The 115,534-nt window shown below is 50.3% G+C and overlaps 2 protein-coding genes, 1 long non-coding RNA gene and 1 pseudogene across 15 annotated transcripts; 2 read left to right on the forward strand and 2 right to left on the reverse strand.

Annotated features, from left to right (window-relative positions):
* Plk-ps1 (polo like kinase, pseudogene 1) lies at positions 28,126-30,243 on the forward strand (annotated as a pseudogene).
* Positions 30,199-49,071, reverse strand: Trmt44 (tRNA methyltransferase 44). Of its 2 annotated transcripts, none has more exons than XM_006504193.2 (11): positions 48,550-49,071; positions 48,071-48,185; positions 46,694-46,884; positions 45,035-45,103; positions 43,862-43,969; positions 42,752-42,823; positions 40,413-40,519; positions 39,352-39,535; positions 38,014-38,446; positions 36,483-36,599; positions 30,199-32,046 (listed from the first exon to the last, which is right to left on the reverse strand). In XM_006504193.2, exons 2-11 carry the CDS (start codon positions 48,183-48,185, stop codon positions 31,817-31,819), a joined length of 1,626 nt encoding a protein of 541 aa, XP_006504256.1. In that variant the 5' UTR covers positions 48,550-49,071; the 3' UTR covers positions 30,199-31,816. The 2 variants fall into 2 exon arrangements, with proteins under 2 accessions (XP_006504256.1, NP_084484.2); NM_030208.3 differs by having other exon boundaries at positions 30,200-32,046; positions 46,694-46,913; positions 48,550-49,061.
* A 6,146-nt stretch (positions 49,072-55,217) lies between these two features.
* On the reverse strand, positions 55,218-62,754 carry 4931431C16Rik (RIKEN cDNA 4931431C16 gene). The gene is made up of 4 exons (NR_045807.1): positions 62,569-62,754; positions 62,037-62,169; positions 61,662-61,729; positions 55,218-57,565 (listed from the first exon to the last, which is right to left on the reverse strand). It is a non-coding gene; the product is annotated as an RIKEN cDNA 4931431C16 gene (long non-coding RNA).
* Acox3 (acyl-Coenzyme A oxidase 3, pristanoyl) lies at positions 56,972-88,199 on the forward strand. Of its 12 annotated transcripts, none has more exons than NM_001357018.1 (19): positions 57,025-57,310; positions 57,867-57,966; positions 62,150-62,304; positions 62,610-62,843; positions 63,167-63,241; positions 63,685-63,774; positions 66,067-66,210; positions 68,301-68,389; positions 72,306-72,402; positions 73,683-73,865; positions 75,494-75,616; positions 76,912-77,032; positions 78,605-78,727; positions 79,198-79,311; positions 81,073-81,188; positions 82,249-82,423; positions 83,011-83,078; positions 83,727-83,813; positions 86,006-87,792. In NM_001357018.1, the coding sequence occupies exons 3-19, from the start codon at positions 62,161-62,163 to the stop codon at positions 86,123-86,125; spliced, it is 2,103 nt and encodes a 700-aa protein (NP_001343947.1). In that variant the 5' UTR covers positions 57,025-57,310; positions 57,867-57,966; positions 62,150-62,160; the 3' UTR covers positions 86,126-87,792. The 12 variants fall into 12 exon arrangements, with proteins under 12 accessions (XP_006504259.1, NP_001343947.1, NP_109646.2 ...); NM_030721.3 differs by having other exon boundaries at positions 57,025-57,125; NM_001357019.1 differs by having other exon boundaries at positions 57,025-57,125; positions 57,867-57,962.
* Positions 88,200-115,534: the final 27,335 nt, after the last annotated feature.

Below are 115,534 nucleotides of genomic sequence, written 5' to 3' on the forward strand. Positions count from 1 at the left end.
GTGTGGAGCCAAGGTGCTGGTACCATCGCACCCCTGCCTTGATGCTGTCAGTGCTCTGATCCTCTGTGTGGGGCTGTGTTCCAGAAAAGTCCCCCGAACTTTGATTCCACCACTTGCAGGACCCAGCAGGGACCTAGCTCAGAGGACCTTCCTGAAGGATTGTGCATCTACCCCAGAAGGTGGCCTGAAGGCAATGTCATGAGGTGGGGAGGCAACAGCCCACTGGTGACCAAACTCTAGAGACTCCTATACAGCTGGTCCCCAGCCCTCGCCTTCCCCCACTTAGAACTCACTGGGTAGATCGCTAAGGCTGCCAGCACCCAAGGAAAGATGGCCAGGAGCTCTGTGTGCTCTCCTTCTAGGCCTTACCATTTGGTGCAGGACAGACCCTGACACAGATGTCTAGCTCTGTGCAAATCTGCCTGCCAGCCCCTTCTCACTGCCCCACTGCTATGGTCCAGTCAGTGTGCACATGTCACAAGCTTGGGGACAATACCTGTGGGACACCAAGGTAGCACTTAGTAGAAGTATTTGGCCCAGATGACATTTGGGGCCATATGCCTTCATGGGCATCCTTTATCAACTGTCCTGGATAGCTGGAGGCTGTGGACAAGCCACTTAGCCTTGGGTGAAAGGTTATAGTCTGTCACTGAATGAGATCCTCCTACTCACAGGGTGCACAGTCCACTTCCATAGCTCTTCAAGTCAGAGCCCTTCAAGGTAGCAGGGCCATACCCACCTCAGCTCAGCTTTTCCCTTGCAAGGGCACTTATTGTCACACCCTCCAGTCCAGTCCGCTTGACAGGCTGAGAAGCCTAAAGCCACTCATGAGGCAAAGAGTTTCATAGAAACTCACCTCCTGGAGTTTTGGTGTTATCATTTACCCACATACTCATACTCTATTCCCGCGTTAGTCTGGTGTATGGAACTATGAGTTCTCTTTTAACCATAAAAGAGCCAGGGAATCCCACTGAGATAGAAATCTTTAGTACAGGCTACATTGCATATTAGAAGCAAGTTGGTGAATTCTCCTGACAAATGAAGATTCTCCAGTTACTTAAAAGTTACACTCATATAAGAATTTAGCAAGGCCTAGGAATTAGGGGGGTTGTGATATTGCATTATTCTTGAGGTCTGCCAAGAGCAGTACCCCCTGGTGCTAGCCTTCACAAGGTTCAAAGGTATAACACTAGAATGTGAAATCCTTACCTGTCACTAAGCGACCCTAGGCAGGACTGCTTTATCTTTACTGTAAACATTTACCTGGTTCCTGTAAGTCCCTTTGTAGTCATTCCTTTGTTTTGTATCAGGTAACTTCAATGTACCTTGCCTGCTGTGACTTCTGACCCCTTGTATTTTCTGTACTATATAAGACTGATGTTCACTTTGTGAGAATACATTCAGATTCTACACAATCTCTCATGTTGGTCTGTCTGTCACTCTACCGATGCTTTGCCCAGAGACCCATTCCACGCAGACAAAGGGACCCTGAGGGTCTGCGGCAACTTATGTCTGCCCACTAGCCTCCCAAGCTCCTACCTTTGACCTTCCCTTTGGAGGGGCTCCTGGCTAAGGCCCTCATCTCTGAGTCCAGCTGGCAGTGGGCAGGCTGTGGGAACTGCGGGTCTGCTGCTATCCCCTTCTGCCAGCAGGTTTGAGTCTCACGCACAAAAGCATGCAGCTGTGGGACCTGGCTGTGCAGCCCTCGGTGGGGGCTTGGTCTTCATCCTCAGCAGTACATAGGAACCCATGCAGCTTAGAGACCACAGCCCTTCCGACTTGATAAAATAGGCTCCACAGAGCTACCATCATCACCCTCCAGACCCCAGATGTCCTGGCACCAAGATCTCCCTTCTAACCCAACCTCTGGCTCATCAGCCAAGACAATGCAGTCCCCCTATTAAGCTATTCTTCAAGAGGAAGACACAGACAGGGTTACACTTTCCCAATGGAGAAGGGACTGCATCCTCTCCATCTGACTGAAGCTCTAGACCAGAGCAGGCAGCCAGGCACAACAGAGGCCTCAGGACAGAGCAGCTTCTGCACGGCCAGGATTGAGCTAGGTGACCAGCAGGGGAAGCTCGAGGGTGTCTACACAAGCCTCAAAGCCTGGAGCAGGAAGAGAGGCTCCACAGGAGCATAGCCACTGTCCTCCCAGCTATGAATGGACACCCCTTCCCCTCCCCCAAGCTTGGCCAGCCTGGGCACTCTCCACTGCCTTAAAGTGATGGACACAGCAGGGAGTAGGAGCACACAGGTGGGGTGTGTCACTCCCTGGCCCCTGATGATGCTGGATGTGTGGCTTCCAGGGTACTCATATCAGGGTAGGTACCAAGCAAGGCCCTGAGGGCAGCAAGGCCTCAGACAACAGCCACCAGGTAGCAAGGAGAGTGTTGGGGTCTATGACGTTGCTGGCAACCTAGGCTTAAGGGCTCTGAGTGGGGTTAGCTGGAGGTGTTGGGAGGGGCTTGCTACACACAGGAAGTAGGAGGTGGCTTCTTCAAAGAAGGCTAGAGCCAGAGCCCCTGTGGAGGGCTGAGAAACCTGAGCACAGAGCTTTAGAGAAGGGTCAGGTTGGGAGTGGGCAGCCATCCATACACAACACAGCTCTCACCCCCAAAACAAGGAGATGACACTTGAGCCAAACTTGAGTTACTGTAGCCCAGACAGCACCCCTAACTAAAAACAGGTTTCATGATGTTTTTGCAATTACAGAGACGCACCAATCAAGGTACTGGCCACATGCCTTGGTAGTAGGTGGGACAGTCTCTGCTATAAGTCTCAGCTGTGGTCTGATGACATTATTAGCCCGTGGGTTTGTAGAAGCTAGTGGTCTGTCAAGACAGCCTAGAAGGTTTCACTGGTAGTCACAAGATTGCTAGGTCATACACAGTGGGGCACCAAATAGCCGTCAAGGGAGCTAAAGATAGCCCAAGGTAATTTGACTGTATACCTACAGTTGATTTAGACCTTAACCCTTTAACACACAGATGTGTTCTCCCCCTGGGAACATATCTGTTCACCAGGCAAAGTAGAAGGACTTTCAGGCTGGGCAATAGAAGGCACAGAGCTAAGGGTGCGAAGGTTTCCAGATCAGCCTACCTTAGCAGAGTATCCATGGGGCCATCCATGGCCATCCATGAGAACCCCAGATGAGGAAAGCTGGAGTGAGGCACACAAGGAGACAGGGTGAGGTGAGCTTGACATGGCCCCTGACAGCATGGGAGACCTAGAGACAGGGAGTTAAAATCTCAAAAGGCTGAGACAGTCTGCACAGGAAGTGTCTGGCCCCTTGGTCCTTCTGCCCCTGACGCGAAGATTCAGTGACAATGTCTAAACCCTGAATAACTGAACAAGGAGCCCTGTCACACACCTTCCTCTTAAGCCACAGCAACCCAGACTCTGCAGGCTGAGGCCCACCAGCTTTCCCAGGAGTCCCTTCTGCTAGGTAGCCTCTGATGTGGCCAGATGTGAGGAAACCAAGGGGCCTGGCTGCTGTCTGGTCACAGGTGAGAACCCCAGGAATCCTACATGGCGACATGGGACAACAGCACAGTGGACACTTCACACAGGCTGGTCTCCAACACCTTTTGACTCAGACAGACCTGGCCTGAAAGGTGTGTAGGCCGAGGGCTCCAGGGAAAGAGGCCAGGGAGCAAAGATGGCGTCTCCTTACGTTGCTTGTCTCTGCCCCCCACCCACAGTCCCCCAGTGCATGTTGGCAGCTGTGGCCTTGGAAGCATTGCTAGCTCCACGTTGCCCGGTTGACTCTAGAGCACCATGCCTTGGAAAGGACCAAGTGCTTGTCCACATAGACTACACAGACCTGTGCTCAGATCCACCCCCGTGGACAGGGACGTTTGTCATTTATGAGATTGGAAATGAGGCTGATGATAGCTCTATCCTGTGACAGGATACAAGACAATATCCTTGGCACCTCAGACATGGAGAGGGGCCTGTGGATGTCAGGCTCCCTACAGATCCTTGGATGGGAGACCCCCGAGGCCTGTCATCCGAGGCCTCTGCTGCCCTGGGGGTTCCCACAACAGTGACCTTTTGATGAGACTCACTAGGTCACAATGTAGGAGCAAAGGAGATGATGAAGGACCCCCTAGAGGGGCTGGTCTTCCTGTCACTGGTTGTCGGTGTCTCTTCTATTCACTTCCAGTCACATCATGGCTGTAAACTGCATGCACAGGAAGGGGTGGTTAGGGTGATGGGAGGGAACTAGGCAGAGCCTGATGTTGGAGACCAGAGACAGGGAGATGAAGGGTTAGAGAAGGTGCCCAGACTGAGTCTGAGGATGGCAGAGGCCAGGATGAGAGGGGCCACAGTGGAAAGGAAGCACCAACTCTCTTCTTGTTATAGGTACAACATAGGGAGGTTCCCCCACACACAGTGGCCAGCCCTCCCCACTCCTTTACCACGCTGGCCAGCTCCCTCTACCCCTTCTCTCTGATCCACCTCTAACTCCTAACTCCTCCTTTCACTTTGTGCAGAGAGACATGCTGGGCTGCCATCCCCTGGGAGGGAGAAACCAACTAAGATTACTCCCTGGGCTGGGCAACGAGCAGCACACACCCAAAGAGATAACTGGGAGCAACAGCGACACCTGCTGGGTAATCCATCAAACAGGACATGGCAAGCAGTGAGCAGCTCTCCCCCACAGACCCTCCCACAGCTTGCCACCTCAAGTTGGCAATGCCAGTGGACAAACAGTAGGCGGCAATGATGGGTGTTCAGACCCACACCTACATGTATCAGGAAAGGAGTGACTGACTGTCCGAGCCCTCCTACTGACAGAGGTCTCTGCTCCTGCTAAAGCTCCCCACATCATATACTCCAAGAGGGAACACAGATACTGAGCACTTGCCTGTCGGGTGTATGGCCCCAAGCAAAGACCAGGAAAAGGTCAGCATGGAAATTCATAGTGGCTGAATGACTGGAGAATGGAAATACTGTAGAACAATGCCTACCGACTCTTACAAGGGTCTACCAGGAGGGCTCAGTGCACAGGCACAGTCCCCAGAGTGACAGGAGGCAGGCGACCTTGAGGGCTGGTCCCTGAGTAGTATCAGTAGTGACTGCCACTTCACAGTGACAACATTGATGTGTCTGGCAGTGGGCATGGTTCACTCACCACACCCTGAGTGTCCTGAAGCAGGGCATGACTTGTGGTGACACAAATCAGGTGACAATAAGCCCAGCAGCAAGGGTGGCAAAGCACAGGGCTTGGCTCCAACAGTAAGCAGGACAGGAGTGGGAAAGTGGGGGACAGCAAAGGGCAGAGACTGTCCCATGCATAGTACAGCAATAGACAACTATTGGCACAGTGACAAGTCCACAGTGACAAGTCCCAGTATTCAGCATGGTGTTAGATGCTAATCGGGTGTCCAGAAAGCCAAAGCAGAGCAGCCAATGAACACAGCCGGCCCATTACTGTGAATCCAGGCAGCAACAAGGAGCCTAGGGGTAGTAACCAGTGGCCCAGAGGCAGCCTCTCCTGAAGCTCAGCTCTGTGGACCCAGCAGAAAAGCACTAGGGACACTGGACAGCAGCAACACCAGCACCAGCTTGCCAGGAGCCCCGCAGGTGGTAGGGGGACTGTGCTCCTGGCTAAGATCCAGGAGCTGTCCAGGGGGAGCCTTGCTGTGGTGTGGACACTGCAGCTTCCCATAGACCCAGAGCCCGGTAGCATCCAGCACAGCTCAAGAGAAGCAAGCATAGGGTCTAAGCATCCAGACAGGAAGTTACGTACACGATGTGGTGTTGCGTAACTGGCACTGCTGGGAACAGCCACAGGTAGCGGCGCTGTCCTCGGTGCTGAATGTGGCTGCCCATCTCTTTGCCCGAGGCACTGTCCCAAAGCAAAAGCCAGAGGGTAGACAAAGGGGAGCGCTGCAGGAAAGCCTCTTTGCTTTTTGACCTTTTGACCACCTGTCTTTTTGTCCCCCCTGAGAGCCCTTGGAAAAGAACTCTGTGTCTCTCTACTGTCTCTCAGGCTGACCCCCTGAAGTAGTCCCACCTTCCCCATCCTTGAGTTTGCCGGGTTTTGGACCATATGCAGTTGAGATGTAGGCTGGTAGGAATCGCAGTTGGATACATGGCTCCTTCTTCTCATTTCAGACCTTGCCTTTCACCAGCTGGCACCAAACTTCAGTGACCAAGTATTTAATGGCCCAGTGATGAGTTGTCTCATGATTAGTGGCCCAGTGGTTGGAAAGAGAATGAAGGGAAGGACACTTTCAAAGGGATACCACATGAGGACAATCTCAGGTCACAGAGTCTGTCAATTCATGGCTTGTAATGCCCTTGAATGTGGGAGAGTCTCTCTTCACCCCACTGTGCTCTCTCTTTGTGTCTGAACACAGTCATGTGTGGGACTTTTTCAACTCCCGGTGGCTAAGTGACAGGGACAGAATAAGATGAAGACACCTGGACGCCATTGTCTGCTGAGAGCTTCATGATGCTTTGAGCATCTCCTCCCTCATGTGGCCCTTTCCACACACCCAGTCTGCCCTGAAAACTCTCGTCTGCCTTTCTCTTCCTTAGGGGGAGAGGGGCTCAGATTATGGGGGAGGGGGCTCCCTGTGGCAATGCTTGAGGGCTGAACAGAAGAGAGGGGACTCTGGAGAATGACAAGCTGGGCTATCTGATCTCTCATCCCTAGTTGTGTGGCTTTGAACATATTGGTATCTTGAGGGTGGAGGTATGAGGAGTCCAAGATGGCATCTGATTCATCCCGGTTTCCCAAGAGCAAGACATTTTGGAAGGAGATGAGTTAAACCCAGAGGGGGCTAGAAGAGGTAACTAAATGAGAAGGATGGGGAAGGATGGGGGAGGATGGGACAGATCCCCAGGCTGTGCTGTTTCTGGGGCAGGCCCAAGCATACCCCAGCTATGAGACACCAGGAAGTGGATAAGGTCTCAGGAGCTCTGGAGTGTGATAGGCATCTGGCAGGGCTAGCAAGGGTGGTCCGGGTTCTAGTATAGTAGATCCTCCCTCTTCAGATGTAGCCCTAGCGCAGGAAGCTCATCCCCCAGGTGACACACCCCGCTGTCCTCTGTAGTAGGAGATTGAGAGAAATCTAGATGCCTCGGTTGGGTGAGAGATACTGGACAGGAGAGCCCTGGTATTGACTCTTCAGTCAGGGGCTGCTGACAGGACCTACCAGGAGAGGATAATGACTCTTCAGCTCACTGTGCAGGCTTTGCCTTCCTCAGCCTCACTGTCCTCTGTTAAATCAGTGATCTAAACCTGTGCCCACGTGGAGGCAGGCAGATTTCTTAGTTCGAGGCCAGCCTGGTCTACAAAGTGAGTTCCAGGACAGCCAGGGCTACACAGAGAAACCCTGTCTCACAAAACAAAACAAAACAAAACAAAACAAAAACAAAAACAAAAACAAAAAACAAATAAATCTGGGGAGGGGGCGAATACCACACTTTCACAGGGGATGCCCGAGACCATCGGAAAATATAGACATTTACATTACGGCTCATAACTAGCAAAATTACAGTTATGAAGGAGCAATAAAAATGATTTCTTCCTCAGAAAATTGGACATAGTACTACCGGGAGATCCAGCAATACCTCTCCTGGGCATATACCCAGAAGATGTTCCAACTGGTAGTAAGGACACATGCTCCACTATGTTCATAGCAGCCTTATTTATAATAGCCAGAAGCTGGAAAGAACCCAGATGTCCCTCAACAAAGGAATGGATACAGAAAATGTGGTACTTTTACACAATGAAGTACTACTAAGCTATTAAAAACAACGAATTTATGAAATTCTTGGGCAAATGGATGTATCTGGAAGATATCATCCAGAGTGAGGTAACCCAATCACAAAAGAACACACATGGTATGTACTCACTGATAAGCAGATATTAGCCCAGAAACTTAGAATACCAAAGATACAATTTGCAAAACACAAGAAAATCAAGAAGGAAGACCAACATGTGGATATTTCATTCCTCCTTAGAATAGGGAACAAAATACCCATGGAAGGAGTTATAGAGACAAGGTTTGGAGCTAAGATGAAAGGATGGACCATTCAGAGACTACCTCACCCAGGAATCCATCCCATAATCAGCCACCAAACCCAGAAACTATTGCATATGCCAGCAAGATTTTGCTGAAAAGACCCTGTTATAGCTGTCTCGTGTGAGGTTATGCCAGTGCCTGGCAAATACAGAAGTGGATGCTCACAGTCATCTATTGGATGGAACACAGGGCCCCCAATGGAGGAGCTAGAGAAAGTATCCAAGGAGCTGAAGGGATCTGCAACCCTATAGGTGGAACAACAATATGAACTAACCAGTACCCCCAGAGCTCATGTCTCTAGCTGCATATGTAGCAGAAGATGGCCTAGTCGGCCATCATAGGGAAGAGAGGCCCCTTGGTCTTGCAAACTTTATATGTTCCAGTACAGGGGAATGCCAGGGCCAAGAAGGGGGAGTGGGTGGGTAGGGGAGCAGGGCAGGGGGAGGGTATAGGGAACTTTCGGGATAGCATTTGAAATGTAATTAAAGAAAATATCTAATTAAAAAAAATGATTTCCCAGTCAAGGGTCACCACAAGAGGAACTGTATCAAAGGGTTGCAGCACGAGGAAGGTTGAGAGCCACTGCATTAAATGGAACTATGGTGACCTTCCCTATAACATTGGCAAGAGAAAAATAACTCCCCCAAAAAAAGACAAAAAACAAACCAAACAAAAAAGATTGATAAGGGGGCTGAGAGATGGCTCAGAGGTTAAAAGCACTGACTGCTCTTCTGAAGGTCCTGAGTTCAAATCCCAGCAACCACATGGTGGCTCACAACCATCCGTAATGAGATCTGATGCTCTCTTGTGGTGTGTCTGAAGACAGCTACAGTGTACTTACATATAATCAATCAATCAATCAGTCAATCAATCAATCAATCTTTGGAGAGAGTGGGGCCGGAGAGAGCTATAATAAATAAAATTTTTTAAAAAGATTGTAGCCAGGCGTGGTGGCACACGCCTTTAATCCCAGCACTCGGGAGGCAGAGGCAGGCAGATTTCTGAGTTCAAGGCCAGCCTGGTCTACAAAGTGAGTTACAGGACAGCCAGAGCTATAAAGCTGTCTCGAAAAACCAAAAAAAAAAAAAAAGAAAGAAAAAAAAGATTGATAAGAGGATTAAATGAGATGATGAGCTTCAGGACCTGTCTCTACATTGTCATCCTTGGGCAATGAGGTCACACAGACAGACAGACAGACAGACAGACAGACATGCAAGGGCATGTATGCATGTGCACCCACACACAGACACAGAGAGAGAGACACACACACAGACACACACACACAGAGACATTCATTCAAGGGCATGTATACACACACATACACACACACACACACACACACACACACACACACACACACACACACACAGAGGAGAATCTTCCCTTATTCAATAAGCTACTGCTTCCAGGACTGGGGCTGCCTGATGTCCTGAGATCAGCAGGTATTTCAGAGGGTCAGGAGGAAGGTAGAGGGTGTTCACACAAATAAGCCAGAAAGTCCTCATAGACCATGTTAGTCTGAGGACCCACTGAGAAAATGTGGATGTCATGGTCCTGACTGAATAACTGCTTGTTCGGTCCTTGCAGTGGGAATATCTATGGATATCAGCGGGTGAGGTCTGCCGTCACCCCCTGCTGCCTGCCAAAAAGGGAGGAAGCACTGAAGCCGGGGAGTGAGGCCCTATGGAAACACATGCTGTAGATTCCAGAGCCAATTGTGACCTGGTCGACCTGGTCGCATGTCTTAAAGGGCTCTTCAAGGATGGAGCAACCATCTCTCTCCTGCAGAAGCCAGGCTGGCAAGGAAGGTCACCATGTGTCCTTCCTCGGATCCTGCCAAGATGGCTACCTTGATGGTGGCTTAGGATTATGGGGCAGAACGTGAGCAGAGAGGGGAATGGGTGAGTCGGATGGTGGCACAGTCCGACCCCATGTCCCTGTCTGATCCATGGAATGAGTTCATGGAGGGGGCAGAAATGGAGTGGGCACCCCCCTCCTGCCTCCTTCCACCTGGGCACAGCCCTGGAAGTACAACATAAAACACAGCCCCTCTGCTCCCTCATCCGTGTAAGTCTGCATTCAGGGAACATGTGTATCAGGACTGACAGCAGGAAGGAAAGCCAGTGAGCTCAGGGACACCCAGCCAAGCTGCACACAGGAACTATGTATGCCCCATGCCCTGAAGAATCCTGCTTGTCACCTGGGCCAGAAGAGGCAGGCCAACACGGGCCAAGCCCCTTCAGCAGAAAGTCTTCAGGCACACCAAGTAATGGCATCCCCTGCTTCTGACACAGGAATCAGAAGAGAGCGCTGGAAGTGAAATGAGACTATAAAGTCTCAAAGTCCATCCTCAACAACACACTTCCTCCTGCAAGGCTCCATCACCTAAGGATTTCAGAACCTCTCCAAACAGCGCCACCTACTGGTTAAAGTGTATGCATTTATGGAAGGTGTGGAGGACATTTCTCATTCAAGCCACCACAGGGGTCCCTGCTTCTGATTTGTCCACACTTGTTCTAATAGTGGTTACCTCAACCAGCACCCCCTTCTGCTGCTGTCTTGCTACATGTCACATTACCCATCATCCCAGAAGCCAGGCAGGTGGGGACTCCTCCTGCCCAGGCCCCACCCATGCCTAGGAGATAGATGTTATTATCATCTGATCCCTGGGTCATAGGCGGCTCCGCAGATGTACTCAGAGTTAATCTGGAGCAGCAGTTGAATCTGGGAAGCACCCAGGAGCTAGTTTAGACGAAGGCTGTGACCTGAGTGGCTACAAAAGCTAACCTCAGACTATCTCATCCACCCTTGAGGCCTCTCCAAAGGCCTCTCCCCAGATGGGGAGTCCAGAGTGACCTCCTTAACTTGAAGCTAGTTATTCCTAGACCTTAATCACACCCGTGCATAGACATATAGAACCTACAAGCCTGCCAGTGTCCCAGAGTGATGAGCACCTGCCCAAGGGGATATAGCAAGCCACCATCTCAGCAAACACTGTGTGCAGCCAGTGACCCAGTGTTACTGACATTTTATAGGACAAGTGTGATATCCATCTGGCTGTCAGTCACATGTCCTTCCCATCTTCCTGGGCATAATGGTGTGCCTAGGTACATAGCTGCCTCGGAACCCATGGGCTGGTGGCCCCTTTCTGGATCCCTGCATCTGCAGCTAGCAAGGACTAAGGGCTTTGGCTTGACTGACCCTGGCCCATCCGTCTGGGGTGGCCATTAGCATCTCTCCTCCTGACCTTCACCAAGGCAGTCTGACCTCCAGACCAGACCTGGCTCTGCCCATTGCTTGAGAGCTACAGTGAGCCACTCCCCAGTACCCAGGTGCAGGACCTGGACCTGCAGAAGGTAAAGGTGACTAGCTCCAGGCAGAGCTGTATGGCCAGGGTGACTCTCAGTGCCCTTCTCTCTGAACCATCCTACCTAGGTTTTGTCCAGCATTCCAGAAACATGTCAGATGCTGCCCTTGTACAGAGAATTCTCATCCCTGCTCTTCAGCTCAGCAGTAGTCAGAGCCTGGACTGCACTGCAGTGTTCACGACCAGCCTCAGCCAGTGACCACTGGGTCAGTTCCATCCCCTCAGGTCAAAGTCTGGGTGGGACTCAGCCAGCTCCATGCTCAGGGCTCCAGATGAGGGAGGGCCAGCTGTGGTCTGGTTCTCTTCCAGGCTCCCAGGGCTATGCACAGGGTTGGGTTTCTCAGGGTTTTTTTGCCCAGAACTTGCCCTCAGCAACAAAAGCCTTTCCAGATCCTGGCCATGGGCCCCTCCCTCCTCAGTGCTGGGCACAGAGAACACACCTGTGGTACACCTCTTTTGGGGTAGGAACCTGGGTTCTTTGGTGACTTGACTGATTAGGCCGGGCCCACTCAGAATGGGCCCGCATCTTTCTTGAAGTCAGTGTAGTACCAGACATGTCCTTGCTGGCATCACACCATCCACAGTCCAAGGGAGTTGGTAATCCCAGATACATAGTAGGGAACAGAAATTAGAGACCGTCTAGGAATTCTCTCTATTATAATCTATATCTCACAAGCACCACTCTGAATCCCGGTCAGGTGCCACCCAAAGCACTTAACACATTGGCTTTGGTATCTATCTGGGTTTGCTGCCACATGGCCATGACTTCCAGGACTGTGTCCAGGACTCTAGAGTGTCCCTTGGCTGGTTCCAGGCCTCTGGTACCCAGCTGCTGCACAGCTGCCCGTGAGGTTCCATCCTGCCAAGGTGCCAGCTGTTGCCAGTACTGAGTCTGTCCAAGCCTTCCAATGCCCCAGAGTCAGGTCCTAGGAAACCAGGGGAGGCCAAACAACTGCCAAGAGGACTTTACCTGACCTTCACTTCCTACCATCTGCAGTCCATGGCCATAATAGCTGCAGGGCCAGCCTGGAACTCCCTCCCACCCCAGAAGCTGGATGCTGTCCCAGGGGAGGGAAGGCAGCAGTCAGCACAAGAAGCAGCTATTCTGGAGACTCAGTCATGCTTGGCACATGGGCATGCCACATAGGCAGCCTGGCCTCAACTCCAGATAGCGGTTCAATCCGCTACCAAACTCCACACCTCTGCCCTGCAGCCCAGAGTTAAACAGTGCCCAGTCCTGTCATAGAGAAGCCCGTCTCTCAACTTACAGATGGGAAAACTGGGTCTTCCATTTCTGATTTCACATGCATTTTCTCATGTGGCCCTCGGGAGGTCCTACCCCTCCCCCACACCCACTGGCTTGTTTGCTTGGTACATGTGACGTGAATGAGTGCTTTATGCCTGTGTGTATAGATGCGTGTGTGTGTGTGTGTGTGTGTGTGTGTGTGTGTGTGTGTGTGTTGCTAGTGGAGACCAGAGATAATCTCAGGACCCGTTCCTCAGGATTCATCGACTTTTTTCTTTTGAGACAGGGTTCATTGATCTGGAATTTTCCAAGTGGACTGGGATAACTGAGCCTCAGAGGTCTACCTGACTGCTTCCCCAGTGTTGGGGTGACAGGAAGATGCTACAACACCCCACATAGTCCTATCTGTAAGGTAGAAGAACCAACTTCCTCAAGTTGTTCTCTGACCTCCACATGCATGTTATGGGAAACACACACACACACAATGGATGGATGGATGAACAAATATATATTACAAAAAAAAAAGAAGAAGAAGAAGAAGGGGCTGGAGGGATGACTCAGCACTTAAGAGCACCAGCTGCTCTTCCAAAGGACCTGGGTTCAATTCCCAGCACCCACAGGGCAATTCACTAGTATCTGTTCCAGGGTTCTGACGCCCTCACATAGACATACATGCAGGCAAAGCACCAATGTACATAAAATAAAAATAAATATATCACTAAGAATAGACATTTTAAACCTAGGTTTTTGGAACCAGTGTTACTAGAAGGTTTGATAAACGCGAGCTTGAGAGCTGGCCTCTCAGGCCACTCCTGCTTATGTGGCTCAGCGTCAGCTAGGTATACTATTTTGGAGACTCTCAAGTTACATCTCAAAGAGATGCTAAGAAATGTCTTTCTTTTCGTTTTTCCTTCTTCTTGACAAGTGACTCTGGGGGTGTCTTAAAGGGAACTGCAATCTGATAAAATGATACCATGCATCACCAGAGCCCACAAGGGTTTTCAGACTAATCTTTTTCTGTAAATGGGGTCACTGGTGCAATTCCTAGACAAGGCCAGCTGGGACAGAGAAAAGCCCTGCAGCTCAGGCTGTAAGCCCCACCCATCGCTGTTTTGCTTTCTTAGAAAATAGACTGTGTTGGCAGCCCTCACAGCAGTTGCTGCTGCTGCTGCTGCTGCTGCTGCTGCTGCTGCTGCTTGTCTTGACGCTCAGCCATTGACAGACTTAACCCTAACCCTAACCCTTCTTTCTCCTGCCCCACCCCAATTTCCCATGTCTTTCTGTCTGCGCCATTCACCCCATTTCTCGTTACCAGCCAGGAGAGAATGACTCATGGCCACTTATGACACCATTGGTGGGCTAGTAAGATGGGTCAGTGGGTAAACGTGTTTGCTGCCAAGCTTGACAACATGAGTTCGATCCCTGGGACTCTCACAATAGTAGGAGAGAACTAAATCCTGCAAGCTGTCCCTGGCTTGCACACACATACTGTGGCATTTATGTACCCGTCTGTAGTGGGACTCATGCAGATAGATAGATAGATAGATAGATAGATAGATAGATAGATAGATAGATAGATAGATAGATAAACGTATGTTTAAATAAAATAAAATGCTTTTGGCAAGGCTATAAAATGGCCTGTGGCATAGGGGAAACACACTCAAATGGCCACAGTAACATCAGCAGCAGTTTCTCTGCTTTTGTGGTATAGAAACAAGAAAACATCTGAGAGGAACAGAGTCTGGAGTTCAGGAATATTCATGAAGCAGAGAGCGTCCCCAAGACCTTGCTGGTTCTAAGGACAAAAATGAATGGACTTGTACCCGAATGCCTGTCCCCAACCGCCTAAGAGACTAGTGGAATACCTAAGCCCAGCACACGGTTCAGTTCGTGGAAGGTGGAAGAGGTTCAGGGCCAGGAGGCGCCAAGGGCTGCAGCTGCCCTTAGTGATGTTCTCCATGTGGTGCTCCGCATCCCTGACCTGCCTGCCTGATTTGCAGTGTCTGGAAGCTGCAGACCGCCCCATTGCCTTTCATCCTAAACCCTGAAGGAATTGAGCTCAGACTACCCATCTCAGAGGCTTCCAGCTGCTCAGAAGGCCAAATCCACATTCCTCCCTCTGGAATGTTTTGGATTCCATCAGGCACCCTTGAACTTCATAAAAAATAACTTCCTACCCAGCACATTCTTAAACCTCCTTTGAAATGCATCTCTCCCGCTGCCCTGAGTTCTCTCTGCACAAGAGGGCCTCTGAGCTGGACCCCTGAGGTGGTCTCTCTCCCTCAGTTCCAGGGACCCTGGAAATGGTGAAAGCCTCCATGAGGAAGAACCCTAAAGCCTGCCACCTAGGTATATCCCTCCTTGGAATCTCCATTCCAGCAAGCTGGCCTGGGCCAATGCCTTCCTCACCCCTCATGCCCATATCCCATCTCCACACCCAGCCCTGGCACTCTCTATAGGGCTGGCAAGTTTTCTCTTAGTAAAGCAAGTGAGCCTGCAACTGTTTCTTAGCACAGGGCTCTGCTGAAGTAAACAGGGGCTGTCAAGCTAAGGCCAGATGTGATTTTGCAACTAAGTTTCTTTACAACACAGGCATGCCCATTTGTTTGGGGTTCTCCACACAAACAGATGTGTGCGGGAGTTGCAACAAGATTTCCAGTAACTAATGTGCAACAACGAGAGACTTGTGTTCCCATTCATTCTACCTTTGTTGTGATCCTGTAACGGACATTACACAAACAGACCCATCTGTGAACTGTCTGTGAACTGGAGTCACACTGACAGGACCCTGTACTGTGGGGTGCCAGAGTCATCCTCCCTCCACCCTCTGCTCCCCAAGGGCACAGTTCTCCAGCAAGGAGATTGCTGAGGAGCGTGGTGGGGGATGGGAGCTGCACATTCTCTGGTTCTCTATAAGGGTAATGTGGCTCTGTGCTTGAATCCAAGCTGTGTGTGTGTGACAGGCATTATGCAATCCAGATGTGCCCCCATATTTGGCTTGGAGGACTCACCACAATAGGAAAAAGCTGGAAGATGCCATTAAGGTACTGGATGGGAAATTGTGTTCTGAGCCAGTATTAGGAGAACTTTCTCCAATAGATTTTTCTAGATTTATTTTTATTTTATGTGTATGAGTGTTTGTCTGCATGTATATATGTGTACCATGTGTGTGTGGTGCCCAAGAAGGCCAGAAGAGGGTTCAGATACCCTGAAACTGGAGGTAGAATTGGTTGTGAGCACCATGTGGGTGCTGGGTACAGAACCTGGGTCTTCTTCAAGAGCAGCAAGTGCTCCTAATGGCCGGGCTCTCTTCAGTCCCCAGTGCGCCTTTCTAAACATTTGGTTTTTGTTCTTGCAGTTAGGGTTTTGATCCACCCAGAGTTTATTTTTCTGGGCCTGATGTAAAAAGTGACTGTCCCATGTGCATCATCTATAGGACAGAAATTATTCCAGACCATGCACTAGTAGGCAGACTGGATGGGAGAGGAAGCCAAGGTGACTATACAACTAGTGTAATAAGACACACAGGATAGTTATTGGCAACCACACTGATTAAGACAATTAAGAGGGCTGGTGAGATGGCTCAGTGGGTAAGAGCACCCGAATGCTCTTCCAAAGGTCCCGAGTTCAAATCCCAGCAACCACATGGTGGCTCACAACCATCCATAACGAGATCTGACTCCCTCTTCTGGAGTGTCTGAAGACAGCTACAGTGTACTTATATATAATTAATGAATAAATAAATCTTAAAAAAAAAAGACAATTAAGAAAAAAATTTTTTTCAGACAGAGTTTCTCTGTATAGCCCTGGCTGTCCTGGAACTCACTCTGTAGACAGACTGGCCTCAAACTCAGAAATCCGCCTGTGTCTGCCTCCCAAATGCTGGGATTAGAGGCATGCACCACCACTGCCTGGCAGACAATTATGAATTTTAAGTCTTATTTCTTGATAGTCAGTCCAAGAGTGGCTTGAAACTCTGTAAAGTCTCTTGGTGCCTAAGTTCAGAGGTACAGTGTTTTCAAAGGCAAAAATCACAGATATATCAGCACTAGATGAGGGTTAGAGTAACTTTGAAATGTCCATTTCTGGAAGAGCATAGTAGCATAATAACTTGCTGATTATTTTTGGCTAATACACCTGGACATGGTCAAGGCCATGGACATCTCCAGTGTGTTGTCAAGGGATATGTGATGGTTGTGGGCGGGGTAAAGACAACGGTCCAAGTAAACCCAAAATGGAGCCAGTACAAGTGTTACCTTAGTCTTTTCATTAGAAACCTGTAATGTCCTTCTCTCCTCCTCTCCCTAACTTCTATTCATCCCTCAACACCTTGCTGCCTGCTCTCAGCTCCTAGGGAGGCTCATGTCTGCCCTCTTCTGGTCTCCCACTCTGTCCACACCAGACACAAAACCACAGACAGAGCGGGGACAGTCAGCAGAACTTGAATGTTACTTCTCTCATAACTGTATGAGACCCTGGGCAAAAAGCAGAGTTCCTATCTCAAAGGTGATAAGGGGGTGATCTATTCAAATGCGAACGACTGTGGCCCAGACATGAATTCAGGTTGCCCTAAAATAGTGTATGCCAGTGTGGTAATAGTTTCATGAAATTTTTTATAGAAACAACAAAAAAATGAAGATGCTCCACATATGTTGCTGGGAGCACCAGGTTACAGCAGTGTGGGAAAACTTGGTGCAGGCCTCAGATGCCTCGGTCTTTGAGTTGGTGGAAGCAACGGGGCTGCTTGTCATTCCAAAATTGCCTGAGAGTGACAGTGATGTTAGATCACACAGAGGTGGGCAATGGATGTCTCTTAAGTAGATTTGTGATAATCCAAGATATGGCCCTGGACTGGTGTCATTCCAGCTTTTGGCAACCACAGTTCTAATGAGTCACTCAATGTCATAGAAGGTTCAGTGTGAGACTTTCTTCTGAGAACGTCAGCTCACCAGAAACTTCTCTGCTTCCCTTCCTTATCCATAAGAGCACCACAGGGCAACAACACATAGGTCAAAGTTCATTGCACAAAGTTAAGTAGCCATCTGCACATGGTTCTAGGCCTGTGGGAAGGTCTTACAAGCAATCACAATGGCCTTGTCAACGTCCCCCATCATCCTGGGCACTCTCCAGGAGTGGGTGCTGGATCTGGCTTGGACCTGCCATGGACAGTCAAGTGTCTGTTAACCGGAGTAGGCACAAGATGGGGTGAGGATGTTTTCTTCAGGAGTAGCCTAGGGTTGCCAGGGACACCAGACTTCTGCTACCTCTGTCCCTTCCAGAACTTCCTGGCTCACAGTGGTGAGCAAGAAGGGAATGCTCCACCTTCCCAGACTCTTAACTAACCATAACAACCCTGGGCCTAGAAGCAGGGGCACTCATCACAGGCTGCAGTGACCTCCCTGCAAGGCTGTTCTGGTGTCCCTGGCCCCACCCATCGATCACCACTGGGCAGGCTCAGCATGGGACCCCAAGCTATGATGTTAGGAACTTTGATACTGTACCCATCGGCTTTCTGAGGCTCTGTTGGGTCCTTTCTAGCCCAGTCCTGGCACAGAAACAGCTTAGGGACCCCATCCTGCCTTTCACTGTGGGTGCTGGCCTGAGTCCTGGTCACCCTCATTGCTGAGAGACATTGAGGGGACAGGCTAGCAACTTTCTTTCTGAGGGGTCTGGGTTCCCCTGGGCATAGCACACTCAGGAACAGCCCACTGGTCCTGTCGCTCTGTCACACAGCTCCTCGACCACAGGGAGAGCCTCAGTGAGGACTCTAGTGTCGCTGCAACCTGCCCATTATTTATTTGCTTTGTTTGCATCATCTGTGCCTTGCCTTCCTCATCTGTAAGGTGACCAGTGCCCACTCCACGGCAAGGTTGTGTGGACTGCGCTTTGAGAGTCGGAATTAACCGTACTTTTTGTCTTGATAACATTGAGACCTAGAAGACAGGCAGACAAGAACAAGAGGAAACCCCACTCATCCTATCATCCTTGGCAGCTCACAGTCAATCTGCTCCAAAACGATAGTCAGACCTTTCTCCTCTGCTCCTCCTGGACCGTGGCTTTGTCCAGAGTATCCAGGCTGGGCAGATGACCGCTCTGCTAGTCAGTCACTTATCATTGTTTCCATATCCTGTGTCCATGTTCATGTACAGGATTGAGACTGTTTGTGGCTTCAGGCACCCAGTAGTGTCTTGCCCCTACCACACACACACACACACACACACACACATGGATAAGCAGGGACAACTTATTTCTTGTTTTTAAGTCAGGTTTTAGAAGCAACTCAGATGCAGCACTAATGAATTCCTAATGCTGTCTGCTAAGCTAGGTCACAGGCAGTTCTGGTTGCCATAGCTGCCCACAGGGAATAGCCTTGAACTTGGCCCTGGGATTAAGTGGCCACACTGGTCTCCAGGTGCAGCAGGTACCATGAAGGAAGGGAAAGAAGTCAGTCTGAGAGTTGACACGGCATAGAGGTTAAAAGTGTTTGGTCTTAGGCCGGGCGTGGTGGCGCACACCTTTAATCTCAGCACTTGGGAGGCAGAGGCAGGTGGATTTCTGAGTTCGAGGCCAGCCTGGTCTACAAAGTGAGTTCCAGGACAGCCAGGGCTATACAAAGAAACCCTGTCTTGAAAACAAAAACAAAAACAAAAAACAAAAAGTGTTTGGTCTTATGGTTCCCAGTAAACCAGTGCCCATTAACTACTGTCAAGTTCATTCCTAGATGCTGCAGTTTCAATGTGAATCTAAATGGCCATTTAAAATTTCAAGTTTCCCAGGATAGCATATAGAAGTCTCTATCCTACATATCCTACAATCTGGCCAAATATTTTTTTTAAAAAAAGATTCTACCAAATCTTCAGCATGGATGACCACACTGCATGTCCATAAAGGCAGTTTGCCTCCTTTAGAATCATTAGGTGGAAACCCTGCTCATGCCCTGTACAAGCTTGGAAACCCCATCTCCCCTCCTTCCTCCAACCCCCACCACATAGAGAAAACTCCCCTGCCACACGGAGAGAACTCTGGGCTAACATGTCATCACTCCATGTCTCCCCATTTCTGACAACCCCCCTAAAAGTGCCACCCAGGCGCTCAACTTTTGACCATGTATGGGCACCATCCCAGCTCCTAGCTGGCATGTCATCTAAACTCTATAAAACTCCTCGTCTAAACTCTATAAAACCCCCTTGCTTTAGCCCAGATATGTGACTTCACTGATCTCTAACTCTGAGATCGGCCAACCCACCTGAGAGCTGCTTCCAAATAAACCTGCCTTTATCTACCTTTAATCTGATCTAATCTAGCCTATATCTGTGTCACTAAGAGAGAGAAAATGCCTATCAATATTAATCTGAATAATTCTTTTTTTTCTTCTTCATCGTCGTCTTTGTCTTCTTCTCCTTCCCTCCTCCTCCTCCTCCTCCTCCTCCCTTCTTTTTTCTCTCCTCTTCCTCCTTGGTTTTTCTGGTTTTGTCAGTTTTTTCATAATTATTAAGCTTTTGTGGATTCTCCCCTTTAATGTATTAATGTAGTAAATTGCATTAATTTTTAATTAAGATTATTATTATGGTGAATGATGTGTGTGTCAAAGGGGGAAGGGTGCATATGTGCACAGTATCACAGTGCACAGAGGTCACTACTATCTAGTCTTAGCATGACCTTTGTCTTTAGTCTAGCAGTGCTTTGTGGCACTGGTTGCCTTGACAACTGAAGTAATGTTTTAGGGTTACTATTCCTGTGATGAAACACCAAGACCAAAAGAACTGGGGAGGAAGTGTTTATTTGGCTTATACTTCCATATCAGTGTTCATCATGGAAAGAAATTAGGATAGGAAATCAAATAGGGCAGGAACCTGGAAGCAGGAAATGAAGCAGAAGCCATGAAGGGTGCTATTTTCTTACACGCGTTCTCACGAATTGTCTGGTTTTCCATGGCTGGCTCAACTTGCTTTCTTACAGAATATAGGACCACCAGCCAGGGCTGGCACTACTTACAGTGGGCTGGGCCCTTCCCCATCAATTACAAATTAGGTAAATGCCTTAAAGCCAGATCTCATGGAGGCATTTTCTCAATCGATGTTCCTCTTTTCAGAAAACTCTAGTTTGTGACAAGCTGACATAAAGCTAGCCAGCACAACTGACCCCTTGTCTACTTGTCACACAAATACATCATTGTTAAGCCATAACCTTCCCTTTCTTGTTCTTCCCCAAATCACATATTAATATCAATATTACAAAATAAATATTCCAAAATTTAAAAGTCCTACAGACTTTACAAATTCAAATACTTAAAAGTTCAGTCTCTGTAGATAGCATGGCTGTTCTCTGAGAGGCTCCACCCAGCAGCTGATTCAGACAGATGCAGAGACCCTACAGCCAAACAGTGGATGGAGCTTGGGGACTCTTATGGAAGAGTTGGGGAAGGACTATGGGCTCCGAAGGGAATAGGAACTCCACAGGAAGACCAACAGAGTCAACTACCTTGGACCCTTGGGGCTTTCAGAGACTGAACCACTAACCAAAGGGCATACACCGGCTGAACCTAGGTACCCCACACATAGGTAGCAGATGTGCAGCTTGGTCTTCATGTGGGTCCCAAACAACTGCAGTGAGGGCTATTCCAAAAGTTGCTGCCTGTCTGTGGGATATATTCTTCTAGCTGGGCCACTTTGTCTAGCCTCAGTGGGAGAGGATGCACCTAGCCCTACAGAGGCTTGATGTGCCAGGAGGGGGATATACCCAGGGGGGAGCCTTCACCCTATCAGAGGAGAAAGGAAAGGGGTGTGGGGGAGAGATTGTGGGAGGAGGAACCTGGGAAGGGGCAGCAATCAGGATATAAAGTGAATAAATAACAAATTTTAAAAAGTCTCTTTAGAATCCAAAGTCTTTAAAAATTTAAAGCCTCTCATCTATGAGTTCCTTTAAAATTAATTAAATACTTTCTTATTTCAAGAGGGAAGAACCAGGACACGTCACAACCAAATCAAATCAAAGCCAAACTCCAGTAGTATAAATAACTCAATGCCCAATGTCTGGGATTCACTCAAGATCTGGATCCCCCAAAGGACTTGAAAGGTCACTTCTCTGGCTCTGCCCTTTGCAACAGTTTGTCTTCTGGGCTCTGGTGGGTTCCAGTTCTCTGTGGCTGCTGTTCTTGGTGGTCATCCCATGGTACTGGCATCTCCAAAACTGCTGGGGTATTCTGCTATCAACTGGCTCTCCTGGACTCTCTCAGGGACTCCAACCCAGCCACACAGTGCCAAGCCCCAGCTGCTCTCCATGACTCCTGCATGCCTTCGAAACTAATATCATTTGGGTGACTCTTACACTATCAAGTTCGGCAGCTAGTGGGAGGTGTAACAGTGGCTGCCTCTAGATTACAGGTTCTGTGTATTGACTCTAAAGAGACTTTTCAGAAGATTTCATCTCAACGATCCTAGTCTTGTCTTAATCACTGCTAATTTCTCAGCTCCAAATAACCACTGTCAATTGTCCCAGTAACACAAAGGTTTCATTTCAGTGGTGCCAGTCTCTTGTTGAACACCACTGATTCTTCAGCTCCAGCTTAGGAAACACCACAGTCTTCACACAAATAGCCTGGAGGAGTCTTTATTTCCCTATGAAACTTCACTGTTAGGAGCAGGTGTGGCGGCAGTCCTAAAGGCGCCAGGGACTGCAGCTAAGTCATATGACTTGCACCTGACTTCCTCATATAAGCCACAAACATCTTGAGTGCTGCGCAGGTGTACCAGGATACAGGTGAATCCAATTTGGTGGAGATTTGCCCCTGCTGCCCTGATTAGCTGAAGCTGCGTGCCTGGTGAGGTGGTGTGGCCTGCTGTGCGTGGATGGGAACTGAGAGTATAAAAGAGTGAGAGGCCCAGGGTTCGGGGGAGATATAAAAACAAGGGAGATATAAACAAGGGAGATATATGGAGAAAGAAGAAACAGGACTGAATAAACGTGTGCAGAAGGATCCTGTAGCAGCGTCGTTCTTCCTGGCTAGTTGAGCGCGCGCAACAAGTGGTGCCGAAACCCGGGACGAGAAAATACAAGAAAACCCGGGACAAGAAACATCTTCACGCATGAGCGAAGACCCCCTGCTACAGGGAGGATTCAGAACTGCATCACTGGGAAGGAGCGGTTAATAAAGTGTTCCCGTAAAACAGACTGTTGAGAAGGATCTGGCGTGGATTCAGAACTCTTCAGCTGGGGAACGGTACTGATGAAGAGAAAGAAGAAAGATGAAGACTGAATAAACTGTTGTTAGAAGGACTGGTGGTCGCATCGTTCTTGCTGGTCGAGAGCAGGCGCGACAATTGGTGGCCCGTATGGGGAACCGACTCCCCCACCGAGTTCAGAACTTTCAGCAGTCAGTGGTTGCCGGCAGGGTAAGTTCACGGTGAGTGAAACTTGCGACCCCAGGAGTTTGGGAAGGACCTGGGATAAAATAGAGGTGAGCATAAAGTTGCCAGGAAGTAGGCACAAAGTAACCCAGGAGTTTAGGAAGGACCTGGATAAAATAGAGGCAAGCATAAAGTTGCCAGGAAGCAGGCACAAGGTAACGAAAGGTTCCCAGTTTGGGGACAAGTTAAGGGACTATGATAACCTCAGTGTAGTGATCAATAGATCCTCGCTGTGTAGTTATGCTTTTTTCTCCCATTGACCCTTTGTGGGTAGGTCTGATAGTTTTGGTCTTGTTTGTTCTGATATATGGACTCTGTTACTGTTTGAAACTGTGTGTAGAGGCAGTCAAGACAGGTCAGAAAATCCTTACAGAGCAACAAGAAAGTATGTCGGAAGAGGAGAAGGGCTTAAAAAGAAAAAGGAAAAAGAAAGGAGACACAGTGTTATCAGGTGGACAGAAAGGACGAAATAAAAGAGCCGAGGTGGAGGAGGAAGGCGAATTAGCTTTTGCGCCGCCTCCCTATGCCTCCTCAGCATCCACCTGTAGGTGGACCTTCTGTCCGGAGATTTGGAGAGGATCGAGTAGATCAGGTGTTGATGTGGGAGAGAGGGTCTGTTTGTGTGTTTCCACAGGACCAGATGGAACCTCTTTGGGTGCCGGAGAGATTGGTGAGACGCTGCAAGAATGAGGCTCCTGATCCAGTTGCCCCTGTGGATGTGGTGGATGATCCCACAAGCACAAAGGATGGAGCCGAGATGAGAGATCCTTTCGGTATTCCAGAAGCCGATACCAGCTCAACATGACATTCAAATTTTTCCACGCTTTTTGATCCCTGAATTCCCCCTAAAGAGATAGCCCCGCTGGCCATCTATTCCTTGCTTCAGGGAAGATGAGCGGGGATGAGAGCCCTGGGATGTATGCTTGTTATAGTGTGTTTTTTGTGTTTGGCACATGTGTTAGGTGCAGAGTGTGCGGCCCGCACTTTCGCCATGGTAGCATAGGCTTTTGCTGCAGTGGAGGCGGGACAATCTCCTCAGATTCGGTTTGCCGCTCTAAAAGAAATTATGCTGCGTTATGCCGTGGGGTGCGAGGCTAAGCACTGCACAGAGGATAGCTTGCTGTTGGCATCCTGTGGAAGGCACGTCTGATTGCATGAAGGTTCAGTGTCCTAGTTCCCTTCCCCCAGGAAAAACGACACGGGAGCTGGCCAAGACCTCTCTGGGTGATGAGCCTAAGGGATGGTTTTGTGTAGGGCCCCTATGCTTGCACACTGGGGATCAGACCTCTACCTTCACCCATGAGGCTTGCTTGCAGCAATTAAGATCTGGCCATAGATTAATCAACATCCTGGCCTTTTGATGCACCTGCCGTAAGCAAAACACAATCTCCCCAGGAGTGGCTTGGCATGATTGAGAGGTAGTCAGTGATAAGACTCCCTGGGCATGTCACCAACCTAAGACAGGGATCAAACCAATGCTGTTTGTCTCCCAAGGACGGGTAAGGGGCATGGCTGCGGGGGGCTATCTACAGACATTCTCTCTGCCAGAAAAGAAAAAAGGGGGAGATGTTAGGAGCAGGTGTGGCGGCAGTCCTAAAGGCGCCAGGGACTGCAGCTAAGTCATATGACTTGCACCTGACTTCCTCATATAAGCCACAAACATCTTGAGTGCTGCGCAGGTGTACCAGGATACAGGTGAATCCAATTTGGTGGAGATTTGCCCCTGCTGCCCTGATTAGCTGAAGCTGCGTGCCTGGTGAGGTGGTGTGGCCTGCTGTGCGTGGATGGGAACTGAGAGTATAAAAGAGTGAGAGGCCCAGGGTTCGGGGGAGATATAAAAACAAGGGAGATATAAACAAGGGAGATATATGGAGAAAGAAGAAACAGGACTGAATAAACGTGTGCAGAAGGATCCTGTAGCAGCGTCGTTCTTCCTGGCTAGTTGAGCGCGCGCAACACTTCACAAGCCAGGTCTCCACTGTCTGCACTGCTTTCAACATTGTCTCCCAAGCGCCTACAGAACATCCCATGAGCACGCAACACTCAATGGCTTTTCTAGCTCAAAGTTCCAAAGGCTTTCCATTATTTCCCCAAAACAACAGTCAGGGCTGTCACAGCAATACTACACTATTTCCTAGTACCAACTTGTCTTACAGTTTCTATTGTGATGAAACCACAGGCAAACTGGGGAGGAAAAAGGTTTATTTCAGTTTACATTTTCAGGTGACAGTCTATCACTGAGAGAAGTCAAGGCAGGAATTCAAGCAGGGCAGAAATCTGGAAGCAGGAGCTGATGCAGAGGTCATGGAGGGTGCTGCTTATTAGCTTGTTCCCCTGGCTTGCTCAGCCTGCTTATAGCATCCAGGACCACCAGCCCAGAGAGCATCACTCACAATGGGCTGGATGCTCCCCAATCAGGAAAATGCCTTACTGCCAGATCTTGTGGAGGCATTTTCTCAATTGAGGTAGCTCTAGCTTGTTTTGACATAAAACTATGCAGCACAGTTAGGAATACTGAAGGAAAACTGTGAGCTCCCCTCAGACAATCCAGAGAGGCAGCCAGCCTGTCTCCCTTCCCTGCAGCTGGAGATTTGCTTCAGCCTGGGGCACAGCCTCAACCTCCCCAACCCTGGGAAAGGAAAAACTATGCTGGCAACCCCAGCTCAGATTCTTAGAGGTTCCTGCCAGTCAGGTCTGCTCCATGTCCTGTCTTGGCTGCAGTTCCCCCAACTAGGAGCTGCACTTCCTCCTAGTTATGCTGAGTTATGAAGCCATAACTCAGTCACCACTTAAGCCTTTCTGTGGACGCAAACCTGATCCCAGCCCTATTCCTAGAGAACAGCCTTTGGACTGTGATTGGGTCTAGTACCCATCCAACTCTGTATGTAGGAGAAAGGGAGGGAATAGAAAGGAGGGGAGGAAATGGCTTCATTACTCAGTAGAAGGCTCTGGGTGGCTCTCTGGAGACTCCACCCTTCACACCCCTCCTTCTTGGGCTTTGTCTTGTTTGCTCTGGAGTGGCCCAAAGCAGAACAAATCACTGCCACATGACCTGGATTTCTTGAGAACCAAGCAGACGGCCTTTATTTTGTTCCCTGCTCAATGGAGAGGCTGCCTGGTTGGTTAGGGACTTGAAAGGGCTCAGGTAGGAAGGCCATAGTGCACTGTGGAAGCCAGCCTCACTCATGGAAGGTGCAAGCTTGTCTCTGGCTCCTTACAGGCTCACCAAGTATCACCAGGGTGACTGCTGGTCCTGCAGGCTAGGCAAGGAGAAGCTGGCGTGTCGCAGGTCTATAGTTCTGCTGGGTCACAGGCTGATTCCTTGACTGGTTGCCATATGGGCCATACTGTGGAAGCTCCATCCCAGGCCAGCAAATGTTGCAGTTCTTCCCAGCTGCCCTCTACAGGGAGCCTCAGTGGGCTGGGCCAGTAAACAGGCCCTATCCAACCAGGCTAGCAGCTTCTCCATTTGGAGCTCCAACTGCTCCACTCATCCAAAAACTGGCTTGAGGTCTGCAGACGTGGGCCCATTGGAGCCTCTCTGTTGGAGGCCAGGAGCCAGGCCTGCAGCCCCCCACCTCCCTGCTCACGTGGCAGAAGCGCACACTCAGCACTTTGGCAGAACTGCTCTGGCTGAGGGAGTAAAAGGGACTGGCCAGGACCCTGGGATTTGGCAGAGCCCAGAATTCAAGTTGGCTCAGTGTGTGCTCTGAACACATCTTGCTCCTGCCTGGTGGGGCAATGGTCTGGCTTGTACTTTGGTTGTAGCTGTCCTAGCCAGGATACTAGCTAACGGGAAGTCAGAAGGTTCTGAGAAACCCATTTCATCCCTGATGATGAAGCCACCTCTTTACCCAGTGTCTGCAGTGGTATTGGGGATGCTGAGAGAGCTTTACAACCCGCTGTACCTGTAGCCTCAGGCAGGTTGTGATTCACTTGAGTGTCAGAGCATATCGGCCCACCAGCTCTGGTGATGTAGGTTACAGTGTGGCCTTAAGCAAACAACTTGCCATCTGTGTCTCCCAAGTTGTCATCAGGTAGAGGGTAGCTGAGGAGACCATCTTTTGGGCCATCCAGGTGGCTCAGAATTAAGCCTGGAATGGCAAGATCAGGTTTCCCTCTTTCCTCTAAGGTCCAAAGAGTCTGAGCCTAAGACCCAGGTGCACTGTTGGCTATCCAGGGCCTTTTTATTGGATATCTCTGAGGCCATAGTCCTTGATGCTAGAATGACCTCTGGTCTCCTACTCAGTCTCAGCAGATGGTGTCCTGCCCCATGAGACCTATCTGTGCCAGCTTAAAGCCGGCCAGTGTCTGTTTCAGTGACTTCTGGGGCTCTGTCTCAGGCTTTAGGGTGCTCTCCCTGCTCCTCCAGTTCCTAATGAGCTCTCAGGATACCTGCCTGTGGGCATCACTCACCTCTGCCCCAGGTCTGGTGACTTCTTCCTGTGTCAGTCTGTATTCATCCCCAGGGACACTGTCACTTCACTAAGATGTGTACCCTCTCCCCACACAGCCCATACTTGTGAAGGCTCTATTTCTAAACCAGGCTGACTGTAGTTCTGGCATGTGAGCTTTGGGGAGGTCAGGATTCACTCACGTGGGAATAAGGTCAGGAGACTGTGAATGTGCAGTGTCCCCCAAAGCTTGTGTCTGACAGTTGGCCATGCTGCTTGGGAGGCAAGTCTAGACATGGGTGTGGCTGGCAACAAGGGGCCTCGATTCTCACTCATTGGTGCTTATATGATTTGTTTGACCAGCCTGTTCTGAGTGTGGACAGGGGCCATGGCCTGCTTCCCATCAGGAGAAATCAGCAGAAGTGACAGGGTACCTGTGTGATGTGACACAGGTGCCAGCTGGCCTGTGGTTAGTCACAAGAGCGTGGGCACAGCTCCTTCCTCAGTCTACTCTCTGCTGAGACCTCAGCCCTAGGCTATACCTTGAAGCAGCCAGGAGAGGTCTGGGCATAAAGGCCCAGCAAAATTATGTTTGTCCTACTGTTGTGCTCTGAGCCCCCATTTGCTGCCATTTGCTGCATATCAAAGGAAAAGAAACCATCGCACGAGGACCCTCTCCACCGACTCAGCCAGGTTCGTGGAGCAACTTCGGCATCATGAATGCAGTGGCCAAAGCTGGAAAGCTGGCTCGAGCACCAACCGACCTCGGGAAAGGTGGGGTCCTGGGAGATGCAGCTCCCAGTGCCCCAGTGGCTGCCCCACTGGCGAAAGAAATTCTGGAGGTCCTAGTGGACCCACGCAGCCGGAGGCAGTATATACAGGGGCGCTTTCTGGGTAAAGGAGGCTTCAGCAAATGCTTCGAGATCTCAGATACAGACACAAAAGAGGTGTTAGCAGGCAAGATCGTGCCTAAGTCTTTGCTGCTCAAGCCCCACCAGAAGGAGATGTCTATGGATCTCAATTCACCACAGCCTCGCACACCAACACTTTGTAGGCTTCCATGACTTTTTCCAGGACAGCGACTTTGTGCTTGTAGTTTTGGAGCTGTCGAAGGAGGTCCTTCCTGGAGCTGCACACGAGGAGGAAGGCACTGACAGCGCCTGAGGCCCGCTACTACTGTGACAGATAGTCCTGGGCTGCCAGTACCTGCACCGCAATCAGGTCATTCACAGGGACCTCAAGCTGGGCAACCTCTTCCTGAACGAGGATCTGGAGGTGAAAATAGGGGATTTTGGCCTGGCAACCAAAGTGGAATATGAAGGGAAATGAAAGAAGACCTTGTGTGGCACTCCTAACTACATAGCTCCTGAGGTGCTGAGCAAGAAGGGACACAGGTGGATGTGTGGTCCATTGGATTAATCATGTATACCTTGCTAGTGGGCAAGCCACCCTTTGAGACCTCAGGCCTAAAAGAGTCCTACCTCCAGATCAAGAAAAATGAATACAGTATTCCCGAGCACATCAACCCAGTGGCCGCCTCCCTCATCCAGAAGATGCTTCAGACAGACCCCACTGCCCGCCCCACCATTCACGAGTCGCTCAGTGACGAGTTCTTCACTTCGGGCTACATCCCCACCTGTCTCCCTATTACCTGCCTCACCATCCCAACAAGGTTTTCAATCGCTCCCAGCAGCCTGGACCCCAGCAACAGGAAGCCTCTCAAAGTCCTCAATAAAAGCGTGGAGAACCCCCTGCCTGACCGTCCCGGGGAGAAAGAGGAACCAGTGGTCCGGGAGACAGATGAGGCCATTGAGTGCCACCTTAGTGACTTGCTACAGCAGCTGACCAGTGTCAACGCCTCCAAGCCCTCGAAGCGTGGGCTGGTGCGGCAAGAGGAGGCTGAGGATCCTGCCTGCATCCACATCTTCTGGGTCAGCAAGTGGGTAGACTATTCGGACAAGTATGGCCTTGGGTATTAGCTGTGTGACAACAGTGTGGGGGTGCTTTTTAGTGACTCAACATGCCTCATTCTCTACAATGACGGGGACAGCCTGCAGTACATAGAGCGTGATGGCATGGAGTCCTACCTTACTGTGAGCTCCTATCCCAATTCCTTGATGAAGAAGATCACTCTCCTCAACTATTTCCGCAATTATGTGAGTGAACACCTGCTGAAGGCAGGAGCCAACATCACACCCCGGGAAGGTGACAAGCTGGCCCGGCTGCCCTACCTACGAATGTGGTTCCAAACGTGCAGCGCCATCATCCTGCACCTCAGCAACGGCACTGTGCAGATTAACTTCTTCCAGGACCAACCAAACTTATCCTGTGCCCCCTGATGGCAGCGGTGACCTACATCAACGAGGAACTTCCAAACGTATGCCTGAGCCTCCTGGAGGAGTATGGCTGCTACAAGGCCAGCTGCCTCTGCTACACCCGCCTGCACCATGGTAGACAAGCTGCTGAGCTTGCGCTCTGCCAGCAACCGCCTCAAGGCCTCCTAGGTCTCTCTTCTTTGGACTGATGCCCCTTCACTCTGCTAGCTCTGAGCCTGCACTGTGGGGTCCTGGGGGCTGCTGTTCAGTGCCCCTGGCCCTGGGGGCTGGGCAGGAGCAGGGCCCCCTTTGAAGGGGTTGCTATAAGTTATTTTGTACATGTCTGGGTGTGGGTTTACATCCGCTTCCCTGTCCTCACTCGGCCCATTGTATGAATTGTATAAATATTTCTATTAAATTGGGACTGTTCTTTTCTTAGCTTTATATATATTAAAATATGTACATCTCTCACAAAAAAAAAGAAAAGAAAAAAGAAACCACCACCCAAAGCAGGGAAGCTGCCAGGGCCCTTACCTTGTAAGTGCTCTGGAACTCACAGCAGTTCTCACCAGCAACCCTGAGCTCTAACCGTGTGGGCCACAACCATTTGAAGACTCAGAAACCAAATGGCCAAGGTGGCCATGCTCCAGTTCCTGAACAAGCGTGTTTGCAGGTCGAGCAAGCCTGGGATGGTGCTCAGCAGTCAGCCATCACGGCAGTGAGTTAGCACAGTCCTTCAGCTCTGAGCTCTCTTGCTCCTCTGATCTCATTACTCACATGGTAGGACCTGGTTTAACAGAACAGCAATGCAGCAGAGAGATAGGCATGACCACCCCCCACGAGCACTTCCCTAATCCTGCACACTCATGCAGGGGCTCTGGAAGCTATCCTCACTGAATGCAGGCCCTGCGCAGGCGAGGGAGGGAGCCCTCAGCTCATCTTGAAGGCACTTCTGTGGTGTCTTCTCCCAGAGCAACCCCGGCTTCAGCTTTGTGACCTGGAAAAGGTGGGAACCTAAGACTGTCCCACCTCTCGGTTTAGCTGTCTTAACATGGGTCTCCAGAAAAATCTGAAGCCAGACCCAACACCTCTGGGAACCTTGCCTCATGAAATTCCTGGGAACCATTAGATTTCCAGGCACCTACGGGGCCCGAGACCAAACCCTGCCTCTCAGACAGGAGGCCAGGCTGCGAAAGGGCTCTACAGCTTCTAGGCCCCTATGGACATGGGAGAAAAGGCAATTATAGGCATAGTCCATCCGAGACTGGTGACAGCACTGCCTGGGGCAGACTGTCATCACTGCTCTGGGAGCTGGGACTACTAAAGTGTCTAGGGAAGAGGTGGGAGCAAGCTGTAGTTCTCAGCAGCTGGGCCTGAGACCCATGCTGGCCACCCTGCTCTGGGATGCTGTGAAGCCCTTGGCTCTTCAGAATAACTAACTTTATTCTCACTACTCAGATGACACCAGATTGGTCATCAGAAGTACTTCTACCCCGTGGGGTTTCAAAGACTGATCCCAGGACATTTAGCTCAGATGTAGTGAGTGCTCCTTTTTGTGTAAGACTGAAAACAAATTTAAATGGAAATGATTTTTCCTGAAAGGAAAAACTGTCCAATAGCCCTGGGGAGAAGGTTCTAAAGAGAAGGATCAGGTGGAGACAATGTTCACAGTCATGCCTCGAACACCGGGTGGCTGGGAGTGACTCTGGAAGCTGTTCTCTGTAGGACTCTGATAATGACTTCAGAAAGCCCTGTGCCTCTGCTTGCAGCGATCCTGTGACCATGCTGCAGAGAGCTTCTCTGCAGAGGAGACCTGGGGCACACAGCCCCAAGAATGAGAAGGTCAGATCTGCAGAGGCTGACATGATAGCTCTGGCACCAGAGCAGTCATAAAGGGCTGAGCAGGCTCCACTGCCTGCAGACACGTCCCAGTGACTGACAGTGGCTGTGCACACCAACAGCTCATACTGAAGCCAACCCAGCCCCAGCGTGAAGTCATCAGGACAAGGGAAACCAACAGCTAGAGAACACTGAAGAGGTGACTCAGGGAGCCTGCCTCTGCTTCTTCAAGGTCTGTGACAGGCGCAGCTCTTCGGGCCCATGGGCAAAGGGGCATTGGGCAGCAGGCAGTACGCAGCCATCAGGATGGTGGGCGAAGAACCAGCAGATCCGAGTCTTGAACACTGCTGCAGACAGGTTCTGCTTGGCTTCTGGAGGCTTTCCCCTCTGCAGCTCCTGCCGCCAGTCACGGATGTGAACGCGCCCATTCAGAACTGAGGTTTAGAACAAAGAGACAAAGCCTAAGACTTTAGCTTGAGTGTCATTAGTATACAGGGATTGACAAACGCCACCTTGTGGAGAGTCCTGCCTCAGGGGACCTGGATGCACAGTGTATAGTAGTCAGGAATAGCCACAGTGGCCTGCTGAGCTTTGTCACTTCATTTTGAGGAGCCAACAGCTCTGTGTGAAACTCAGCCAAAGCAAGCAAACCTTCCAGTCCTCCCCAGTCCTGTAAAACTACCTGTAGCCAGGGTGGCGGGAGGAATAACGGTGCCTCATTGAGGAAGTCTGGCTCCCCGACTTCCAGAACTGACCGAGTGTGTGTGTGTGAATGCAGCTTCCTGTCAGCTCTGGGATCCCCTGTGCTATGGCCTCAGGGAGCCTGGCTGCTGCCAGAAGTCAATATTTCCCTTGGAAACCTGAGCGGTGCGTCCTGAGAGGACCCTAAGGCACAGGGCATGAGGAGGGGTTTGTTGTCAGGGATGGCTTGAAGCCCCCACAGTCAAGTGACACCACATGCAACTAGCTCCCTTCGGCTGAGGTTTGTCTTTCCTGAACTAAAGCCCAGGTTAGGGTCACTTCAGGACACTTAGAAAGAAATTTCTCAAAGCAGAACCTCCCACCACAGCAAAGGACTGTCACTGTGACAGAACTCTCTAAACTGTGCCCAGAGGAGCCTCAAGGGCATCTTCCTGAAGCATCAGGACACTTGTCTGTGAGTGGCCAGAAGTCTCTGTCCCTGCAGGAAGTTCTGACATGTTTGAGCAATCTGAGGTCAACAGTAGACTTGAAGCCTGCCCTCAATGCTGGCTTGGGCCTTCCCTATGGACATGGTGGCCAGCAGGAGAGCCTCCCTGGATGCTTGTGAACTAATAGCGTGTCTAGCCACATGCTGGGTCACCTGGTCAGACCAGTCAGTAAGTATAAAGTCCAAATGGGAGCACTAAGAGCAGAAGAAGCCTGCAGAGGAAGCAGCGAGGTGTCTAGTATGCACAGCATGCTAATGTGCCCAGCTTATACCAGGATGCCAGGCCACTTCCTGTCAGCCGCACAGCCCTCACTCTGGAAAGATGGTGCCAGGCACCAAGAGGGGTGGCCCTCCAAGGCACATGCCATCCATCCAAGTCAGACCACCAACAGCTCTCCTCTGGGAAATGTGCTACTAATTTACAATGGAATCATAGGAACACATTTGTTGCCTTCTCAACCCCCAACTCTTGCCTTCTGCTGGACTGCAAAGCAGCAAAGAAGGCTCCACTCAGCAGCTGCTCCACAACAGCTCTCATTAGCACATGCTGAGAACAGGGAACAGAAAGAACACCGAGGTACTCTGTCTTCTGGAGTACCAGCACTAGGGTTTCTTCTGGCCTGGACTGTCAAACCCACCGGTGACCATGGTAAGTCACCAATTCCTCTAAGCTATGCCTAAGTCCTCTAGATGAAGAGGCCACTTCAGCAGCAGATAGGAAGAAACAACCATGAAGGCCCCTGGAAGGGGCAGAGCCAAGATAGGGTCAGTTCTGATATGGCGTGGACACTATGCACGTGAGCCGACCTTAAGCCATCTGAAAGCCTAGCTTCCTGCCAGAGCCACATTAGCTTAAACCAAAACAGCACAGCAGCCAGAGATAAGCCCCAGCTTTAGCACATATTTTCTGCATGACTGCAAAGAGTGTTCACGTGACGCTGGATCCCTAGCCTTCTACTCAGAAATGATTTCAAAAATAACTGCCCCCCACCAGCAAACCGCACAGAAAAGTGGTTAACCCCATACACGCATATTCACACAAGACAGGAGAGACCATCCTTCATAAAGTCAAAGAAAACGCGAGGTGCCTCAGGCTGTAGTGTGTTAACTGATTAAAGCTTTCTAAGTAGGCATAGACCTTGGGCACTGAGTGGTTCACCTGGCCGTCTGGTGTGCGGCTCATGGTTTCAGCAGTGCCTCCAGGGGCATGGTAGGCCATTTCTGCACCTACTACAAGCAGCATTCAACCAAGTGAGGGCCAGGTAGTAGGACAGAACCATATTCAACTTCTCAAGGACAATTGGACCACCCAAGGGCAGCTGTGTAGACTCCTACAGCCATGCCCTCACATGAGAGCGCCTGACACCCATGTTCCCATGTGTACACACACAGGCAATGAGTACATACATGTTCAAATACATTGTACATGGGACAGCACACATCTATGCTCAAACATATGAGGCAGCACACACCTCATGGAAGAGGAACATGGGGTCCTCTCATCCTTGGGCCTAAGGTCTGTGGGGTGAGATTGGACCAACTTTTCCAACACCTGTGTCCCTCCATCATCATCAGTGAGTGGCCCTTTGTGGATTAAGACTGATCCCCAACCTGACTCCAAGTCCCAGGCTGTTAGGATGAGGTGCACTAGGCTGGCCTCTCAGCCTCGGATGGTGCCCACAGGGGAACGAGAACCAGTGTTGGGCTGAGAGCAGCTCATACCATCACCTAGATCCATGGAGCTCAACACTGCAGTCTGAGACACTTGACAGGGACCTTGGGCCAGTGTGCCACAGGTCCCAGAAGCAGAGACACCGTAACCAGGCTGCTCCTTCCCAGGCCACCTGGGTACCAACCGTCTGTGCTAGTCATAGAAGGCACAGTTCTCTGGGTACTGCAGCAGTCTGGTACCCAACCCAGACACACCACCCCACTGACGAAAACTCTCCTGGGCCTCCTCACTTCCAGGTTCTTCTCCTCTCCTGGGCCTCCTCACTTCCAGGTTCCTCTCCTCTCCTGGGCCTCCTCACTTCCAGGTTCCTCTCCTCTCCTGGGCCTCCTCACTTCCAGGTTCCTCTCCTCTCCTGGGCCTCCTCACTTCCAGGTTCCTCTCCTCTCCTGGGCCTCCTCACTTCCAGGTTCCTCTCCTCTCCTGGGCCTCCTCACTTCCAGGTTCCTCTCCTCTCCTGGGCCTCCTCACTTCCAGGTTCTATGTCAACCTGACATAAGCTATAGTCATTAGAGGAAGCAACCTCAACTGAGTAAATGCCTCTAGAAGACTGGGCTGCAGGCAAGCCTGTAGGGCATTTTCTTAACTAGTGATGTGGGTAGAACCATTCCTGGGTTGGTGGTCCTGGGTTCTACAAGAAAGCAGGCTGAGCAAGCCATGGAGAGCAAGCCAGTAAGCAGCACCCTTTCCACAGACTTTGCATCAACTACTGCCTCCAGGTTCTCACTGGTTTGAGATCCTATATTGATTGACTTTCCTCAATGGACTGTGATTTGTAAGCCAAATACACTCTTTCATCCCTGTAGTGGTTTGATTGGTCCAAGGAGTGACTGGTACTAGGAGGTCTGGCCTTGTTGGAGTAAGTGTGGTCTTGTTGGAAGAAGTGTATCATTGTGGGCATGTGCCTTAAGACCCTTATCCTAGCTGCCTGGAAGCCAGTCTTCTCCTAGCCATCTTCAGATGAAGATGCAGAACTCTCAGCTCCTCCTGCACCATGCCTGCTTGGATGCTGCCATGCTCTCACTTTGATGATACGGACTGAACCTCTGAACCTGTAATCCAGCCCCAATTAAATGTCATCCTTATAAGAGTTGCCTTAGTCATGGTGTCTGTTCACAGCATTAAAATCCTAACTAAGATACTCCCCAAGTTATTTTTGGTTATGGTGTTTATCAGAGCCATAACTAAGACATGGGGCATACTTTTAGGAGAGACACAACCCCCCCCCCATGAAGTAGGAGTGGCCTGTGGAGAGAGCTGGTAAGAGGACTTGGCTCCTGCAGCTCTTCTCGCCCTGTGCTATTTCTACACACTCATGAATTTACAGTGCTGTCTCTATACTCCAGGCCTGTGGGTAGACATTGTCATACTCCATTCTCCATCCTTAGACTAAACACTCCTGCAGGACAGGGACTGAGCCACAACCCATGAAGAATGGGCCCTTTTATCTCTGGAGGTATGGGATCCCTCCCAGTGCTGAAGGTATCAAGCAGAGACTAGAAGGCTCATGTCCCCAACCTGACTGATGGACTCTACAGCTCCATGTGCTTCTGGTTGCAGGTTGCAGAGGTGAACCAATGTTCTGTGGTGACACAAGATACAGCCAGCAAGCTTTGCAGCTAACCACCTTCCCTGTGTGAGGACCAGGCATCAAAGAAGCAATGGAGTCCAGGGGCATATCCTAGAAAGGAGCTGTCTGGACCAAGGCACAGGAGTCTGAGTAGAGGCTGGAGTGTGTCTAGAGAGAAGGGTAGCTATGGTCTCACCCTACAAGTTGGTGTAGGCACAGGGATTGCCACACTGTCCTCTTGGTCCTTCTGATCATCCAGGATGCCCCTGAGTATCACAACCCCCTCCCGGGGGACAGAAAGCAAGTGCTATAGACGCACAGGGAGGAACCTGCTCTGGGGACAAGCAGGAAGGGCAGTGTATGGCGACCTTAGAGATTTTACCTTCAAACACTTGATGGCTATTCTTGAGAAGGGTCTGTAGGCCTCCACACTCCCGCTTCAGCCGCTGCAGCGTCTCTGAGTTTAGTTCTGCAGCCACTTCTGCCAAGGAAAGGCTCCCTGTGGGAAAGCAGGTTTCCACAAATAGCCCAGATTACACGCCTAAACCAACAGAGACTGCTGGGTCCCAAAGCCAATCCTGAAGCTTCAAGCATGCTTCTGCTGCAGGACCCCATGAATGCAGTTTAATGAATCCCTATTATACAACCACCCCAGCCACAGAGACAGTGTGCCAGCATGCAGGACCACATGCTTCTACTCTGCAGGCTGAGCATCAAGTAAGTCTATCAACACCTGGTGGGTGGCCCAGCCACCAAGAGATATGGCTCAGAGCTGAGGGGGCAGGAACAACAGGCAAGCTTCTAGCTCTGTCTCTTGGCCAAGCTGTCAGAGCTTTGCAGGACATTGCCCACGTGAGCCAGGCACACAGGTGGGTATGGAATGGGAGGTGTGACACAGAATTGCAGATATCACAGTGAGGTCAGTCAGGGAAGGTATGGTACCCAGCACTCCTCCTGGTAGCAGGCAGGATAGGACCCAGCCCCTAGAGCCATTTCTGGCCTAGATTTGAAGGAGGGCCCATTTTGCTCATGGCTTTCTATCCCAGGCGCGGCCCGACATCCCCCCAATTCCCATCACTTCCTCTGCTACACCAGGAATCCTGCTGCACAGCACACTCAGGAGCTTCCAGACCCTGCTGTCACCCCAGTTCTGCTCTGTGTTCTTCCAGCCTTGGTGGGAAACCTTGCCTGCCTGCCTCCCTCTGCACAGACCCCATATTAGCATCTACAGAGTGTTGAGTCTTTAAGTAACTTGGCCACCTGAGCCAAGACCACTCTGGGCAGTCCTGGACACTCTCAGGATTGGTTATCTCTAAAGGGGAACATACAAGGTCCTGCCATGTCATATGTGGGAAATGAGAGGATAAAGGGAAGAAACTTGACCCAGCAGTCACAGATGAGGATGTGGCAAAGACAAGTGCTGACATTCTGCTCTGAGTTATGCTAGGGCCACCTGCACCTGTGTGGGGCAAGAACTAGGCAATGTTCTCAGCTTCAGGGGTAACCCTGGTTCTGGTCAGCAGTAGGCCCCACACCGCCCCCTGGTGGTCACAGGTGGAAGGAAGGGTGCAGCCTTTGCATGTAGCAGTACCCTATTTTGCCTGTTTTCTCTCCAATGAGCAGGTTTCAGCCAATGAACAATCAGATGCTTCTGTCTCTCCCATGACAACAGTCTTGTATTAAGGGATTGCAGAGAATGAAAGTAATGAATTTGCATTCAAAGGAGTGGGATTTGTTATACTCAGTGACCTGTCCATCTGTATCATTTCTAAGAATTGAACATGAGCAGCCCTGGCTTCCACCGTCCTCTCCTGAATGGCAGCTGCGGACAGCGTTCACTCCCACCCTGAGTGTGCTGAGCTACAGAAGACCCAGGTCCACAACGAGTAGTGAGCCTGCCTCCGCGGGCCTACCTCCTCCATTCCAGGGCTTCAGACTCCTGGCTTCAGAGTTTCCTGTGTTGAACTTCTTTCTATCTAACAACAAGTTTGCCACCTGCAAAACCACTTGGTCAACGAAGTCTCGAGGGAGGGCTGCACAATTCCTCACACGCTCGGCCTTTTCTCTAGGGCAGAACCCAGGCACCCAGAGTCCTGGGGCTGGGGCTCCAGCTCCTCGCTCAGCAGCCAGGCCCTCCAGCACGCACTCAGACCCAGCATTGACGGTCCTGCAACTGTCCTGGAGACCAGCGTCATGAGCAGCAGTCTGCGGTGCAGAAGGTGCATGTGCCCCTCCAGGCCGGCTCTGTGGATGGCCCTGTCTGCTGTGCAGGTATCGCGTTCTCTGCTCATCCATCCAGACCTCTGCAGAAGGCGGGTATGTTCTGGATTTCCCAATGAGGCAGACCTGTGTTTGAAGAGACATTGGATTTCAACACTGCTGGAACACTCTTGTGCTGAAGTACAAATTATACCAAAGTTTTAGAAATCTGTCATGAGAAGAAAGAAATCCTTATTTTAAGCCTTTTGGTTTTATTAGGGATGGAATCCAAGGCCTAGTGCATGCTGGGAAGCCTTCCCCTCAAGAATACCCTTAGCCCCAACCTCCTTATTCTTCTGAACAGATATCAACAGAAATTATTTAAGAATATCAACAATAAAAAGCTAATGAGGACTGTGGGTGCAGACATAGGAAGGCGCAAGTTAGCTCAGGGCTCTAAATGCTGCGCTCTGGGTGGTCCTTACTGAAGCAGCCCTGGATCCAGGGATGGCACAGCTTACCTTCGAAGGTTTCTGGGAGTCTGTGAGAGAGTGAGCTGTGTGCTAACCAGTTAGCATGACATTCAGTGCAATGTAAGTGCCCAGTGCATCTAGGGAACTTCCTTCACACTCTTCCTCTGATCGTTAACTCCAAAGTTAAGAGTGCACACCAGCAAGGGAGCCAATGGAGTTCTATTAAGGCCACCCAGCCCTACCATGCACTCTGGATTTGGAGTGGAGCAGCATCTGATGTGTCTGGTCCCCACCTGCTGGGTGTCTGCCCAGCACTTGCCAGGCACCATGCATACCATACAACTGCAACACCGGATCAGAGACCGTATGAGCTTCCTGGTTATTAGTGACAAGCAGTAAAACTTCGGCTGTGAAACACAAGTCTCTGCCACCCCAGACTGCCACCTTAGCCTGCTCAGAGGAGCAAGACTTGCCCACACAGACACCACTTGGGGGGAAAGCTCCAGCCTGAGGATGGGCCCTGAAGGACTCCAGGAAGAGCAACAGAGCTTCCTGGCCCTGAACCTGCTCTGCACATACCCGCTTAGTAGAAGGAATCCTGAGGCAGTCCTCCTGCACGTGGAAGCCACAGGAGAGCCCCACCTCCAGCACAAAGTCCAGATACTCTCGGTACTGTGTCTTCCTGCTCTGCTGCCGCTGGTATCGCCCCACAAAGTCGAAAAAACAGCAGGGCAGGACAAAGAAACGACAGGTGTAGGAAGACCTGAAGAAGAAGGAAGCCGAGGACATCTTCAGGAGCCCAGCAGAGACCCACGAAGACCCAAGTAGCCCAGCCAGACCCAGGTAGACAGGGTCACCACAGCATGCACAAGCAGCACGAGACAGTTCCCAGGCTGTTCCTGGCAATTCTTACATCTACTAATGAGCAATTAGTAGATGCTTTATTCCTGACTTCCTTGCCTCCATCTTCAATGTGCTGGGGTAAAAGCATAGCCATCATAATGGGAATCTTTCCCATGGATCTCTAAAAACTATGCAGCACATCATATTTCTCAATAAAATTGAACAATAAAAGATAATTTTCCCTGCAGTTACTCTGGCCCACTGACTTCAGCTCTCTGGAGCTGGAACTTCAGGTAGGAATCAGAAACCAGGACTGGAGTGGAGCTAGAAGCATGACAAACTCCACGAGTTCTGGTGGTGGGAGAGGCCCAATATAAGAGTAAGGGAAGCGGGGCTGAAGGCACAGGCAGTGCCTCAGACTCCTCAGAGTAGTCTGTGAGGTGCAGACTGCTGCAAAGGGTCTGCCTAAGCAAAGATTGTCCCTGGAAGCCAAACCCTCCAAAATCAGAAGAACAGTTTAAAAAAAAAAAAAAAGCACACATCTTTCAACATGGGCTAAAATGCCATAGAGATGATACAGTTGGGATCAATGTTGACCAACAGAACATGGGAGGAGCCATGTGTGTGGTTTAGGTTTTCTAACAGGCACAGTTGCAAAAGAAAGCAGGTAGATTTAAATGTGTTCAGTACATATGTCGTCATTTCAACACTCCTGAGTTACCATGTCAGGGCCGCAGCGGCTGAGTGCTATCAAGGACACGTGCATAGGAACACAGCCACCCGCCTCTCCTGCTCACCTGGCTGCAATGACAGGGATCCAGGGGGTGAGCTCATCAGAATGGTTACCAATCAGCCAATCAACACCAGGGAACAGGGTCTCGTCACTCGGAGTGATGGAGCCTTCCTTAAGAATGTCACACGAGTTGAACCAGTCAGTCCGTGCTCCAGAAGCCCTGGGCCACAACCCATGCACTCTAGCACTCTGCACAGTCCACCTACCACATGATCCCCCCAGGCCTCCTCTGTGCCCAGCTCACTAAAAGAAGGTGACTACTCTGCCCATAGTTGGTCCCCAAGGACATAAATCACTGGCAACTTTTTGAGTCCCTCAAAGCAGCACTTTTCTGATGACAAAACTTGTTTCCCTGCATAAACATAGAAAGTATCCAACAGAGAGACAGCTGGTGACTGGGAGTGAGCCCACACAGTTCTAGGCTATTCTGTCACTATGGTCAGGGCCCTCTCAGCAGTGACACCTCACCCACGCTGTCCTTCTTAAGTTTCTGTAAACCATCCTTCCTGGTGGTCAGCAGCCAGGCTCAAATGAATGAGCCCTCCCAGCAGGAGGGTCCTAGCTACCGAGGTGCCGGTGGTACAGCTTACGTAATGCTAAGACACTGAACATACACAGTCCAACTGCCAAGTACATAACCACACAGGAAAAGCAAACCTCTAGCACTCTGCACGTATATTTGCCCATTTGTCTTCATGAATCAAGAACTTTCACTCTGGATTGCCATTACCAGGCCACAGGGGCCTGGAAACCAGACCTGCTTTACAAAAGGCCTTCTGAATACAACAAATTGCAACCACCACATTCTATGTGCAAACTTAAGACAATCTGAGATCACCTCCGAATTGTACTCACAAGACATTCCAAAAAATGAACAGGGATTGGAAAGATGCTTAAACCACAATGGATGGGATTTCTAGACAGAGCTATCAGAGAAATCCCACTATTGCAGCTGGAAATAAACTATGAGCACACAATAAACAGCAGCACACAACTTCCATCAAACCCTCAGGGCCACAGGCTCAGGCAGAAAGTGCAACACAACACAGTTGGCTTCCAGCTCACACACTCAATGCTATCACTGAGGTTAGACAGGGTTCCCACGTCAGGTGACTTGTGGAGGGGGCTGAGGCAGGTGGTAGAGATCCCTGACAAACAGCTCAACCTCTATACAATTCCTGAAAGCCCTTCCTTCACACCAATCAGCGCTTCCTATAGTGAGAACTTACTACTGTGTGGTGGTTTGAATATGCCCATGGGAAGTGGCACTATTAGGTGTGGCCTTGTTGGAGGAAGCGCATCACTGTGGGGTTGGCTTTGAGGTCCTATGCTAAAGCTCTGCCCACTGTAGCAGTGAGCCTCCTCCTGGCTGCCATTAGATAGAGATGCGGAACCCTCAACTCCTTCTCCAGCACCACGTCTGCCTGCAGGCTGCCATGCTTCCTCTATGATGACAATGGACTGAACTTCTGAACCTGTAAGCCAGCCCCAGTTAAATGCTGTCCTTTATAAGAGTTGCCTTGGTCGTGGTGTCTCTTCAGAGCAATAAAACCCTAAGACACTGGGACAGTTTAAAGTTCCCACCAAGCAGAAGGCAAGCCCCAGGGAGCCAGTAATGCTGACATCTGTTGACTGTACGTCTCACACCCAGCATGGCCTGCACATCCACCTCCAGGGCTCGCTCTGCACCTGCCAGCTTACAGTCCTGAGACTGGACTACAAGTTCATTCTTTTTGGAGACAAGGTGTCACTATTTAGCACCAGCTGGATTGGAACTTGCTCATGTAGACCAGGCTGGCCTAGAACTCAAGAGATCCTTCTGCCTTTGCCTCCCAAGTGTTGAGATTAAAGACGTGTGCCACCATGCCCAGCCCTAAAAAAATGTCTCGATTTTCTTCCTTTTTTAAAGGAAAGAAACCCAGGTTGGTGAACTAAGCTGATCCCCTGCCTCTTCCTCCCAAGTGTCAGAATTACAGGAGTTCAGCAGGTTGCTTGGCTAATTTTCCTGTAACCTGAAACTACAAGCAATCATGAATCCCTGGGAAAACAACCATGAGTACAAAAGGGAAAGTTGAGGGGCTGGCAATGAACTCCCTACCCCTCAAGCCTTTGTCATATTATCCCAACTTGAAGAGGAGATGAGACGACAGAAAATGCAACCGTCTCTAAAGCTGTACTTTCTGCTGCAGACAGAGCAATAATGGCAGCGTGTGAGGCAGCATGTGGGGCAGACAGGTCTAGTGGCAACTGTGGCCAGCGTGTGGGACACTAGGGGATAAATCTGCCAACAGCTGACTCTATGGGACAATTCTTGCTGGACTGGGGTAGGGGTCGGAGCAGTACCTCCAGCTGAGTTTGGGGTCCATACATGTCCCAGATTTTTCTTCTTCGGATATCAATCCCTCTACCTGGGTGCTGAAATGATAAGTTTTGAAATTATGGGTTAAGTTGGACCACTACAGTAAGTTAGTAAAAATACCAAATCTATAGGCACTGCCACTGCCACATAGAAAGGGCCACTGGCATCTGTGGGAGGCACAGCTCTCAACTCCTGGCATCACTGCACACCTGCATGGCTGGTGAGAACTTGCACCCCACCAGCAATCACCATAGACCTTCAAAAGGGACCTTAGCCTGTGTCCTAAGAACACCTCCAAGGCCAGTGCTCAGGGGACATGACAGGGAAGGCAAGCTTGTCATCAGCCTATCAAGGTCCCTGCACCTTGACTGCAACCTTATTCTTCCCCAACTTGGGCAGAGAGCCATGGAACCTTCCTATCACCTCTATACTCAGTCTCTAGGTCCTCAGGGATGCCACTGCAAATGCCCTTGTAGACACACAGGAAAGCGACAACTTCCCAGGCTCTGACCTAGGCTGACTCTGAGCCAGGCTGCAGCATCAAGAAATGTTGTTGGGGCTGGAGAGATGGCTCAGCGGTTAAGAGCACGGACTGCTCTTCCAGAGGTCCTGAGTTCAATTCCCAGCAACCACATGGTGGCTCACAACCATCTGTAATGGGATCAGATGCCCTCTTCTGATGTGTCCGAAGACAGCTACAGTGTATTCACATACATGAAGTAAAGAATTTAAAAAGAAAGAAAGAAAGAGAGAGAGAGAGAGAGAGAGAGAGAGAGAGAGAGAGAGGGAAGGGAGAGGGAAGGAAAGGGAAAGGGAAAGGGAAAGGGAAAGGGAAAGGGAAAGGGAAAGGGAAAGGGAAAGGAAAGAAAAGTTGTTGTAGCTGGGTATAGCTGAATACAGTGGGTCAGAGACAGATAGGTCTCTCTGAGTTTGGGCTAACCTGGACTATATAGCAAGTTCTAGGCTAGTCAAGTTACACACTAAGACACTGCCTTAAAATAATTAAAAACAAACAAACAAACAAAAAAGAAACATGGGGACCCCTTTGCCCAACCCAGAGAAATCTTGTGAAAAGGCATCAGAGCTATGCTCACCCCCTCGTTGCTCAAGATGTGGACCAGAAGGCCATTTCCACACCCCAAGTCCACGAAAGACTGCTTGGTGGTGACTCCCTTCTCAGCCCTTTCCTCTTCCCATAGGATCTGAGGAAAGATCAAGGTAAAGTCAACTCACTGCTGACTCATTCTGCTCCAGAACAATCCTAACAGGGTAAAGCCACACCTGTGAGCCCAGCTCCGTGGGAAGGTAAGGCAGGACGACTGTAAGCTCAAGGCTTGCCTGGAAGACATGGTGGGATCCTAGCCCAAATTTTAGAAAAGGAGTTGGTGATGAATGGCTCAGTGGCAGAGCACTTGCCTAGCATGTGTAAGGCCCTGGGTTCCAGACCAAGGGTCATAAAGAAAAAGAAAAGGACCCAAATGCTAAAGGCACTGGGGGATGGGAACTGGGGGTGGAGTAACTTCTTCCAAACCCCAGGGCTCCCAGGAAAAGTGACACAAATAAGCAGCACACATGGGGTCTTTGACCCCAGGGACACTACGCATGCCACCTCCCCCCGCCCCCATTTCCCCTGATGTTGTATTCATTCAGGACTGAGGTACAGTTTAGCGGTACCCATGGTGAGCTCAGCACATATAAGGCCCTGGTCTCCACCCACTAGAAAAAGAGTATCTATATTTACACCCAGTGGTCATCTGTAGGCATCAGCATGTCAAGGTGACTCAGTGTTTCTTCATACTTTCTCCTCATCCTTTAACTTCTACATGCCTTGACAACCAAAATAACTCTGTTTTCCAAACTGAGAGAACTACAAGTTAAAGGGAAACGGGGAAGCTCTAGTTTAAACACTGTATAGATAAGAAAATCAAAAGTGCTGAGAAAAGAAGTGCTCACTTCAGCTGGCCGGCTAGCAAGTTAAGGACAGATTAGGGGAGAGAGGCCCAGACCTCAGCTGGATGGCACTAGATTGTTGGTGCCTCCAGTGACAGCTGTTCCTCGATGACTGACTCCTGCCCGTCTGCCCTCCAGCTTCCTGATTCACACGTGCTCTGTGCTCGTGCAGGAGTCAAGCAGGATGTGAAGGCATTTCATAGCGGGGGCCAAACACAAGTCCTGACTTGATGAATGTCCCACCCCCAACCAGTAGCATCTTCCAGAGGCAAGCTTCACACACTCCATGTGAATGTGAACACTGAGAGTTTTCTTACCAGCAGATACGTAGCAATGGCCACATCTTCATAGACAAACTTTTCAGGATCTGTTACTTCAGGCCAAACCTAAAATGTGTTCAGAGAATATGTAAATAGCTCTAAAATCAACAACTTAAATATCTCTAAACAGCCTGGGTCAAACCAAACTAATCACATAATAAAGGCACTTGCATTTCAAAGGCAAGTTCACAGTTGGTTGCTTGCTATAAGTACTTTATACAAACACAGTTATTACACTGCTTGTAAAGGACAGATTGTGTCCTGCACAAAGTGATCCGAAATCAACGATATAGTTTAAGATGTTAGTCACAGAAAAGTCAGCTTATCTGGGTAGAGACAATGACTAGTGAAATGAGGGAGAAGGCAGGGCTAGGCAGGTGCCTCAGTGGGTAAAGTGCTTGCTTTGCAAGCCTGGGGATCAGAGTTCAAATCCTTAGTACCCACATAAAAAGCCATGTATGGTTATGAGGGGCCCTGTAGTCCCAGCCCCGGGTCAGTGGAAATAGGAGGTGGCTGGGGCTTGCTGACTGCCAGGCTAGCTCCCGGTTCAGTGTAAAACCCTCATGATGGAGCAGGCCACAACTCTGCATGTGCGTGCACAGGTCCATGCACTCTCACACACATACTCGTGCAAGCACTCAGATGAAGAAATGCTGAGAGTGGTACAGATGCCCACAGACTGGCTCAGGGCCAGGCTCTGCTGATGATAGGCAGGACAGTTAAGACACCTTGAGAGTCACGGGAGAGATACAGTGAATTACGCAATGCATAAACCACGCCCTGGGAACAGCTGAAAACCAGGAGTACTTCCTTAAAGGTAGAGTTCCAGGGGGACAGAAGACCTTCCCAGGGCCAGGGTCTTCAGGGGAAGGGAGCCCAGCTGTTGTACAGATCTGAACCATATCTTTATAATGAATCACTGAGGCGCCAAGCCTGCGGCTTTGGCTACTTTGCCTTATAATGCAAGGACTAACTCCAAGTTTGTGTTATCATGAAGAACAGAGCTTTTTTAACTATCTGAGAAATAGCTTTAAGTTAATGAGGCCAGGGCTGAAGAGACAGCCCAGTGCTTGAGGACTTACTGCTCTTGCAAAGAACCTGAGTTTGTTCTCAGCACGGAGGTCAGGCAGCTTCCACCACTGCCTGTAAGTCCAGCCTCAGGAGAATCTGACACCCAGTTAAGTCTCTATGGGCAACTGCATACACACGAACACATCCCCACACACAGACACACACATAAATAAAAAAATTAAAATAATTTCTTTTAAACTGGCCAGATCCACAGGGTGGCACATTCCTAGCACTTGGAGGACAAGGCAGAAGGACCGTAAGTTTCAGGCTAACATGGGCTACATAGAGACCTTCTCTCAAAAAAACAAAATGAAATTTAAACACAATGTAAACCTTATAATATGGTAACTAACACATGTTTATTGATTTTTTTTTTTTAGATTAAAATTCCCCTTTTGAGTTCTTGAAAAATGTGAAAAAGTTTACTTCTGGTTTTAAAATTGTACTCAAACATGTGCTTGGTTTACACTATCTGTACCCAAAGTTGGATTTCATTGTGGTACCCACAGGCAACAGGGTCTCCCTGGTAGGCATTGGTTAATCACTTGTTAAATGAGGGGACCACGGACACGCCGCTAGCATTACCTTTACCATGTCTCTGTATTTCTCTTTGAGCTCCTGGTACATCCTGCTATAGCGCAGGATAGACACCAGGGAAAGTGTGCTTTTAAACTCGCTCTTCCTGTTCTCCACCGCCCACCTGGCCAGCTTGGACAGCAGTTCTTCTCCGAGCCAGGCAGGCTTAGGATAGACAACACCATCTGAATGCCATCTCTCTGGACAGAAAATTAAAACAGATATGAACCTTCAAAAATAAGAGAAATACCAATGAGAATGCTAGCTTCAATCCTTAGTCCTAAGTGACATGTTCATTTTCCCAGAAGGGAGGAGCAACTACAGCATTCTTTCAATGTGTGTATGTGTATGTGTGTGTGTGTGTGTGTGCATGTGCATGTGTGTGTGTGTGTGCGTGTTGTTGTTGCAGGTATCAAACCCAAGACCTCGCTAAGGCACAAAATGGGCAGGTGTTCTACCACTGAATGACAAACCTGTACTTTATAAGAGGGACTCTAAACTATGACAGGATATTCCACCCCCTACTCTGGACCAAGATACACAAATAGCAGTATGATAATCGGATAGAGCTCATGTGAATTTGGTCTAGATAAAAAGTCCCCTAAAGGCTCCTATGTTGAAGGCTCAGTCCCCAATTCAGCTGAGTTTAAAAGTGGAACCTTGGGGAGGTGACTGGACCATGACAGGACCAACCTCATCAACAGGCTAACTCGTAGATACACTCAGCTTAAGGGACATTGGCGGTGGTGGGGACTTAGAGGGTGAGTGAGGTTTTGTTGGAGTAAGCAGGGAGTTGTGTTGGCGGTGGGCTTTTAAGGGCAGATTTTGTCCATGGTCCCTTATGCTCCTAGTTCCTCACTACAGGCCCCAAAACCAAAGAGGGAATGATCACAAACTAAAATATGATACCCGTTTAAAATTATACACATACATCTATATCTGTGTGTGTGTGTGTGTGTGTGTGTGTGTGTTTAAAAGACAGAGGACAGCTCACAGAACATGTGGGCTCTAGGGATCAAACTCAGCTTGTAAGATTTGAAACGAGCACCTTTATGCACAGTCATCTCACTGGCCCTCAAGCATCCTTAAGTTGACTCCCTTGGGTATTATGCAACAGAAAGCTGACTAACAGAGTACCCCAGCTAGTTGCTGTACACCCCTACCGGCATATGGAATATAGAGATCAAGGACTCTGGCTACATTGTGATCCCCAATCCAGTACCAGCGCCAGGAACCAGCAGAGTGGTGACTATAGTATACATCTGAGATCAGCCAACCAACACAAGACCTTGGCTCTTCTGTACCCCAGAATCTTCCAGTTGACTGCTGATAGGACATCCGGGATGGGCATCACATAGTGGTGCAACAGCAGCGTCCAGCTCTTACCATTCTCCTTCGTTGTGATGGAGATGGAGTTGATACACGTTGCTCGTTTTAACCTCCAAATTCCCCTCATTATCTTCTTCCAAGGGCAAAAAGGTGACACTCCCACTGGAGACATCTGAGGGGGAAAGACAAGGCTATCAGGTCATAACTGCTCTAAACGGATCCCTTGGAAGTAGAACTGAGCAGCGATGGACAGGAGAGTAATGCTTTCCAGTCCTTAGTGGCTGTCCAGCACTGGGGAGAGGGCTCTACACTTTGGACACACCATTATAGCTAGCACTTAGACAATACAAGGCCAGAGCTGGGTGGTGGGTGGTGTGGCGCTCCTTTAATCCCAGTACTTGGAAGGCTGAGGCGGGTGTATCTCTGTGAGTTCGAGGCCAGCCTGTTCTACATAGCGAATTCCAGGCCATATAAGGCCCTGTCTCAAAAAGCGAACGCTTTTCAGTCTGTTTGCGCTCTTCCCACTACTCTCCTACCTTGCACTACCAGTTCTTTCTTCGGCTCTGTGAGTGGGGAGTGCGGGCTCGCTTTCGGGATGACAGTCCTGAGAATCAGGTCGAGCTCCTGCGCGGCTTCAGGCTGAGGACCCAACGAGGGGCCACAGAGGAAGGCCAGCATTTCCGGATTGGCGTGGACGAGGCTTTGGGAGACTCGGTCCCATAGCGAGTTCAGGTCAGCCGCGGGAGCGGTGCCTTCGCGGCTCGCCCTAGGTCCCGACTCTGGCTCTCCTTTAGGAGAAGCCTGTCCGGGTTCCCTCTCCAGCCCGTGTCCCTGTCCCTGCCGCGGTCCACACTCCGCCTGGGCGTGGGACCGCAAAGTTCTCCCGCGGGCTTCCATGCGGGCGCCGCACAGCCTCTTGTTGGCCACCTGTGGCCTCTCCAGCCACACGGTCACGGCGGCCCAGAAGCCTGCAGGTAGCAGGGCATCAGGATCGCTTAGCCGCACTCTACCCAGCTCCTCCATGGCTGCGCGCTCGGCGCGTTGGGATGACGCGACCCGGAAGCGCATTGACTCACGGGAGTTAGAGCCTGGACCCGGAAGGCCATCCCTTTGTCCTTTTTGCTGGGCGGTAGCTTCGGAGCCGCTGGCGGAGCCTGGGACGCGGGAGGAGCAGAGTGTGGGCCGCAGTGGATACAGCCTCCTGGGGTCCTCAACGACTGAATGTACAACCCCTTCTCTGCTTGCTTTCTTGCTTGGAAATAAGAGCTCCCAAGCGGTACATCCGATTCGTGCCCCCTAAATGAAATTTTGCCCCCAGAGGTTCCACCTCTCACGACAAAGCTAATAATACTGAGAGGAGAGGAAGTTACTTGAGCAAACAAGACGTAACTGATACACTCAGCAGAAAGCCACACTTATATGAAGGATTCTACAAAGCTGGTTGGCTAACTACAACTTCATGATTGTAAAGAATTGGAATGCGGACCCAAAGCTAGCATTACCTTGGGCGATTATTTAGCTCCTTTATAGCCATGCATTGCCCACCTGTGTCTGACTCCAAATTCTTTGACTGGAATACATTAACTTGCCAGAAAGTAACCTCCTACCAACCCAAAAGATAAAGCTGGCATCAGAAAACATAAGAAACCTATAACACAGACGTTCTGAAAGTATAACAAAGTAAAAACAGAATTCTAGGCCTTTAGGCCCAGGCTTGGGAATGTGGCCTTTGTAAAGGTATGCTAATCATAAAACAGATAGCGACATTCCTCTACCCACCCGCTTCCTGGGTTCAAAGAGTGCTCATTCAAAGAAAGTCACCCTGACCATTGCCATATACAAATGTGCTTTTGTTAGGGGCTCTTAGAAACTGTTTTGAAAAATAACCCTCACAATTACCAGGTATTCCTCGTGACTCTTGTAACTTTGCACTTCCTTGTGACTCTTAACTGGTATTTTTGTTATTTTCCAACAATGCCCTTCCCACCTCCTTGAGTTGTGGTTTCTTCCTTTAAATACCCCCTTACTCAGCTACTCGGGGCGCCACGGTCCTCTACCCCTTCGTGGTGTATGACCGTGGGCCCGAGAGCGCTCTTGAATAAAAATCCTCTTGCATTTTGCAACAGGCCCGTTTCTTGTGGGTGATTTTGGGGTGTCGCCTCTCCTGAGTCAGAACGTGGGGGAGTCCTCACGTTGTGGGTCTTTCATTTCTTACTTTGTTACCTGAGGTCCGAAACAAAGTATTTGTTAAATCCTTTGGAATGTACAAACTATTAGCTTCCACCAACATGAAGGCTAAAAATGTCTCCAGCAATTTCCCCTCATTGTTCTAACCCACCTACCTGTTGGTACCCATCCTTGTATTTTAAAAATACTTACTTTATGGATTTTGTTACTATTAAAAAAACTGTCACCACGTATGAACATAGTTTTTAAACCATAGTCACTCATATTTGTCTCCAGACTAAGCTATCCCTCACTCCCTTTAAGGTCAAAGCTGTGTTTTTATATCAGCACAACAACCACATGCCTCTGCTCTAATGGTCCAAAGAGCCAAACACGCATCTTTGACCTCATCTCCCAACCTCTTGGCAACACCCATGTAGGCCAAAGTTTCACTTTGTTGCTGCTCCTGGGTTTCATTATGTCCCTTAGGGAACCAGGGGCACTTTACAGCAGCTAAACAACAACTATGGCTGCTTTGCTCAAGTAACGGGGACTGCACGGGTGGCCGAGGGAAGTTTGGAAGTAATAGAGGGGGTGGTGGGAGCTGGCGGTGAGTGGTAACAGAGAGTGACGGCAGCAGCTGCAACACCAGTGAGGACAGCAAAATGGAGCAGTAGCAAACAATAGCCGCGGCTGTGGTCATAGCAAGAGAGGCAGCCAGAGCAGAAATCATACAGTGGGGCTAAAGAGTGAGAGTAAGGAATTAAGGCTGACGGAGAGAAGGCTGTAAAGAGCTTGAAGAGTTCCACAGAGCTGTCAGGACTTGGGAGTCAAGGGGCTCAGACACACCACATGCAGGAACTGTTAACACTGGTGCAGTGTGAGGCTGTGGGGTTCTGACACTCTAACCCTATAGAAGAGCTGTAACACTTGTCACTGTAGGACTAAGGGTCCCATAACCTTAAGCTTACACAGATAATGACACTAGAGGGTGCAAATGGCTGCTGTTAATGCTGTGTGCTGCCATGAACTCAAGGGTAGCCTAAGCTAAGGGATACAAAAGCCACCACAAAGCAGACAGTTCTTGAAGAGCTTCCTCTTGCCTCTAACCAGTTAGAGCAAAGGACTTCTGCCTGCTGAATGGCAATGCTAATCTATTGGAAGGTGTTAGTGGTGCTACAGCAGGTAGAGATCAATGTTAGCTGTACATGTTTGTGGGGACTCAGGTACAGGGCTAAACAGACCCTGTCTCTGAGAAGCTGCTAGCTGACAGAGGAGGCTAACCAACAAGTCAGTATCCACGGAGTCTGGAAAGCAAAGTTCATGTGTGGTGGGGGTGGGGGTGGTGAAGAGACAGGGAAGCTAGTGATTCACTGTGGCACCTCTGACCTCAAAGGTATGGCAAGAGCTCAGTGACGTGATTTAAAGAGAGTTGATTTGTGCCTTTTCTCAAAAGTTGCACCATCTTTTCTATTATCTGATAAGACAAATTAGAGGGCACAATGTCTCTTTTGAATATCTTCACTCCTGGGAGGAGGTGATGAAATGGCTTAGCTGTTAAGGACACATGCTGCTCTGTTGGATGCTGATGGTGCATGCCTTTAATCTTGGCCTTGGTGGAGCAGAGGCAGGCAGATCTCCAAGTTTGAGGCCAGCCTGGTTTATAGAGTGAGTTCCAGGACAGCTAGGACCACTCAGAACAACTCTGTCTCGAAAAGACAAACAAAAACCCCCCACAAAAGAAAAGAACATTTGAAACTCAATCATGTAGACTGGGGCTCAGAGTCCAACATCAATAGCTAGCAGCTTCAAAACACTAGTCATTGGCTCCAAGGGATTGGATGTCCCCTTCTGTCCATGTCCATGTTCATACACATACACACATTTGCCCACATACACACACATACTCACACATGCACACACAGACACACACACGCACACACACACACACACACACACACACACACAAAAGCACACATATTTGAATGAAAATACCTTCACTCCTCCCAGTGCATTTCTACATATGTGGAGGTAGTGATCCCCCAGTTGCTTCCTCCTAAGTGCTGGGATTACGTGTCTTACCACACCATCTTTTAGTTCCTATTTCACTGAAATGTGTCGTGAGGGTATGAAAGAGACCCAAGAAACTTGTAGGCTTAGGCTTGGAGCAAAGTTGGGGAATCCAGAAGCCACTGCCTGGGGAAGAGGAGAAGCCATCTATTGCTATGGCTGATGTCCTGGCAGATGATGCAGATGTATTATGGGAAACTATCCCACTGAAGTGGGTGTCTGTTACTCTGCCCACGGCTCTCACCCCCAGCACCACACACAGTCCATCTCCCTTTTCAACCCTAACCCCTGGCCTTCTTCCTCCACCCACTGAATCCTGCCACATGGTCTTTGGTTCTCCAAACCAAAGGGCAACTCCAGCCTTAGGGCTTTCCTCCTGGGTTACACATTTCCAGCTCTTCTCGCCCATTTGGAGTTAGTTAAAATGTGCCTCCCCAGGCAGGGCTCCATGCACCAACTAAATAACCACCCCCAGACACTTCTCCCACTGTTGTGTGTGTCTTCTTATACCCAATTTTGTTTGTTTCCAGTCCCCTCCTTCATGAAGGGACACCATTAACTTGCAGCATTAAGGCACTAGGATCCTTTGTGTCACATAGGAGCTCACCAAGGTTAGGAAGTACAGCAGAACTACAGAGCACAGAGATGCCTTGCAATAAGTTCTGGTAGAAGCAGGTCCTAGCCTCCAGGGGTAAAGAAACCAGCAAGATCGAGGATAGACTGAGGTCTGAGTTACTTCCTGACTAGAACCCAGGGTGGTAGTGGTGGTGAGGATTTATTTCTGTCTGCCCTCGGAGGATGCCACTGGGCAAGCTAGTAACACATTCTTCCTTGGATCTCATTATTTCTCGGCCAGAGATAAGAGTTCCACTTAACTGCTGCCCTCCAGCTCCTTCGCCTTTTTAAAATAAATGGACTGTATTTCTGTCCCTAGTGCACCCCTGTGACCACCGAACTGACATCTGTGGTTTGGCACTAAGTATTTCTTTTCTTTTTCCTTTTTAAAGATTTATTTATTTATTATATGTCAGTACACTGTAGTTGTCTTCAGACACACCAGAAGAGGGCATCAGATCTCATTACAGATGGTTGTGAGCCATCATGTGGTTGCTGGGATTTGAACTCACGACCTTCAAAAGGGCAGTCAATGCTCTTAACCACTGAGCCATCTCTCCAGCCCAACTATTTGCTTTCTTTTCCTTCTTTTTATCTCTCGTTTTGGATCCTGGCCAAAAGCCCAGCCATACCTTCCCCAACACTCTGGGCTTTCTCATGGTTCTATGTCTTCCATGTTTAAAGACATGGCTTCCCACTTCCCTCTTCCCACCTTGTGTTTTCCTAGCAATTGGAGCAATCCAGGTAAGGAGCCTGCACAAACATGTCTGTATGTTTTCACCAATGAGCTAATGCCAAGCCCTGCAGCAAGCCCTCTTAACAGATGCTTTATGTGAAGTTCCCTGTGGTCCCCAGCTCATCAGATAAGCTGTCATCAGTCAGGCCATGCACGGCCAGGTTGCAATGCTCTCCTATTCCCAGAGAAGCTCTTCTGACTCCCGACAGCTTCTCTTTTCAGCTTGATAACCTTATGGATTGAATGGTTGGGTTTACAGTGGGGTTCTCCCTCCACGGGTTCACACCAGGAACATTCATCATGACTAAAAGGTTTCAAACTGTGTGTGTGTGTGTTTATCTTACAGCCCAGCACTCTTTTGAGCTGCCCACTGCTGCACAGGAGTTTACAACTAGGAAGCTGGTGTGGGTGGTCCTGGCAGGGCTGTCGCTAGCCATGGTTGGTGCTAAATCCTCACCCCATTTTCTCACTGAGTGATATGGTGACTGTTCCCCATCACTTTCCTGGGAATCTTGAACTAATTTTGGAGGTGTGGTGGTGACAGGGAAGGTATGTTGAGAGACAAGTGACTAGAGTGTGGGAATAAACTGTGACAATGTACAGTCAAGTGTGTTGTCACATACCTGAATACCAGTGGGGTCTGTGGGCAGGGCTCCTGTAGACACTGCCAGGTCACTGTCCCTTGAGTTATGTTCTCACCCCAGCTCCCTTGGAGCTGTGTGCCTCCGCCCTTGGAGCTTCTTTTTGGCAGTCATATCAGGAAGTAGCTAACGAGGCAAACCTGTTCTTTCCTGTAACATGAAACCCTTCCAACTTTAGTGGTCTGCCCCTAAGGACATCAACTTTAGGTTCTCCTCTCACCTGGACCATCCTGCAGTCTCATTGTCTCCTGGGTTCAACACAGAGATGTCCAATGAGTTCTCTGTCATACACAGGCTTAGGAGTGTCCTAAGAACCAGGAAGGGGGCCTCAGAGTTGCAAAGAAGCTGGAGAACATAGGCAAATGTCACCAAGAGATCTGAAGTAAACCAGGCCAGAGCTGAGAAAGACTGATTGATTTGACAAGATCTTGTTATGTCAGCCTGCCTGCTTTGAAACTTGTGCTCCTCCTACCTAGTGCTGGCATTGCCAGAAACATCACCATCAAACTGAATTGGGGCAAGTCTTTAACCCAGTTACCGTAGAACTAAATAGAGAGTGGAGCAATGGGATCCAAACTTGCTGAGCCTGCCCTGAGAAGAAGAGATGGGCAGAGGCAGAGAACTGGAGAACTGTTAGAGAAGAAGCAGGGTAGGGAGAGAGAGAGAGAGAGCATGCACGCTGGAAGGGAGGGGTCTGGACCACGCTCTCTAAGTGTCCTCTACATGCTTAGCTACTGAGACACGACACTTATCCTCCATGGAACTGCCAGTCAATGGTTCTCTTCCCACCCATCCGGCTCCATGGCCACAGCCATTGTCTTGGGGCCCCAGCTCACCAGTACCTCTGACCCTTCCTCCTGCCCTCACAACTGCTTGACAATGTCTCCTCTAGTCCTTACTCCTGGAAGGAGATGGAATGAGAATCAAATGGAGTTAATTTATGTCAACAAACTCCCAACAAAACAGAGTCAGGAGACCTGGGCATGAATCTAGGTAATGTTTGCCTCTTAACAAAATCACAGCACGGCACAAATATCCTTCCCCAAGGACGCTGACCCAACAACTGCTACCAGCCTCAGAGGGACACCACCCATTTTGTCTGTCCTTGGGGGTAAGAACCCACTTTCCCAAAGAGCCCATAGAACAATCCTTATACCCCTGTTCTGCTCCTATGCCTATGAGCCATCACATAGCCCAGATAACAATGCCATTGTTGCTGAGGAAAACCTTAATTTTAGGGAGTCAATCTCCCCACAGTTCATCTAAACTGATAATTCCCAAGGAAGCAATGTTTTCCTCATGTTAACACAGGAATCTGACTTATTAGCTGTGCTTGGACAGAACTTGTGAGATACATATGAATTCTGTAGTGAGTGAATTCTGTAATGAGGAAACCTTGTTTCTCTCTGGCTTTGGAAAAACAATAGCATGCATGCTTGCAGGCCATTCTGAGCAGCCCTGTGAACTCAAGGACTCCTTGCAATGACAGAGTTCAGGTTGTAAATGCCGGTGGAGACTGACTGCCCATTCAGACTCTTCAGAAAGGCAGAAGACAATCTTACCAGCTGTTCAGGCACTATGAAGGTGACTGGGTAGGAGTGCTTCTCTGTTTCCGGAAACTTCTAGGCTAGACTAGAGCAAGGCATCCAGGGTTGGTGGCTGCTGTCTTCTGCCTTTGCTGCCAGGTTCCCCTGCTTGGTGGTGGGAGGCCCTGTGACAACTGCACCCCAGGTGAGAAGGATGCATTTGTTCTTGGTTTATCTGAGTTTATTTGGTGACTGTTTATGGTGGGAGCAATCATATTCCTTAGGCTGCCCTCCCTTCAGTCATTTCCCTTTGCTATTATTATTATTAATAATTATTAGTACTATTATTAGTAATAATAATAATAATTGTATAGTGTGTGCAGGCACTAATGTACCAGGGAATGTTCCTGGAGATTGAAGGACCTCTTTCTGGAGTCAGTCCTCTCCATTATGAGTTCATGACCCATGTGCAGGACTCCCTACTTTCCAATAGGAAAGCCCCACTGACACCTGTGACTGCAAGTGTGTTCTGAGTCAGAGCCATAAATGCAGTAATTGCTGCGGACAAAGTAGTTATGCAGTAAGGCAAGCAGCTCCCAGCCTTAGCTGGCAGCGGCAGAGTCCACTTGTGTCTGATCCCAATGCCTTAAGTCTGTCTCTGAAACGGAATTCAGCATCTTTCTCTGGCCCTAACTCCATTATCCATCATTTTAGTCCTTTTCAAAGGTATCAGCTGTACCCATGCAGGCACACATTTCCTCTCAGCTGTACCACAATGATGAAAGTCCTGGCTGGACAAGCAGATATTTGCTCAGAAACTCCTAGCCAGGGGTGCGCTGAGCAGTTCTGTAGTGACTTTGGGAATCTGCCAACTCGAGCACTATTTAGGAGTGCCTAGCAAGGAAGCCATCTGGAAAATTAGGAGCAATTCTGAGTAAAGTGCATCTTAATGGATCCGCGGTCCAACTCTCCTGGAAGTGCTCCCAGAGCCACGAGAGGCCTGGACCTAAACACGACAGCTCTGACCGAAGGCGGTTTCTGAATAAGCCCGAAGCATCTAACCCGGGAGAAGGCAACCGGAATGAAATCCTTTAAACTCTAAACCCGGAACCGCATTTGAGCTGAGCTCTCGGAAGCGTCCGCGTTTCCCTGGCGACGGGGCGGCTCAGAATGATGACGCAAGGCTTCAGCCGGCAGCAACCCCAGTCAAGGGAGGGATGATGTCCGGGATGGGGCGGGGTGGGGCGGGGCGGCACCACCAGCTTGCTCCGCCCTCAGAAGTCAGGATATTCCTGATAAATAGTGTCCTCCAGACGCCGGGTTGACTAGGACCACGAATCCCAAGCTGGATCCGGGAGGTGAGGACGTGCCGGGCCCGGGAGATTCCAGACAGGAAGGGTTTGCAGGAGCTCAGGCTGGGGTGACTGCTGGCGTTTGCACTCTGCCTGACATCATACTCGCTAGCGGGAGAACGAACTGACCGCAGCTTTTTACAATCTGCTCGGCGGCCGGGAGGTATCCCAAGACAGAACAAAGTTAGCTTGTAAGTTGAATTTGTAGTGTCTGAGGACTGCTCCCTACTGTGCCCGGGCAGGACACTATTTATACTTCTCAAGTGCATTGTGGACTTAGCGAATTCTTAAGGAAGTGCGCTACCGCTGATCTACACCTGAAACCTTAGTTCTCCGTTTGAGTCTCAGTTGATCCGGCTGCCCTCGAACGCTATCCTCCTGACTCAGTCTTGGCATCATGGGTCAGTCCATTATGCCAACATAACACTGACTCTTAAAAGCGGGACCTAGAAGAGGAACAGAAACAAGGTCAGGTCATCTGCTACTTTGTTGTAAGACTGAAGCAGGAAGGAAATCCTTACCGTAAGGTCAGGTGGTACCAATCTCCCAGGTGTCCTGAAAGTTTCAGTCTGATAACACAATGTGTGATGTTAATGACTCTATGTTGGTTGGGTCTGGTCTGTAGGGGACATCCATATAGGACTTCAGACCAAAACTAGGGCCTCATAATTTTTTATTTTGAATAGACTAAAGGACTGGAGGAAAGTTGTGTCAGAACAGTGATAATGAAACTGTCATTTACCTCAGGAACATCACAAGTGCCTGATTTGAGTCCCAGGAACGTGGCAGACACTGCCCCGTGTGCAGAGTTATCGTTGCTTCTGAGAAACGGGGACAAAGCAGGTCGGTAAGTTCACAGAATTGGTAAACTGTATTATTGAGGCAGCTTGGCTCTGTGGGCTTTGTTTGTTTGATCTGCACCAGTGTGGCTGTGTTGGTAGCCTCATGTGGCTTGGGATCTTTGGGATCTAGACCAAAGCACCTTGCTCCTTTGCCATCGATGTTTTTAATTAAGAAGAAATTCACTTTCTCATTACCTATGAATCTGTGCCAGGGCAGGTGATTTTTGAGTATGAGAACTTTGTCCTCTCCACAGTTGTCACAAAAATGGTTCCTTCTCATTGAACTATTGTGGCATGCTAATTAAGAAGTGAGTGACCACTTGGGAGGCAGAGGCAGGTGGATTTCTGAGTTTGAGGCCAGCCTGGTCTACAAAGTGAGTTCTAAGACAGCCAGGGCTATACAGAGAAACCCTGTCTCAGGAAAAAAAAAAAAAAAAAAAAAAGAAGAAGAAGAAGAAGTGAGAGTGAGTGACAACATGCTCAAAGGTTCCTTTTTTACTCAGAGTCTCATGTAGCTCAAACTGCCTGTAATGTCTGATCCTCCTGCCTCTGCCTCAGAAGTATTTTGATTATGGTGTACATAGTGCCTGGTATGGGAGATATACATATACATATGTGTATACATATCCATGCATGACGTATATTTATATCATACATTTATTTTATGTGTTCACCTACGTGCATGTATATGACTCTATGGGTACAATACCCACAGAGGCCAGGAAAGGGTGGCATCCTTTAGTTGTGAGCTGTTATGTGGGGGGCTCGGAACCAAACCTAGGTCTTCTCCTAGAGCAGCCAGTGATCTTAACCACTGAGCCATCTCTCCAGCCCCCATAAATATGTTTGTTTTTTTAAAAAATGTGGGTGCACTAGTTACTATTCTTGTTGCTGTTACAAAACACTTGACAGAAGTTACTTAAGAAAGCTTTGTTTTAGCTCGCTGTGTGCACATGTGTGTGTATTTATGTGTGTATGTATGTGTGTGCATGTGCCTGTGTGTGTACCTCTCTGGGTATGTACAGCCAGAGGACATCTATCTGAATCAGCCCTCTCCTACCATACATGTAGATCAAATTCCATACATTAGCCTTGATGGCTAGCATTTATACCTACTGGTCTGTGTTGCACCCACACCCCCTTATACTTTTTAAAATTCTGTTTTATTCATTTATCCCCTGGGCAGAGGCTCACTCGTGTCATAGCATACGTGGTGGCTGGGGAGGTCATAGAACAAACTGGGAGAGTCGGTTCTCTCCTGCCATCATGTGGGGCCCCTGGAATTGAACTCAGGTCTCCGGGCTTGGCAGCAAGTGCCTTTATGGCTGAGCCATCTAGCCAGCCTCCCACCCTCTTTTTAAAACTTTACTTTGGAACTCCAGCCTATGGGATGATGTTCTCATGGTTAGCTTGGGTCTTCCCTCAGTTAAAGCTTTCTGGAAATTACCTCAGCTACACACAGAGATAAGTTTTCCTTTTCTCAAGACTCCATATGCAGTCAAGTTGTAAGGTTTGACCATCCCAGAAAGTGAAGGCAGAGGAGGCTGCTTGTGTTGCCCACCTTGCCTGAGGCTGTTCATGTTCTGTACACACTGAGGTGCTCACAGCCCCCACTGCTCATAGCTGACAATGGATTTATTACTTGTTGGCCTTATTTACCAGCCATTAGGTACTGGCTGGTTTTGCCAGAAGGCTGATTAAGTCAGGTAACTCATTTTTACCTTGAAGGTATTCCAAGTACTGGTGATTAAATTAACCTCGCTTCTCACAGGTGCCAAAACCTTGGCTCTCTGTCTGAGTAGTGGTTTTCAACCTTCCTAATGCTGCGCCCCTTTAATACAGTTCCTCATGTTGTGGTGACCCCCAACCACAATATTTTTTTCATAACTGTAAGTTTGCTACTGTTATGAATCATAATGTAAATATCCGTGCTTTCTGGTTATCTTAGGAGACCTCTATAAAAGGGTTGTATGATTCCCAGAGGGCTTGAGACCCACAGGTTGAGAACCATTGGTCTAGAGGATGGTCTTGAATATCTTTCTTAAACTGGGGAAGGATCGTGTGATGGTTTGTATGTGCTTGGCCCAGGGAGTGCACTATTGGAGGTATGGCCTTGTTGGAGTAGGTGTGTCACTGTGGGTGCAGGCCTAAGACCCTCGTCCTAGCTGCCTGGAAGACAGTCTTCTACTAGCAGCCTTCAGATGAAGATGTAGAAAACTCTCAGCTCTGCCTGCATCATGCCTGCCTAGATGCTGCCATGCTCCCACCTTGATGATAATAGACTGAACCTCTGAACCTAAGCCAGCCCCAGTTGAATGTTATTCTTTATAAGACTTGCCTTGGTCATGGTGTCTGCTTACAGCAGTAAAAACTCTAACTAAGACAGATTATTAGGAGCCATCCTTACTCACAGTGTAGTAGAATTGTCTGCATGAGAAGCAATGTGTTAGAAGCAAGAATTTGTAGCAAGCAGCAGTGCCTGACTCTGTTTCCCTAAGGGAAACAGACAGCTGTGACACTGGTCCCTGTTGCTGGTCTTGCTTCTTAGAGCCACTCCCAAGTCACGTGGCATCTCAAACCCAGTGTGAGGCATTTGTGTCTCTGCCCTCAGTGGTGGGTGCTAGCTTCATTGTTTGCTTAAATGTTTAATTTTGCATGTGTGGTGGCATGTATGTCCATGTGCTGCGTGTGTGCAGGAGCCCAAGGAGGTCCGAAGTTTTAAACCCCCTGGAACTGGAGACAATTGTAAGCCAATATGTGGGTGCTGAAAACCAAATCTGTATCCTCCGCTAGAGGATAAGCACTTTTAAACACCGGGCTGTGTCTCCAGCTTTGACTTCATTCTTCTAACCCTTACATTCCCCCTTTGCCTGGTGTCATTTTCCACTACAGCATATGTGGGTAACTGGTAGTTTGTCTGTATGGCCCTTTTCTGCTTACCAGCTCTGTGGGCTAACTCTCACTTGTGTGTTCCTTTAGTCCCTCTGGTTTGTGATAGGTGCCGATGTCCCCTCTGCTTCTTTCCTGGGAGCAGGTGGTGGGTGTTTTTCAGTCCCATCAGTCTTTATAAGGACATAATTTTTGTTCCTGGAGTTTCTGTCTGTTGTCCTTCTGTTGCTTTGCGTCCTTGTTCCCTTTCTCAGTTTTGACCGTTTCTTCTCTGGCCTTGGACTTAATGGCTCATGTTTCTGGGGGACAACCTGTTTGCCTTAGAGTTGGGGAGAGTCTTGTAGGACTTGGTCGGCAGAGGTGGGTGCTCAGCCCCGCCATGTACCTGCTGTCCCTGCCACATGGGAAGACATGGCTCAGCAGTTAAGAGCACTTCCGGAGGACTCAGATTCAGTTCTCCCTACCCACTCATGTGGCAGCTCACAACTCTCTCTAAGTCCAGTTTCAGAGGATCTGGTACCCTCATAGATAATACATGCAGGCAAAACACCAATGCACACTAAAAAAGAAAAAAACAAACAAGAACCAATCACCAGCACTGTGACTACAGCTGTCTTGCCCTAGACTAATTCAACAGTTACCTCAATGGATTCCAAAGGTCTTAGAGCCTCCTTGCCTGGATTTGGCTTTCAGACTATTGTTGGTTAGAGCAAAAGCCCGTTGCCTCTATTGCATGATGAATCAGATTTCTGGAAGCGGACTCAGTTTATTCAGAGAATTCCAGGACAGTGCTTTAGTGAGAAGGACTTACCTGCTCTGTGAGTGTTGAGTACAGATCAGCACAGGAACCTGTAAGTCACAGCTTCTGCGTCCAGTGGCCTGTGTCCAGGTAGAGATGGGGACATTGAGTGCTGAGAGTGGCCAGGTCCCAGAGGGACAGTTCCCTTCTCTGGGCACAGTGACCCATTAGAACTTGAACTTCCTGCTCACACAAGCTCACACTATCCTCAGGCAGGCACTTGTAACAAAAGAGCGAGCCCCGGGCTGGCCTGCCTGTACCTACCAGGTTTATTACATCCTGTTTCCCTGGCCCTCTCTCCCACTCCATCCACAGATGGCTCAGCTCCGCCCTGTGTTGTCATTGCGGAAAGGGGGCCTGCCTCACCTCCCCTTTGGACACTGGTACCTCCAGGCTGATGCGCCACTGTCTGCGCTGCTGCTGTTGGCTTTGTAGCCCCCGGGTTTGTTCTTGTTCTGATGTTGTGCGGCTGTTCACGGAGGGTTTGGTTTTCTGTGCAGGTGACAGTACCATGGGATCCCTACCGGAAGAAAAAGACAGTGCTTTGTGGTCAGACACCCCCAAGGGCCCTCTTAGTGCCTACCGAGCAAGAGCCTCCTTCAACTCTGGGGAGCTGCTGCTCTTTTGGGACGGCCAGGATGTAATCCACTTCAAGGTAAGGGCTGCGTGCAGCCTGGTTGTGTCTCTGCTCCCTGACGTATATAGCCCAGTGGCCTTCCTGGCCCTGATGGTTCTGTAGGACAGTGTGGGTCTGTCTCCCCTTACCCCAGGATGGTCCCAGGATGCCAGGGGAATGAATGGACAGGACTCTGAAATCCCCATGTCTTTCCTTTCAGCTGGGATGAATGTCTTCATCTGGGGACTCCTGGGTCAGACTAGGGATTAGGCAGTCAGTGGTCCTGAGAGAAGCCAAACGCACCTTTGACTTTCAAGTCAGCACCCTGTGCTCTGTGTTTACAGAAAACCATCTTCTCAACTTTGGAGAATGACCCTCTCTTTGCCCGCTCGTACGGGGCCGACCTGCCCCTAGAGAAGCTACGAGAACTGAACTTCCTTCGCTGCAAGAGGGTCTTTGAGTATGGCTTCTTCAAAGTAGAGGAACTGCTAAAGAACCCCCTGAAGATTCTAGTGCTGATTAACTGCCTGGGCATGTACGACTGGTCCCTGGCCAACAAATGCGTCCTCCACATGTTGGTGAGTGTGTGGCAGAGGGCAGGGGACCCATGTCCACACAGGCCCACCACACACATCAGACACAAACCACAGCCCCGTGGCTCTTAAAATGTACAGCTTTTAAGATTCAGTGACAAGATCAGATTCTCAGCTTTTGGTGTAAATTTGCACCTGTGCATTCTCGGATTAAATATGTTTATTCAGAATGTACAGTCCAATAGGAAGAGGCGTGTGGGGTATGTGTGGGGTGTGTATAGAGTGTGTGTCGGAGGGTAGGTGTGGGGTATGCCTGCCCAGAGGCAGGAGCAGCAGCACCCACCTCTGACCCGTGTGTTACCTTTCAGGTTTTTGGAACCACAGTTTTCGTTTCTGGTTCTGAGAAGCATTTCAAGTACCTTGAGAAGATCTATAGCCTGGAGGTAAGTTGGCCATGTGAGCTGTGAGCCCAGTGCCTTCACCATACTTAGCCGTGGACAGGGCAGGCCACAGGAGAGACCTGAGGGTGGGGGCAGGCCCTGCTCATAGGAGGGCTCTCGGGCTGGTGTTTTTCCTTGCCCACCCTGCCTGCCTGTGGTCTTAGCTTTCCTGTCTGACTGAATACCCCTGTGGCCTCCTCTGACTATAAAGATTTTTGCAGCCTGTGCTCAACATAGCATAGGTTATGGCATCTATGCCAGTAGGTGGGAGTGGTATCCATGCGATGGGATGTCTCAGTCGTGCCATAGTCTGGCTGTGTAGGGAGGGAGAGGTGTGGCTGGGCTCCTGGCTTTAGTCCTCTAGGGCATAGAGGCAAGGTCCCTGTAGGATCACACACACAAGAACACACTTCTTACCTGGCATCTCTGTGTGCTTTGACATTTAGATTTTTGGCTGTTTTGCTCTCACCGAACTGAGTCATGGGAGTAATACCAAGGCCATGCGAACGACAGCTCACTATGATCCTGATACTCAGGTAAGTTCTGGATTCCCCTGGGCCCTGGGTGGATGGAACACAGGAAATGTAAACGAACAATAGTTAATCAAGAATGCTGTCCCCTTACACATTCTCATTAAAGAGGCCAACTGAAAGCATGCCTTGTACTGAGGCATAAAGTTTTTACCTTCCACACTGAGCAAATGGGTATGGGAACTCATAGAGAGTCAGATACTCTGTGGGTCTTGCTGCTCTTGTGGATCATTGGCTGATTCAGTCCGTGAGAGCAGAGGGAACAGAGATGGGGTTTCAGAAGCCTGTGAGTGTATTCAGTGAAAGACCACACTGGCACCAGCGATCAGGAGACAGAGCAACTTGTATTAGGATGATTCAAGGCTTATAAAGTTTTGGGGAACTGAGGCTAGGTGCCAGTGACCAGCCTCAGTTTGAGGAGTGGTCCCTGAGAGAAGCGATGTTTGAGAGCAGTGGAAAAAAAAATGTGAAGTCAATCCTGAGGTGCAAGCTGACAGCCTGTGATTTGCTCAAGACAACTTTCCAGAAAGCCCTCTACTTGAGGCAGCTGTCTCTTGCTAGAAAAAAAAAATCTAAAATCTCTCTGAATAACTCATCTCTTGCAGACAAAAAGGCCAGTCTTTTATTTACATATCAATTCAGTTGTTTACCCCAGGTTCCCCTTTGATTATTCTATGAATCAGCATTCCCTGACCCCAGACCCCTGATTCTTAGAAAAAGACAGCAATATATTAATTTTCCTTTTTCCCCCTTAACGTTGCAAATGAATTCAGAGATCTGCCTGCCTTTATAAGCACAGACAATAAGCTAGCTGGGTGGAATCTTGCTCTGAGATACCCATTCCTACCATGCCTGGGTCTAACCTTGCTCTCTCCCAGGCTGACCTTGAACTCAGGAATATGCCTGCCTTTGTAAGCACAAGCAATAAATTTAGCTGGGTGGGATCTTGCTCTTTAATCATTTCCTAAATGTCTTTTTAAAAATTATTTATTTATTTTTATGTATATGAGTACACAGTAGCTGTCTTCAGACACATCAGAAGAGGGCATCGGATCCCATTATGGATGTGAGACACCAAGTGGTTGCTGGGAATTGAACTCAGGACCTCTGGAAGAGCAGTCAGTGTTCTTAACCACTGAGCCATCTCACCAGCCCCCTAAATCTCTTTATCTCCTTTCTTAATATCTTTCTGACAAGTTGGCTCAGAGTGCAGCTGCCTTTGTTCTTTTAGGTTCATGAAGCTCCTTATACAATTCATATTGCATCCTTATATTTTGGATACTTGAGAAATTATATATTCTTGAACTTAGGTTTTTCAGAGTTCTTTCCCACAGCCTTAAGGGCAGTCCTGATGGTCACAGCATTCTACCATTTTGCTAAGACATTAGAAACACCCTTGCCTCCTGGACTTGTGCTGTCTCTGATTATCATGGTTAGTGTTGAATGGAGTGTGGAAGCCTCCTTCCCCCACTTGCCTGAGGACTATGTCCCTCTGCCACTTTCTGTCACATGCTGAGGGGGGAGGCTCACCTCTCCTGTTAACTGGTGTGTGATAGAGAGCTCTATGTTCAGAAAATTAAGCTCAGCGTTCAGCGCTTGCACACTGTCCATTTGTCCACGTGGCTGGCTGTGGACCCTGGCCTGGGCTGATGTAGTGGAGCTGGAGAGGACCATACAATGCAATCCTGCTAGGGCAGGACCACCATGCAGGCTGTCATACCTGTCAGCACATAGCCCCCCCCCCCCCCCGCCCCGAAACTTTCTTGCCTGCTTCTTGACAAAGACTTTTATCTTGGACTTTCTGATTCCTTGACCCTGTCTGCTCCCATTGTACTTTGGTGCCTGTGGCTTTTGTGGGACTTGTGGGAAGCCTGCACTGGCCTTTGGCCGCTGGCCGAGGACAGTGCCCCATGGCCTTACCTTAGGTTGGGGGGTGGGGGTGGGGGCAATTAATTGCTGACTCAGCAGAACTTGACCTTGCAGGCAGCATGCATTAGCAGTCAGAAGGGGATATGGCAAAAGGTCAAGCAGACTCTACTGGCAGTGTAGCCAGTATCAGACTCTATTGGTGACAGCCAGCTGTTCACTGTGTGGGACTGAACCTCACTTTCCATTTCCTCTGTAAGGTGATCCTGAAACAAACATAAAGTCAGCTTGGCCCACACAGGAAATACAGTGCTCAGTCCATTTTCACTGTTGGCTCCGAGGCTTGGAGCGCAGGGGTTGGCCTGCTGTGGAGGGAAAGCCATTCTCTGGTCCCCGCTGCTGATGGCAAGGATACTAATCTCCCCTTCACAGGAATTCATCTTACATTCCCCGGATTTCGAGGCTGCCAAATTTTGGGTGGGCAACCTGGGCAAGACGGCAACTCATGCGGTGGTGTTTGCCCAACTGTACATGCCAGACGGCCAGTGCCACGGGCTGCATTCCTTCCTGGTGCAGGTAAGACCTGGGCGGGGCTGGCGCGGATGGACAGTTAGCCTGTAGCCACATGCCCTGTCTGCCTTCGGGAGATGCTTGTACTGAGTCTCAGCTTCCTGCAGGCTTCCTGCAGCACGCTTTAGTTCCAGCCCGCAGGGACACAGTCCTGCTAGAGTCTCTGTGAGCGATGCACAGAGCTCCCAACAGGCCTGTCTTTACACAGGCACACATCTTTACACAGGACACCTCAGGGACACCGCACCATCCCCCTCCAGCTGATGCCTGTGCTGCCCTGCAGGGATATGCTTGAATATACATGCAGTCCCTGTGAGGGCCAGAAGAGGGCGTGAGATGCCCTAGAACCGGAAGCACTGCCAGTTGCCTGATGTCAGTGCTGGGAACCAAACCTGTGTTCTCCGCAGGAACTACTACTCCATCCCTCCGGCCACCACTGCTTGTGGGTTTTTGTCGGATCTTCTGAAAAACGCCGCCAACTGCTTTTACCCTGCTGGTTGTCCCTCCTATTTTAGCTCTCTGTTGCTGTGACAGAATCCCTAACACAACAGCCTCAAAGACAGAAAGGTCTGTTCTAGTTTAGCTTCTGACGGCTCAGTCCATAGTGTCCTGACTAGTGCTACTAGGGGCCTGAGGCAGCCCAGGTACCCTGGTGTGGCAGTCCAGATGTGGCAGCCCAGGTGTGGCTGAGTAAGCTGTGACTGGGGACAAAGTAAGAAGTAACAGAATGGACCAGTGTCTCAGTAGCCCCTTAAAGGACACGCTCTCAATGGCCTGATTTCCTCACACCCGTGCCCCACCTCCCCACGGCACTATTGGCTGAAGCCCAGACCTTTGACCTTGAGGACCAGGATCTAAACCTTGACACTTCCTGGTCGTCATCAGTCTCTCTCCAACTGTCTGGGTTTTATGGCATTTATTTTAAAAGGTTTAAGAGAAGTTTGTGTTTAAATTTTTACCTAGCTTTACTGCAGGATTTTTTAAAAAATTAAAAGATGCTTTATGGCTGAGTTTTAACCTCAATATTACATACATGTTTTTACTAAAAATTATATATTATATATATTTTTTCAATAAAAATCAGATACACAAAACAAAAGCTAGTAGCTCTTACAAAGAGCTAAGTTCCAAATGCTTAGATTCAACCCCCCACCCCCCGTCCCTGTTTTCTTCCCTTGCTTCTGGAGTTTGGACCCAAGGTCGCCCACATGCTAAGCACATACTGTACCCTGGGCTCTTCTCTCAGCCTCCAGATCTCCTCGCCTCAGTGCGTCTGGCCTCCAGACCTGTGTTGTCTGGGTGGGTCAGTGGCAGCTGTGGTCCTCGCTGTTGTCTATCACTTAGAATAACAGTATCTCTAGACACTGTCCTCAGCCCACTGATGGGGAGGGAGGCAGTGGGGCCTCTGCCTTCAGGTTGGCGATCCTGCTTTAATGTGGCATGAAACCTGCTTTTTCACAGTGCCCCTAGGTCAGGAGTCTACAACCAGTCGTGCCTGTGTTCCTGTAGGGAATGCTTAGTGGACACCCATTAGGGGAGATGAGATCGGCATAGCTTGCCCTGACTGTCTTTCCCACAGCACATATGTGCTCAGCTAATAGTGTCATAATACTGGGAGCCCACTGCAGGTCCTCTCTCTTAAGGTGTGAACAGTGTCACACCATAGCCAGAACTAAAACAGGGAAGCCACACGCTGCTAAACCTGCAGTCATGAATCAGGGTGCTCTCTGATAGCCCAGGAAACTCCATCTTACCTGCCCCAGCTCCTGGCTTCCCTCACTGGTAGCCATGCCATGCCAGCTTCTGCCCACCCCCGCCACCCCTCCTTTCTATTAAACTTCTCTTTTGTTAGGACTCTTACCATGGATTTATGGCACATCTAGGAATCAAGATGATCTTGTGTTGAGCTCTCTGCCCCATGACAGCTGCAGAGGTCTGTTTTCCACAGAAGGCCCCATCTCTAGACCTGGGCACATCACTTCAGGGGACCCAGTATGACTCAGAGCTATTCAGAGTCACCCCTGTCAGCTTGTCTGGACATGCTTTCTTGTGTGCTGACAGACTTACCTAGCCATTATTCCTGTGGCTCTGTGCAGATCCGTGACACGAAGACCCTGCTTCCCATGACGGGGGTGATGGTCGGTGACATTGGGAAGAAGCTGGGGCAGAATGGCCTGGATAATGGGTGAGTGTCATCGGCCTCACGAGACCAATGCTACCTCTTTGGGGCTCTGGGATTGTTCCTAAGCCACAGGCTGGAGTGGGCTGCTGGTGTCACACCCTCTCTGGAGTGCAGGCTCCTCAGGGCCTGGCATGGATGTGGCAGGTACCAGTGGGGTGCTTGTTTGAGCAGCAGCCATTGTGTGCTTAAGCCGCTGTTCCCAGAGGTTCGCCTTGCCCTCACACTCCACGGGTCTCTCAGGGTGTGACTCTCCCAGCTCTCAGGTCAGACTAGAGGTGCCCTCTGCTTCCTGGGGAGACCACAGGCTTGGAGGTGCCCGACAGTGTAGGGCTTTCCTTCCTCTGTGAGGACTCTTAGTGATCAGCCTTAGTGGTCTGCCATGGAACCAGCCATGATATCTGCTTAGAGTCCCCAAGTCAGTAATTGGCAAAGTTGCTGGACATGTGATAGTGAGCGAGGTGTTTTTGACTCATCCTAGAGCCGCTTGGGAACAGTGTTGACCTGCAGCACTGCGCACTGTGTACTCAGATGGGAGTGAAGACCTTGGGCTGGACCTTAACTGGGCTGAGGGCCCATGGTCAGCGGGCCACCTGCATGGCCTGAGGTTTATAGTGTACCAGGTGAAGGCCACCCAGCAGGGGAGGTCTCACTCTCATCTCTATTATTTCTTAGTCCAGCTTTCATGCTTACCCCTCAAGGGACCTGCTGAACAGCCTAGGTGGCCTTCCTGCCTTCCTCTGGGTCAGTGTGTGCAGGCTCCACCCAGCTCTAAGCTACCTGGCCTGGTGCACTTAGGCTCCTCTCTTCCAACGAGATAACTCACGACTATGGAAGTGGCCAAAATAGGGTGTTCCCAAGCATTGTGTGCTATGCTGAGTTAAGTATGTTTGCCCATCTCAGTTCTGTGTGTATTTGGGCTCTTAGAGTCACCTCAAGCAACTGCTGTTCCTCCAGAGAGAGAATCCTGACCCGGGCCAGGAGCTTCCCAGGCTCTGATGGACTCTTCTGTCTAGCATCACCAGAAGGCTGGGCAGGGCCAGGGGAAGTCTCAAGCCTCCTTAGTCTTCAGTCAGTAATAGCGTGGAGGGGGCTAGAAGCACCAATACCTAGCAGTCCGACCTTAAGGAGAAGGATCAGGGCTCAGAAATCACAGAGCTGCCATCTTCTCTGTTGAAGGGCTCTGTGTGCAGCCTGGCAGGTACCCTCAGCTTGTGCTGGTTGCTCATTAAAGCCATTAGAGTAAGTTTGGGACATCACAGAGAGCTTGTATTTGGCCCCATCACAGCAGCACCTGTCTTTAAAGAATGGATTGTCTCCTGGGATACATCGCCCAGGCACCAAGTCCCACTTACAGGAGCCCCAACTTGTAGGTGTAGCAAAGGCCTAGCTGAGAGTCACCATGGGCACACTGTGGGGCAGCCTGAATCGCTGTTCCAGAAAGCAGAGGCCAGGCTGATCTTGAGTTCTCAGACCTAAGGCTTTAAGCAGACTAAACGACTAAGCTTCTTGCCTGCACTGACCACAGGCAGCCAGCAGAGGGCGCCAGAGCTCCAGAGCTGAGTGGCTGCTCTGCCTCAGCTCCAGGAGCAGCATTGTAAGTTAGTGAACTTTTAGACTGGGGACAGGTTCTGAGTTAATTTTTGTTGTTTTGAAACCTGTCAGGACTGTTTAGGAATCCAGAGCAGAGTCAGCTGCATGGATCACTTTCAACCAAACGTTCTAATGATAAGGATCTTTCCCCGGGGACACTGAGCCCAACCTCAATGTGCCCACAGTACTTTTCATGATGAGGCCGGGCTTTGGGCCTGGGGAGTCCTCCTTGACAAGGCTGAGAGGGAGCCCCAGAATGAGCATCGGCACCAGGTGGGAATCGGCTGGTGGCTGCTGGAGGGGCCTCCAGGGAAGGAAGTTGCAGCAGGAGACTGGGGTGGGAGTTATTGCAACACACACTCTCCCTCTACATCCTTCCAACACGTCTGTCACATTCAATCCATATGCCTCAAGTTGTATACATAACCCGTGTCATCCACACTGCTTCCATACCACGTGCCTCGTCATACAGCTATCCCATGTCACTGTCCTGTAATTCATTTATAGACACACACATACCCTGAAGCCTCCGAAGGCTCCCCCGTTTATATACCCCCATATACATATACCTACTTGAACCTCTGAATGCCCCATGTCACACACACATCCCAAGCCACACGTGTGTGCAGATGCCTTGTGCTACACACTCCCTGTGTCTGTCACACTTTGCTGTACACACATCCCCTGATCCCCGGAGACCAAAATCATAGTGTGCCAAATAGCTCACCAGCTGGACCCAACTGACTGTTCTGTGGATATAAAAGTGACCCAAAGATGATCTGAGAGACTTACGCTAGAGCAGAGACTTGAGAAGCACAAGTGTGCTCAGACTCATTCTACCTCGGTGGCAAAGAAGGGTGAAGATTTTCCACTCCTTAAAAAGAGTGCTTTCCATTGACAACATTGTACTTGAAAAGCATTCCTTGGCTTTCAAGTAAACAGTTAGAGCACCTCGGTTTTGGCACCCAGGCTGGGTTTCCTTAAAAATGGGGCATTGTGTGCAGCCTGCAGGCTGGGTGTGGGCCACGTGGCCCCCAGACACAGTGTGCCGTTAGCTGGGTGTGCTGTGTTAAGATTCTGCCACCCCAAGGCTCTTGTGAGCCCTGTTATGTCGGTACTGGGAAGGGCTGCGGTGTCTTCTCCAGGAAATGGTCTTTGGGGGATGACTCTGTCACCTTGGAGGACCATTCTTCACCATCACCTCTGTTCCTGGTCACTAAGGGCTTGGTAGGGACCAGGTGCTGTGGACTTGTAAGAAAAATACGACAGCTCTAACAATCCGTGGGCAGGAGAGTGATTCACTGGGAAACAGGGACAATTGAGTGCTTACTCTGAATAGGGCTACCCTGGAGAGGGGTCTGCCTCTGCATCTTTGCAGGATGGACAGAAAATCCCATCACACCCACCTGGTGGTCCCGAGTAGGATGTGTCCCTTTTGAAATACTTCCGCTTTCCCCTGCTGTTTAATGAGCAACTCAAGTGGAGCCAGGCTGCTGTCAGCCGGAGCCTGCAGGAGGTCAGACTCAGGTGAGGAGCGAGGAGCCGCAGGATGTGGCAGCACAAGGTGGCTGCTGTCAACTGACTAGGCTGTCTGAGTTTGCATAGTGTTTTAGCCACTAGCCACACTGCCTATCGGAACCATTGAGACTTTTCAATGGTTTACTTTGCAGTTGACCTCGTTCAAGCTTCTTCCTTAATCCATTACAAAACCTCTTGGATTGTCAGTGCCCAGGGTCCATGCAACACCCGTTAGACCCTTTCCTAGCTGCTCGGGGAGAGACTGGACTACAGGCTCTTTGATTCCACTTAGCATTTTATTTGTTTGTTTGTTGTTTTTGTTTTTTTCAAGACAGGGTTTTACTGTGTAGCCCTGGCTGTTCTGGATGGAACTCACACTAGACCAGGCTGGCCTCAAACTTGTAAAGATCTACTGCCTCTGCCTCCCGAGTGTTGGGACTAAAGGTGTACTCTACCACAGCCAGCTTGACTTAGCGTTTGAAACCGCCGTCAGCTGACTGTAGCGCTCTGCACTGGGGCTCAGAGGTGCCTAGCTTTAGAACCAGCTCCTGTCCTCCTGTCAGCAGTGTGTGACCCTTGCTGTGCACAGGCAGGCGGTGGGCATGTGGAGCTTCTCTTTGCCAGCGACATGAGGGCACATCTGTCCCAGGAGATAAAGGGGGGGCAGTGATGGCCGTCAATGGCCCCATCACACTCACACCCTTGTTTTGGGGGGTGACGTTACCTTAAGCTGCTCTTGGGGAGAGGGAGAAAGCCCAGAGAGGCTCCTGGAGGGCTTGCATGATAGAAGCCCACCTTCTCTCCTGCACAGATTCGCCATGTTCAACAAAGTTCGAATTCCTCGCCAGAACCTGCTGGACAGGACTGGGAATATCACCTCTGAGGGCACTTACAACAGCCCCTTTAAGGTACCAGTGGGCTGTGGGCATTCGCAGGCAGAACTTCCCACGTGTCTGTTCCTGTGGTGTTGAAAACCACCCCAGGAGCAGCTGGCCCTGTGGCTACCACACAGCTCTCTTGGTTGGGTTTGGTGTCCTCAGCAGAGAAGGGACTTAGCCACAGTGCTGGTGGGCAAGCGTGGCCTGGGTCTGGCAGCATTTTCTGGCTATGCCTGGATATCCATGACTGCTTGGGCCAGGGGCTGCTCTCCCACAGCATACAGAGGAAAACTGTCTTCGATAGTATTGCTGTGATAGGACACCACGATCGAGGCGACTTACAAAAGGGAGTGTTTAAGTTGGAACGCGTGGTTTCAAAAGGTTAGAGTCTGAGGTGGCAGAGGGAAGGCGTGGCAGCAGGAGCAGCTTGGGGCTCACATCTTGACTCATAAGACAGAGAGGCACACTGGGCACAGTGAGAGTTTTTTGAAATCCCAAAGCCTGCCCCGCTTTGACACTTCTAGCAAGGCCATCCTTCCCAAACAGTTCCACTGACAGTATTCAAACACAGGAGCCAATGGGGGCCACTTTTTTTTTTTTTTTTTGGTTTTCAAGACAGGGTTTCTCTGTGTAGCCCTGGCTGTCCTGGAACTCACTTTGTAGACCAGGCTGGCCTCGAACTCAGAAATCCGCCTGCCTCTGCCTCTTGAGTGCTGGGATTAAAAGCGTGCGCCACTGCGCCCGGCTGGGGGCCACTTTCATTCATAGTCCCACAGAAGGGTCACGTGGGCTAACCAGTTGTGATTATAACTGAGAGTGTTAAGATTGTAGGTGGAGATGAACGATGGGGTAGCCCACAGTTCTGGAGTGGTGAGCACACAGACAGACAGCAGGGACCAGGAAGCAAGGACACCAGGCTGTCCCAGAGCCCCACAGAGCGGCCTGAGCCCAGCTTCTGTCAAACCTAGTGAAAGGCAGAATAGATGTGGAGTTGACACCGAAGGCTGGAACACAGCTCCCGGGAGCTCGGCAGCTGGGGTCCAAGGAGCCGATGCCCCAGATGAGTGCCTAGGGGACACAGAGTCCCATGCTGGAACACACTTGCCTCTGGTGCCCAACTAGGAAAAGGCAGGGCACAGCACCCTCAGGTGGCCCAAGAAGAAGAGCTTACCTTCTCAAAGCTCCTCCCTCCTTGGGCAGCTGGAAGCCCTCTCTTCCCAGTTCATCTGGGTGTATGCCTTCTTCTTTGGGACATTCTCTGAGTCTGCACAACATCTGACTGATGGGTGACACCCGTCTTTCTTCCCCAGGATGTCCGGCAGCGTTTGGGCGCATCATTGGGCAGCCTGTCCTCAGGACGCATCTCCATCATCAGCATGTCTGTGGTCAACCTGAAGCTGGCCGTGTCCATAGCCATCCGGTTCTCGGCCACACGGTGTCAGTTTGGACCCACGGATAAGGAAGAGATTCCTGTCCTTGAATATCCACTGCAGGTACTGGCCGTCTGCATCATCTTCTGCTTTGTGCTCCTTCTTGGCCCCCGGGAGTTGGTGAGAGATCTCAGGGACTGCCCTAAGAACAGGACAGTGGGCAAGAGAGCACCTTCCAGGCTCCAGGACCTTGGGGTGGCTTTAATTAAAGAGGTGTACTATACTCAAAAGGAGGTACATGGGAGGAGGAGAGCCAGGACGCTGGTGGCAGGAATGAGCCTGCTGAATGTGCAGATGAGGTCACCCTGCTTTGGCAGGGGAGACTGTTCTGGATCAGGCTACAGTCTTTGACTCGTCTGTCCCATCCCTAAGAAATGACCCCGAGGAAACCATTTCTGGAAGCAGCAAGTGAGCGCAGCCCTTTAAACACTATGGCATTTAAAGCAGCAGAAGGGACACCCAGCCTTGCACGCATCCTCAAAGGCAGCAAAGGGACATAGCATAGAGGCCATGGGTGGAAAGGGGCGTGCCAGCCACCTCCTGTGCTCCTCAGCCGGAGGAGCTCACTGCATGTCCTGCTCCGGTGCCCTTTGCAGCGAGAGGCAGTCACGGCCCCCCTTTATGGACACAAGGGAAGGTCACGTTGGTGACCTGGTTGCTATATCTGGCCTAGGCCTTGTGCCGAGTGCTGCATAAGTACTGCTTTCTGAGTGACAGTCAGAGGGAATGAGGCAGAATCACCCTTTCCTTCACTTCTGCCTCACGCTGGCAGTGAGCTCTTCCTGCTTAGGAAGTGAAACGTAGTCTCTCACCGTGCCTGGGTGGCTCATGCGCCCTGTTGTCATCCTTGTTCCTCATGGTGACAACATATGGACTACTCTGAGTGCCCAGGGTAATCCAATGGTTAAGCAGCTCCAACCCAAGTCCTCGCTGGTGCTGCCACTGCCTAAGGGGCTGCGTGCCGTGTGCTGATGAGTTGGCACGTGGCAACAACTGACAGCCATGGTGGGGGCTCACTGGGTCCCTTTCAGGCTCCACCTGTTTTCCTCCAACCCATTCATCTCTCCATCCATTTGTCACCCAGAAGTGGGTGTATGCCATGCGTCTCGGGTGCTAGTGTGTGAGTCCCCCCACCCCAGGGTGATTGGTCACCTTTCACAGGTTCTAGAAATACGGTGCCAGGGCTGAAGAGATGGCTTGGTGGTTTAAAGCACTCTCCTCTTCTCCCCTCCCTTCTCCTCTCCTCCCTTCTCCTCTCCTCTCCTCTCCTTTCCTCTCCTCTCCTCTCCTCTCCTCTCCTCTCCTCTCCTCTCCTCTCCTCTCCTCTCCTCTCCTCTCCTCTCCTCTCCTCTCCTCTCCTCTCCTCTCCTCTCCTCTTCCAGAGGACCTAGGTTTGATTCTCAGCACCCACATGGTACCTTACAACCATCTGTAACTTCAGCTCCTGGAGAATCTGACACTTTCTTGTGACCTCCCTGAACCCCAGGCACACAGGAAATGCATATATGTAATACATGCAGGCAAAACATTCATACACATTAAATAAATTATTATTTAAAAATAGCGCCTGTCTGGGACTACATTGGCACCAGGTATTCTTCATTCCTAAGGAAGCTGACTCCAGGTTCCCGTAGTCAGGCCCAGAGAGCCAGCCACTCTGGGTATCTGTTGTGTGTCTTGTTTCCCCCTAGCAATGGCGCATACTTCCGTACCTGGCGGCTGCCTATGCCTTGGACCACTTCTCTAAGACAATCTTCATGGACTTGATAGAGGTGCAGAGTGCCCGGCTCAGGGGAGACCACAGCGACCAGCAGGTGAGGCATCTGTGTTGCTCTTGCCAAGGTTGAGCAGCCCTGTTTCGGCACTGAGGCCGAACAAAAAGCAGCTGGCTGTGGGAACAGAGCCTGGGTGAATTCCTTTAGCTGTCCCCCAGCTTGGGGCTTGGGGCTTGCCCAATGACTTGCAGTTTGGGCTGTGTCCATCACCCCATATCTGGGGGATGTGCTGGCCGAGCAGAACTCCCAGCTCCTTCTGAGAGCGTTATGGTGTTCACACTCCGCATAGCCACCCTCAGAGGATGCCTCAGCTCTTCTTGTTGTTTCATAAACAACCCCATAGAGGCTTGAATCCTCTCTCTGAGTTGACAGCCCAGGATTTGTGCCAGAAGTGAGCACGCAGCTCCACCAGGTCAGCTGCTCTGCCCAAGGACATCCATTGCTGGCTTCTCTATAGGTAGCCTACAGGTTGGTGTTTGGCCTCTCCTTATGCTACCCACCCCAAGTGGAAATCAGATGTCAATCAAAAGGCATAGGTCTGGAAGCAGGTTAGTGCTGCAGACTGGGGCTGCGTACTCTGTCTTAAAGCAACTGACAGATGAGCTGCACTGAGATGCCTAGCGCAGATCTGGAACAAGGGCTGGAGCATCACACATGTTGGCACGGAGCCCTTGAGAGGAACAGGCTATTGAGGGATGCTGCTGAAATGAAGGGGCAAACATGCTTCCCCTAGCAGGTCTATGACCTGCCTGCTGACAACACAGTTCTCCTGTTTCTCTTCTTTCTGAAACCCTGTGGTGAAACCCAGCCAGTCACCATGCCAGCTGGAACTCTCCTTCCTTGAGACGGATACTGCTGGCTAAACGGATCGTGTTGTGTAGCAGGCACTGTACCCAATGAGGTAGAGGAGAGGATGCACATGAAACAGATGTGAGCTTCAGGAACGAAGGCCCAGTGGTGCCAAGCCATCACTGAACATCTGCACGGCCATGGTCCTCACGGCAGCACTGGCTTCAGTGCTGTACCCGTCGGTGCCCCTGCTGACCTCTCTGCAGATAGATGGTCATGTTCACTGCATACCCATGAACTTGGTAGGAGCCAAGTCTAGTAGGCGTTCTCCAGTAGACCGTGCCTGCGATGGATATGCTGCCGAGATGGCTTGTTTCCATGCCGTGAACCTGTGCGATGGAGCACTTCCACCTCCGCTCTGTTCTGTGCTTCCTTGCTCCTCATCATAGCTGGGCTTCCTTTCTGTTGACACTAGTGCTGAGGCCGGGGCCTGACTCGCAGTGCCAGTTGGTCTTCACCTCTTCTCACTGGGTTCTCCCCCACAGGCAGAACTCGGACGTGAGATCCATGCTCTGGCATCGGCTGGCAAGCCTCTAGCCTCATGGACAGCCCAGCGGGGTATCCAGGAGTGCCGTGAGGCGTGTGGGGGACATGGCTACCTGGCCAGTAAGTTTGGGTTAGTCTGGGGAGTTTCTCCTCCTCAGTCCTCCCATGGGCCACTGGGCCAGGGTCCCACAAAGTGCAGCCTGCTTTTCTGATAAGGCTTTATTGGGACACAGCTGTACACACTCAGGCACACACTTCCTCTCAGTCAGACCCACTAGGCATGCACCTAATATGTGACTGTGAGTACATGGTCAGGTCAGTGTCTGGTGTGATCTCCATGGCAACTGGGCAGGTCACCCTCATTACACCTTCATGGTCAGGTCGGTGTCTGGTGTGGCCTCCATGGTAACAGGGAAGGTTACTCTCACTATACCCTAAGCTTTCTTATTAGAGGAAGATAGAATTATATGCCCAACATATAGGTTTTTCCAAGGAGTCAGTGCATATAAATGGTTAGAGGACCTGGCCTGTAGCAGTATATAGATAGTACCCATCATAAATGATTAATAATAACTGGCTGCCCACTGCTGCTGCAAACAGCGTAGAACCGCCGACCCGTTAGTGGCTAAAGAGATGATTCCGGCTCCTGCAGGCAGTGCATGCTGCCGTGAGAGTCTGGATTTGATGCTCCCAGTAGCCTGGCTGAGCCACTCAGTGTGCTCTGGCCTAGCCTCTACTCCCCGACATGCTGTGTCTTACTGGCACGAGCTCGCCATGGTCATATCTGAGTTATTTGCTTGCGTGTTTTTGTCCTTTCTGCAGTGTTCTTGGTAGAGCTTCTATTTGTTGTTATAACTCATAGAAACACATAGACACTGTTAGCTTTGTTCTGACTTAAAACAGAATAAGGAAGTTGCATCTTGAAGTACTGTAGACACAAACGTGCCTGACCCACAGCTCACAACTTAACCAGTAAGGATGCAGAGACAGTCAACAGCAATGTAAAGAACCACACACATCAAGGTTCGATGTCAGCTCTCTGGAGCAGAAAGGGGCCGGATTGGCTCCTCTCCCTGCTGGCTCCTCCATCCTCCTCAAAGAGAATGTTTTCTGTCAGAAGAGGAAGGCTGAGAGGCTGGTCAGGACAGCTCACCTCAGGCAGGCCCTGGGCCAAGCACATCAGGTGAAGTGAACTCAGGCCCTAGCTGCTCATGTAGCAGGAGAGTCGTGTCAACATGACTGACATCTCAGAGTTGGAAATTGCCTTTTAAAGCCTTCATTTAGCTATAGGAGTGTAGCCCCATGACCTATCTCTGGTTCTCACACTTGGCAGGCTGTGTGGCTCTCTCTCTCTCTCTCTGTGTGTGTGTGTGTGTGTGTGTGTGTGTGTGTGTGTGTGTGTGTGTGTGTGAGAGAGAGAGAGAGAGAGAGAGAGAGAGAGAGAGAGAGAGAGAGCGAGCTGTTAATACCAACAGGCAGGAAGGTGACAATCCTCACTGCCACCAACTCTGCTGAATGTTCATGTGTCATCCCAAAGCCTTCCTTCCGTAAGGATGATGCAGAGGCACAGCCAGCACATGTAGGCCAAGGGAGCAGGGAGGCAAGAGAGCACTTCCTGTCCCCTGCTGGGTGGGGCTATGGGAGGGGCGCCTCTCAGAGCATCCTGAGTGACGCTGTGGTGGATTTTTACAGTGAACCGGTTTGGTGACCTCAGAAACGACAACGACCCAAACTGTACCTATGAAGGTGACAACAATGTCCTGCTGCAGCAGACCAGCAACTACCTGCTCAGCCTCCTGGAGCCTCCTCTCCAAGGTAGGCACCTCTGAGGGAGGCTGAGCTCAGCAGGGCGCAGTATGCTCTCAGGCTTTGGGAGATCCAAGCTTGTGGTCAGGTGTGTTCTCAAGCCAGACATGGTAGCGCAGCCCCATAATCTAAATAGCCTGGGAGCCAAGGTGAGAGCACCAAGTTAGAGGGCTACTAAGCAAGACAGTGTCTTGCCAGGCTGTGGTGTCAAATGCCTTTAATCCCAGCACTTGGTAGAGACAGGAAAACCTGTCCTGAATCCTCCCACTTCTCCAAAAAACAAAAGACACTGTCTCAAAAATACAGATGTGGGTCATCTGCAGGGTGAACAAAGGCCATCACTTGGTGGCAGAGGAGCTTCCTAGGTGCAGGCCAGCCAAGTACGGATGCCTAGCCAGAGATGGACGAGCTAGCAGGCCAGGCTCTTTGGGTGGGGACTTTTTGTCTTTTCTCCAAAGTCATAGAAGTGTGTGCCCTAGACGGAGCTCACTTCACAAGCCCTCTCAAGACCGTGGACTTTCTGGAAGCCTATCCTGGAATCTTGGGCCAGAAGTTCCTGGGCTCCAGCAAGGCTGACTGGATGGACTCAGCAGGTATTAACATCCTCCCCTCCACTGCCCTGTGCCTATCCACAAGGCGAGGGACTGAAGTGCACAGGCTGGGTGACTGTTGATAGGGATGGGTCCTTTTCTAGCTTGCTGTATCTCCTTGGTTTGGTTGCCATACATTAATCTTGGGAAGGTCTCTGGGGCACCCACCTATCCTGTTGCCCATGACTTGATTTCTGGGAGGAGCCTGAGAAGCAACGAATCCCATGACCTAGTGGGTCACATGACCTAGTGAGTCATATGGCCTAGGGATGAGTGGCCATCACTCCAGCCTCGGCTGGGGCCTCCAGAAGTTGACGAGGGCTTTCTGACGTGCTGAGGATAACATTTAAGGTTCATGGATGACCATCGGGCAGCCCTGGATCCTGCCCTGCGCTGTCTGGGTTCCAAGAGTACCAGACACCACCTTTTTCACAGTGCAGAAGAAGACATCCAACATCAAGCTGTCCCTGCTTCTCCCTGATCCTGGGGGCCCCCAGGCACCCTCCATTTGTGACTGTAACACTCCACCCTCTGCCTCTGTTGTCTCAGGATATCCTCTTTGTCTTTGAGTGAGGACCCTTGTCACAGGGGTTGAGGCCTGCCCCACCCCACGGTGATCTCACTTTGTTAGCTGAAACTTCTTCCTACCTGCATAGGCCCTCTCAAAAAGGCCAGTCATAAATCCCAGGCCTCTGAACCTGGTAGATATTTGGGGACCGGCTGTCTGTCTGCACCACACCTAGAAGGACCCCGAGGAGGGTATCCCACCCCATACCCCAGCCCTGCCTAACCTGCTCCCTGGAACACCTTTGGCTGATGGCCACTGCAGCGCTCTGTCATGCATGGTTGCATGGTCACATCCTGTGTGACCACGGATGAGCCACTAGACCTCTCTGAGCCTGTGCAGTGCATTTGCCTGTCTTTTTAACGGGCTTCTCAGTTGAGCCATGAGGATATCACAGCCTGGTAGTCTGTGACATCATTTCCCTGGGAATAGGCTATGTGACACCAGAAGCCCAAACCAGTTGTGACCAGACCCCTGTTTTCTCCCCCAGGAGCTCTGAGCCATACCTAGCAGAAGTCCCCTTGCTCCTTGTCCCTGAAACCTGCAAGTCCTTTGGACCTAGGCCTTTTCCCCCTGGATGTGGGATACGGAGAGAGCATGGACTCCACCATATATTTGGTCAGAACCTCGTTCCCATCCATGGCTGTGTGTCCTTGCTCATCAGTGTCCTGCATCCTGAGTAGTGTGGGAAGTCTGCTTAGGTATGGCAGACAAGGTGCCAATAACCCACCCCTGGCCCACCCCTCTCTGTCACTGGCTGTCTGCTGCCAGTGAGAGTAGTAGAGAGTAGCATGCCAGACTGAGGCCTTGGCAGGGCAAGTGCCAACCTATACCCCCCCCCCCAGCTGACCAGTGAGGCTGAGGGTGGGAATCCAGGTGTGCCTGTCCTTTCCATCCCCGAAAGAGTAGCTACCATGTCTTAGCTGATTCCGAGTGGCTCTGTGATCTGCCATCTCCAAGCAGTGATGACAGTGGAAATGCTGTCAATCACACAGCACGCACCCCGACAGCTCCACCTGGTAAAGAGCCTCGGGCAGCTACCCTCTGTGACTGGGTTTCCCTGCCTGCCTGCAAAACCACCCCATCCTCTGCCATCCTCGGACAGACCACCAGGGCATACCTGGCCAGAGGTGCTGTCCACCTGGGGTTACATATGTGGCACTAGGTGCTCTCAGTTGTTTTCCCTGTCTCTCCCAAAGCCCCCCTGGCAGCCTACCGCTGGCTTGTTTGCTACTTGCTCCAAGAGAGCCATCGGAGATACTGCCAAGAGAAAAAGTCCAGAGGCAGTGACTTTGAAGCAAGAAACAACAGCCAGGTAGGTCTGTCTCACCGTTGACATCTGTCCCATTTGCTCCAGTGTCTGTCTAGAGAAGTCAGCGCCTTGGCAGGCCCCACCCTTGCACCGTAGAGTGTCAGTACTAGCCTAGGTGCCTGTGGGAGAGATGTAGGGTGCTGTATTTACTGTGCCAGGTAGTAGCTGCTGCTGGAGTGGGGTGTTGGCTGTAAGAACATGGACCCACACAGTAAGGGCTTTCTGTGGGGCAGCAGCCCCCACGGCCCACCCCTCCTTCCTCACCCCTCTGTTCAGCCCTTCTCAGTCACTGTCTTTAGTGTGCCTTGGTAGGAATGGGCCATAGTACTTCCTGCTCTCTGCCCTCCCGGCTGGGTATCTCCTGCTTTCAAAGCAGCATAGGCTTGGGCTCACAGTCAACCAGCACCTACGTGGATCTAAACTCCTCTGTGGGTTTAAAAGTTCTACTGAGGCAGTGCAGTGGGGGCAGGGAAAGAGGTGCTGGCAGTTACCAGCAAGCAGCCAGTTTGGGTGTCAGAGAAGGCCACTGAAAGGGCCTTTGGTGGCTAGCTTCCCTAGGGAAGGTGATCTGTTTGTGGCTAGAGGGAATCCTGCAGAGCCTGTGGCTATTTGCCAGTCTTAACACGGGGTCCAAGAACGGGGGGGGGGGGGGGGTGAGGGGGGGTGAGAAGGGGGTTGCACTTCAGAAACCCTTAAGCATTAGCCCTGTCCAGCAGAGCCTGTACTCCATCATCCCCAGCTACAGAAGAGGACAGGCCCTGTGCCCTGGAACCACTCACAGTGCTGTAGTGATGGGCTGGGCATGGGGCCAAGGGAAAGTGGGCCATCTTGGAGTGTGTAAATGTGGTAGCCTCCCTTCACAGGGCTTAGCTTCACCCGGAGATCCTTTCTGTGGGTGCCATCCTGTGTCCCCATGCTGCTCAGCCTCACGGTGCTGACTTAGAATCGGCGTTCCAACATAGACCTCAGTCTCCAGTTCTCTGACGTCCCCCTCATAGGAGACCCAGTTACAGAGGTGGTTGATTGGCTGCCTCCAGCACACCAGGCCTCTGTCCCGATGCAGGTGTACGGCTGCCGGCCCCTGGCCCTGGCCTTCATGGAACTCACCGTGATGCAGCGATTCCACGAACATATACACAGCTCCGGTCTGTCTCCATCTCTGCGGACTGTGCTCGGGCGGCTCAGCACGCTCTACGGCCTGTGGTGCCTGAGCCAGCACATGGCCCTGCTCTACCGAGGTGAGGCTGCTACTTGGATGGCTGTCTGAGAAAGCAGTGACCCAGGGACCTTTCTCTTTGCTGAAAAAAAATCATCCTGAAAGTAGTTCTCGCCATTGACACATTCCCAGCCACATAGACCACTGTTGATATTCTACAGGAAGGCTACTGGGAGCTTGATCCCTTACTCTGTCCCCCAGTAGCTTCACGGGCCTACATGCCCCACATACCATAGCCCCATGACCCTTCTAGGCCGCCAGCCCCCCTCACATCCACCTGAAGTGCGGCTGGGCACCTGTGTGGTCTGATGCTGACACCTGCCTATCCCTATTCCCCCTGTGGTCCCCAAGCCTCAGGCCCTTGCCTCTCTCATGTCTCCTTAACCAGGTCTGACACATGCACAGGAGTGGCGGGGGTGAGGGGTGACAGGGAACCTCAGAACTGGTCTGGAGCCAGCATGTTTCTTCCCAGACATCACAGTAGACTGGTTAGTGCTCTGATACCCTGACATCTCCGTTCAAAAGGCTTCATGGGACTAAATGGAAAAGGCCTTTCTTATATGCTGTGGCCACAGGGCTGAGGAGTGTTTGACAAAGCTGTGCTTGCAGGTGGCTACATTTCTGGGGAACAAACAGGAAGAGCGATGGAGGACGCCATCCTGACCCTGTGTGAGCAGGTGAGTCACCACCTTTGTTGGGAATTCTCTCTGTCCCCACTGTGAGGCCTCTACCATCACCCCGAGACTGTCTGCCCTAGCTCTGCCATCACCCAAACGTTATTAAACTTCAGTGTGCTTGGCAGGAGTTATTTGAAGGAAAAAAAATTGTATGCATTTCAAGAAAGTCCTTGGGTGTCTCCACAGCAGATTGCTCTGTGGGGCTTAATAACGGTCTGTGTGAGGAAGCAGGGGTCACGGAACCACCGCCTCAGCTGCAAGTGTGATAGCTTTTGCAGGAGCTCAGGAGCACTTTCTGCCCCTGTGGCTTCTGGACTTCCTTTCCAGCTTCAGAAAAAGCAGTCGGCAGTTTGGCCCTAGGCTGGGGATGCGCCTCAGGGGACACGCTAACAGGCTGCACTCAGCACATCTGCCAGCTTCCCAGCCTTGCCGCAACAACAAATGCTGGCTGTCCCGAGTCAATGGCGACATGGTAGAAGTATGCAAACACACACCCAGGGAATCTATAACCCAGACCGGTGAGGCCCCACTCTGTGCCTGCTCAGGTTTCCAGTTCACTGTAGCAACCAGCAGCGGGGCTTTGTTACTCCATGGTTGCCATGGAGACTGTAGGGCGTAGCCAAGTGGATGAACTTTGTTTCCCAACAGCTGAAAGACGATGCGGTGGCCTTGGTAGATGTCATCGCCCCCTCCGACTTTGTTCTGAACTCCCCAATTGCCAAAGCTGATGGTGAGGTAAGGGGAATGCCCCCTGTGGCCGCTGAGGACACAATTTCCTGGAAATTGTCATACTTGGGGAGCTTTCTGGGGACAAGAGAAATCAGGTGGTGTCACAGTTCTTTGCCACTCCTGCTCTGTGTCTTGGATCCCATTCCTGACCACCAGCCTTCACCCCACAGAACAGGGAAGTTGCACCGTTGTCCTGGAGTGACATACAGGTCCCAGCCTCCTCCATCCCTCCATGCCTGCTGTCCACATGGGCCCTACAGCTCAGTCACAGACATGGCGTCAGAGCCATAAATTTGACAAAACAGCTACCATTAGCCACCCTGGCCCTGGTCTTTGTGGTCAGACATGACCCCATCTGCTTGGTCTATTTTTAAAACCCTGGCATCTTCAAGTTCTCCTCTGCTCTGCCCTCCAACCACAGTTGACTACCCCTTGGCCATTCCAGCTATGGGGCCATTGCCCCTCTGTGCCTACCTCTACAGCCCCACAGCCCTTGGTGAGCTCCCTGGTGTTCACTGGCTACCAAATTCTAGCATGGCTTGTTCAGAAGCAGTTAGTGGGCTTAAGCCTCACCCGAGGTGCAACTGGCCTCTTCTTCCCCCGCCTGCACCTTCCTGCCCTGTTTGACACCCCACCACAAGGTGATGCCCATGTAGGGAGACGTCCACAGACTGGTGTTCTGAAGTGCCTTGCTATCCCTGGGCCTATACCCCTCTTATTCTGCCAGCATGACCTTGCAAGGTGTTCCAGCTATGTGCCGGAGGCCTGATGGTTGTGAGCTGTGGGACAGGTTTAATCTTATCCACTCCAGGGCTGTGGTGGCTTGCTGTGAGCTGGCGATCAATGGTGAGGACATGGAGTCCGCTGTCCTCAGACAGCACTCTGGACTCAGCGCTTCACAAGCCTGTGAGGGCCCTGTCTGGGGGGTCTGAACCCCCAAGATTGGTACACTCAGGCTATACATGTGCATTGGAGTGGGCATCCAGGGAGCAGATGTGAGCCAGGGCTGGGCAGGTTCCCAGGTGCACCAGGAGTGTGTACAGGCAGGGCCGGTAGCCCACAGGGTGTGCACCACACCGTTTTTTATGATCAGAGCCTAAGGTGCAGAACAGCCTGCCCTGTGGTCCATGCATAGCAGAGCCAGCTGTGGACAGAGATCTGGGTCCTGTGTTAGAACTGATAGACAAGGAACTTTGAGTATGAAGAGAACACTGGGGAGTAAGGCTTGCCTCAATTGCCTCCCCCCCCCCCACACACACGCAGGTCGACTTCTCAGGCATTTGCAGACAGGACCTTCTTGGTAGGACCACCACATGCAGGGCCTGTTGCCTGCAGAAGGAACTGAGCACATGCTCTCTGGTCAAGAACTGCTAGAGGCAGAGAGGATGGAGAGGAACTTGTGTTTCTGAGTGCTGCAGCTCAGTCCGTGGTGGCGAGGTCCTGCCTGGCAGGGTGACTGCACACACTGTTCAGCCTAAGGAAGCAGTGCCCCCTTCCCAGGCCCGCCCAGCAGGCATGGCTTCAGGAGTGCAAGCTCAGCACCGTGGAACATGGCCAAGTTCACACCACGTGGACGAGCAGTCAGGTCTCTTAGGCAGGAGGGCAGCTTTATGGCAATGTTGTGGCTCTACCCTAGCTGCGTCTGCCCAAGGTGTCCATTGTCCGCAGCAGGTGTCAGATCTGGCCAGGTATGATCTGGACCTGCCTCCTGCATGGCATCCATTCCGTCTTCCTCTGAGGAATTGAGACTAAGAACAGCTAAGACCCCAGTGGGGCCACCGGGGGCCCACGTTCCCACCCCTGCCCCAGCCTCCTGCTCTTCAGCCATACCTGGCTTGTGCATCCTGAGCTGTAGGGTAACTGGGGACAGGGCTCAGAGAAGACAGACCGTGGGAGGTGAGGGTGGAGGTGGGGGAAGGGTATAGATGTAGGCGTAGCCGCTATGGGAATATCCCAGTAGGGGATGGCTCCCATCAGGCTTGCTTTTATGGCACTTTATAATCAAATTTGCTTAATTATTTCCTACCAAAAAAAATAAAAGGCTTATATAATTAAACGTACATCATCATAACATTTCCTAAAAAGTGACAGTGGAGAATTTCCTGTTCTCGAGACGAGAGGACATCACCCTGGCCACTTGTCCTCTGAGGACTCCGCTGGTCCCTGCCTTTCACCTCTACATGGTATGTCTCCCGCAGCTCTATAAAAACCTGTGGGCAGCTGTCCTGCAGCAGAATGGTGTGCTAGAGCGTGCCGCCTGGTGGCCCGAGTTCTCTGCCAACAAATCTGTAGCCGACAGGCTAAAGTCCCAGCTGTAGACACAGTTGGAGGGGCGGTTACAGCAGGAACAGCTGATCCAGAGGCCTGGACCCAGACACAGAGCTCCAAGAGACACCCAGATGCCTACGCTGAAAACCACTGACATTACAGCTTCTCCTCGACCCTGGTCAGCCTGTTGTACCCATCCTCAAATGGGGTATTTGCGAGGGATTTGCACAGTGTGTCTCCCTGAGGGCCTTGGAATTTAACAAAGGACTTAGTTATGCTATCTCAGGGCTCAGATAGGAAGGTAAAGTCAGGGCTCACAATGAAAGCCTTCTGCTGAAGTGAACTTTGGGATCCGTGGAAGATTTTTGAGACACACTCTTCTCTCTGCTGCTGTCTGATTCTTTAACCCTGCTGTGGGGTGGCCATACTTCTCTATACCTGCCATTTACTCCTCTGTACCATGAACCATCAGAATGATGTAATTTGAAGATCTTTATGGGGAAAAAAATGTTTTATTAACTCCTCTGGTGGCACCAGAAGTTTCCGCTGAGAAAAATGCTCCCACAGAAGACGTGCATGGTGGTGGGGACCACAGACACATCCCGCTGTGTCAGTGACTGCTTGGCAGTGGCTTTCATCCTTCAGCAAATTCACACACGGCATGACCCTGCTACACTGGCCATAGCCAGACCCTCGTACTTCTGAAAGACATAGATGCCACCCCTTCCTGCCATAGGCAGGATCCCACACCATTCGCTTTCTGATGGGCTGTTCTGAGCCCCAGGCGCTTGCTCAGCCTGAGAGCCTCTCTCTTCACCACCTGTTCTTCTTGGTCATACACACACACCGCCCTGGCTCAGCATCCTCCCAGAGTCCTACCCCAGTTGAATAGGGGCCTGCCAGCTGGAGTCCCTGTAAAACATGAGAGCCATGTGTCCACAGATGACGCCTTCCACCTGGATCCATGGCTTTTCCCAACAACGAGGACTAGGTCTTAGGTCCTTTTGGGTCCTCGCTGCTCTTGGAATCTCTACCCTCCCACCCTGCCAGGCAGTGGTCACCTCAGCCACCTATTTATCTGACCATACTTTTGCATGGGAGCTTGGTTACTGTACTGTCTGATTGGAGACTGACCAGTATGTCACAAGAAGTGTCCACGGCCAGTAGAATGCTGCATTAAGATACGTCACATGGTCCCCAGGGTCAGGCAGCCCTCTGGTGGCCAAGGTGCCAGCAGATTTCAAAGTATAGACAAATGGATCTTTAGCTATAGCTTCTGAGAGGAGGGAGAGTCAGTTTTCTTTAAGAGCCACTGGTATGTTGAGCATGCTCCATTGCGTGCCCACACACGCAAGAGCATATGGGTGGCACAGAGTGGACTTGATGGCTTTTTTTTGTCTTGTAATATGTGCACATATATGTTTTCATATCTACCAACTGGGTATATCTTGGTCTCTGGGGTAGGGACTGGCTCTCTGGACAACCAGACTTAGATGGGTGATATCACATGACTTCTAGAAATGAATGGTGTATCCTGGTCCCTGCTCCTGTGTGTGTATACTCCCCTCCTCAGTCCCAAGGGTGAGGCAGGTGGCATGTGGGGGCCTATGGGTAGAGGCTACATTATTGAAACAAACTTGAAAAGGTCCCATAAAAATGAAACATTTGTAAGCAGCAGGAAAGACTTGAATAATTGCAATAAAGTGTTGAAATTGAAGCCCTGCTTTCTCCCCTGTGTCTCTGCCTGCAATGCCGGTGCCCATCCCTGGGTGCTGTTGGGCAACAGCAGAGTTCAAAAAAGAAAAACATGTTCCTGGCAACCTCACACTTCTGGGAGTAACTGCCACCTTTTTCTCATTTACTTGGGTCAGAAGACATAGAGCCTGTTCACTGTCCTATGTTTTTGGTTCCTGCCAGGTTCTGTCCACCCAGGAGAAGTTGGAGAAGAGGAAGTGACCTGTACTGTGTGGTCCTCCCTCCGCCCCCAAGGGTCTCCATCACTTGGCTCTGCATCACACTGGCTGCTGTCATGTTAACATGCATCCTTCTGGATGCTTTTCTTCTTGTGTGTATGGTGTGTGCATGTGTGTGCATGTGTGTGGTGTGTGTATGAAGTGTGTCTGTGCATCTGAGTAGTGTATGTGTGTGCATGCATACATGTGTGTCTGTGTGGTGTGTATGGTATGTACATGCATGTGTGTGTGCGTGTGTGTGTGTGTGTGTGCGTGCTAGCATGGTGTGGTTGTTTCCCCTACCAAGCCACGTGGACCTCCAAGATTATCAGCCTCCTTCTGAGAGACGTGAATCTAGAAGCTTGCACTCCAATCTCACTGTGGCTGGCACATAAGCATATGTCCTTGCATGTGGCTAGCTCTCAGAAGAGGCTTGCTGGGACCCATGCTGTAGCCTCTGCTGTAGGACTTTGGTACCCAGTTGCCATAGAGGAGTGGGGTGCCCCTCCTTGAGCAGTGGCCAGCTGCATCTAGCTGTACAACGTTCTCACTTAAGGAAAGGCCCCTTGTTGCATTGCGTAAGCCCAAAGGCCAGCAGATCTGTGAGAGCACACAAACCCAAGGCTGGCAAATGATGCACTTCCCCAGGAAGGCAGGAGACTTCCTGTCCTGAGGGTGGAAGCATTTCACAGCAGCAGGCTTGCCTACCTTTGATGCTGCCTGAGTGGCTCACCTGTATGTCCTCTCTCACCTCATAAGCCAGCCTCATTTGTTCTTGCTGCCCTATGATGGCACCTGTCTTTAGCTGCTGCTTTTAAAAATTGTGTGCATGTTTGTGTGTGTGAGTGCAGGTATATGTCTGCCCCAGTGTACCTGTGGAGGTCAGGGTCGGTCCTGGCTTTTCATCCTTGTTTGAGCCTCTGTGCACAGTAGGTGGGTGTGTCTCTCCCTCCTACTCTGCTGTAGGAGCACACACACACACACACACACACACACACACACACACACACACACACACAGGGCTTGATGTGGGCTCTGGGGATCTGAACTAGGGTCTCCATGCTTGTGCCTCGAGCCCTTTTCCCACTGAGGCCTCCCCTCAGCCCCATTTCTGTTCGTCGCCTAATGAAGCAGTTAAACTCAAAGTGTTGTATCTGTAAAAATATTTTTGTTTTTTAGTTTGGTTTGGTTTTGAGTCAGGGTCTGTCTGCATAGCCTTGGCTGTCCTAGAACTTTTTATAGACTGCTGGCTTCAAACTCACAGAGCTCTGCCTGCTTCTGCCTCCCAAGTACTGACATTAAAGGTGTGCACCACCATTCGTGGCCATGGAAAGTAGAAACGCGTAGTCACCCTTTGTAAATTATTTCCTCTCATTAGTCACTAGCCTTGCTTTGGATTGAAGTGGCTTAAGCTTTGCAATCAGAACTCTTTCTAACTTTCTAACGAAGAAGCACGTGGGCTCCGGCCTTGTAGGTCACACTTGGAAACTCTTCTCAGGCCAGGATCAGTTTTTGTTTTCCTGAGCTTGTCTTTGGGTACATTTCAGTTGTTATTGAAAGGCTGCATATTTTCTAGGCGTGGTGTGAGGTAGGGATTGGATGGTAGCCAGTTAGTCTGTTGAATCTGCCCAGACCCAAATTCTCCCTCTGTGGAAGGTGAGACACAGACTCCAGCTTCTGCACCTCCATGTCGGATTGTCCCCCACACAGCATCTCTTTCCAGGACCCTGCTTCTCATCTCTCTGTTGTTGGCGCAGTGAGGAAAGGCTCATCTCTCATCTCTCTTGGAAACCTCTGAAGCAATCGCACTTGACTTTGTCTCCAGCCCACAGGTCCAAGCGGTTCTTTGGAGGCTCTGCTTAGTTGGCAGGCCAACTCCAGGAGACTTTCTGTCTCTATAGGAAGGTTGTCTTTATAGGAAGGCAGCCAAGGTTGTCTGGTCAGGCCACTTTATTTTTATGTATGTGGGAATTTTGCCTGCCTGCATGTCTGTGCACCACAATCCTGTCTGGAACCCACAGAAGTCAAAAGAGGGTGTCAGAGGCCCTGGGACTGGAATTGCAGACAGTTGTGAGCTGCCATGTCGGTACTGGGAATCAAACCCAGGTACCTTACAAGAGCAGCCAGTGCTCTTAGCTGGAGCCACGTCTCTAACACTATGGGAGATTTTTCAAGCATCCCAACTCTTCTATTTCTGTGTGATGCTCAGGAAAAAAAAATAATGGCATCGTGTGACATTGAATGCTCTTTGACCTTTGCTGGGGCAGGTGCACAGGCTAACTTCATCTAGTGATGAAAAGCCTCTTCTCGCTTCACTGTGTGGTAAGTTTGGATGACATCGTGAGAAACAAGGTAACAATTTCAAGGGACTCTGGTCACTGTCTCAGAGATAGGCACAAGCCCAGGACTTCTGGGTAAGCCCTAAAGGCCGACGACTCCAATGCTGGCGTGGAAGTGGCTTCCTCCACTGGACACCCAGGTTTCTTCTGATGGGTTCTTTGCTACCTCCGCTGTATCACCTCTACAAATCCAAGACTGGAGCCAGCCTGTAGGATGTCACAGAGCAAGGACTGACTCCAGCCTGGGAGTGTTGCAGAACGAAGGAGTAGGGCAGATGCAGGCTGTGCCTTCTCTTATGCTTGCTGCCTTCACTGAGTAACTTCTCTGTTTGCTTGTGAGTGTTAATATCTCACTGGGCCCAGTTCCTCTCTGGGCAGCCTTCTGGATACCAGCATCCTAGCTGCTCACAGCAGGTAAACTCAGCACAGGCGTCCACAGAGGTACCTCTGTTCCTTGGGGCTAGGGCTATCCTTACTCTTAGCCATCCCAGCTGCCCAGTGACCCAGAGGCCCTCTGCTCTGTCTAGTTGCTAACTCTGCAGCCACTTGTTGTCACTGAAACTTATATCAGGGCACTTCCCTCAGGCTCAGGGCTTAGAGCTTAAATCCAAAAGGTCAGGGTGGCTCTGTGGGAGAACCAAGCCAGAGTCCCCTTGGCTTCCCAGGAATGCTGAGCTGCCCCGTTCCCAGGCAAATGCAAGAACTGACTTCAGCAAGTTTCTACACCACCCCCTCCCCCACCACTCCTCACCCTCACCCTAGCAGCTGCCGCTGGGAAAGTGACTCAGTTTGCTATGTGATGCTCAGAGAAGTTTCCAGTGCAGTGGGCAAGAGTAAGTCATCAGGAAAGGCACGCATGCATGAAGGGGAATCGAAGCATGAGACTGCCTCTCTGCCTAGGCTCCTGATGCTGAAGGCGGCACTCCTTCCTGGGTGGCTTGGTCCTGAGCCATTGGTGCTGTGCTTGGAGTGGGGCCTGCTTAGCCTTTTGTTGAGGTTCACGAGGGTTTTTTTTTTTTTTTAATACACTCAAGCAGGGACCCGTGTGCTGTTTTCTTTGCAGGAGGAGACCATGGATAGGCTTACAGGGCTGGGTGCTTTAGGGTATAAAAACAAAGCCCTAGAGCTAGCCCCGCTCACCACCTCCTCCCTGGCCTCTTTATAGCACTTTAATTCAAAGCTACGGGCACATTAACTGTTCTGCACTAACTCTCCCACTGGCTTGCATGGATTGATTGAGACGGAATGTGTCAACATTCCCAATACAGTCAAGACAACAGGGAAGACCCGTGGCCCACTGAACTGAACTTGGGCCAGGGGAATGCACAGTCTTCCCACATCCTAACACAGTTCTGGCTTCCAGGCCTGAGTCTGGGAAGGAAGTCAACAGTCAATGGTCCTAGGGCAGGGAAGGCCTGTCCCTGGATCTAATGGAGACCAAAGTAGCAGGAGGTGAATGGCCCTACCCTGTGCTGTTTCTCTTCTTGCCTAGTCTACACAGCTCTGTCCTCAGCCTCCCCTGTGTCCACCACAGGGCTCTTCCAGGACCAGAATAACCAGTGGATATGTTCTGTATGATTCCCACTAAGAAGGCTATGTGTCCCAAGCCTGCCCTGAGCCCTTTGTCCCCTCTCTACTGACCTTTAGGGAACAGTCATTAGAGTCCAGGCTAGCCACTGGGGGCCTGGCTCCTCCCCTCCCTGCTCTTCATACACATCTCTATCTGTCTGCTCCCTGCTCAGCAGCCTTGGGTGGATGTGGTTGCAGGGTTCTTACCCGGAACAGTGGTCATCAGAGCCGTGGCAGCCCATCACTTCCTCTGTCTACCTGTGACCACTTACCAAAAACAGTTGTTGACACACCTTCCCCAACAACATGGGACACAGGAGTCCATCTTCTGGTTGCTCTGGGATTGATCTCACTGGGTGGAAGTCCATTGAGGTCAGGGTCTCAGTCAACCGTCTCCAGCAAAAGGCTATAGCCACACGGGCAGTACATGCAATTAAGGAAAAGCTGGCTGGGTGGGTGAATGGATGGACTGAGGAAGGGTGGGGAGGTGGATATGTGGATGGGTGGGATGGACAGAGTACTCAATGGTGAATGGATAGGTAGACACAGAGGTGGATGGGTAAATGGACTGATGAAGGATTTGTGAGAGGGTAGCTAGATGATGAGCAGCGAATAGTAAGTGAACGAATGTTTAAGTGATTGAATGCCCAAAAGAATGAACAAGTAATTAGTAGAGGGGTGATGTGGGTAGGTCCAGATGCTGGAGAAAAAGGTGGACCACTTTGGCACTGTGTCCTAGGTACACTGCCTCATCATGGAATGTGCAGGGGATGCATATTCCCCCTCCACATGGGAGACCTGAGCTGTCATCGCTTCCTGTGTGGTGTGTGTGTGTGTGTGTGTGAGAGAGAGAGAGAGAGACAGAGACAGAGAGAGACAGAGACACAGAGAGAGAGAGAGAGACAGAGAGACAGAGACAGACAGAAAGAGACAGAGACAGGAAGACAGAGAAGAGAGTGTGTGCTTGACCACACCTTCCTTCTCCCTTCCTAATTGGCTCTTTTGTAGCAGGGACAGGGACAGGGCTGTACGCAGTCTCTACCCATGGGTAGGGCTGCCTGTACTGCACCTTACAACCAGGGATGGGGTGAAGTGGGTAATGGTGAGCAGAGGGATGGAGCCAGATCTGCAGTGGGCAGAAGGTGTAGACGGCTACAGAATAATGTTGGAATTGGATATGACCCGATGGAGTGTTTAGCCAGGGCAAGATGCATTTTTCATCCTGTTATTGTTGGAGTTCAAATTCTTTTAAAACCATCACAAGGAATGAGAAGCCAAAAGCTGCTGCTCCTTTCTAGACCTATTAAATGAACAATGTCATTTCCAGAGGTCTTTGTAGGCATCTCCATTCCGTTGAATCTGTGCAGTGTGACAGCACCAGAGAGGACTGGGGATAGAGACCCTGGGATGCTGCAGGAGCCTCTGCTCAGTGACCCGACCTCTGTCACCAAGTATAGGGATGCTAGCTAACTACTGGGGACCTGTAGAGAGGCATGGTATTGCTGGTGCAATGTGAGTTGTATCCTAAAAGCTACTGTGTTGAAGGATTGGGTGCCTGTTAGAGCCGAGGTCAGAGGGATTTGGCCAAGCAGTTGACTCTCAAATGCTCTCCCTTCTGAAGGATCCATTGACGTTAAAATTTGACAGCATTATGGGAGCTGAGGGAAGGAACTAGGAGGTGGGGCCCAGTTGGGAGAATCAGGTCACAGAGGCATGCTTTTGAAGGATGGATCCTGGCTCTGGCTCCTTCCTCTTCTCTGTCTGCTTCCTGGCCACCACAGGATGAGCAACTGGCTGATACCACACCCTTCCTCCATGATACTCTTTGTTACCATGGGAACAACAACCAGCCAAGCATGGCCTGGACCCTCTGAGAGCCTGAGCTGAGAGAAACCCTCCCCCTTCATGACTCTCAGGTGTCTGTCACACTGACAAGTGACTAACAGTCAAGATTCATCTGAGGCAGGAGATTGACATCTGGCGGAAGATCCGATTCTTGGTCTATCAGAAAGTAGTTTAGCATGGACAGACTGTCCTGAAGGACGGAGGACAATGGTCTCAAGAGTCCTTGGTCCTCTGTGTACATAGTACTATGGGGCCCTGGCCCACGTCAAATCAGGCACTGTCGAAAGTGTTGGAGAGGCTGAGTTGTGTCTCAGAGTTACACTTAGAAGTCCTAAACCAGGGCTTCCAGTGTAGGCCATGTGTGGCCACAGGGTTTGCTGAGTCTGCATGAGGCTGCTAAATTCGGCCCCTATCTAGCCCCACTGGAGTCCTCATAAAAAGAAGAGGTTCAGGACAAACACATAGAGGCCGTGTGGCCACTGAAAAGGTGTCTCTGCAAGTCAAGGAGAGAGGCCTCAGCAAGAAGCAGCCCACCTACCCATCACTCTTGGACTTCTGGTCTCCAGGCTGTGAGCTGATAATTCTTGAAGTTTATGTTTCCAGCCTGAGTCTCTTTATCACAACAGAGACAGGCAAGTCTAGGAATACTTTAGCAGCCTGGAACTCCACTTGGTTTGGGCCGTGCACCCACCTCTTCTAATAACACAGGTTAGCTCCATCCCCTCACACCCTGCACACTCACCCTTCTCCATGCAATGTACCTAGAACCTCAGACTCCAGCTGCATCAGGCTATAGGTAACCCCCACTGGACAGTGAGATTAGTATCTCTGCCCCTAACAACAAACATAAGTAGGCAGATATTATCCAATAGTCTCAATGTATGAGCATACAGAAAGGAAGGCTCTACCCAGTCTGAACTGGTTTGAGGTACTTGTGCAGTAAGGCAAATTTCATCTTCAAGTGAACTTTTAGGGAGAATTCCCTATGGATTACCACGGAACAACAGAACCAGCCTGTGCCTGTGCATACATAATTGGGCATACCTCATGATTAAGATCAGATGTATTACAGGAAGGGGTATGAGCAGTGGGAGAAAGGAATATATGAGCCAATCTTTGTATCAAAGCTGAGAACCATCCAAGCTATGCCCCTTGGTAACCAAATTCTCCTCTTTAGAGTCAAAGACGGAATCTACTGGAATCTACTAGAGTGGCCTCACATGGCCCGCTTGTTGCTCTTTGGTGTGTCCCTCTCTCTGCTAGTGCTTTTCCTGACTAGTCACCTGGCTTCTTTTGCAAATCTGTGAGCTTTCTCTTCAGTACCCAACCGCCTGCCCATGGGTAACACAAACACCCAGGCAGACTGACACCTCAGAGCCCTGGCTATCTTACTGGCCCTCGGCACCTCTCTGCAGTCACAGTGATGACAGTAATAGCCACACTTTTATAGATAACGTCACACACCCACACCCAGGCAGCCTCCCAGCTTGTCTGGTTGGCCCACCAGGCTAAGACAGCACTGCTTACCAAGCTGTGACACCAAGCTCAGCCCTGGGAACAAGGGTCCTTTGTCCACAGCAGGAACCCAGCAGCCTCCTGCCAGCTGCTGGCTTCTGATGCGTCTGGTCTGTATTTATGCACCTTCTTCCTGTCATGCCTAACTGAAGAGATGCCTGCAGACCCCCTACTGTGAGGAGAGTTTCCTTCCCTGCTTCCCTCCAAGTGCTGGTGCTCTCCACAGCTCCCGGTCAGACCCCACCCCTGGTCGGATTGCTACTCTCCCTGGGTGACCTCATGAGAGCAAGTGGGAGCTAAAGCTATAGTGTCCCCTCCCTCAGCCCCTGCCACCCAGCTCCTTCCCCTCAGCTGACCTCTACCCCCCAGCCTCCTCTCTCACTCTGTTGAATGCGAGACACCTACACAGAAGATGCACAGAGCCACAAAGCTCACAGTCTCTGGAGTATTGTGTACCCTATAGTGAAAGACTCTGTCCTCTTGATCCCTCTAGTCAGCGCTTGGCCCTGGGAAACAGTCACCACAGATTGGCATTGCTGTCCTGTCTTGTGTTGATGTAGTGTATGGTCTAATCTTGCTCCTGACCCCTGACTGTCACATGATACCAGGTGGCAGAACTCTTGCTCTCTGGCTGTACCATCTCACATCGTACCCATAGGGTTTTGGATCTTCACTTCTGCTGGTGGGTGTCAGGCCTAGTTCCCTTTGGGACCTACTTTCCATCCAATGCTGTATGAGCCTATCAGGTCAGCCAGCACTTGGTCTCCCTGCAGGTGTTGGCTGGGCCTCAGTGAACCATACATCAAGAAAGTCTTGTCATACCAGTCAGCTCCATCCTGTCACCTCTCCATCCCAAGTCATCCAAGATTACACCAAAGCCTGAGCACACACCCCCTCTTCATCCTCTCTATGTCAGCTCAGACCATCACTGTGTTTCTGGTGGTATTCCCCAAGGGTGGGCTGTGGGAGCACCTTCTCTTGTTGATTAGCCACTGGGTGGCATCTTAGCACTCATCTCTTGCTGTCCGCTCCTCTGGCTGATTTCCTGTTCACACTGGAGCCTTCCTCAAGAGGGACTCTGCTCATTTCTGTCCTGTGCATCCCAGGGCAGAGATTGAGGAAGCCAACCACTGCGGATGGAACAACGAGTTCATCGTAATGTGATCCCTACATCCTTCTCAAGAAGGGCCATTCCTTCTTTAGTCTCCCTAGGGGAGGGGCTGTGAGGCGACATCCTCCCCTGCCCCCAATGTGACCCACTTTCCCCATTTACCAAAAAAGGCATTTGCAGTCACAGGGCTGGGACCAGCCACGTAGCTGCAGCCATTTCAGCAAAGGGCTTCATTTTTCAAATCTTAAAATAAATGCTTCCCATGAAATGCCAGAGTCGAGGCAAACAATCCCGAACAGTTGTTCACACCAGACAGAAAAGCTTGTCGGGGTGGACATTTTACTCCAAGATTTCCCTAGGTAACTTTTCCTATTTTTGTAGGGGGAAAAAAGTGCTTGGTATGGCAGGGACTTGTGCCAACCCTTTTCTTTGCAATACAAAGAACTTCTCCAAGGTTAGGTGTCTTACTTAGGGTTTCTATCACCGTAAAGACACAGGACCACAGCTACTCTTATAAAAGAAAGTATTTTCTTGGGGCTGGCTTACCGTTTCAGAGGTTTAAGTCATTATCATCATGGTGTGACACATGTCAGCATGCAGGCAGACATAGAGCTGAGAGTTCTACATCTTGATCCACAGGCAGCAGGAAGTCACTAGGCCTGACTTGAACATTTGAGACCTCAAAGCCCACCCACAGTGACACACTTCCTCCAGCAAGGCCACACCTCCTAATAGTGCCACTCCCTATGAGCCTATGAGAGCTGTGTTCATTCAAACCACCACGGGCTAGTGCAAACCACACACTAGTGCATAAAATTCCATGCTACCTCCACTTTGAAAGCAGGGAATATGAAGCCGAGAGTCTCAACCCTTGTCTCCCATGACTAGATTTGAATAAACCTCCTCTACCCACCTCTGTCTCAGGGTTTGTTTCAGTTAGAGGCTGAGAGTAATAAGGCCTTATGACTTGGCAACAGGACCCCTGAAATAATGTTAAGCCCATGCTATAAGCTCAGTAGACTGTAGCTGCTGCAGCTGTCTTGTGGGAACAAAGTGGAGACAGACAGGTACAGGGAGGGACCCAAGAGCTGAAGAGGCAGACCTCTTGGTACAAGCTCAGGGTGGCAGAAATCCTAGTGGGGACAGTTGGGTCTGTGGGCCCAATATAGCCAGATCTGCCTGCCTCATATAACTCTGAATAAGGAGTCATTAAGGCCTATCTGCCTCCATAGTATGACCAGGCCTATGGACCAAGTACGGCTGGGTCTGCAGGCCAGCTATTGCTGGGTCTTCCTCCCCAATACAGCCATTCAGTCTTCCTGTCTAATATGACCTGGTTTGTGGGCTCAGTGCCACTACATGTGCCTCCTAGTATGGACAGATCTTTCTACCTCATATAGTTGAGTCTACAGGCCCTGCATAGACAGGTCAGCCACCCTGGCACATCTGTGTCTACTTGCCCAACAAACAGGTCTGCAAGTCTAGTATTGTAAGATCTAAGGGTCCATTACATCCAAGTCTGCCTACCTTGACCCTGTCTATGGACCTTACACAGCCATGTATAGTTGCATAGCATGACCTGGCCTACTCTCCAGTACCTTAGAGTTTGCCTGTCTGATAGGGCTAGATTTGCAGGTCCAGCAAGGCTGTTTGCCTGCCAAGTCTGGCTGGGTCTGCCTCTCCAGGGCTACTAGGTCTTCCTGCTTACTACAGTGAGGGTTAGCTCTGCAAGTCCAGTATGGCTGGATCTACTGGGCCAGTATGGCCAAGTCTGTTTGCTTAGTAAGGCTGGGCCTGCAGACCTGGTAAGATTGACTGGTATGGCTCTATCTGCAGGGCTGGTGTGGCTTAGTGTACCTTCCAGTTCAACTTCCAGCTAGAGCTTCCTGCCTTGTGTAGCTGCGTTTGTGGATCCAATACACCTGAGGCCCCTGCACAGCCACATAGTCTTGCTTAGTTTGGCTTAGTGTATAGGTTCTGTACAATTGTCATCTCTGTCTTCCCAGTACAGTGAAGTCTGTCTGCCAATTACCGTTATGTCTGTGGGCACAGTACAGCCAGGCATACAGGCTCTGCATAGCCAGCCTGGGGGCTTGGTACCTGTTTCTTGGATTGCCTGAGTCTGTAAAGGCTACTGGCATTGTGCAGGTTGGGGTTCTGTGTCTGGCCCAGATGTGAGGCTGCTTGAACCAGCCTCTACAGAGCCCTGTGGTTGCCTCTGCTTGTAGAGCTATTTAGAAGCTCCATCCCAAGTTTGTAAGTTGGAGTGTGATATTGGAAGTTTCTTGAAACATCCCTTCTCTCGGCCTCCCAGCTGTTTTTCCTTAAACCCATGTGTGGGTGTACCACATACACACACACACACACACACACACACACACTCACATGCACACCCCAAACCAAAACAAGGGGCCAGGACTTAGACGCCTCCAGTTGCCCCACCCCTCACGCACTTGCCAACAGCTGCTCTGGGACTCCTCAGCCAGAGATCCCTGCCTCCCCTTGGCTTGACTTCACTGTGCAAAGGGTCAGACCATGTGTGCCCTGGCTCTCATCAGGTCCTTCCCAAACAGAGCAGCAGCTGGACCTGTTCAGACCCTTTGCACAGGGTGTTCCTTACTTACTTCCATCAGGCTGCTTTCTCTGTTTGCCCACTTCCTCCCCATCCTCAACTGTTCCGTGGCCAACCTCCACTCTCAGCCTCCCTCCCCTCTGCCTCTTGGGAGGCCCATTTTCCTACCTCGGACAGCTGTAGCTGGACCACATCTCTTCCATGTCTCTTTAACCAGAGTCTGTTGTGGTTCTTGAGGCTTAATAATGAGTTGGCAGATCCTGTCCTCTTCCTCTGGGGAGCCCTCCAGAGGCATTTAGTAATGGAGTCTCCCTACGTTCTGGTCAGAGGGTCCTTGGGGTATCTGCCCTATCTCTGACATTCTCTATGTGGCCATCAGCTCAAGATCCTCCCGGATCTGTCAGCTTGGCTGTCCATCACCAGTCAGCCCCACCCCCACATCATGTTGGTTAATAGTGATTGACGACCTGACAAGATCTAGAATCTTCCATGAGTCAAGGCTTAGGGCACACCATTGAGGGATTTTCTTGATTGAGTTATTTGAAATAGGAAGACACACCCTCTGGTGAGGGTGGCACCTTCTCCAGGTGACCCAGAATAAGGAGATCAGATGGCAAAGCCTCTGCTCCTTTTGCTGACTTTTTCTTACCTTACTGGAGTGTTTAGCAACCCTGTTGCTACTGCTGCTGTATCCTTTCCTGACACCAAAGCCCAATTATTTTGGCTGTTTGGCTTTCCACTGTGCACCAACAAGTAGTTCTCTAGGAATCTTCTAGGCCATCGGCACCGGGTTTGAGGCATGCAGCCTAGACTGAGAAAATGCTGGGTTCTCAGCCCCTCCACTGTGCAGCTATTTTTTGGGCTACCCAGCTCACCCCATGTATTCCAATACAACAGATCCCTCTGTGATGTATTTCTATTCTGTGGGTTTCCTTCCCCTGGAGAACCCTGACTAAAACTCACATATTCCTTAGACCCATCCGTGCCTGGTATGGCCTAATATAACTGACTGAAGAACAGTCCTGTTCTCGTGGAGGCTTCAGCCCAGTGGGCAAGCAGTGAGATTTAAGATAAGAACCAGTGAGCAGGAACAAAAAAAGCAGTGAACAGGATTTGGGACAAGGCAGCTAACAAAGCCAGTGGGGCAGTCCACCGACATGCACGTTGGCTTAGAGCCATCTTCTGAAGGCCCAGACCTCAAGGCTGAGGGACCACAGAAGAAAAGAGGCACCCAGTTCTGGAGCAATCGAAGAGACAGAGTGGCGGTGTTTAGATGAGACCACACCCAGGCTGCTCCCTCTCCTGTGGTGGATCCATCAGACCCCTGGGAGCACCTTTCAGGCCCATCAGCTCGGGAGTAGGAGACTTCTCACACCAGGGTCCCAGATGATGGGATGAAACCCTTCTCCCAGCCTTTCCTTCCCTGACGCCTCTGGGACACCCCCAAATATCTGCCTGTAGACCTCCAGCTGCACCCTCCCACCCCACCCTGCCCAAGCCCAAGTCTGGTTTTTGCTTCTTGTCAACACCCCTACCTCCCGCTGTGTCTTAAAGGGTAACAGTATTACAGTTGGTGACTCACTAAAGCATCCCAGTATGTCAGTCTGTGAAGGCCTGGTGTGTATCTTGTCCACCAGCCAGAACTGGGCAGCAGGCTCTGCCCTCACCCTGTCTCTGCTGCCACAGAACTGTTCTTCATCAAAGGAAGTCAGGGCAGGAACTCAGGCTGGGCAGGAACCTGGAGGCAGGAGCTGATGCAGAGGCTGTGGAGGGATGCTGCTTACTGGTCTGTTCTCTATGGCTTGCTTAGCTTTTCTTATAGAACCCAGGACCACCAACCCAGGGATGGCATCACCCATAATTGGCTGAGCCCTTCCCTATCAATCACTAATTAAGAAAATGCCTTACAGGCTTCTTTGCAGCCCAATCTTATGGATACATTTACTTAATTGAGGTGCCCTCCTCTCAGATGACTTTAACTTGTGTCAGGTTGCCTAAAACTATCCACAGAAGCATCCAAGACGGGGATTTTTTTGTTTCCTGTCTCCTCATCCAGACTCCTATCTCCCTACCCCTTCTCCAGGTGATTCCAGCCTAGGGGCCTCCTCCTCTAGGGAGGTTCCCTTGAGCATCCCCTGTAGCCTCAATCTTTCTCTCAAGCTGACTTTGGCCTGCATAGCTTTTTCTGTAATATTCAATTTAACAAGTGTCTTGAGCACACAGTCCTGCCCAAGCTCTACTGTGAGCTCCACCGAGGGGGACTTCTCCTTCCTCACTGCCACCAGACGTTAAGAGAGGACAGAGATCTGCCTGCTCTGGGTCATATACTCCAGCTGTCTGGAATCAGCTCAGACAGATAACCTGGCTCCTGAATCTCATGACCTCAAGATGGTAGCCCTTGCCTGCCATGCCTAGCCCCATGAGACTCTGTCTGCCCTCCCCCACCCCTGAAGAGCTTCCTTTACAGGGGAGGAAACTGAGGTATAGGCAGTTGCATGGTCCCTGCCTGCCACTGGAGGCGCTGGCACACACCACATCCAGCCCTGGTTGCAGTTGTCACTTGGCTCCTGGCTCATTCGAGGCTATCACCAAGCCCCTTGAAGGCAGCGAGCCCAGACTATATATAACATCCCCACGAATCAGTTCCAGTGCAGGGTCCGACTTGGTATATCTGAGGGGTCAGCCTGAGAGACTCCTTTCCAACAAGCTCTCAGGTGACACGAAGCTGCCAGACCTTGGACTCTACTCTGGAAAGCAAGGGTGGTCCAAGAAACGCCCAGTGCAGGCCCAAGGACTTATGAGCTGTATCCCTGACCCTTCAGAGACCAAGGCAGTCTAATGGAGACCAAGTCTGCCTCCAATTGGGTTTTTCTCTCCCATCCTTTTCCAAGAAAGGATTGGGCAGACAGAGAACAGTACAAATGAGAGATGCTTTATTGTCAGTTCAGGATTAAGAACCTTAAACAGGACAAACCAATCAAAACAGACTGCCGTGTGGGGTTAAGTGAAGATGGTTTGAACTCTTGGAGCAGTGGGATGCTACCTCTGAGAAGTGTTAACAGCTCAAAACTTGGAGGGCCTTGGGTGCCAAACAAGAGAGGTCCATTGCAGAACAAGCTTGCAGTGGGTGATCTCCAGGTCTGGAGGCTGAAACAAATTCCCCTCCACAGCGCAAGTATGTATAGTTACAGAGGCTGAGGCAGGCATGAGTACCTTCGACTTGAAGTAAAATCCAGTCCTGAAGGCTAACAGAAGCCTTGGATGCTGGAGGGGGCTTGGGTTCATCTCTGGCAACTCTCATTTCCTCCTCTGTTGAATTCTAATGTGTCCTGCGCTCCTAAGCCCAGATTATATAGAGTACTAGCTGGACTCTAATTGGCTGAGTATGGGCACACAAACAGGTTGAAGAATAGGACCAATTAAGGAAGCCCTGAGATTCCCCCAAATTGGCTAAAAGTTGGTTCACAATCAGGTCTGGGGTCTGTCTCTACAGATATGTGTTACAGTGTTTCCTACCTGCCATGTCCCTACATACCATGGCCCCCTTCCTTCAGTTCCTGCTTCCTTCAGACTTGGATTTTTGTGTCTTTTGAGCTGCTGCAGCAATACTTACTATTCAGGGCTTGAACCTGCTGCCTGTCAGAAAGCTCTGAAGGGGGGGGGGGTGTCATCTCCTAATACCACCAGGGTGTTAGGGAGCAGGGCTGTGTTTGCAAGGGGAGGGTTCAGGCCAGAAGTGGGGCTTAGCAAGAAACTACATCTGCCTGGGACTCAAGGAGAAGGCAGAGCTGTCAGCTGCTGTCAGAACTGGGGAATCTGCCAAGGATACGAAGCCAAATGAAGATGGGCTGAGACAGGGCTCTGCCCCTCCCCCACACCCAGGGATGTTTGTTCCCACCAGGGGACAGGGGGACCAGTATGTTATCTTGTTCTCAGACTATCAATGGGTCTTGGCCTTCATTCCTGTAGGCTTCAAGCAGAAAAACATCAGTGCTGGCTTCACATCTGGTTGAAGGCAGAACAAAGTCCCTTGCAGAAGGCTGGATGGCCAGCATATCCAGCCAGTGCAGCTGTGTGGGGCTGTGTGCAAAAGAAACACATGGCCCCATCCTGGGGACTCTCTTAGGATCCATTGGTGGGGCCAGGCCAAGAAGCCAGAACCTGGTCCTGCACCCTGTGTAGAGAAAGTTCTCAATTCCTTACCCAGGGCTCCCACCCCTAAACACTCAGGCTTCTCCCTTGGCTCTGGCTTTACCCCATGCCTCCCAACACACTCGTGTTTTCCTTTAGCTTGTTGTAAACTCTTAGTTGCTGTGCACCCATTCTGAGTCCTAATTCTTTTGTCTTTCAGATTTCTTGAATTGATCATATATATGTGTGTGTGTGTGTGTGTGTGTGTATGTATATATATATATGTATGTATGTATATACATATGTATGTATGTATGTATGTATGTATGTATGTATATGTGTGTGTGTGTCTTGACTACATACATGTATACCACATGAGTGCCCATGTGGGCCACTAGAGGGCATTGGCTCTCCTAGAATGGTTGTGAGCCATGCAGGTGATGGGGATCAAAGCCAGGTCCTTTGCAAGAGCAGCAGGTGCTCAGCACAGTTGAGCCATCCCTCCCACCCCTAAGGACTGATGTTTTTGCAGGTCATCTCTTCAATCTAAGGAGTTACACAATCCACTGGCCAGACTGTCCCCCATCCACTTACTCTAGTTACCCATCTTGGGGACAACTCTTCCTTTTAAGATTGAGTTATTTAGGAGTTTACTTTCATATTCCTGATAGCATCCTTGCATAGCTGTCCATCAGGTTTACGGCTTAGCATGTCAATGGCTTCCTTGATGGAGACCACGGCATCCTGTCCTTCCACACCTGCTCCTAACCACCTTACCCCACACACAAGGACAAACTGACCTGGTCACCTGTAGCAGAGCACAATGCACTGTGGCTTATTCTCCTTCCTTAACTTTTTTAACTCCATGAAGAGTTTTACTTTTACTTAATTAGGAATGAATTTGATACTTAAAATTATTTTACAGTGCTGGTACTGGGGAATGAGCCTAGAGCCTTGTGCATGTTAGGCAAGTGCTCTAGCAGTGACCTAGACTCCAGAAGATATCACTTATATGTGCGTGTTTAATGCCAATTTCACTCTGTCTGTTGCCTGAATCCCTGTAGACACAGAGTATGCTCTGCATTTTCCTTGGTCTTGGTGACTCTCTTATTTTGGTGGAGCTCATCTGACTCCAGTAAAGGTTGGGAGAGGTGAGATTAAAGCTGTAATCTGACAGTGTCCATACCCTAAACTCATGCTCAATGAACAGTTGGGCTGGGTACAAAACTCGAGGAACCATTGTGTGCAGGAAATGGTAGGAGAGGCCAGTTGTGCGGGGTGAGGGGTTGGGGCTCTTAGCCACCACCTTCTCATAACCATAGCTTGTGTAGCAACTGAGAAGTCCCTCTAACTCCCAACTCTTTATACTTGACCCTCCTCCTGTTACTACTCTAGGGCCAGCAAGTTGGCTCAGTGAGTAAAACCATGTGCCAAGCAAGCTGAAAACCTGTTTAATCCCTAGAACCCACAGTGGATGCCTGAAAGTTACCCTTTGGTTTCCACATGTGTGCTGTGGCACCCACGTACTTACACACACAGACACACTCACACACACGTGCTCTCACACACACTCACATATACACAATTAGTGATGAATTAAATTTTAGAAATATTTTAAAATTGTATGTGTTGGTGTCAAGCTTCTCCCGTTGGCCCCAAGCTCCAGGAATAATTACTCTGAGACTCAATTATATTTACAGACACCTTGGCCATAAGCTTTGGCTGTTTCCTGACTAGCTCATTATTTATTATCCCATTTATTCTAATCTAAGTTCTGCCAAGTGGCTGATTACTTCTGCTTCCATGCTTCTGAGCTCCTCCATGTTCCTGAACCAGTCTCTAGCACCTGGCTCTCTCTGAGTCCTTTCTGCCTGCCACCTTCTATTCTACCCTTTCTTATAGGCCATAGGTTTTTTTTAATTGACAGGTAATGTATCCATATAATACAATGAGATTCTCTCTCTCTCTCTCTCTCTCTCTCTCTCTCTCTCTCTCTGTGTGTGTGTGTGTGTGTGTGTGTGTGTGTGTGCGCGCACACACGCGCTTGCGCTTGTGCCCATGCAGGCACGTGAGTGCAGGTTTCTGTAGAGATCAGATCCCACTGAAGCTGGAGTTGCATAGATGGTTGTAAGCTGCCCAGTGTGGGAGCTGGGTGCCGAATTCTTGTCTTCTGCAACAGCCGAATGTACTCCTATCTTCTGTACCATCTCTCCTGCCCCATGAAATTAAAAAAAAAATTAAACAGTGTCTTGTAAGGTCATTTTTAGTCCTCACTTCTGCATTCTCTGAATGGGGAAGGGGAGTGGCTGGGAACGGACTACAGAGTCCTCAGAAGGATCCAAGGACTAAGCAGTGGTGGCTTTGCTTACCTTAAAAAAGTCATTTAGAGAAGAGCTGATGGTGTGTCACTGTGGAAGGGAGTTGGATAAATAGTTTGTTGTTGTTTTGTTTTACTGTCATTTACTGTGTTTGCTGTGAGACTTGGATGCACCCAGCCAAATGCCTGGCACACAGTAGGACCGCAGCTGGTTCTGCTTCAGGACTGACTTCTATAACACAGCACTTTATCCTGCTTACCCATCTGGTGCAGGTGGTCTTCTAAGTCCACCTGCCCTCAGCCCTCCCTGCATAAGCACCCCCAGTGCCTAAGCCTTTGGCTAATGATGTGCTGAACCGGCTCCTGATCCACACAGTAAGCACCGGCTCGGAGCATCTCTTCTCAGGCCCTTGCTGTCCCCATCCAGAGTGCTTGATAGACATTTCCCAGAGCTCCTGAAACAACAGTGAAGAAGGACGGAGTAGGGCTGGTGGCTGACAAGGAAGTGGTGGGGGATGGTGGGCTCCGGTGTAGCCCTGACTGTGGCATCAAAAGTGGCAGGGTGTGGTAGAGAGGAGGGGGAGAGAGTTCACACTGCAATACCCAAGGGCTTCTGTAAGCTGAGAGCTAGGAGCTGGGAAAAGTACTTCCCTTCCCTGGGGAGACAGCTCTGGATGGGGTGAGGACACCCCCTTATTGAGGAGCTCCAGTTTGAGTACTCAGCTGATTAGCAGGTTCATCTGGGGTCTGGGGACACCTGCTTTGTACACCAGGCTTAAAATGTAGTGATGGGGAAGAGGAGGAGGAGGAAGAGGAAGATGAGGAAGAGGAGAAGAAACTCAAGCAGCACCAGCAGCTGGGCCACTATACCTTCAGGGCAGGAGCCAAGTCTCTTCACTTCTCACAATCTCTAGTGACTAAGGAGATCTGTCCCAAGCAGGGCCCCCTTCTGTCTTGGAGTGTGGATGAGGGAGGTCCAAAGCAACAGAGGAGTGGCCTCAGCTTAGTGAAATCTTGCCAATAAATGCACCCCCAGAATCTTCTGGGTCTTGCTCTGAGAGACCAGGAGTGCAGGAGGAAGCTACCAGTAGATCTTGAGCCTCAGAGGCCTGGATACTGAAGGCCACTCTCTGAGGGGACACAGACTCCTTCCCTCCCATCTACTTTGAGTTGAAGTGGTACGGTCCAAGTTGAGGGCTCAGGTGATGACGTTAAGATCAGCACACTGGATGCTTCTGTTGGGGGCTTTGTCACATAGGACCTTGGTCTCCTCCTCAGTAGGGGAAGAAGACTATGACAGCTTAGATGAAATGTGACTTGATGAACACTTAGTGGCCCAGGGAAGTCCTCATGTCTGTTATCACCCATATCACTAGCCATCAAGTTGTCTGCAAAAAGAACCAAGGTCTGTGGTGACCCAGACACAGTGTACAAGCCCCTTGAGCCTCTGCTTGGGGCAGGCTCCAGACTTGTCTCTAAGAAGCCAGAGCCATCTCTGCAGACTGCAGGTCCTGTGATCCCAGTCTGGCAATTCAACAACTATGGGACGCAAGAGAGAGCCTGCCAGCTACCTCTGGTTCTCATTAGGACAATCACCTCCCCTGCCATGGCCATGTCGGGAAGTGTCTCACTTCTCCATGTCCCTTGGGGACCTCACAGCCAGTCCAGTGTGCTTGCCAGAGTCAAGCGAAGGAGCCCATGCCTTCCAGAAAGGAGGTGGCGAGAAGCCCAGTCTGTCCGTCCTGGCTCTCGGGCCTCAGGCTTGAACATGGATGCTTTCTGCAGTGGAGCTAGGTAGCCTGGACCACACATACACAGGTGGAATGGGGGGATCTGGAATTCTCTCTCCTGTGGACCCCTGTGCATGGCTGGGAGGCAACTGAAGAGCCAGGATTCCTGGGGGAGAAGGCTGCCCTTGTCCCAGAGCCAGTGCTGGATGGTGCTGATTTACAAGATGGGTGGTGGGGGTTAGGGGAGCCAAGGAATCCTGATGATTTCTGGGTGACTGGAATGGGGTTAGTGGATGGAGATTGCTGTCAGGCCACTGGATACCTAGTGAGGTCTTCGATACCTGCTCTGTGCTCCCAAAGGCTTTCTGGGACACCAAGTTTGTCCCCTTTACCTCTCCCCTTGGTCTCTCGCCCTTCCTGGGTGTGCTCAAGCTTTGCGTCACATTTCCAGGACTCCTGTACCATGTGCCCAATGGGCAGCCTGGTACTGCATCTTTGGGGTGCTCCTGGGTACATGCTGGGTCTGTAGGAGCTGTGGTGAGAGTCAGAGACCAGGTGACTCGGCAGCTGTTCATAGAGGTCTGGAGAACAAAAGAGACAGCCACATGCAGCCGCAGGGGCCTTTCTCCCCGGCTTGTAGGTGGCTGACTGCATTCTAGTCTTGGCCTCATGGCTGGAATCAGGGCAAGAAGACACTGGGATCTTCTTCCATAGTCCACAGCTGGACTAATAAGATGGCTCAGTGGGTAAAAGGAAGTCACACAGCCTGATGGCCAGAATTCACTTCCCTGAACCCACATAAAAAGCTAGATGTGATGGCGTACATCTGTAATCCCAGCACTCCTACTGCAAAATGACAGTGGAGACAGGAGAATCACCTGGGGCTCTCAGACCAGCTAGGCAGGAGAACACAGGGTAACAGATACATGAAAGACCCTGCATCTACAAGGTAGAAGGAGAGGGCTGACTCCCAAAAGTTGGCTTTAGCCTATATTCATGTTGATGAAAGTATCCTAAAATTTAAAAATACCAAATGCATGACACCACAGTTAAGTGGGCATGGGCTGATTAGACCGGTTACCATTGAGATATCTTATTTAAGGGGAACGAATGGGTGATAATGCATGTGATGGCCCTGAAGTAAGAACCAGATGTCTGATAAAGTTTCAGGTTAGAAACCCCCAAGTTTAATGGGCCTAGAGCAAGAAGAGGGGCATAGGTGGCCAGGTTGTTGGTTTCACGGAGAATGGTAGATAAATAGACCAAATGTGGAAGGGGATAGTCATATGGTAAAGGGTATAGTCATATTGTATGTCATGAATGTACCTACACACACATATAATAATAATAATAGGAATTGAATAATAATAATAATAATAATTGTGATAGGAATTGGATAGGACACAGAGTGGAGCCTTATGATTTTATCTTGGTGGTTTTGTAAGAAGAACATACACATACACACACACACACACACACACACACACACACACACACAGCCATAATACCTTCAACGCCTGTAAGCATCTTCAAGACTTTCCCAACAAGAAGGCCATCACCAGATGTTGCCTTTGACCTTGGGCCAGAACTGAGAACCAAAAAACCAAAATAAATCTCTCTTGTAAATAAGTCTTCCTCCGTCTTGCGTATTTCACTATAATGAGGGAAAACAGAGTAATACAGATGTTTTTCCTGTCATATGGATCCACCCTCGTGACCTCATCACCTCCTGTTTTTATTGTCAACTTGACTTAACCTAGCATCGGATGGGAAGAGACAGCTTTGATTATGATTGGCCTGTTAGTTACCACATTTATGAAGTATTGATTGATTGGTACAGGAGGGCCCAGCCTACCGTGGGCAGGTCCACCCCTGGGCAGGTGGTCCTGGCTTGTATACGAAAGCTGGCTAAGCATGAGCCAGTGAGAACTCCTGTAAGCATCATTCCTCCACAGTTCCTGCTTCTGTGTCCTGACTTGGTGTTCCTCTTTCCTCAGTGATGGATTGCGACCTAGAAGTATAAGCCAGACAAACACTTTTCTTCCCAAGTTGCTTTGGTTAGAATGTTCTTTTATCACAGCAACTGAAAACAAACTGGGGTACCTCTGCCTACATGTCTGTACCATCCCAACATAAAATTCTAGAGGGACATAGACACTTGATCCACAGTGGCACTTGAAGTCAGGCTGCCCCAGAGCAGCATAACAACAGGCGCAGCAGATGCAACTGGAAGGCACGTCATTCAAAAGATGCCTATGGGAATGTTAGCATCCCCTCACAAACGAGAAGAAAAGTCATCTATAATAGTAGTATCTATGCAATAGAGAACCATGATCACCTTTGTGCCAACACATCTGTAAATCACAATTAAATTTATTTCAATACAAGCGAAAAGGGACCCTCTGAAATGCAAGCACCTGTTCCCATGAAGACCCATGCATGGCCTTGGGCTAGCAGGAAAGGGAGGAGGGTAGACTAAAGAGGATTCCAGGTCAAGGCTATTCACCAGCAACTATTCCAACAATGCAGAAACTTCTACCACCCTCTGGTCCTCAGATGCAAGTCCTCAAATGGTACCTCTCAGATAAGAACATTGTGACACTTAATGGGTGCTTTTGTACTCTTGATCTCATGGTGCAGAAACTCAACTCAAAGGAGCTGAAGGCAAAAGAGCAATGAATTGACTCCATAACCTAGTGTCTGAGGGTACATTGGTCTGGATTCAGATATGGCTGGATCCAGTAGCCCCTCCCATTTGCAGTTAACCACACACCCCCAGGACCAGTCCAGCCACAAAAATAGCAAACACCAGCCCAGCTACAAAAATGACAAACACCAGCCCTTCCCAGATCCAGGCAAGCCTGGTTGGCACTGGGAAAGAGATTTGGTCCCTAGGGCCCTCACAGTAGTCATCACTAGGACAACACCCTGGGGAACGCAGTCCTTGACCTTGCCATGCATGAGCTGGCCCACTATGTCCTGACAACATCCTGCCATCCACAGGTCAGGCCTTGGAGACCTCTGCAGAAAGCCTCTGTAGTTCTGGCAGCCTCTGAATGGGAGTTGGCTTTGAAAGTCCAAAACCACCAGGGCCTATCTCAAGGTTCTGTGGAAAGGGACACGGAGTTCTCATTCTTTATTCTGGACATCAGTGGCTCAGAAACAGGGAGGAGGAAACATGTCAGTTGGCAACTGGACAGGGCCTGTGTCACTGCTGGAGAGGTGAGCAATGTGGCTACATGCTGAGAGACAAGTGTGTGTGTGTGTGTGTGTGTGTGTGTGTGTGTGTGTGTGTGTGTGTGTGCATGCCACAACATTGGCCAGTCTTCCTTCATGACCTCTACTGGCACTGTAAGATGTCCCCAGGCCATAGGGTGTCCCTGCTGCACATTTGTTCCTTGTTCTTCCTTGAATCTTGGTCCTGCAGCCTTCTTGATCTTGTATCTTCTGGTATCCACGGGGAGGTGGCAGCCTATGGTGTCTGTCTCTGCTGCCACAGCTCTGAAGTCTGCTTGTCTGTGGCCTATGGTGTCTCACGAAATGCTCACCTTCAGGGCTTTCATTGCTGTGCCCCTTATCCACAGGCTTTGGTCTTCTCTGGCCATACAGAGTTTAAGACATGAGGCACGAGCCCTAAGGTACACACTTTTCACAGGCACCTGTGTGCCACCGCCATTGCCGCTCATAGCCTTTACAAAGACTCCGTGGCTATCAGGGCTTCTTCCTCTCTGGCCCTCGACCCGTACCTCATTGGACCACCCTCTTCCCAGAGGCACATCAAGGCCTGTTTGAGTCTATATGTCTATGATACTGTTTGACACTCATCATGACACCTTAGGCTGGGAACACTTTTGCTGTAACCAAGTGACTTTTACTGACCTCATGACATGACTTTGATTTCTCATGGTTTCCATGGATTGGCTAGCTGTCAGGACACCTGGTATGCTGATGGGGCCTGGAGGTTGCCTACCCACATCCCTCTCTGTGTGTCCTAAGAGGGAGGAGCTAGCTGGGGTCTGCTAGGGCCCCTATCCATGCTCCTGTCTAGGAAGCTGGTTGCCCGCTAAGGCTGCCTTGTATACTGCCTAGTTCTGCATCTGTGACTTGACACAAGGCACCAGACACTGCCTCACTCACCCTGGGGACCTCGGCTATGTCCAGCTGGCTGGTCTAGGCAGCAGAGCTTCCATCTGATGGGATATTCTGGAACACCAGGAGAATGTGTTTGCCAGCTTTGCGATTCACCTGTGGGGCTCACTGAGGACAGGGAAGAGACACTTTTCACACACCCAGCCTTGCTGAGTGCAGACATGTGTGGCACCTGCCCCTGGTGGCCTCAGAGACTGCTGAGATCAGGCTGTAGCCTGAGTTACCCTAGTTGTGTAAAACAGCAGTTTCTCAGACTGTGCCCCACAGACCTAAGAGACTCCATTTTACAAGTAGCTTTTGACTCCATTTTGAAGATGGAGAATGACCGTGTACCTGAGTGGACCCACAAATGAGATCTCTGTCTGGTATCACCTATACCGCAGACTGATACTTGATGTATTCCCGAGAGTAGAAAGAAAGGAAAAATTCATCAGGGTGGATTGAGACTGTGCAAGCACATGGGTGTATTAAAATCGCATCGGGGGAATCAGGCCCAAGAATGTATCAGACAGAAGACCAAAGAAAGTGGTGTAACTCCCTTACCTGGACCGCATAAGAAAGGTCGCATGTAGCTCTGGGATGGCAATGATTCCACACCATCCTCACCCAGCATCTGATGTATGGCCCATGATTACAGGGAGAGAACTCCTTGACTGTCCCTGGGGCTTCAGCTCTGCTCCTTCCTTGCTGTTCATGCAGCCTATTCAACAGCCACATCCAACCACCTGCTCACCTGTCTGCACCTGAACCCACTGTTCCTGCTCCAGACCCAGGTCTGCCCTTTCCATCATAGATGGACTCAAGTATGCATCTTTGCTCTCATCCTCAGCTCTGAAGCCGGGTCTCTACAGCAGCAGCGTAACTGCAGCCGGATCTAGGTTGGGTTCCTTTGCTATCTTACCAACATAGACTCTCTTTGTGTTTTTCTCAGCCCACTTCCAAAACCTCCAGATCACTGCTGTAGCCTAGCTCACATCTATCCTGTAGCCCACATCTTGATGTGAGAGTTGATATTAGAAATCCAGGTTAGAATGGACACTGTATTTGTGTATGAAGTTTCCAAACAACACAAAAACGATTGTGTGTAACAAGATTAGAATGAGAGAACTTGCCTTCTCCTTGGTGAGGTGGCCAGGCAAGCAGCATTATCTCCAAATTGCTGTGACTTGTGAATTCAATATTATTTAATCAATTCTGACATTGTGGTTGTGTGTGTGTGTGTGGTGTTTGGTTTTTTGAGACAGGGTTTCTTTGTGTAGCCCTAACTGTCCTGGAACTCACTCTGTAGACCCAGCTGGCCTTGAATTCAGAAATCTGCCTCTGCCTCCCAAGTGCTGGGATTAAAGGTGTACGCCACCACTGCCTGGCTATTCTGACACTGTGGATAGACATAAATGTGTTTGTTTATGTTCCGGGAATAGTGTGCTTATGACAGACTCTATGGTTCCTGAGGTGAGAATCCCTAGATCCACTGGATAAGGAAACTGGGGCCTGAGAGATGGATATATTCAAGGTCTCAGGCAAGAATGGAGCAAGGTCAGGCCATGTTCCAGGGAGAGTCAGGCCATGTCCCTCTGTTACCAATCACACCCTCCTCTTTTGGGACCATAGAGGGTCCCTGAAGCCCCACAAATGGCCACTGAGTCTAAAGCATCCTTTCTTGTTGTGAAAAGGCCAACTGTAGACCCAGATTGTCTGTCTCGGTGGCCCAGAGCCTCAGGTAGAGGCCTGAGCTATGGGTAGTACCAAGGTGATACCCTCTTTTGGGGTGACATTGTATTTTCAGCCTGCTTCATGGTAACACTCACACTTGGTGTCCCCGAATCAGGACTGGGACCTAGATGCCTGGAATTCTTAAGGAAGCCATGCAAATGGGGACCAGAGGACAGGATTGATCCCTGAAAGACCAAGGCCCCTTTCAAGATGGAAGAGGCAAGCCACCACATTCTGAAGTCAAACCTGTCACACATTCCAGGATGTGGACAGCACATCACCTGTGCTTCTAGGTTTCACCCACAGGATTCTTATGTGTAAGGTAACCTATTTTCATCTTCCATAGCTGAACAAGGTGGGCGTCAATACATGTAAAGAGCATAGCACGTAAAATGTGTATTTGAGAGACTACTCCATGTTATCACAGAGAATTTAAAATTTAAAGACAGGTAGAGGCCATTCCACAGAGCCAGGCACACACCATATGACCTGTGACCTGGGCCTGCAAGTGTCTCCTGAGCAGGAACAATTAATTATGAGACTGCAGGAAGAAGGTCCCAGTTGGAAATTCTTCCTTTTGAAATTCTAAGACTCCCATGACCCTAGATTCTAGGACTCCAGGAAATCAATTTCTGATCTCTACTCTGCCCCGACCCAGGTATGCTAGGTCATCTGCTACCTTCTGGCTACACAGGGCCTAGATCCCTCTGGTCTCAGAGGTCCTGTCATGAAGCTTTGTCTCTCTTACACACAAGGACACCAGTTCAGTGCAGAGCAGTGTCCTGTAGGCCTTTGGCTTTGGTGGTGAGAGATCTGAGTCCTTGCCTAGTAGGCCTCAGATGACAGGTAGACCCTGTTTCCCAGGTCATTCCCTCCCACCCCACCATGCTGTTCCTCTGGATCCCAACAAGAAAGGAAGAAAGGAGAGAGAGAGAACACACAAAGGAGGAAGGAAGGAAGGAAGGAAGGAAGGAAGGAAGGAAGGAAGGAAGGAAGGAAGGATGTGCTGACTAGGACCAGGAGATCTCCACCTCAGGGCTTCCCACTTCCAAGAGAGTGTCCTGAGACTTATGGGTTCAACTGGACCGAGGCCGGCTGAGCTACTTGGCTGCCCAACCGAGGGAAGGACCACCCTGTGAATTGCCCGGTGTTACCTCTTCTCATGGGATGCCAACAGCATCATTGACAACCAGCTGCAGCTCTGGACATCTTCAAGCTTTTCCTGGGGTACGTTGCTGCTCTGAGGAATCTTGATGGAGTCTTTGGGCACCGACTGGCTTTTCCTTTTTGTGATCTGTTCTGATACACGGCACATGGGCCAAGCGTGCGTTGAGCAGTACTCGGGGATCAGCGCTCATCTCTGGGTGTGCTGCAGCCAGCAACGACTTACTAAAATAATCACAGTCATGTTTGTCAGGCTTCTCTAGAGTAACAGTACTGGTAGAGTGAATGTATGTGTACAGAAAGGGGATTTATTAGAACGACTTACAATGGCTGGCCTTAAACAGAAAGGCCAAGAATCCAATATTTGTTCAGTCCATGAGGATGGATGTCTCAGCTGGTCTTCAGTATAAGCTGGTATCCCAAAGAAGTAGGCTCCAATGCCAGTGAAGGAATGGACCTGCTAGGAAGGGTGAGAGCAAGCAGGAAAGAGATGGAGTGTCCCTCTTCTGTGCCCTTTATAGAGGCTGCCAGCAGAAGGTATGGCCCAGACTAACAGCAGATCTTTCCATCACAAACGGTCCAGATTGAAAAATGGGTCTTCCCATTTCGAAATGAAGAAGGAAAAAAAATCCCTCGCAGGCATGGGTTTTAGTTAATTCCAGATGTAGTCAGGTTGACAACCAAGAACAGCCATCACAAGAGCAACAAGGATGAAGGAGCTGTCAGTAAGGTCTCAGGGCATCTACCAACAGAGCTCTGAGGGTGACAACTGGAATGGGGGGGGGGGGAAGCCCCACTGTGAATCACCGTGACAAAACAGACCTGCCCCAGGAGGAGGCTCTGTGCTCTCAGGCTGGTATTGCATAGGTACCAGGGGATACTGCCACAATCTCATGCATTTTGTTGACTCCTGGGACTCAAGTCCCTTAGTCCCTGGCACCCATATGGTCTAGGCCATGACACTGAGTTAGTGCCACATGCATGTGACATGGAGGCTGGCTGAGCATTCACCAGCCATTTTCTGAGGTTTTAAAAAAAAACTGTATTTTATGTGTGTGTGTGTGTGTTTCCACACGTGTACATGCATGGAGCCCACAACACATGTATGGAGGTCACATGACAGCTTGCAAGAGTCAGTTCTCCCCTTCCACAACGTGGACCTGAGGAATGAAACTCAGGTGCTCAGGCTTGACAGCAAGCCCCTTTAACCCTTGAGCCATCTTACTGGCCCCGTGTTTACTGCACAGTTTTGAACTTTCAGGGAACCAGATGGGTATGCTTTCTCTGTTCCCATTGTTCACAGGAAGCCTGGAGGACGCAGTGCTGGGGAACAGTTATCTGTGTTGCTGTAA

This window comes from Mus musculus, chromosome 5 (genome assembly GCF_000001635.26).
Source record: "Mus musculus strain C57BL/6J chromosome 5, GRCm38.p6 C57BL/6J".
In the NCBI taxonomy this organism is placed as follows: Eukaryota; Metazoa; Chordata; class Mammalia; order Rodentia; family Muridae; genus Mus; species Mus musculus.

What these genes read in the sequence shown, in the direction of transcription:
- Acox3 (XM_006504196.4), top strand. Translation starts at nt 62,161, where the DNA reads ATGGGATCCCTACCGGAAGAAAAAGACAGTGCTTTGTGGTCAGACACC. An exon ending in AATGCGTCCTCCACATGTTG is followed by an intron (nt 62,844 to 63,166) that starts GTGAGTGTGTGG and finishes GTTACCTTTCAG; the next exon opens with GTTTTTGGAACCACAGTTTT. An exon ending in ACTATGATCCTGATACTCAG is followed by an intron (nt 63,775 to 66,066) that starts GTAAGTTCTGGA and finishes TCCCCTTCACAG; the next exon opens with GAATTCATCTTACATTCCCC.
- Trmt44 (NM_030208.3), bottom strand. Translation starts at nt 49,036, where the DNA reads ATGGAGGAGCTGGGTAGAGTGCGGCTAAGCGATCCTGATGCCCTGCTA. An exon ending in CATCACAACGAAGGAGAATG is followed by an intron (nt 46,914 to 48,070) that starts GTAAGAGCTGGA and finishes TTATTTTTGAAG; the next exon opens with GTTCATATCTGTTTTAATTT. An exon ending in AATACAGAGACATGGTAAAG is followed by an intron (nt 45,104 to 46,693) that starts GTAATGCTAGCG and finishes AACACATTTTAG; the next exon opens with GTTTGGCCTGAAGTAACAGA.